Source organism: Metarhizium album, assembly GCF_000804445.1.
Source record: "Metarhizium album ARSEF 1941 chromosome Unknown scaffold_38, whole genome shotgun sequence".
NCBI lineage: Eukaryota > Fungi > Ascomycota > Sordariomycetes > Hypocreales > Clavicipitaceae > Metarhizium > Metarhizium album.
In genome coordinates, this window is record NW_024467612.1 from 89,929 (window position 1) to 205,001 (window position 115,073).

The 115,073-nt window shown below is 51.2% G+C and overlaps 25 protein-coding genes across 25 annotated transcripts; 11 read left to right on the forward strand and 14 right to left on the reverse strand.

Annotated features, from left to right (window-relative positions):
* Positions 1–2,791: 2,791 nt before the first annotated feature.
* MAM_07888 (Peptidase C1B, bleomycin hydrolase) lies at positions 2,792–4,384 on the reverse strand (the record flags this gene model as incomplete). Its single annotated transcript, XM_040826686.1, has 2 exons — positions 2,792–4,091; positions 4,179–4,384. The coding sequence occupies 2 exons, from the start codon at positions 4,382–4,384 to the stop codon at positions 2,792–2,794; spliced, it is 1,506 nt and encodes a 501-aa protein (XP_040675318.1).
* A 1,089-nt stretch (positions 4,385–5,473) lies between these two features.
* Positions 5,474–7,860, reverse strand: MAM_07889 (woronin body major protein; the record flags this gene model as incomplete). Its single annotated transcript, XM_040826687.1, has 5 exons — positions 5,474–6,066; positions 6,135–6,445; positions 6,832–7,138; positions 7,380–7,457; positions 7,812–7,860. 5 exons carry the CDS (start codon positions 7,858–7,860, stop codon positions 5,474–5,476), a joined length of 1,338 nt encoding a protein of 445 aa, XP_040675319.1.
* Positions 7,861–9,386: 1,526 nt separating this feature from the next.
* Positions 9,387–12,713, forward strand: MAM_07890 (serologically defined colon cancer antigen 1; the record flags this gene model as incomplete). The annotated part of the gene is made up of 3 exons (XM_040826688.1): positions 9,387–9,419; positions 9,484–9,798; positions 9,864–12,713. The coding sequence occupies 3 exons, from the start codon at positions 9,387–9,389 to the stop codon at positions 12,711–12,713; spliced, it is 3,198 nt and encodes a 1,065-aa protein (XP_040675320.1).
* Positions 12,714–12,894: 181 nt separating this feature from the next.
* On the reverse strand, positions 12,895–15,392 carry MAM_07891 (annexin ANXC4; the record flags this gene model as incomplete). The annotated part of the gene is made up of 2 exons (XM_040826689.1): positions 12,895–13,215; positions 13,269–15,392. The coding sequence occupies 2 exons, from the start codon at positions 15,390–15,392 to the stop codon at positions 12,895–12,897; spliced, it is 2,445 nt and encodes an 814-aa protein (XP_040675321.1).
* A 1,069-nt stretch (positions 15,393–16,461) lies between these two features.
* Positions 16,462–17,759, reverse strand: MAM_07892 (uncharacterized protein; the record flags this gene model as incomplete). The annotated part of the gene is made up of 2 exons (XM_040826690.1): positions 16,462–17,325; positions 17,478–17,759. 2 exons carry the CDS (start codon positions 17,757–17,759, stop codon positions 16,462–16,464), a joined length of 1,146 nt encoding a protein of 381 aa, XP_040675322.1.
* Positions 17,760–21,660: 3,901 nt separating this feature from the next.
* MAM_07893 (uncharacterized protein) lies at positions 21,661–22,816 on the reverse strand (the record flags this gene model as incomplete). Its single annotated transcript, XM_040826691.1, has 3 exons — positions 21,661–22,020; positions 22,077–22,443; positions 22,524–22,816. 3 exons carry the CDS (start codon positions 22,814–22,816, stop codon positions 21,661–21,663), a joined length of 1,020 nt encoding a protein of 339 aa, XP_040675323.1.
* Positions 22,817–23,466: 650 nt separating this feature from the next.
* MAM_07894 (Methyltransferase type 11) lies at positions 23,467–25,346 on the forward strand (the record flags this gene model as incomplete). The annotated part of the gene is made up of 3 exons (XM_040826692.1): positions 23,467–24,532; positions 24,615–24,819; positions 24,875–25,346. 3 exons carry the CDS (start codon positions 23,467–23,469, stop codon positions 25,344–25,346), a joined length of 1,743 nt encoding a protein of 580 aa, XP_040675324.1.
* Positions 25,347–27,104: 1,758 nt separating this feature from the next.
* On the reverse strand, positions 27,105–28,023 carry MAM_07895 (uncharacterized protein; the record flags this gene model as incomplete). The annotated part of the gene is made up of 3 exons (XM_040826693.1): positions 27,105–27,464; positions 27,521–27,887; positions 27,968–28,023. The coding sequence occupies 3 exons, from the start codon at positions 28,021–28,023 to the stop codon at positions 27,105–27,107; spliced, it is 783 nt and encodes a 260-aa protein (XP_040675325.1).
* Positions 28,024–30,361: 2,338 nt separating this feature from the next.
* Positions 30,362–32,122, forward strand: MAM_07896 (O-methyltransferase, family 2; the record flags this gene model as incomplete). Its single annotated transcript, XM_040826694.1, has 5 exons — positions 30,362–30,784; positions 30,838–30,883; positions 30,943–31,614; positions 31,669–31,934; positions 32,006–32,122. The coding sequence occupies 5 exons, from the start codon at positions 30,362–30,364 to the stop codon at positions 32,120–32,122; spliced, it is 1,524 nt and encodes a 507-aa protein (XP_040675326.1).
* Positions 32,123–33,003: 881 nt separating this feature from the next.
* MAM_07897 (polyketide synthase) lies at positions 33,004–40,570 on the reverse strand (the record flags this gene model as incomplete). Its single annotated transcript, XM_040826695.1, has 9 exons — positions 33,004–34,499; positions 34,561–38,980; positions 39,041–39,390; positions 39,442–39,682; positions 39,747–39,949; positions 40,019–40,084; positions 40,134–40,221; positions 40,285–40,341; positions 40,397–40,570. 9 exons carry the CDS (start codon positions 40,568–40,570, stop codon positions 33,004–33,006), a joined length of 7,095 nt encoding a protein of 2,364 aa, XP_040675327.1.
* A 3,949-nt stretch (positions 40,571–44,519) lies between these two features.
* Positions 44,520–46,419, forward strand: MAM_07898 (Major facilitator superfamily domain, general substrate transporter; the record flags this gene model as incomplete). The annotated part of the gene is made up of 6 exons (XM_040826696.1): positions 44,520–44,527; positions 44,593–44,726; positions 44,800–44,923; positions 44,986–45,180; positions 45,230–45,571; positions 45,645–46,419. 6 exons carry the CDS (start codon positions 44,520–44,522, stop codon positions 46,417–46,419), a joined length of 1,578 nt encoding a protein of 525 aa, XP_040675328.1.
* Positions 46,420–47,897: 1,478 nt separating this feature from the next.
* On the reverse strand, positions 47,898–48,521 carry MAM_07899 (stress responsive A/B barrel domain-containing protein; the record flags this gene model as incomplete). The annotated part of the gene is made up of 2 exons (XM_040826697.1): positions 47,898–48,128; positions 48,417–48,521. 2 exons carry the CDS (start codon positions 48,519–48,521, stop codon positions 47,898–47,900), a joined length of 336 nt encoding a protein of 111 aa, XP_040675329.1.
* A 952-nt stretch (positions 48,522–49,473) lies between these two features.
* MAM_07900 (uncharacterized protein) lies at positions 49,474–49,974 on the forward strand (the record flags this gene model as incomplete). Its single annotated transcript, XM_040826698.1, has 1 exon — positions 49,474–49,974. The coding sequence occupies one exon, from the start codon at positions 49,474–49,476 to the stop codon at positions 49,972–49,974; it is 501 nt and encodes a 166-aa protein (XP_040675330.1).
* Positions 49,975–50,903: 929 nt separating this feature from the next.
* On the reverse strand, positions 50,904–51,874 carry MAM_07901 (Mpv17/PMP22; the record flags this gene model as incomplete). The annotated part of the gene is made up of 4 exons (XM_040826699.1): positions 50,904–51,342; positions 51,413–51,686; positions 51,736–51,783; positions 51,838–51,874. 4 exons carry the CDS (start codon positions 51,872–51,874, stop codon positions 50,904–50,906), a joined length of 798 nt encoding a protein of 265 aa, XP_040675331.1.
* A 492-nt stretch (positions 51,875–52,366) lies between these two features.
* Positions 52,367–53,546, reverse strand: MAM_07902 (ER to Golgi transporter Yif1; the record flags this gene model as incomplete). The annotated part of the gene is made up of 4 exons (XM_040826700.1): positions 52,367–52,531; positions 52,597–52,922; positions 52,998–53,199; positions 53,265–53,546. The coding sequence occupies 4 exons, from the start codon at positions 53,544–53,546 to the stop codon at positions 52,367–52,369; spliced, it is 975 nt and encodes a 324-aa protein (XP_040675332.1).
* Positions 53,547–54,097: 551 nt separating this feature from the next.
* MAM_07903 (signal sequence receptor alpha subunit) lies at positions 54,098–56,196 on the forward strand (the record flags this gene model as incomplete). The annotated part of the gene is made up of 3 exons (XM_040826701.1): positions 54,098–54,331; positions 54,405–55,889; positions 55,951–56,196. 3 exons carry the CDS (start codon positions 54,098–54,100, stop codon positions 56,194–56,196), a joined length of 1,965 nt encoding a protein of 654 aa, XP_040675333.1.
* A 785-nt stretch (positions 56,197–56,981) lies between these two features.
* MAM_07904 (uncharacterized protein) lies at positions 56,982–63,956 on the reverse strand (the record flags this gene model as incomplete). The annotated part of the gene is made up of 3 exons (XM_040826702.1): positions 56,982–62,578; positions 62,635–63,809; positions 63,865–63,956. 3 exons carry the CDS (start codon positions 63,954–63,956, stop codon positions 56,982–56,984), a joined length of 6,864 nt encoding a protein of 2,287 aa, XP_040675334.1.
* Positions 63,957–66,957: 3,001 nt separating this feature from the next.
* On the reverse strand, positions 66,958–67,791 carry MAM_07905 (uncharacterized protein; the record flags this gene model as incomplete). Its single annotated transcript, XM_040826703.1, has 1 exon — positions 66,958–67,791. One exon carries the CDS (start codon positions 67,789–67,791, stop codon positions 66,958–66,960), a length of 834 nt encoding a protein of 277 aa, XP_040675335.1.
* Positions 67,792–70,486: 2,695 nt separating this feature from the next.
* MAM_07906 (beta-galactosidase) lies at positions 70,487–74,191 on the forward strand (the record flags this gene model as incomplete). The annotated part of the gene is made up of 8 exons (XM_040826704.1): positions 70,487–70,989; positions 71,195–71,441; positions 71,522–71,554; positions 71,618–71,713; positions 71,788–71,922; positions 71,981–72,049; positions 72,118–72,715; positions 72,798–74,191. The coding sequence occupies 8 exons, from the start codon at positions 70,487–70,489 to the stop codon at positions 74,189–74,191; spliced, it is 3,075 nt and encodes a 1,024-aa protein (XP_040675336.1).
* Positions 74,192–74,640: 449 nt separating this feature from the next.
* MAM_07907 (uncharacterized protein) lies at positions 74,641–78,089 on the reverse strand (the record flags this gene model as incomplete). Its single annotated transcript, XM_040826705.1, has 2 exons — positions 74,641–77,464; positions 77,536–78,089. 2 exons carry the CDS (start codon positions 78,087–78,089, stop codon positions 74,641–74,643), a joined length of 3,378 nt encoding a protein of 1,125 aa, XP_040675337.1.
* Positions 78,090–83,613: 5,524 nt separating this feature from the next.
* Positions 83,614–86,246, forward strand: MAM_07908 (1-phosphatidylinositol-4,5-bisphosphate phosphodiesterase 1; the record flags this gene model as incomplete). Its single annotated transcript, XM_040826706.1, has 4 exons — positions 83,614–83,640; positions 83,747–84,262; positions 84,333–86,002; positions 86,078–86,246. 4 exons carry the CDS (start codon positions 83,614–83,616, stop codon positions 86,244–86,246), a joined length of 2,382 nt encoding a protein of 793 aa, XP_040675338.1.
* A 12,981-nt stretch (positions 86,247–99,227) lies between these two features.
* Positions 99,228–99,773, forward strand: MAM_07909 (Acyl-CoA N-acyltransferase; the record flags this gene model as incomplete). Its single annotated transcript, XM_040826707.1, has 1 exon — positions 99,228–99,773. One exon carries the CDS (start codon positions 99,228–99,230, stop codon positions 99,771–99,773), a length of 546 nt encoding a protein of 181 aa, XP_040675339.1.
* Positions 99,774–99,896: 123 nt separating this feature from the next.
* MAM_07910 (uncharacterized protein) lies at positions 99,897–100,421 on the forward strand (the record flags this gene model as incomplete). The annotated part of the gene is made up of 1 exon (XM_040826708.1): positions 99,897–100,421. One exon carries the CDS (start codon positions 99,897–99,899, stop codon positions 100,419–100,421), a length of 525 nt encoding a protein of 174 aa, XP_040675340.1.
* Positions 100,422–101,301: 880 nt separating this feature from the next.
* On the forward strand, positions 101,302–102,295 carry MAM_07911 (Dienelactone hydrolase family; the record flags this gene model as incomplete). Its single annotated transcript, XM_040826709.1, has 4 exons — positions 101,302–101,419; positions 101,502–101,673; positions 101,744–101,891; positions 101,966–102,295. 4 exons carry the CDS (start codon positions 101,302–101,304, stop codon positions 102,293–102,295), a joined length of 768 nt encoding a protein of 255 aa, XP_040675341.1.
* A 313-nt stretch (positions 102,296–102,608) lies between these two features.
* On the reverse strand, positions 102,609–103,574 carry MAM_07912 (phosphopantetheinyl transferase; the record flags this gene model as incomplete). Its single annotated transcript, XM_040826710.1, has 2 exons — positions 102,609–103,412; positions 103,488–103,574. The coding sequence occupies 2 exons, from the start codon at positions 103,572–103,574 to the stop codon at positions 102,609–102,611; spliced, it is 891 nt and encodes a 296-aa protein (XP_040675342.1).
* Between the last annotated feature and the right edge of the window lie 11,499 nt (positions 103,575–115,073).

The following is a 115,073-nucleotide window of genomic DNA, read 5'->3' on the forward strand; positions in this document are numbered from 1 at the left end:
CCTCTTGGGCTGCAGCCCCTCAGATCCCGTCGGGCCGTGCTCTCAATCAATGGCGCTGTATTGTTCAAGGGCCAATTTACCTCTGGCCGCTCCGCAATTCAACTGAAGGGCCAGCCAGTGACGAGATGACGCTCGGGCTGTAGTAAGGTCTTGTTAGAGTTCTGGCAACCAGGAGGGAACTGATGGGTTGGGTGTTGCATACCGTTTGGAGATGGCAACTTCAAAACGTTTCGCAAGAACTATTTTATTAGCGCCTCGCAAAAAACCTGCACCTGCTCCCAGGATTCAGTTAATGCGCCTCTAACGCTGCGACTTGACTGCAGCCGCGAAAGCAACTACACAACGTAACGGCCCTTGTCCCTTGTCCACAGTCTGACCAAACTGTCGGCTCAACGACCCAGGAACCCTGCCGAGGGAGGGGTGGAGTGGCGTCTTCCTCTGCGACTCGCCTGTTGATGATTTGTGTGCCCGGTTCTAGAGCAACAAAAAATTAGTTCATTGCCACCGGCATTGCGCTGTGACGTCGTTGGTTGCCCTCGTACAACCAGAAATGAGGACTGCGCTCTTGTTATCCAGGAGTCTGTTTAGGCCGAGTTCTCCGCCACCCAGGTATCTGTCAGTCGGCTACTAGACGAGGAAACGACCGCTGTTCTGCTGTCTGCCATGTGCAATCAGGACAAACAGAGATTTGTTTTTAATTGGCACCGGTTCGCATGATCCAGTGACGTTGACCCCGTGTCGACTGCAAGAAGGTGGAGCTCCGGGTGCGGTTGCAGCGCTGGAAATTGGAATGCAGCCAGTGGACTGCCGTATTTTAGCTCGTGATGAACCGAAGGCTTTATTAGCTAATTCGGAAATGACTGGGAGGAAAGGCAACGGGCGGGATGCTAAAGGGGAAATGCAATCGAGAGATTTCGCCGCATTCATGCCAGAGAGAAGAAAAAAAAAAACAGACTTACACAATGCGGCCGACGTGGACCCGTCGACCTTTTTATCATGGGCAGGAGCGACGCAACAAGCTTGATCCCTTCACAATTCTCCACGTCCCTGTCTCCAACTCGTGGTCAACACCATTACATAGCCAAAGGGAAAAAAAAAGAAGGTATATTGCGGCCCAACCTGCCAGAGTCCAGGGCACTTGAATCAGGTCCTTGACCCTCTGTCGACATCTGGAAAAAAGTCGCCCCTCGGTCATCTAGCGCGACTATTCGCAGGCAATTATTACATACACAATTCTGCAGGGACAGTCGACGCTGCTAAGAAAAAAACCTATAGTTTACGTCGACGATGATGGCATCACCCGCAGGCACTAGGACTTCGCTCATACTTGATGTGAAGTCAATCAGTCGACGACAACCGTTAGGTGCGCGATAGGTTGGGCTGGCACAACTTTGCCTCACCCAACTTAAGTTGCCCGCCAACTGCTTCATACTTTGCCTGGCACCTGGCTGCCTGCCCACTGCCTCGAGAGTCGAGACAAAGTGAGTAATCCTGGTAATCAAAAGTTGGGTGCATGAGCTGATTTCTGTCCCGATGCGCAGGTCTGTTTTGCGATGAAGATCTTGCCCCATTTGCAGAGCGGTCGTCCTCGTAAACCACGTCGAAAGAGGAGTTTGTGCTGGATCGGGCATCAATAAGTACAAGGCCGAAACTAGCTGTAGCTCACACGTACCTGCATCCGCTTGATTGCCGAGGTCCTAGGTACACATCTACATCGAGCTACTTGAGTTATTGAGTGGATGTGGCAACAGGCACATATTAACTACGTGGCCCTGGGATAATGCAGTGTACAACGTCAACAACCAGGGTACTACTCGGCGACTCATTTGTTCTGCTAAGCCAGGGAATATTGGTGTATTCTACGGAGTAACAATGGTGGGCCTTGGGCAGTAGGGCATCCATTGTAACCCACACTCCCCAACTCATGATCCTTGGGAAGATGCCAAAACTAACAAAATTCATCAGGCAAAGGAGATACAGCATCCGGAAAAACATCGCCTTGGTGGCCCGAAACAAGAGGCCAATAACACGGCCTGGATGGTGTCAGGTTATGACGTTCTCATAACCAGCGTGTAGTGCCGTAACCCAGTTGATCGATGCGCCTCGAATCTCGGTGAATTAAGCAGAGCCGTACATACAATGGGCCTGCTTATTGAGAAGTTGGGGTCACCACTTGCATGCCAACAAAGTCTCCCCGCTCGATCAAACAACTACGATATATAAATGTGAAGCCAGAATTTTCCAGCCTGACATGGCATCAGCATATTCTGCCAAGAGAAGTAAGACGTGTTTCCAGTGTCTTTAAGTGGAGTGTATATCTTGCAAATAGCCATGTTGGCCATGGTCCATTGCGATATCACTGTTCCATAACGATCTAGCAGCAGAGTCTTAACAAATGCTCACTACGAGATCAACGAGTGAGGAAATGCCCTCGCATGACCCCCTCCCCTCGGAGGATGTAACTTAGATCCTACATCCTCCAGGAAATGTACAGAGCCAAAGAGGAAACAACACCAAATACGGCGACTGCAACGACTCAGGAGTACTGTGGCCGCATTAGATGCTGCATGCACGTAGCCTCCCCCCGCGTACACCACAGCCACCGAGCCGGGCCCGGAGCAGTCGCGTTGCGCAATCCCTTTGCAGTGCGTCCAAGTTAAAAGATCTGTCAACCAACTTTGAGAGTCTGTCGTGAGCTTCCGGAGACTCAAACTGCTAAATCCAGCAAAAAGAAAACGACAATTTCCCCGTGCCATTCGTCCATGCCCCCAGCCCAGGGCGAAGCGCCCGACTAGGCCAAGGAGCCCATGGGATCCCACAATGGCAAAACCGTCGGCTCCTGTCCAGCCACGTCTCTGACTTGCTTGCTCAGAAACCGGCGATCAACGACGGCCTGGTAAACAAACTCGTCCATCCACTCGTCCGTCATGACAAACCAGCCTTTGTCGCCTACATTCTCCGAGCCCCAACTGTTCTGCACCCTCCACCGCACCGGCTGCCCCGTCTTGTCATCCAAGTGGACCGCCGTCAAGACCATGGCGTGCGTCATCAGACTCTCGCCGGCGCGCAATCTCTGCTCCTTGGTCATGCCGAGCAAGTCGGTGCCGATGCCGACCTCGTAGTCAGAGACGTGGAGGTCCATGACTCCAGAAGATTTGTCGCTGAACTTGCCCACGTCGCAGCCAAAGAAGACTGGCATCCCGGCCCTGATCATCCTCACGCAGGCCTGCTTGAGTGTCCTCATGTCGACATTGATGTAGGTGACGTCTCGGCCGCCGACGACGTTGCCGAGCCTGTCGACGGTGAGGCGGGTCATGAAGTCGTTACGAGGGTCGTTGACGAGAGAGACCATGTCCGAGATGGTGTTGGCGTTGATTTGGAAGCCGGAGCTGGTGATGTTCTTGGCAAAGTCCTTGGGGGTGATGGCGAGAGAGTGGACTCTGTTGTCCTTGTCGGCGTACGTCCACGTGAACTCCTCGGTTGGGTTGGGCGTCGGCCCGAGGAGGAGCGTCACGATCTTCTGGACATCCTGCATGTACAGGATTTTCATGGCGGAAATGACACCGGGCGCCTGGCCGGCGGCAATGGCCCTGCGCAAGCGGAGAGCGCACTCGCGCAGCTTCGTCTTGAGGACCGTGTTGAGAATGCTCGAGTTCTGGGCGTTCCAGCTATCGGGGTATAACGTCTGAGGAACAAGACCGTACTTGTCAACCAGGTTGTACGCCATGTCCCACTGGCCACCGTCGGAGATGAGATCGTCCAGGAGCCTCTGGACGAGCCGGCCCTCCAGGTCCTCGCCGCACGTGTCGATGATTTGCTCGAGGAACCAGTTGGTTTTCTCGAGCTTGTCATAGTAGTAAAGGTAGCCCTGGGATAGCTCAAACGAGTCGAGACTGTACCGCTGCATCATGGCCACGCGGAACACATTGGTAGAGGCAAACAGCCAGCATCGCCCACTCGAGCGCTGGTTCGTAATGGGCGCGCCCTCAAAGGGGATCCTGGTGTTGAAAACGTGAAGGTTGGCAATCTTGGAGGCCCGCGAGGTCAGAGCCGTCCGGGGGTTCGCCGAGCTCAGAGTCGAGAGAGCAAGCCTGCCAGAGCAGCCCGCGCCTCAGCAAAAGAAGCCTTCTCGAAGAGTGACGTGCGGGATTGCTCCCTCAGCTCTGACATGTACGAACCTGTTTTGGGGATCCTCCAAAATCGTACGAGGCAGCCGAGACACGGCGTCGAGCGGCAAAGGCTCTGCCTCACGGGCAAACCCGCCGCTCTTCTCGTTCTCCTCGCCAGAGCCCTCTGCCCGTTCAAGTCTCATCTTGCGCAGACCATCAACCACGGCCTCGTCGTGCGCTCGAGATGCCGAGGGTCTCGACTGTTGGGCGCCCATGATTTGCGAGCGACTGGCTCTGCCAGAGCCTGCGTCTGAGGAGTATGAATGAGCCTACACAGCGGTCCGACTGTGGCTGTGTGACAAGTCAATCAGCTTGAAGCATCCCCAGCACAGGGACGGGACAACGACTATTTACGAAACGACAGCGGGCAAAGTCGAGACTCGAACTTGGCGGAAAATGGGACGACGAAGCACCCGACTCATTCCGAACCCCGTGCGCCCTTATAATTTAGTAGCCAAGCTTCCCCCGTCACGCGCACCCTCCTCCTGCTCTTCGAGGAAGGTGTGCAAGATAAGCCGAGACAAGACAGGCTCCGTCACCCATGCCATGCCACCCGTACAAGCGTACAAGCGACACGAGCTGCGAGGCTCCGTTCCACACCGAGCGGTGAGGGATGAACTCGTGCCCGACAAAGCTCGAGTGCTTCAACGCCGTGTACTTGCCGGCTCCAGAGGTCCTTGCGCACCTTGATGGTCCATATCAATAAGCCAACATTTGGCAGTATATTTCATCACGAAGAGTCCCGCCGTGAACTCGTCTGGTAACTCGGGTCAGCGTGCTGCCTACCGCACAATATGTAGGTGTGCTGACAGAACGCTCGAAAAGGACCATGGAAACGAGGCTGGAGGAGAGAGGGGGACGTAGTCACACAAGGAGACCACAACGACCAGAAATTCAAGCTCCTCCACCACGGAGCGAGGATGCTCAACATTTGTTCCTCTGAAAATCGGCCATTTCAGGCTTCGTCCAAGGTGGTCTTTGGCGTCAACGGTGGGCATTTCGACCTTGCCCGCCGTCAGCATATGACATACGCCGGAATCAGCGTTCCACAATCAACAGTCACATCTAGGCGTACGGTTTAGATATTCATCTCCATTGGTCCATGTACAGGAACGCCCCATCTACCTAGGTTCTCAATGTCTCCGAATTCCTGACAATTTGATTCATCCAAAACCATGTGAAAAATATCAGGTATGCTGCTATTTCTACACTCCATTGAGCTTAGATTTCACAAGCGCCAATGCATTGCTGTGGCTCGTCAAAGAAGTGTGGGCGGTTCTTAGAAAACAACATCCAAAACTGGTTTACAGGCGAGAGCCGTGAATGACCTTCATGTCGACGGCGAGCTCACGGCCACCGTCGTTGAGGACAAGAGCACGGACGCTGCCACGACCCGACTCAAAGGCAGACGACAGGCGAGCCCACAGGTTGGACTGGTCAATGACAGGCAGGTTCTGCTTGACGTCGCCAGTCTCAGTCATGGCGACAATGTGGCCACCCTGCATATCCAGGACACGGTACTGCTTGAAGACGGGACCGAGCATGGTCTGAACAATGACGCTAGGAGCAGGGTTGGACACGAAAGAAGACTCCTCGTGCAGCTGCTTGGTGAACAGGTCAACGCCAAGGTATCGGTACTGGCCAGTGGCATTCGAGGTCGAAATGCGGATGACCTGGCAAGGACGGCCCTGGAGCATCAAGAAGTCCCCCAGCCGGATGTGGTGGCAGGGAATGGTGACGGTGTTGGGCACATAAGAGCCACCAGACTGGACGGGGCGAGGGCGCGTCTCAGTCACGCGAATGTCCTCCTTGATATCCACGTCGACGTGGTCGTGGTGAGGGTGCACAATCTTGTCGGCAAGCTTATGGATGCCCTGGCGGAACGAGTGGTAGTGACCTGGAGTTTTCAGTTAGCTTTACTTGGCAATTCCGGATCGTGGACAAAACACTTTGATGGCAGCATACCGTCCTCGTCGTAGTAACCCATGTTGGACTTCTGTTGGGCTTGGCTAAAGCGAGCAGGCTCAACCGTCTCGTCGGAGAATTTGACTTGCTGATGAACCGTTGTCTGAACAGGTCGTTCTTCAACGGTGTACTGATTGACACGGGCGTCCTCGGCCTGGTACTGAGGACGAGAAGGAGCGTCTACGGTGGTGCGATAGACGGGACGGAACCGTTCACGGTATTCTCGCTCAGCAATGTCAATTGGGGACGAGTAGGGGCGTTGGTGAGTGTCGATCTTGATGCGAGTGTCGGTGTACTCAGAACGTCCTGGCCTGAAGCAATCAGAGTCAGCTGAGAAGCTTTATGCTTTGGTATGATGTTGGCAGTGGTTTCTACGTCAACAAAAGTTTTTGTTGTAACCGAATGCCCCTGACCTTGGGGGGTATGGGGGCGTATGATATAAGAACCCCCCTTGCAAAAGCAATGCGTGTCCAATTCAAGGCCAAGAACGGGGCCTCTTCCGTCACACCGCATCATTTTGTCACCTCTAGGCAGAAAAGGGTGGGAATTTGCGACCCCAGCGTTACGCTCGCGGCATGCAGGATCAAAGCGTGGTTATTCCGAGCCGTAGGTTCAGAGGGACATGTGAACCATGTCGAAAACGAAGCCGAATGCCGAGCAGAAGGGGGGGTTTAAACAATGATCGAAAAATACTGACCGAAAGTCTTCCTTCACGAATTGCTCCTGCTGGAAACCGGGACGGCGGTGACGCTCCTGGGTGAAACGGACCTCTTCTTCGCTGAAGCGGTGCTCGCGGTGCTCTCCACGCGGGGGAAGATCGACGTGGGCAGAGTAAGAAGAGTATTGATCTTGCCGTCCGGCTGGCTCCTGCTTCTGAGAGAGTTTGATATCAACCTCTTCGTGAGTCTGGATGGCGGTTTGCGACTCGCTGTCCCGATAAGTCGACGGGAAGATGCTGAAGGGGACGGGGACGCGGGCTTCAAAGTCCAGATTGGCGACTTTTGCTGGCGCGAGAGAATCTGCTTCTCATACAACCCTCCGTAGCCGACAGCACGAAAGGAAGACAAGAAGGATTCCCTGGCTTCTGTTGCTTGAACAAAAGTCGAAGAAAGAGAAGGGAAAAAAAAAAGGGCGTTGGGCCTTTTTGATGTCTTCTTCTTTCTTGGGAGGGAATTGACGTCTTGACTGATGTGGTTGAAGATAATTGGAGGGGAAGGATTCGTTTGGAACCGCGGGCAGACGCACCAGGGCTTTTGAGGGCGAAGAGCAGGATCGGATCAGGTAGGGCCTCGAGGCAGCGTTGTGTTGCCAAGCAGGGTGTGTCTATTAATCTTGGTGTTTATTCCGCCCGTGGTTTGTTTACTCTGGCCTAAAGAGGAATAGCCTTACATCTCATCTCCACCTCAGCATCAGGAGAAAGCCAGCTCGAGGGCGTGAGTGCGTCTCAGCATCCCAACATCTGTCCTCCCAAGCCCAGGGGAAAGAAGGCCTGTTCGTTGGCTGCATTGCACCAGATGGTTGCAACCTCGTCTGGAGGCGAAATTGGCCCTCTCGTCAAGCCCGGTTTTCTAACCATGTTCTACCAGTGTCAATGGAATGCGGGAGGCGGGAGGAGGGGAATTGGCGCCTTGTTCTGACCATTGCTAACAATTGGCGCTTCAATAGAGCACTACGTACCACGCTCATCACGGCGAGGCGTCTCAGACACGGGTCTCAAATTCGCCATTCTATTTCTGTGCTTCAGAGCTGGTGCTGTGCAGAACGGAGTCAACCCAATGCCCCCGCCAGAAGGGCGAGAGAGCGAAAGGGCCATGAACAAGTTTCATCAGACGCTGGGAAGCCAGAGTGTACTCCGTACGCGGCCCCGAATGTACATTGCACCCGTGCGTCTCCATCCAAGTAGAAAATGGGACCATCGCTTTCTTGTTTCTTCCTCTGTCTTGGCGGTGCAAAGCCTCCTCCTGTCTCGAGCCCTGGCAGCTGCCGCAGTGGCACCCCTGGCACAGGCAAAGACGGTCGTGCGAATCTGCTATTGGGTCGATTCATCACCTGGCTGCAGAACAGCTTATGCAAGAACACGAATGAATGATTGCCGAATGGACACGATAGACGTTAGGTACGGCACCTTGGGCAAGGCGGCAGGAGTAGGCTGACTGCGTGGACGACAGATGTACTTGGGCTCACCTCGTCCGTCGCCCTGCTGGCAAAACGGAGTACGTGCGTATGGGAGACGGAGTATATTCCTACACAAGTAGGTACCTAGGTAGGTTTCTACATCGCGGCGGCGTCTGAATCCACTTGGGCCACTGAGCCGCAGAGCTTTTTACCCAGCGACGCGTGAGCGTGTTTGCCCAAAAGACGGTTGATTGCATTCAAGGGTTGCCTGGCTAGATCGAGCTCGTGCTAGACCATCTGTTGCAAGATCCGTCGATGCTCTCAACGCCGCCGTCTGCTCAAGCCATCAATCACACTCGTTCAAGGTCAAACTCTGCTCTCCAAGGATTTGGCATCCTGTTGCTGTGCCAACAAGAACCCAGACCCTTGCTCCTTGGCTGCTGGTCTATTCGTGCGTGGCGCTAAGCAATCTGTAGCTTCCGGTCACCACTGACCCACGCACGATTCCGCGTTCTTCAAATTGCTTTTGCGTGTTGAGATGAGTGCGGGTCGTGCAGACGGGGTGTTTTCCTCGGCCAGAGCGCGAGATAGCAAACTAGCCGTGATTATGGTTGAGCCTGTGACGGTGATCTTCTGTTTCTGTGGAGACTACAGAGTGGCGGGAGGCCAGCCAACCGTTGTCATGTCTGTTGAACAGCCGACAGTCGGCGATGGCGCGATTACACGACGAATCCGTGGTGATCAAATTATCAATTGAGTTGAACTACACCGCCCATCAAATAACAGCTTTCCCCTACGGAGTACTCCGTACGCCCAGTGCAATATACCCGGTACTGTTTCTACCGGCCCAGGAGTGGCAACGCTGGTTTCAAGTTTCAACTCGAGCCCGGGTCTCGATTGCGACCTTAGTCAGCTGCCTCGACACGTGATCCAATGTCGTCACCCGTTTTGGGACTGACTCAGCTCGGCATGAGCTGCCCCGCGATGACGGCCGACATCGACCATTTTTTGCCCCACGTTAAACAAGTGTTCCTTCCAGAAGATCAGACTTGAATTGCACCCAAAGACTTCTGGCTCGATGCACCTTGATCCCTGACTGCGCTTTACAAACCAGGCCAGTACACTCCAAAATCAAAGATGAAGCAAAGATTTTCATCGTTGGATGTCAAGGTGCGTTTATGCAAACCCGCTTCTCGAGACTGACCACTTCTCACACCCTTCTGTACTTTTCAAGGTAATCGCCCACGAGCTCAATCAGAGCTTGGTGACGCTACGTCTAGCCAACGTGTACGACCTTTCCTCAAAAATCCTCCTTTTCAAATTCGCCAAGCCCGATAATAAGAAGCAATTGGTTGTTGACGCTGGATTCCGCTGCCACTTGACGGAATTCGCGCGAACCACAGCGGCTGCTCCATCAGCGTTTGTCGCTCGACTTAGGAAGCTCCTGAAAACGAGACGATTAACTTCAGTTTCGCAAATTGGCACTGACAGAATTATCGAATTTCAATTCAGTGACGGCCAGTACAGGCTTTTCCTAGAGTTCTTTGCGGTACGAACCACCGCTCTGCCTTGAACCATTGAAGTGGTGGCAAAAAAAATTAACGCACTGCACAGAGCGGTAACATAATTTTGACCGATGCCGACTTGAAAATTTTGAGCCTCGCCCGAAATGTCCCGGCAGGAGAAGGTCAGGAAGCTCAACGCGTTGGCCTGCAATATTCACTCGAGAATCGACAAAATTTCCACGGTATCCCCCCTCTAACTAGGGAGAGGGTGCAAGCGGCCTTGAGGTCGGCGGCTGACAAAGCTGCCGCTCCTTCGGCGGCCAAAAAGTTGAAAGCGAAGCCAGGAGGGGATTTGCGAAAAAGTTTGGCCGTATCTGTCACCGAACTCCCTCCGGTACTCGTCGACCATGTCCTACAATCCAACGACTTTGATACAACTGTGAATCCCGTCGAAATACTTGAAAACAATGTACTGCTAGATGAGCTCGTCAAGCTCTTGTCAGAAGCCAAATCTTCTGTTGAGAATATAACCAGCTCTGAAACATGCGCCGGCTTCATCTTTGCCAAACGACGAGGTGGTATCCCCGTTGAGGAAGCCCAAGGCGGCGAGGTAGCGACAAATCGCGACGTACTACTTTATGAAGATTTCCATCCGTTCATCCCTCACAAATTTCAAAAAGACACAAGCATAAAAACGTTAGAGTTCAAAGGCTATAATCAAACAGTGGATGAGTACTTCTCGTCACTAGAGGGGCAGAAGCTAGAGACAAGGGTCAACGAGCGAGAAGCAGCGGCAAAGAGAAAGCTTGACGCAGCCAGGGCAGACCAGGCCAGGAGAATTGAGGGCCTACAAGATGCCCAGGCATTGAACATGCGCAAAGCGGCTGCTATCGAGGCAAATGTGGAGTGGGTACAAGAAGCCATGGATGCCATCAATGGCCTACTGGCCCAGGGCATGGACTGGATAGATATTGGAAAGCTTGTTGAGCGAGAGAAGAAGCACAAGAACCCTTTGGCGGGCATTATTGTCCTTCCGCTTAACCTCGGCGAAAACTCGATTACGCTCAACCTTGCCGAAGAAGAAGAAGAGGAGAAGGATGAGGAGGAAGGTGAGGAGGAAGCGAATCCATTTGAGACAGATGACAGCGATTCCGAAGAGGAAAAACATGCCAGCACCATCTCAAAAGAGGCAGAGAAGCCGGTCAAGGGCTTAAATATTGAAATCAATCTGAAGCTGAGCCCGTGGAGTAATGCCCGAGAGTACTACGAACAGCGGCGGACAGCAGTTGTGAAGGAAGAGAGGACGCAACAGCAGGCATCCCGGGCCCTAAAAAATGCAGAGCAGAAGATTGCGCAAGATTTGAAGAAAGGCCTCAAGCAGGAAAAGGCTCTTCTACAGCCCATCAGGAGACTGTTGTGGTTCGAAAAGTTCCTCTGGTTTATCTCCTCAGACGGTTATCTTGTTCTGGGCGGCAAAGATGCCCACCAAAATGAAATATTGTACAAGAGGTATCTTCGAAAGGGTGACGTATATTGTCACGCTGACCTGAGAGGAGCAGCAAGTGTCATCATCAAGAATGACCCAAGCAGCCCCGATGCACCCATACCTCCGGCAACGTTGGCACAGGCAGGTAACCTTTCGGTATGCGCATCTGAAGCATGGGACCAAAAAGCAGGTATGGGGGCATGGTGGGTTAAAGCGGACCAAGTTTCCAAGTCGGCACCCACAGGGGAATTCTTGCCAACCGGAAGTTTCACGGTGCGAGGACAGAAGAACTATCTGGCTCCGGCACAGCTTATACTCGGTCTTGGGATCATGTTTAAGATTACCGAAGAAAGTAAAGCGAGACATGTCAAACACAGAATACACGATGTTGACCCAGGTTTGGGCTCGGACATGGCGAGGGAACGCAACGACAAGCCAAGCATAGCGTCGGTGGCAGACTTCCGGGAGAAGGAACCAGAAGACGACGTATCTCAGTCCGACAATGACAGTGATGACGGCCAAGAAGAGGAGAATGCTCGCGCAAACCCATTGCAGACCCCTGGTGGTGCGGAAGACGACGAGGTCGAAGAAACCGCAGGCGCAGCATCCTCCTTGAATCTCACAGAGCAGCCAGCTGATGAGGGCGGTAGCCAGGAGGAGGCTGCAGAAACTGGCACGAGCCGCGATGAGCCGAATCTAGCAGTCGGGACAGATGTGTCCGAAGCACCTACCAGGACATGGAACCCCACGACACAAACCGGCGGCGCGCGGTCCTCACACTCCAAGAAAGGGCCACCCAAGCGCGGCCAAAAAGGCAAAGCGAAAAAAGCTGCTCTCAAGTACAAGGACCAGGACGAGGAGGACCGCGCCGCCGCCGAAACACTGATTGGCGCAACCGCGGGTCAGAAACGGCAAGAGGCAGAGGCCAAGGCCAAGGCGGATAGGCAAGCCGAACTAGAAGCGGCCAGAGAACGGCGCCGCGCCCAACACGAGCGACGGCAGAAAGAGATTGCGGGCCACGAAGAGATCAGACGAGTCATGATGGAGGAAGGCATCGACGTGCTCGACGCGGACGAGGCGGAGAAGGCCACTCCCCTCGATGCTCTAGTCGGCACCCCTTTGCCGGGCGACGAGATTCTCGAAGCCGTACCCGTGTGTGCTCCGTGGAACGCCCTCGGAAAATTCAAGTACAAGGCCAAGATGCAGCCCGGCGCCGTCAAGAAGGGCAAGGCCACCAAGGAAATCATGGAGCGCTGGAAAGCGGATTCCGGCAAAAAGGGCGCCGTGGACGAGTCCTCCCTCGATTCGGAGAAGATGTGGCCCCGTGAGGTAGAACTGATCAAGGGCATGAAGGTGGAGGAGATTGTAAACTGCGTCCCCGCAGGCAAGGTGAGGGTCATGATGGCTGGCGGCAGTGGCGGCGGCGGCGGCGGCGGCCGAGGCAAAGGCAGCAAGGGAAAGGCAAAGAAGTAGACACGCTGCAAGGAGCATCAGTTCAAGCCAGAATAACATCAATAAACGGATGGCATCTAGCCGCCGGGGCAGACTTCGTCGCTCCGCGCATACATGAATTGCCCAGCGCACACCAAAAGACGGGGAAAAAACAAAAAAAAGAAAAAAAGAAAACCACGCTGCACCACAAATCCGGCCTCGCTCATCGAATGACTTCCACCCTCTCGACCCTCCTCACGTCGTCTGGCATCCTCGCGATGCACAGCTCCCTGCAGAACCGGCCCCATTGGCCGCTGGTGCCCTCCCGCACGGCGTCCTGCAAGTCGACGCCGTACCGCTCCCTGTACGACCTCTTGACGGCCTGCATGTGCGCCGGGTCCCAGTGGAAGCGGACCAGTCTCGAAATGAGCAGCTCCCGGCGGAGACGGTCCCTGCGCGACGCCGTGAGCGCGTGGCTGAGCAGGAGCGCGTCGCGGACGGGCCTGTTGATGACGCCGTTGAGGACGTGGGCCAGCACCTCGCCCTGGAGAAGAACAAGTCAGCAAGCACCCTGCACCCTGCGGGGGACACACGTACGACCAGATTGCCGCTCTTCTTGAGCGCCTCGCGCGCAAAGTTGGCGCGGTAGCGGCGCTCGTACTCCTGCAGCACGAGCCGGAGGTGGGTGTCGCTCCTGGTGACGACGACGGCAATCATGGCGCTCTCGCCGCCCTTTTCGGCCCTGACCGCCCTGCGGAGGTCGTCCACGTCCTGGTCGACGAGGCGGTAGTCGACGGGGACCGCGCGGCCGTAGGCGTCGAGGTCGTCCATGCGGCGCTCGTCGAGGACCGTGAGGACCGCCCTCTTGAACTTGTCCTCCTTGAGCTCCACCCTCATGCACTGGGCGAGGCTGTTGTCGTACTTCTTGTCGGTGAAGGACTGCTTGATGCGGCGGATTTCGTCGTTGGTCCTGCCCATGAGGGACTCGACGAGCAGCTCGCGGCGCGTCTTGTCGCCCTGGTACCAGAAGTTGGCCCAGTACGCCTCCGACTCCCACTTGCCCAGGGCGACGGCGTAGCAGGCCTTCATGAGGCTGGGGTCCTCGTCTTTGAGGCGCGCGCGGATGTGCTTGGCGATGTTGACGCCCTTGCGGTCGGAGCCCGTCTTCACGATGCGCTTGTATTCGCTGCGCAGCTCCATGACCTGGTCGTGCGTGAGGCTGGGGAGGATCTCGACGAGAGGCCGGGTGTCCGGGGGTCCGTTCCCCCTGAGGGCCTGGGCGAGCGTCGCGGCGATGTCTTTTGGGTCGTGGAAGCGCGCGCGGCGGGGGCGCCTCGTGCCGTCGGGACCGTCGGCGTCCGAGTCGAGCGGGGAGAGGGCCTCCTCGATGGCCTCGGGGTCACTGCTGGCGTCTTTGGAGGCGATGAGGAGAGGGGACGGCATGGGCGAGCAGTCTTGATACGTGCCCCTGTACGACTCGAGGAGCGGGGAGGCCGGCGCGGTGGCGAGGGACAGGCCGCTTGAGCGGCCGGTGTCGACGGCAAGGCTGGACATGAGGCTTGTAGGCGGCCTGGGGGACCTGTCGCGCGCGCCGCCGCCGCGACGGTCTTTTGATCGGTCCCTTGACCGGTCTCTGTCTTTGCGACTGGCCTCCGGAGCGAGGGTCGACGGGCCGGGAGACTTATCTCTCCGGCGATCGCGTGGTCCGTCTCCGTCGCGGCTGCCAGGTTCAACGGTCAAGACGTTGGCGGAACCGCGAGAGTCATCTCGGTATGAAGGCGCGTGGCGAGATTTTTGAGCGTCGTAGACATCCTCGAGCGGGCTGGCTGGTCTTGGTCGGCGGCCATCGTCTTCGTCTCGGCCATAATTTGAGGAGCGCTTGTCGCTGACTCGAGAGCCGGAAATATAGCTGCCATATGTAGGGGGCGATTCAGATCTCTGATAGCGAGACGGCCCTGGAGGTTTGCCGTAGGCTAAATCGTCTTGGTCGCGCTCCTTGTTGGACCTTCGGTCGCGGCCACTCGTCCTGTCCTTGTGGCGCTCGGAATACCTGTCGTCGCGATTGCCACTGGCGTCGTCAGCATCGTAGCGACGACCGTACTTTTGCGGGAGAAACTTGAGCTTGTCGTCTGCAGTGTCATCTCGCGAGTCTCGCGACTTTTCTCTGGCAGGAGAGGGGTTGCGGATACCAGGGCCCTCATCTTGCCGCGCATACTTGTGAGACCGCCGAGCGCGCAGGTCATGGTGGCCGTCGTCTGACCTGTTCCGCCTCTCATGCTTGGAATCCCTGGGGTCCGTATAGCGCACACGGCGCTCCTTGTCGTCGTCCCTCGCCAAGCGCTCGGCGTCTGGGAACGACCCGGGCAGCAGGCTGGGGTTTTCGCGCGAGCCACGATGAGACGATTCCCTCGGCGGGGAGGCCGTCTTGTAAACAGGTCGCGTATCATCGTAGCTGTAGAGCGATTGGCTTCCGGGGAGCATAGTATCCATGCCGCCCTCGGAAGGGTAGGGCAATCCCCCGCCATGGGCCGAGTCGCGGTAGCCTCGAGACGTGTACCCATCGGCCAGGTCGTCCTCGGGATGGACATGGCTGGGTTCTCGCACGTCGGCAAACCTGGTCAGGCCTGGGCGCCCGGGTTCACCTCTGGGACGCCGGTCACGAGACGTGGACCTCGATCTCGAGCGGTCTCTCCGACGGTCGTCCTCCACGGCGAGAGACATGACGGGGCGTTCTGAATGAGCAGGCGAGGGTTGGAGGTTGAAGATGATGGTTGATGAGTTGGCCGCCAGCGACCGGCTGTACACCACCGCGCAGAAGCGTCAAGACAGTCAACAGTCCCGGGGCCATCTATATCAGAGAAAAGGGAGGCAGACGAACGACCAGGCTAGTGCAGGGCGCGGCCGACAGAGACGACACCCGCAGCGTCTTGGCCGTGACGTCCCAGGTGCCATCGGCCGGCTGACGGCTGATGGCTGACGGCGGATGGCTGATGGCTGAGCCCCAGCCGGCTGCCGCTTGTAGTGTCGGCCTCAAGCCAATGGGGAGCTCTGACGGCGGGCCGGTCGTCGAGTCCGCAAAACCATTGGCTGTCTGGTGCTCCACGCCTGACACCTGCCCCGGTTGACAGGAACTGCAAGGAGCTTTCTGCAAGTTGCTGACAGAGTGCGCTGCCGGCGGGTCATGGCTCCACCCGCCCGTCAATCAATCGCCACCAGAACCCGCACCGGTTGGTGGCTGACGTCCCGACCGACGTGAAGCTTGGGTGGAAGCCGCCACATTGCAGAATCTAGAATCCAGATCAATCACGGCCCCGACGCGGGAAGGCCCGCAGGTAGTTACTACTGGTGCGAGTCCTCTCCCCTTCTTCTTGTTAGCTAGCACGCAAATTCAATGCTCCAGACCTCCAGACCCTCGCCGGATGTCTGTCGTCTTGACTCTTGACTGGACTCCCGTGGACATTGCCGCTGCCCCAGCTCACCACCCGGTGCTTCGTCACGTCCTGTCTTCCACGCCTCGCCAAGACATGCAATGCAATGAAGTACTAGTAGTACGTAATACCACCAGTACCACGCTGGCTGAGCACTACTGCTACTCCGTACGGACTACGTACTTCGCTGCGTCATACGGGCAGCCCGGCTGGGCGGAAACATGGAATCGACTCGCGTGACCTCGTGTTGCCATTGCGGCTATACGTGTAACCACCAAAGATGACCTCCCACCACCTACAACACATGGTTGCTACCCAAGCGACAGTTTCTTCCTTTGCAAAAAGAAAAAAAAATAGAGGCTTTATTCGACAGCCTTGGGAGCCCGTCCGCCGCGTTGAAACACAAACAGAGCTTCATCCTTGCCCGCAAAACTCGGCAGCGCTATCTGCACAACCTTGACCCAGTCCTTCCTCTCCCTCGCCATGTACTCGTCCATGGTCATGCTCTTGAATCCCGTATACCCATTGCGGTTCTGTGTTCCCACGACGGCGAGAGTATCGCCGTCGTAGGCGTCGACCAGATCGCGCGTGAAGCCGCCCTCGGTCCCGCCCCCTATGCCGCCCCCTACGACGGGATACACCAGCAGCAGCGCCATGTCCCTGCCCCGATTGTTCCTCTGCAACCACTTGACCCCGTCCATCATGTCCGTGTCGTCTATCCAGTTCACCCGCCACTCGCTCTGCATGTTGTCCACGGCGTGCACGGTGAGCCCGTACCCCCGGAGCATGAAGCTCCAGTAGCCGTTGCCCGAGCCGACGTCTGCAATGGGCCGGCCGTCTGCGAGGATCCGCAGCGATTCCAGGCCCTCGTGGGACGGCGTCACGCAGCCGAAGTGGTGCATCAAGATTGGCAGGACGTGGTGGCCCATGGCCGTTCGCTCCGAGCTGGCGTTGGGGCCGCACCACTCGAGGTTTCGGCACGACCACGCCCAAAAGTCAAGGTAGGGGTTTTGTATGGGCGGCGGCGATTTGCATTTTGGAATGGTCAACTTGGCGAGCAGGCCTGGGTGAATGAACCTCTTTGCCGACAGGTGTGCCGCGGTTTCGCATCGCAGCGAGCCCTTTTTGGCATTTGTGGCCAAGTTTTTGAGCGCCGCTGCTGTAGCTGTGCTTGGCTTGAATATTGAAATGTATGCTTCTATGTCGCCTTGGGGCGGGGGAGGTCTCTGGGTACAGGTTTTTATTGCACAGTCAGTCCATGACAGCCCCCCGCTTTTTGATTTTTTTGGTCTTGATCGTGACATGTCTTCAGGATAGTGGCACTCGACAAGGGAGGGCAAAGAAATTGGGGTTGGGTCGGGTCGATATGTAATCTCACAGTTGAACCGTCCTCTGCCTTGTACCATGCATGTAAACCATTGTCACCGCCCCGATCGACCACATGCTGGGCTTGTGCGAGCTTCACAGACGCAATTGCATGGTAGATATAGACGTCGGCTTCAGGCAGCCCGAGAAGCACGCGGCTTGCTTCATACAGGTCATTCTTGGAGAGCAAGTCTCGTGCTCGGTTCAGCTTGTCCTGGTTCCTGGCTATGTCGTCTGGTCGAAAAGACGGGTTTCCCACGCATCGCGCTCTGGCTTTGGACGGACGCAGCATCATCTCGAGATTGCTCTGGCACGGCTTTGTATGTGGCTTCTGCCGACAAGTTTGTCACTCGCTGCTGGCTTGGATAACGTCCACGAGCCGCGGTTGCTCGTGTTATCCTACATGAAATGATGGGGCGAAAATGGTTCTGCTCCCAGTGGACTCGGTGCTCGTGCAACGCTCCACTATTGAGAGGCTCGCTAGGGCTCACCATCTAGAGTACAAGTTCGTCCGTATGGAAGCCACGATGGGTTTTGTTCTCTCTGAACCAGAGTCGTCAGTTAGTGTCTAAATTCCTTGTAACTGACGTGAGCAGTCCTACCTCAGCGTCGTATTTGCGAGCAATGGGCCTGCACAGCACATCAAACCCGCCCATGGATGCAATCAGGCATTTTAGGGTACGGAGTAGCAAGTCCGTGGCCCGGAATGCAAAACCAAAATACCTGCAGGTTACTTGACGTGTTTCCTGAGCCTCATCAGTTTCTTGATTGATGCCAGAGCTCGACCCGGTGTTGCATTCTGCAGCTCGAAACAGATTTGAGCCTTGTCCCCCGACGATGCTCGGTAGAAACGACGAACTCGTAGCAAAGGCCTTTGGTTGATTGGGGGGGCTGTATTGTCAGATGAACAGAGTAGCTCCAGAGTCCAGCCCTTCATCTTCATGATTTGATTCGTGCAAGGTCATCTTCATGATTTGATTCGTGCAAGGTCTCATCGACGAATCTACTAGAACGGTGAGCGAAATGAACAGGCTCCTCTCTCCCACACGCAGAGACCCAAATAGGGCGGTAAAGTTTTTTTCCGCTGATGCGCATGTTGCGATGCTGTGTCTGCTATTCCATCTTTGTTACAACAAGCAGCGCTCTCTCCGAATTCCGTCGGGATGCTTGTTGGACCCTAGCCAACTCTATTCTTCACCTGTATGGGTTGACTCGTCATTTCTCCCAAGTTGCTGAGGAGAGTGGCAAGCAAACAAGGCACGAAAGCCCTGCAGAAGTGCTGCTTGTCCGTCCATATATTACGGAGTACGCGTCACAAGGTACTACCATCAGTGTTATTGTCCATGTCAAATTCAGATTCCTGATGGTGACGATGGCAATCGCGGACTTTCTGGGCCGTAAATGGATGTTTCGAGAACGATATCGCTGGAGGTATCGGCCGAGATTCAGAGCAGAAGCAGTCTCGTGTAACGGTCTGACTGCTCGCAATTGACGTGATATCCTAAAATTTGTCAATCTCGATGGCTACATCGAATGCAGCGACACGCCCTGACCCGTAGGCGGCTCAAAAACACGCCTCAAGCCTAAGCAAAGACCGCCCAAAAACTCCCCCCTTTCGCATGGATTGCAGCTAACAGCAAAGATGACACCGCAACCGCCGGTACGTGCACTGCGGGTTGTTACTGCGGTTGTGTTATCATTGATACACCGGGCTGCTTGAAGCCACCCAAGAGAGATGCCCCTGCCTGCAAGTTTTCAACTTTTGGATGCTTGACGTGCGCCTGAGGGCATTGTCTCACGGGCAAAGGCATACCGCTCAATTGGAAATGCGCATACGCCTGGAGCCAACAGTACCCGCGACATGCGACAACACAGGAGACACATGTCAACTAGCGCTTCTTGATTCCTCAGCTTGTTCCCAGCATCAACTATATCGAGTTCCTTTTTGGCTGCTGGCTGCTGGCCGCTGTCACCGCCACGGCCGTGCCTCATGTTCGGGCCCCGGATGCGACAGGCTGGCCGTTCAAAGTTCAAACCAACGGCCTAGGCAAGGATCATGTGGGTTGCTGGCACGGAGTAGGAGAGTATCATAATGACAAAAAGCGCGCTTGAAATTTCTGCTGCTGCGCTGTATCAACAAAAGCGGCGAATTCAACGTTGGGTTATTGAAGTCAGGATAAAATAAAATAGAAATCAAATTCAATAAAATACAACAAAATTGCAGTATCAAAGAGAAAGAGACAACGCGGTTCTGCTATTGCCTTCGGATGCGCCTAGAGACGAGACCAGAGTTGAATGACGGTGTGAGCAGCGGTTCCACAAGCCTTTCAGTATACTGTAGCGGTCAACGGGTGTCAAATTGTCAAACCATTACCGACCGGTGGATCAAGATAACAAATAATAGATCGGCGAACAAACTGACCAGAGACAGGGATAAAAGCATATGCAAGCTCCGAATCGCACTCAGAGCGTTGACGTGGAGGAAAGCGGCTCCGTAGCCGGCCGGATGGATTTATGTCGAGGAGCCGGGCGCAACGTCGGGCGTGCGACATTTGTTGAAGTGGGCAATTGCAAGTCGTGCTGGGCCAGAAGGGAACCAGGCATCCCGTAATGTGAAGATGTGAAGACGAATCGTTGAGAGATGCCAGGTTCACCTTCACCTGTTGCTGGAACTTGTCTCCAAGCTCCATGGTCAGAAAAGTCAACCATTGTCTGGTTTGAGGGAGGGCCATACAAGACCAAGTCTTGGGAAGGTGCGGAGGAAGCGCTTGAGCTGTTAGATCAATCAATATGATGCCTGAAGTACGGAGTACTCCGTACCGTCGAGGCAGGCGCGACCTACACAAACGACTTGACAACTACGGAGTACAACAATCACGACATCAAGAAGAACAACCCAACGGCCAACGCGGGCCGCACGGCGCACGGTGGCGCCCTTCAACAGTCGACTGACGTCGTCCTGGACAAAAGAAATTACATCATGTGCGGCAAGCAAATATAACACAGAAATAGCTGATATACGGGCCGTTGTAACAGCAGTAGGGCCAGGGGCCACATTAAAAGATTACTATTCCGTCGTCTGTGGACGGAGCACGGCTGTGCTCACAGATAGATGCTTGCTTTGTCGGCTGGCGGCTTGCGACAACCTTTTGTCTGGTAGCACCGGCCGATGCACTTGGACCGTTAGCTCGATGACCTTTATCCCAATCTGGATGGCCCCCATCCATTATGGAGGAGGGAGGAGTTGCTACGTACTCGGTGGTGCTAGGATTCGATCCATCCCATCCCGACCCGAGTTGCTGATCCCGTCGTCAGTCCACATGCCAGAGCAGCACGTCGACTCCGTTACTATGGCAGTTGAGGTGGTCCGTGTCGCTCCTTTCCCGCCTCACCCCCGTACTCCTCCTGTAGGCTGTAGGAGCCCTGGGAATTAACCTACATGTTGTTTCAGCCGCAATCCCTCCGTGTTCATTTGTACGTGTGCACGCAGCACAGTACGTTGTACTTTACTTTCTTGTTTCCTAATCCCACGCCAACGTCCTTCCCTCGTGTTTAGAGCTTTTCGCCCCTGCACGGCCTTGTGGCCCATCGCACCTTCCCCTTGGCGATGGTATACGGAGTACCTAATCGTGCCCGCCCCACTTTATGTGGTTCGGCTAGCAAAAGCCCTCACCACCAAAGGTGGTGCTCGACAGCAAGGCGGGCCGGACACCAAGGCGGGCCAATTTTCAACCTAATAACGCTATTAACCTCTTCGCCTATAATGTACACCCTTCTCGTCCCAAATTTCTAGTAGATCTAGTACAGAATCCAGACGCCATTTACGTGCCTTTTTAGCTGCTTCAAAAAACGTCCTCTTGGCGTGGTTGTGGCGCCTTTTGTCGGCATGCTCTTTATGCTTGCTGTTCGCCTGATGAACTCGAGAAAGGTCTTTGCAAAGGCGTGATTGGAAGGAGAAACGGCGAATGGTTGACGCGACAGGTATGCATTTGTTGGCGGTGACGGGAGGGGAGCCATATGAAGAGGTGCATTATCTGTTGACTGTTTTTCTAGACCGGGAAATAAAAATAGGACATGTATAGAAAACCAGATATTACAGCCCTTTTTAAAAAAAAAATCAAAAAAATCAAAGGTCGTCACTCATTCATTGGAAGCTTCAACGAAAAAAAAAACCCCGGATGTAATTACGCAGCTCATTAAAGATCCACCTGATCAATCGCCGGCCACCATTGAGACCAGGCCCCCTGCTCGTCGAGGTTATTGCTGACTTCCGCGAAAAGCTGGTTCAACAAGGTATTAGTGTCGAGCTCGTGCTCGTGCTCGTGCTCGTGCTCGTGCCCTTGAACCGGCCAAGTCGCCTGCGCCGAGGGCCGCTCCGCGCCCCGAATCTCCCGAGTATGCGCGTCGGATCTATCCACGACACGGAACTCGTGGACAGACTGGTGTAGAGTATCAAAGTCTGCTCGTGTGCGCCCCTGGTATCGTGTCCGGTCCTCGGTTGCTCGCTCGTAGAGCACGGATGCATGGTGTATCGTTTTGATCTTGCGCGTGCCGCCCTCTCAATGTTAGCGCAACGGTGGCCACGGTCGTGTCATGCTTGCGGGCGGCTTACCCATCCGTCGGCGATTTTCCAGACAAGTCGAAACTTTTCCAGGTAGTCGAGACACATTTTGAGACAGTCGCTTGCTCGCGGGCTGCGGCCCAGGTTCATTCGGGGGTATTTCGCCACGTAGAGGTTGAGGTAGCCGGCTGAGAATGCGCAGAACCCGGCAAAGGGCGTCATGAGATGCACGCCACACTCGGAGGCCTCGTGTAGAATGGCGGCGATGTGCTCTGCCGCGCCGAAGAGGAGTCGGGAGCTGTCGTCCCACCAGCCCTCGGGGGCGGGCGCCCCCAGCATGGGCTGGTCGACTGGACCCCGTGGCTCCGACTCCGGGGTCGGCAGGAAGGGGAAGTACTCGCGGTGAAGCATGAGGGTGCTGACAAGGCGTAAGCAGGGGCGGCGGCGGCAAGTTGGGAGCCCCGTCGACCGCTACCGCTGTGGGAAGGGGATTCTTACCTCACGTAGTACAGGAGATTGAGGTAGACGAACGTCTCGCCGAAGCCGAGCGTCATGTGGACGGCCACCGAGTTGCTGGGGTAATGGAGCTTCCGATGCTGGCCTGCCCTCCAGGCCTCTACTGCCGGATCGCCACATATACCCTCCTGATTTGGGGGCGCTGCCGAGACCACCCAGCAGTTGACCACCACCGACCGGGTTGATTGGACCACGGACTGCCTGACCAAGAACCAAACAACCTTCCAAACGCGTCTGGCGGCTGCCCCAAGACTCGGAGACTCCAATTGCATCATCAGTCTGTCTGTTGAGCCCTTCTTCACACCACCCCGATCCAGTGCTCCTCCTGCATTGCATTACCAAGTACACGTCCACGTCGACTTCTTTTTGAATCTCCCTGTTCGTCACACAAAAACAAAACCTGGCTGTTGTGGACCTGGAAGCCGGCTCCTCGGGCGAGCAAGACTGATTTGTGCGGCCACACTATCGGCCTCATTGCTCCCGTTCTTTTTTTTTTCGGCTTGCCCAATTTCTTCGCTTGCCGGTCATTGTCGGGAAGGGAGAACATCGATGTCCACAATTTCAGTGCCGTGTCGAAACTTTTACTCTCATTACGCATTGGTGTATGGAGTATACATATATACCCTTCTACTGGCGCACTATTACTCCATCATCCCCGTCTTTGCACGCGCATTTGTAACATATATCGACCAGTTGACGCCCACATCGACAAGTCGACCATAAGATTGAGAGTGACTGCGCTCTTGCCAATCCACTCGGGCCACAGCGCGACTTCTGCACCTTGAGATCGCATTGTATATGGAGAGGGGTCGCGGCCCTGCTGGCATTCTCCGTCGACGGGCGCGACCATCTCACACGCGTATTCTGTGACGGTACGGGCCATAGTGGCGCTGCATCGCATTCAGCTTTGTATTAATGCCCGATCATGGACCAACGACAGCCTTACCAGCATGGACGCGACACCTCTCTTCCAGAAGAGCAGGTGAAGGGGCGCCGCCGCAACCCTGAATACACACGTTCTTTCCTCGGCCTCCCTTCAATTCTGGAGCGAGAAGATACTGATCATCAAACTTCATGCCTCAAGGCTCAGCTCCAACAACTACTGACAGCGAGCGTCTCCAACAACACTGGGACTACGACAGCAAATGAGTTGGACCTTGACGAAAAGCGCGACATTTCGAGCCCCTTCGATGTACGAGTCAATACAGTGATGATCCCCATCGATGGCACCCCGCGTAGACAGGATACGCAGTATGCGACATCTACAACAGAGTCCCAGACAATCCCAACACATCCCTTGAACGGCATTTCCCAAGTGCAAATGGCCAACGCTGCACCCCATCTCTCACCAGATTCTCAACCAGAGGCCGGCTCGCCCAAAGAAAACTGCGTTCGGAGACCGACTTCGCAGGACTTGACCACGGTCGTGCCACCGACCCAGCAGCCTGACGGTGCGCATTCTGTAGACCAAGAAGAAAAGCCAAGATTATCTCACGCCCACCGAGAGGAAGTTGAGCACGGCGTGTCCCCATCACAAGACCATGGCAGGTTGCACTCAATACTTTCGTCACCACTGACGCACCCAAACGGAGTATCAATGTTCCCTCATCTGTCGACACCAGAGCAGGAACTTCTGTCTCAGGAGGCTCTGACACAGGCCGAAGAATCGATCATTGCAGAAAATTTAACCGGTAGCGACGTCGCAGATGGCGAGTCAGACGGAGGCTATGATAGCGAAGGATTCAGCTCGGGCAGTACATCGGCAGAGTCTTCGGTACGAGACTACATGTTCGAGAATGGGCGACGGTATCACCGATTCAGAGAGGGCACCTATAACTTCCCAAACGATGACGTTGAGCAGGAGCGGGAAGATATGAAACACGCAATGGTCAAGTTGCTATGCAGCCAGAAGCTACATTTCGCCCCCATCGGCAACAATCCGCAAGAGGTATTGGATCTGGGAACTGGCACAGGGATCTGGGCTATAGAGAGTAAGTTGCCGTGTTGAATCATTGCCCATAGATTGAAGAGGAGCAGCCCGCTAATCCAAGCCGCCTCTGGGGTCAACTGCAGTGGGTGATCAATTTCCAAGTGCGCACATCCTTGGCATCGACTTGTCACCGATTCAACCAGATTGGCTGCCACCCAACGTCCGCTTCATGGTCGACGATATGGAGTCGCCTTGGCTGCATCCGAGGAACCATTTCGACTACATCCACTCCCGTCACACGGTCATGGCAATAAAGCAGTGGGACCGTTTATACAGAAGAGCCTTTGAGTTGGTAGCGTTTGCCCCCGAACTGATGCGCCAAATGTATTAACAAAGTTTCCAGGCATGTGAAACCAGGCGGATGGATGGAAATGCAAGAGATTCACCACCGACCTCGTAGCGCCGGTCCGGACGGAACTGTACCAGCCGACCACCCGGTTGCCAGGTTCTGGACATTGGTCACGGAGGGCTTAGCCGCTTTGGGTGTAAATCTGGATATATCTTCTGGTGGAGTCCTTGCGGGGAAGATGCAAGAGGCCGGCTTCACGAATGTTACTGAGCGAGTTTTCCACGTCCCCATTGGCACCTGGCCGAAGAACAAAGTTCTCAAGACGGTGGGATTGTATTGGCGTACGATCTTACTGGACGGTTTACAGGCCATTGCTTTGGGGCCCCTTACTCGTGGTCTGCACTGGACCCGGGATGAGGTGGAACTATTCCTAATGGATGTAAGACGAGCATATCATGACAACTCTGCTCTCATGTACATGCCTCTACATATCATTTACGCACAAAAGCCGATGACGGCCTATTAATGCCTCTCACAATCGGCTCGATTTTTCATTTCATTTTATTTCCTTTCCTTTTCCTCCGCCGTCTCTCACATTTCCCCCTCGAAGCCCCGCTGAACAGAACAATCCGTGAGTCTATGGGTCGCCGCTAATTCGTATTTATCACTACCGTCACCTCACCCACTAAACAGCGGCATTCTTTAATCTTCTTTTGGCGTTTAGGTCCACGGTGGTCAGGAGTCTGCCCCGGGAGCGGGGAACCACAAAGAAATTGGGTTGATACCATGTTTGGCGGCCATGCTGTGTTCTGTCGAAATGACAAAGAGTTTAGGTTGGCCCATTTTGTTCTATTGCATATCAGTGCCACTGTTTATGAAGACTGTTAGATATTACTGAAGAAGGGGAAGGGGGAGAAACGGTTACGACTCTAGAAATGAATTGCATCATCTACATATTGGGTACTGGACAGAGCATTGCGCTACTATTAGGCTGCACTGCTGACGTGAAGGACAAAGTCAAACACGATAGCGAGGCGAATAGAATGCTTCCAAGTAAAATTTATTGAATTACACAGGGGAGAAAGTATGTTGGATTCTCCGGGAAAGCTGTATGTACTTGGTAGAAGGACACAGAACACACGTAGGTGCTCTGCCGAGATGTAATGCGCAGAAAAATTGAAAACACTGGCAGCAATTTGACACAGGTGTTGTAAATTGGCTAGTTATGTGGCTGGCGCAAGACAGTATTGTTGGGTTGCATCTCCTTCCTTACTTTTTTCCAGCCGGTACATGAGAGAGGGGGCACCGTCACCGACAATCTAGCCAGCTTGGTCGGCTGGCTGTGTCAGCTTTGGAGCACGGCGGCGTACTCGACGACTACTCATGTCTAGTCCTTCCCACTTGAGCCGCTTTCACGGCCGTGCTGAATGTGGTTGGTGTCGGGGCTGCCCAGGGTGCCGAAGTGTCTCCTTTTAAGGACATCCTCTGGGCGTCTGCCAGACGCGGTATTGCATGTCGCTAGTGTATACTCGGTAAATCGTGTTCAAAGGTCTCATGTCGGCGCGAAATATGAGTCGGAGCCCTTGGCTTTATAAATTGTCGGGACGGACCATGCGGTCGTGACGCCTCCATCGTCAATGCTGCGGGTCGACATCGGCTTTCTGCCTCGGCCCGTCTCTCAAAACTGTTTTAGACAGGTTGGCGGGGACGACTAATCGTGCCCGCCCCACTTTATGTGGTTCGGCTAGCAAAAGCCCTCACCACCAAAGGTGGTGCTCGACAGCAAGGCGGGCCGGACACCAAGGCGGGCCAATTTTCAACCTAATAACGCTATTAACCTCTTCGCCTATAATGTACACCCTTCTCGTCCCAAATTTCTAGTAGATCTAGTACAGAATCCAGACGCCATTTACGTGCCTTTTTAGCTGCTTCAAAAAACGTCCTCTTGGCGTGGTTGTGGCGCCTTTTGTCGGCATGCTCTTTATGCTTGCTGTTCGCCTGATGAACTCGAGAAAGGTCTTTGCAAAGGCGTGATTGGAAGGAGAAACGGCGAATGGTTGACGCGACAGGTATGCATTTGTTGGCGGTGACGGGAGGGGAGCCATATGAAGAGGTGCATTATCTGTTGACTGTTTTTCTAGACCGGGAAATAAAAATAGGACATGTATAGAAAACCAGATATTACAGCCCTTTTTAAAAAAAAAATCAAAAAAATCAAAGGTCGTCACTCATTCATTGGAAGCTTCAACGAAAAAAAAAACCCCGGATGTAATTACGCAGCTCATTAAAGATCCACCTGATCAATCGCCGGCCACCATTGAGACCAGGCCCCCTGCTCGTCGAGGTTATTGCTGACTTCCGCGAAAAGCTGGTTCAACAAGGTATTAGTGTCGAGCTCGTGCTCGTGCTCGTGCTCGTGCTCGTGCCCTTGAACCGGCCAAGTCGCCTGCGCCGAGGGCCGCTCCGCGCCCCGAATCTCCCGAGTATGCGCGTCGGATCTATCCACGACACGGAACTCGTGGACAGACTGGTGTAGAGTATCAAAGTCTGCTCGTGTGCGCCCCTGGTATCGTGTCCGGTCCTCGGTTGCTCGCTCGTAGAGCACGGATGCATGGTGTATCGTTTTGATCTTGCGCGTGCCGCCCTCTCAATGTTAGCGCAACGGTGGCCACGGTCGTGTCATGCTTGCGGGCGGCTTACCCATCCGTCGGCGATTTTCCAGACAAGTCGAAACTTTTCCAGGTAGTCGAGACACATTTTGAGACAGTCGCTTGCTCGCGGGCTGCGGCCCAGGTTCATTCGGGGGTATTTCGCCACGTAGAGGTTGAGGTAGCCGGCTGAGAATGCGCAGAACCCGGCAAAGGGCGTCATGAGATGCACGCCACACTCGGAGGCCTCGTGTAGAATGGCGGCGATGTGCTCTGCCGCGCCGAAGAGGAGTCGGGAGCTGTCGTCCCACCAGCCCTCGGGGGCGGGCGCCCCCAGCATGGGCTGGTCGACTGGACCCCGTGGCTCCGACTCCGGGGTCGGCAGGAAGGGGAAGTACTCGCGGTGAAGCATGAGGGTGCTGACAAGGCGTAAGCAGGGGCGGCGGCGGCAAGTTGGGAGCCCCGTCGACCGCTACCGCTGTGGGAAGGGGATTCTTACCTCACGTAGTACAGGAGATTGAGGTAGACGAACGTCTCGCCGAAGCCGAGCGTCATGTGGACGGTCAGGAAAAGCGAAATCGGGTGACTTTGATCGCGAGCATATGACCTGTCACCTCTCTTAGCCCGCAGAAGTGGGCTTGATCTGTCGAGTGGTAGTGCCAGTTTCAGCAATCCTGGACGACGGACGGGCTATCCCCATAATTGTCGCGGTCCATGCGCGACAGTACGGGTTGAACAAGCATCGAGGGAAAGCCCCTAAAAGCAAGCTTCACAAAAGTCTTTCTTCACAGTCTCGTTGCGTGCGAGGGCGAGGGGTCGATAAAACACACACTGTCCAATGGCGAAGATGGTGGACGTGGCAGTGGCTCCGACGCCGCGGTGAACATGGCGCCCTGCATAGGAGATCCCACGCTGTCAGGGATTTTCAGCCACCAGTGAAAAGAAAGGTATGTATTTCCGAAATGGAGATCTCTTGCGCCGTACGTACTCTGTACGGAGTATTGCGAGGGAGATTCTGCCAGTGGTTGTCCGTGCAATGCAGTCGACACCTCACGAGCAGACGACTGACGGAAACCTGATGGCCACCAAGGCAATCGGCCCGTCGCGGCACTGATTTTGATGTACGATACCGAGCACTCTGTGTGTGTGCCGTGCTCTGCACGTGCTAGTATGACAATGCATTTCTGGGCCGGGTTGCTCAGTCCTGGACTCCTGGTTGTCTGGGCCAAAGAATGCTAAAACGGGGTGATTCTTCGTCCCAAGCGCAGCTTTTGGAGCCGAGCTAACCATGTCACTTTGTATGCATGCCTATACGATATGCGCACCAACATGGGGCTGCAGCGTCGGCTGGTTCGTTGGAAGGCTCAAGGACAAGGACGATTGTGGTTCCCACAAGTCCAGAACGCTAATGATGAATGCTTGGCCTTGGAACTGGGAAGCGCGGCAGTCGTAGCAGGGGACTTGTTTGTGCTGGCTCTGTTCTGCATTACGGAGCAATAATAAAGTATGAAAATCTGACGCCATCCCTCTCCGTTGTATCGGTCCTACTTGGTCAACTCGTCCAAGGAGAAGTTGTGCGCCTCTTCTTGACCCTGTGACTTTGGGTCAGTCGACTGACATCTCTATCTACGGCGAGGGGCCGTCGAATGGGATGTCGATGATGTGATCCGACTTTGAGACCGATTGTGAAGACAGTTGACGAGACTAGACGACAGACGACAGACGATAGATGTCAGACGACAGACGACGACAGACGACACTTGACACTCGACACTCGATACTCGAAGCGACGTGTTGTTTTGCAACGAGCTTCAACGAGGAAGGAGCAGACCAGCTTGCATCCCAGGACCAGCGGGGGAAAGGCACGAACGAGGCAGCAGCAGCTTGCCTGGGAATCCCAACAAAACCCTGCAGAGCACAACATCGGAAGATTGGATTGTGAGTGTCTGTCTACTTGAATCAATTGCACATGATGAAACCAGGGCACGAAGCGTCGAAGCCTGTCACCGCATTTCCCTCCCAGCTCGTCTTACTTTGCCTTCCATCTCGCCGCCGACCTGTCATCATCCTGACCCGTCAAACTCGCTTCTTCTTTTGGAGGCAGATCCACGTGGGAGAACCGTGCTGTCGGGTCGCACCACCGCCATTCCCTCTTGGCCGGATTTCGGTGCAACGACCGCGACCACACAAGGGGTGGGTGACCTGTCGACCCGACAGACTGGTTCGACCCAAATGATTCTCGTTCGGTCAGACCCAACGTCGTCCGAGCTCTCACAAGTGCGTTGGGCTGGAGCGATGCTGGCTGGATGGGCGATTGACTCAACGTGGCGCACCCGCCCAGATGTGAGCCTTGCAACAACGGGCTCGCGGGAATGACACGCTTGGGCCATTGTCTGTTGCACAACAGCGTTTTTGCTCACCTACAAGTCAAGTCTAATGTGAGACTTGAGTGACCGGCAGGTCCACGGACCGTCATGCATATGTGGCTGTTACCAATTGCTATGCAACCACGCCGTATTATGGATGCGCTTCTTCATTTCATCCTGCGGCCTGCCCATTTCGCCTTGATGCTTCTTCGGATCAAGTGATCAGGGAGAGCATGGCTGTCCCACTTGCGACAAGAGAGGACAAGGACAGGCCCCAAAGCTTGGCCGTGTCATGTCGCATCTGTAATTTCACCGCATTTTTCGGATTCTCGTCGTGCAGCGAAATTGGTCTCCTGGGTGCATATAGTCAGTCGCGGCTTCTTCAGATTCGCCAAGTTTCCTTCTCGAAACGAACAGTTGGAGTAACTATTAGTCTTGTCAGTCTCTAGTCCTCACATCAATGGTCAAGTTTCGTACACGACCACCACCATACATTCGGCCGACACAACCTTGAACCTTGTATTACCATGGCAAAGTTCAAGGTACCTTCCTGGTTGCAAACCAGCGCAGCGGCAGGAGCAGAGAAGGAGGGAAAGAAGCAAAACAGACGGTCATTCGGTGGCTTTCCACAGCATACTCGAACAAAGCAAGCAGGGCCAGCCATAACCAAGCCCCAGGCTATTCACGAGGACCCAAAACCCGTAGCAAAGACAGAACCAACCCGGCTAGTAGCGCTGGCAAAGAAGATTACCGCAGAAGCTGAAAGGCTTGAGCGATATCTGAGTGAAAATCATTTACCTCAGCCCGGATTCGGAAGCGATGCCCCAGCGGACTTTCCAGCCTTGCCCCCTGAGATTCAGAAAAGCCGTCAAGAGATTGTATACGCGACGAATGAACTAGGTACACTTGTTAGGGGGCCACGAGAAAGCGTACGATGGCGCGTCTGGAGCGTACGTGCGATTGAACCCTTCCAGGGGACAAATACTAACTGTCCTGCGCATAGTATCTGGATACACTGAGTCTTCAGATTATCAACAGTTACGGCATTGGTAAGCTCATAGTCCAGGAATAACGTCAACCTCCGTTTTGTCATACTGATCCTGTTCAGCCAAGCTTGTTCCTCTTGACAGGTCTATTCCGCTTTCAGATCTGCAAGCAAAAACCACGTTGGATCCCACTAACCTGGCGCGGATCCTCCGGCATGCCATGACTAATTACATCTTCTGCGAGCCCGAGCCCGGCCTGATAGCTCACACGGCGGCATCTCGCAAGTTGGCCGACGACAGTGACCTCCAAGATTGGGTGGGATTTAACTCTGAGGACATCTTTCCGTCTGCCGCAAAGGTGCTCCAGTCTCTCAGAGAACACCCCGAGGCCACCTCACTGACGACTACTGGCTTCAACTTTGCGTTTGACACCGTAGATAAGGAGCCCATGTTTGTGACCTTTGGCAAGGAACCTGCTCGAGCGAGGCGAATGGGTGGTGCCATGGCCAGCCTGACGGGCGGCGAGGGATATGAAGTAAGCCACTTTGTCAATAATTGTGACTTTTCGCAGGAAAATGAGCGAGGGGGGACTTTTGTCGATATCGGGGGAAGTCATGGATTTGTATCTGTTGACCTGGCCAGAAAGTGGAAGAACATGAAGTTTATCGTCCAAGATCTGCCAAAGACCGTCAGCAGCGCGCCCAAGCCCATCTGTGATGACGAATCAGTCGCGGCGCGAGTTCAGTTCGAAGCTCACGACTTTTTCAAGGAACAGCCTGTCAAGGATGCCGACGGTATGCACCCACGCTCTCCGCATTTGATGCTGTCAAAAGCTGACGGGACCCCAGTGTACTTCTTCCGATGGATTATCCACAACTACTCGACTCCATACGCCGTCAAGCTGCTCAAAAATCTCGTACCAGCCCTGAAGCCGGGTGCACGCATCGTCATCAACGACCACTGTCTGCGGGAGCCAGGTTCCGAGAACCCCTGGGACGAGAAGCTGATGCGCAGCATGGACATGATCATGCTGACGTTGCTCAATGCCCAAGAACGCGCGGAGCAAGAGTTCAAGGAGTTGTTCAAGGCAGCAGACGAGCGTTTTGTCTTCAAGGTGAGCCTTTCCCTTCCCCGCAGACCGCTATGATCCCCCCCATGAGAGTCGCGGATGCTAAGACCCGACAGGGTGTTACAAGAACGCCAGGTTGCAGAATGAGCGTCATTGAAGCCGTCTGGGAGCCGGCAGAACCTGCGCCGGCCAATGGGGTGGCTAGACATGCCGCCTCTGAGACTATCGAGTAGTTCAAACGGTGCCTGCACGAAGCGACGATGGCGGTGAAGACATTTGGATGTATATTTTATGAAATGAAGTGTAATGGCTGTACGCGATGTAGGAAATGCCCTAGATCTGGCGGCATGTAGAATGAGCGATTTATGCCATTGTCCAAGCAAAGGACATTTTCAAAAATATGTCAAGGGGCGGTGGGTGGCCTGAGGTCAGGCTGATTGATTGATGGATGGTGTTGAAACTGCCGTTGTGGCTCGCCAATTCTCTGACGGAAGGACAAGCCGGTTGCGCGAGCAGATGCGCAAAAAGAGCTGGTCCACCCTTAATCAAGAAGTAAACAGACAAGTCAGCAGACAAGCGCAGTCGTCTCCCAAGGTGGTGGTTGCCACAGGACATTTGGCAAGTCTACCCACTCAACGACGAAGCAAAAAATCAAGTCTCCGTAGGTGTACTTGCGTAATCTGGGAATCGAACCCAGGGCTCCCCGACGCTGCCTGGATGGCAACGGAGAATTTTACCACTAAACCAATTACGCTTTTTCGCCTACGACCCAACTCTGATGTAGCTGGTTGGCAAAATGCGAGCTAATTACTATTATGAATGCCATGGCGCACCTGCGCACAAAAAAGTCCAGACCCATCGGACCTGCAACGTTGTTCGTAGAGGGCTATATGTGTATTCGCGCACAAGTCACGCCAGATAAAACTAGTCAAGTATCTAAAGCATCGTTTACACCATCCACATCAACCAAGTGTCGCCTGCATCTCCGCACACACCAGGGGCGACAAACTCTCATCGATGCCTCGGCACAGCGGCCCTTTGCCCCTCCTCGATGCGGGAGACGACGAGATTTTTTTTTTTAAAAAAAAAGGGAGAAATTCGGCCTCGTTGCTGTTCATGCCTTTTCGTATCCGCCCCTCGTCGCAATCATACGCGCCATATCCATAATCGTGTCGTTGCTCAGTACCTCAAAGACCGAAACCTCGACGTTGCAATTACTCAGTACCCAATTCCTGACTCCAACGGCGACAAGCGAGTCAACGCCGTACGCACTTGGTGGTTTGTCGACGTCAACTTCTTCGGGGAGCAGATTCGTAGCCTTGGCGAGCATGTTGGATAGCCCGAGGCGGATGAGATCCACGGCGCCCTCTGTGCTGCTGCACCTTGCCAGGAGGGTCTTCATGTTGGCCCCTTGCTCTTCGTTCGGGCCATCGAGGTCTGGCGGCGGCACGTCTATCAAGTTCAGGTGGGAGTAGAGCGCGGTGCGTGACCAGTACGGGTCCGCTGGTTTGTTCTGGCGCAGCAGGCCGCCTGTTCCTACTCCGAGGATGACCTGAGCCGGCGTGGTGCCGCCCGAATGGCCCATGTCCATGGTGATGGCGTGCTTGACAACCGTGAGGAAGTCGTCGTGGCGGATGCCGTAGAAGCCGGCGGCACGGAGCTTGTCCAGCATGTCGTCGTCCCCGGCGAGCATGCCTGCTCCGAGGACGGGGCCGAGGTCGATGGATACCGCTGGGACGCCTCGGAGGCGACAGTGATGGGCTAGAGCGTCTTTGAAGCTGTTTCCGGCTGCGTAGTTGGCTTGTCCCCGATTGCCAATGACCCCCGCTGAACTGGCCAGGAAGATGAAGAAGGGTTGGCTATCCAGGTCTGCCGTTGTCTTGACCAGGTTCCAAGAACCTTGGGTCTTTGGCTTGTATGCGGCATTCCACATTTGGTACGTCATGTTGTCGAAGACTGAGTCCTGAATGACGGCGGCGCACTGGAATACTCCTCGGATCGGGGGCATCTGAACAGACACCTGGCTCTTGATGACTGCTGAGAGAGACTCCATGTCACAAAGATCGGCTTGATAAACTTTTGCGTCGGCGCCCCTATTCTGCAAGTCCTCGACGAAGGCACGGGCTTGGCTATTCGATGTTCCTGATCGAGAGACGAATGCCAGATGCTTCGCGCCATGGGCTGTGAGAAGCTCGGCGATGCTTCGCCCCAGACCACCGAGCCCACCGGCCAGCAGATATGTTCCCTCGGGATCGATGACATCGTTCAGAGACTTGCAGTCATTGTCACAGAGTACATGAACTCTCTGATCCTCCTCAGAGCCGGCCGAGACCGTGCAGAGGCCCTGATATGGGTGTGCCTGAACATATTTTAGCGCCTTATCCAGCGATTCGATGCTGAAATCCTGTGCCGTCGAGGCGAAGATTGAATCATCAAAGTGCTTCTGCCCAAGGAGCTCAGATGACGATTCGAGTAGCTCTGCCACGAAATCCGCGTCCTCTCTCAGCAGCCGTCGCAGGTCAAAATTGACAACAGTGGCACGACTTGTCGAACCGAAATTTCGCCCGATAGAGTACGGGCTACCACCAAGAAGCCGCACAATCACGCCACCTGAATGAAAGGTTAGAACCAAAGGTGCTATACAATGGGCATATAGTGGATATCAGCTTACAGTCCTTGACACATTTTTCAACGCCGTTCACATCATCTCGCGCCGTGCTGCAGAGGATGTCCACACCTTTGCCGTCTGTCATTGACAGGACGTGTGGGACGAAATCGCCCTCGGCGCTGAAGATTGTGTCCGAAGTCAGTCCGCAGCCCTCGAGGATCTTGCGCTGACCATCGGGGTCTGGCCCGACAACTGTCGTATACACCTTGACGCCCAGCATCCTGGCAAAGGCGATGGCCGCGAGGCCATACGCACTCGCGCCAGCATGAACGAAGGCTGATTTGCCTGGTCTCCCCCTACCCATATGGACAATTGCGTAGTACGCGCTGATGAGCTGACTCGGGAACAAACTTGTTTCACGACGCTGGATGAAGGGCAGTCTGACCTTGACCGTGCTTTGAATACTTCCACCGGATACCAGCCCTACAACTTCATCTCCAGGAAGGAACTCTGTTACACTTCGTCCAATCCTGGTGATGGTTCCTCGCACATCAAGGCCAATGCTGGATTCAAAGTCGCGCCCAAGAACTGTTTCGACGTCCTGGGATACGAGAAGGGTCTGGCTAAATCTGATCTCGACTTCGTCGGGAAGTATGTCTGTTCGGGGAAATTCAGTGTAATGCCACGAGTCGTTGGACAGACCTGCGTTGACAATAGAGAGCTTCACGTTTAACGTGCTCCCCGGAGTAGTTTGGTCGTTGTGGAAAGGCCGAATTCTCAAGACACTGGGGTTGTTGCCTTCGATGATTCGGTTCAAGCCTTGTATTGTTCTCAACCGGGGAATGAAGACCTTGCCATCCTTTTCCGCAAATTCCATTTCGGGATAATCTGATGCCGCTTCTTCGCAGAACGTCTGAGAAAACACGGTCATGATATTATTTACGAGCGCTTTGTCATTTGTTTTCGTGGACACATCCAGATCAAACGTGACAATGACCTTGCGAGGGTCTTCTGACATGAGCGTTCTTGCGAGGCCAATAATCGACGACCCTTGCAAGTCGCGGGGATTCATGTGAGCGCCGCGAGTGAGCCAGATCATCCCCTTTGACGCCCTCTGAATGTCCTTGAACAAGTTGAAGTGGAATTCATCCCACTGCATGATGGAGTGGTGCTGATCAAGCGAAGGACAAACGTCAAGCAGTGAAAGAATGACCGATCTCTCAACGAGGGAGCCATGGCTGAGAATTTCTTGAGAATTCAAGGCCCATACCTGGTACTCTTGAGCAGACTTGGTCTGGTAGGACTTCACTAGTTCGACAAAAGCTGAGATCTCGTCAGTCGCATGCTCTGGTGCAAGTAAAATGAGTGGCGGAGCAGGTGATTTCAGCAACGCAGCAGGACGCCTATACACAATCGGATGGACCGAGTGTACCGAGTCTTGTTCGTCGCTATGACCATTGGCGCCGGCAGAGTGGTTTCGCAACGAAGACCTGGCTTGCATGAGTACGCCTCCAACTTTGAGGCGGTCCTTCAGTTCCTTCACTTCCGAGCCGAGACGGCCGTACGAGATGATGAGATGGTATTTGGAGTTCACGTCCGCCATGGCTGTTTTTCGCTCAATGAAGCGCTCCACTGGACTTTCTTTGAGTGTCTCCATCACTTCTTTAAAAGCGTCCGAGTCCTTGCGTTCCAGCAATGTGAACTTGGAGAGACGTGGCGCGTCATCTTCAGCAAGAGCGAGGTCTTGCAGTAGCTGTGTTGCGTTCTCTGAAGTGCCCCCAACCTGCAAGACAGCCAGTCCTGGAAATTTGTGAGCAAGAATGCAAATTTGATCCGTGAGGTCAGTAGACGAGTCGAAGGCTGCGTCTTCCCGCCAGACAATCTCCGTGCACAAATTTCGAAAGTTTGGAAGGAACCTATCCTGCGAGGCACCGACAGAATGGATAGCAGTCAGGTGCAGCCCATTGACAATGACTTGAGACTTGGGGGCTCCGTAGCCGTTCATGACAATCTTTGCAGAGGCACCCTGCAGTCCGACACGCTTGGCGGTGGCGAAACCAGAAAACAATTTTGGACCATCCTGATCAATGCCAGTCGACACAAAGAGACTCTCGATAAAATTTGGAACCATGGGAACCGTCTCAATGGCAAATAAAGGATGAAACATGGAGTCCAAGGTTGCTGGGTGAATTATGTGTGGATATTCGAACTTGGCAGGCATCTTGGACTTGGTGTCTGGAACGCTGACCTTGCACACACAAACTCCCTGGCCTTTGTAGATATTGGATACATTCTGGAAAGTTTGACCGTAGTTCATGCCAATGGTGTCCAAATCTTCATAAAGTTGACGGGAGTTTATGGCCTTCTTGCATCTACTGGAGATCTTGTCCAGCTCATCGTCATGAGCTGCGGTTGGGTCCAAACCACAACAACCCGAGTACTTGAACTGTACAAGTCCAGTGGCATGCTGTTCCCAGTCTCGACCCAAGTGTTTGGAGTAGATGGAAAACTGGTGACTGGCCTTGGGCTGAACTTGCCCACTGATGTCGGTAGTAATCTTGATATTCAGTGCCACCTCGAGGCCATGCTCCGTGTTGGGAACCATCATGGCCTTTGAAAGATGCATGCCACTGATTTCGTACCCCAGAAAGCCATTGATTTCCGGTCTTATCTGTTTGGCCCCTTCAAGGACCATAGAAATCATACCCGCAGCCGGATATACAATAGTTTTCTGGACTTGGTGGTCCTGAATCCAGGGGTTCTCCGAGACTCGAAGGAAGCCACGCCAACGCGGCTCAAAGGGGGTTGAGTCTGCAGTCATTGCCCCAATCAGGTCTTGACGGGGATATTCTCGATTTCTATTGGCAACACTGAGATGCGACTCATGCCAGTATGACTTGTCATGATTCCATGGGTATGGGGGGAGGTTGGACAGGCACTTCATCCTTTGGATCTCACCTCGAGAAACAACCTGCTCCATGTTCAAGCAGTAGCCTTCGGTCCAAAGATCTCCCACCAGCCCGAGGACTTTTAAGACACCATTGGTCTTTGGCTGCATGACGGAGTAGTATTTGGGGATCGAGTCTGGGCGAACAAAGGACGCCATGGTCTCTGCCGTAGGCGACCGCAAGGCAGCTCGAGGGCCAATTTCGATGAGAATCTCGGGGCGAGACTCGACTGGCTGCTCCATCATGGACGTCAACGCTGCCACGTATTGCACGGGATTGACCATGTTATCGGACCAGTAGCGAGGCCCCAGTTCTTCTCCCCGAACAGACTTCCCAGTGACGGAGGAGAACATCTGGACTTGGCCTTGAAGCGCTCTCGGTTCTATGGATACAAGAGAGTCTCTGTAATCGTGCTCGACAAGCCGCATGTGGGATGAGTGGTACGCAGTCCGAACTTTCAGAGTACGGTGGAATGTCTTCTGTTTTTGTTCATCAAGACCTTGAGCAATGGCCTCTATGGCCTCAACTCTGCCTGAAATGGTTGTTGATGCTGGACTATTGACACAGGCAATCTCTGCCGATAAGTGCTTGTCTTCCAGGTACTTTTGTGTCTCGTCGACTGACATGCCTAGCACCATCATAGCTCCTTTCAGCTTTGGAGCCCGGATTGGCATGCTGATAGCAGCCAATCCCCGGAAGTAGGCGATTTCCCATGCATGGAACCGGGAAATGGCGCCTCCAGCGTAGGCAGCAGCTATTTCGCCCGAAGAGTGACCAATTATGCTTGTAGGCGAGACACCAAAAGAGCGAAGAAGGTCGACCAAGGCTACTTGGATTGCTGTCGTAGCAGGCTGTGCAATGTGAGGGTATGAAATGTCCGAGTCGGGTTCATCCCTCATAATCTCTCTGATCAAGTTGAAAGGCGACTGAAGAGAATGCAACAAATACTCGCATGCGTCTTCGAGACTGTCTCTGAAGACTGCAAACTCCATCAGATCTTGACCCATCTTAGCCCATTGGGTTCCTTGCCCGGAGAAGACAAAGCCAATGCGTGGCTGCCCTTTGCTAGACGAACGGACAGTCTTTGAAGACCCAGCAGTTTCAAGTTTAGCTGCAAGTTCTGTCATCGACTTTGCCACGACGAACCCTTTCCATTCCATAACTGACCGGCGGCAAGCGAGGGTGTATGAGTAGTTTCGCAACAACGCTCGGGATCCTGTTTTCGCCTGTGCCTTGATGTACTCCGAGTGAGAACCCATGATACGGGATACGCCACCCCTTTCGTGAGCAGAGTAGCAAAAGAGCTGATACTCATCATTCTCGGGTGTGTCGGTAGCATCCTTGTCAAGCCTGAGTTGGTCGGAGCTTGAAGAAGTCACATCAACAGAGCTATGGTTCCCGACCAAGCCGCGGGATAGCAAGTATTCTGGCGCTTCGTCCAAAATTGCGTGGGCATTCGTGCCTCCGAAGCCGAAGCAATTAACGCTTACTCTGCGAAGTCCAGGGTTGGGCCAATCCATAACAGCCGTCGGAACCTAAACAATCCATTTTAGTACCAGGCAAATGGCTTTTTGGTAGTGGCTCATGTTGCTTACTCTGACCCTCCAGGATTCAAAGTTTATGTCTGGGTTGCCAGATTGGAAGTTGATGTTGGGCGGAATTTTGCCTTTTTCGAGAACCATGACTCCTTTAATCAACCCAGCCACTCCGGCGGCGCCCTCAAGATGGCCAATATTCGGCTTTATCGATCCAACCACAATTGGTTTCCTGATATCTCGATCGGCTGCTAGTGTTTCAGAAATGGCCTTGAGCTCTCGCCAATCGCCCGCCTGTGTTCCTGTTCCATGACACTCAACATATGCGGTCTGGTCAAAGTCAAGGCCGGCCGACTTGTACACGGTTCGGATGTTTGCCATCTGAGCCTCCTTACTGGGGAGAGTGATTCCTACCATTGTTAGTTCTGCCACGTAATGAACGGGTCACAGAAGAAACTTACCGGTCGTTCGACCATCTTGGTTAATTGAAGTGCCACGAATGACAGCTCGGATTGTGTCGTTATCTCGAAGAGCATCGGATAGGCGCTTCATGACAACAACACCGATACCTTCTCCGCGACCGTAACCGTTAGCTCGTTTGTCAAAAGTAAAGCACTTTCCATCTGGACTCAGGAAGTTCAAGGCAGTCATTGGCATCATGGTGCTTGGTGTGAGAATCATGCCCGCCCCTGCAGCTATGGCCTGGAGGATACGATCAGCATTTCGAAGACAGGACAAAGACTGATGGAGTACTTGGAGAACGCACAAGAGACGACTCCCTGTTGCGCAGGCTTTGGGCTCCCAGGTGGACAGATACTAAACTGCCACTGCAGCCAGTGTCGACTGTCACACTAGGTCCATGGAAGTTGAAGAAGTATGAAATCCGGTTTGCCATAATGGCAATGCCGTTGCCGGTGGCGGCATATTGTGGAGACCAATCCGGGTCTCGAAGACATACTTGTTCGTAGTCTTGACGGTGTTAGGATGCCGCGTTTGTTCATTGTTGGGACGGCCGGGGGGTTTACCGCTGTGACTTACCTTTGACAAACGATCCGACGTAAACGGAAGTATCGCTTCCGTAAACATCTTCCTTTTTCAGACCAGCTACGTTCAAATGAGTACTTTGTTTTAACAGATTGGAGGTAAGCTATACCGTTTTCGAGTGCCTCATACGAGACCTCCAACAGCATTCGTTGCTGAGGGTCGATTGCTCTGGCATCTTCCGAGGGAATTGAGAAGAACTAGGTGCGATTAGCCGCCCATTGGTCACCAAAATATACAGACAAACACGTTCAAGTACGTACAGTCGCGTCAAAGGCTCTGATGTCTCCTTTGAGAAGATGTGCTCCCTTGAACGAGATCTGCCGTTTAGTTAGCGCCTGCAAGACTTGGTCGAACAACATGATGGTCACTTACACTCCCTTGTCGATCTCCACTGGGATGATAATATCCATCAACATTTAGCCGCTCTTTAGGTATCTCGGACCACTGTGACTCTCCAGCCTCCAAAACCTTCCACAGGCTCTCCGGATTGGTGGCTTCCCCGGGGAAGCGAAGGCCAAGACCAATGACGGCTATGTCATCATCCATGATCTGGTGTGAAAGGACGGCTCCCGAAAGCGGGCCGTAAAAGAACAGAAGAAACTTCTTAAATGAGAGAAAGGAAGTTGAAGAGAGAATTTTGCCTTGGGCAACTGGTCAGGAGAAGGACGGAAAGAATACTTCCAGTTGCGGCTGGGGGACCTTGGGCCTTTTGAATCCAAACCATCCGGTGCTGTGAATCTGCTACCAACGCAGCTCTCTGCACAGAACCGCCGCTTCCAGTTCCGGAGGCCTATGAATATACGGAAGCCGTAGGGAAAACAAGCAACGTCAGAAAGGTCCTTGCATTTAACCCACCCCAGTGCATCACCCGGCTGAAGGGACAGACAGGACGACACAGACCAGAGGATCCGCACGGAACGGCAGGGAAATGGGTCTACAGCAAGTCTTCTTTCAGAATAAAGATGGTGGCAACGCAGTTTTTAATAATGGTTGCATGTAACCATAGTGGTCAAGTTTCAACGTATTGTGTTGTGGCATCTTATGCATCGTCTCTGCTTGAGTAAAGCAAAGACCAGTCATAATGGTGGTTCAGCCCACCCGGTCAAGTCCCAATACGTCAGCATCACCAGTAGAAGGCTCTGATATGACAGTCTCGAACGAACTCCACGGATCAAGAAGCCCAGCCACAATGTTGGGTGAAAGCGGGGACCGTAAGCCTTGGATCGAAGAGACTCTGTCATGTTGGGAAAGATTCTACCCGGAGTGAGCTCCAATTTTGACTTGGTTGTCCTTGCCTTCATCTTGTGAAAATGAGAAAGTGGACTGAGGTGATGTACACTTGTCCAATGAATGATAAAGCAAAGGATATAAAAGCCACGAGAAACTTGACCACAAGACATACGCAAGAGCGCGGTATAAGCCAGAGCTGCCACGCTTCCAGAACTGACGGTACAACCAACACAGTCCGGCGTTATCGGGTGTGGCAAAAGCCGATGTTAAGATTCGGGTCAGTGTGTAAGACCGAAGCTCTCAAGCTGAATGTCACAGTGCCTAGTAGGATTCTCACAACCACTCACGGCTTATCCCACAAGGTCCTTCTCCTTCATCTATCTTTCTGAATATCCTTACACTCTCGTGTGTTGGGCGTTCTTTGGCATCGCGCTGGTCAGCTCAGGACACGGACGATGCAAATATGCGCAATTTGGCCGACGTCAGTCAAATTGATTGAATGCATCGAGAATGCATGACAATAGCACAGCCATTGATGTGACCTAGCCACCAACCATTGCATGGGTCATTGCTCCATGTTCATTCACGACAGCTCAGCGCTAGGGAACTTCTCTTTAAAAACGCCCTGAACTCGTGGGGATACGATTTGCTTGGTTGGCTGACATAAGAGACTGAGAAATACAAGCATTTTCTGAGCTCCCCTCGAGACATGAACCCTCTAGCCACTGCGCTTGAGCTCATCTTCTAGTGCTCTACGCTTGTAGATGGAAACGTGCCAGGTAGCTACCGGGGGGGTTTTGGCGCCTTGGAGCTATGCTCATAGCTTCATGATCATGCATGCCACTGCATCATGATTACTGGGACATGGGGGCTGGTGATCCTAGTCTCGGATCACAAGGAACATTGAAGTGACAACGGGATGTGACTGCTGGATCGTGGTTGAAGACCAACAAGGGACAGTCAGCCATTGTCAATTCCCATGGCTGTTTAGGATACCCCACACTCGTCATCTTGTAAGTTGTAGCCTCGTTGCTGAATCAGATCAGGCACGTAATGTTGGAGTGAAGCACCCACCCCCCGGTTCAGGCAGAGTCGGGGTGCGCAGGTGGCGTTCAAGATGGTCGGCCAGTTTTCCAACTCTCATAGGTCCATCTACCCCATGATTTGAGCCGGCTGTAACCCCCTGGCTTTGGACTGTAGGACCGTCACAAGGTCTCATACATGCATGTATGCAGTCTGAGGCAAATCGGACGTCCGTTGTGATTGACATTGTGCCTCAACTTGACGTCGCTCACATCCGGTGCCATGACTGCAATGGCAGAGTGATACCAGTTTCAGTACATGCTCGGGGCTACTGGCGTGACTTGGCGGTTAGCCTAGGTTGGGCATTTCAACGTCGCAGATTGCGCAAATGCTGTGCTGACAGACTTGCCTGGGTAATCCGACTGGTCTGTGAAAGGGTCCGGTGAGCGCCAGCGTATTGGATTAGGCATTTGACCCCCCCGGGGCTGTCGGTATGAAGAAACCATGAAGCACCGCGTTGGTTCTTCTGTGACCAGTCGTAAATGCTCTGCGCAAGGGCGGACGACACGGTTCATTGTGCTCTCAATGGCATCAATACAAGGAAAAGAAGAAAAAGGAACGGACCCGGAAACGGAAACGGAAACGGAAGCGAAATGGTCGTCTTTTCTGCCGGGGGGGAAAAGCCCTCAAACAATTGGGTATCAGTTCTCACTGTACCAGTACGATGCTACTTTGGCCTCACTGCATTCTTTGATCAGGTCCATGCACAAACAATAGTTGGCAGTGTTGGGCATGGTCTGGTTTTGAGTCCTGAGTCCTCGGCCCCACGGCTGCAGTTTCCCGGGCTCTGCCAGAGACATGGCACATCATCCGATCCGGAATATGTGCACCATTTCCACACAGGAGAGGATGAGACCAAGTCAAAGTACCGTCGAAAAATTCTGGACTGGATCTGGCCTTTTTTTATTTGTTTCAAACCACGTCGACCCTAGAGGCGCGGTGCAAACGTGAACAATTCACTGTCCACAGGCTCGGTCACGCCGGTGCCCAGCAATTTTGTCCAACTAATGGACCAAGACAATGTTGTTTCTGTACGAGCCTGGTGTAATACTGTAATTGCAGCACTTGGGCTCCCCAATCGGTCATGGATGGTCGACAGAAACCCATATCTGTTCAATTGTTGGTGCGGCAGATGCTCGGCCGTGGCATGTCCAGGAATTGGCAGCAGCCACCTCACTCAAACGGGACTCATCCAGGCGAAAATGGTGTAGGGAATGGTTTGTTACACCGACCCGGTCGTTCCAATGAGTGGCCTCTTGTTACGGTAGACGCTTCTGAGAGCAAAAACCCGATGGAACTGTAACACATATAGCATACACATATCCGTCTCGGTCTGCTTTCTGTCTCAGTATTCTGTTGTATGCGAAGAATTTCAGACTGGAGCGTAGAAACTTGCTCTTACCCTGCAAGGTTGAAATCGGTTACTCTGGATCGAGACCAGGACCAAGTCTAGCCCTGTTTGACGGTCGTTTACCTGTGCAAACGTGAGATCGATTCTCCGTAGTCCTAGAAAAATGAAGTGAATATGAATGAGCCGGGGGACCAAACGCGCGTTTGTATGACCGGGCCCTGAACGGTTTTGCCGACACATTGGTTTGAAAGCCATAACATGTGAGGAGGAGCTGAATAACGTAATCAATCTCTACCCATGAGAAAGTTGTAGCTCCAAGTCGGAGCAGGAACGAGCAAGAGGGACCACGGCTCAAGTGCCTAGCTCCTTCCTGTCCAAAACACAGGCCGGCCCAACCTTGCGTCACACTTTGGCGAGCCTCGTCTGTTTCGGCTCATCATTCACTGCTTGCCACGGCTTGGCGAAGTTCACAGCGCCGCCCGGGCCGTCGGTATTCGTTTCTTCTCTGCACCTCTCCCAGCTTGAAGACTTGCTCTTCTTCCTTTCTTTGGGTATCCCTCTCCTCTGACATCAACCCGTAGGCGGCCAGACCAGGACGACCAACGACACCCGACTATACGCTCGTTTTCTTTTCATTTTGCGCTTTCTTGGACTTTTTTTCATCTTAGTAGCATCATGACGGGTGACTTCCAGATATCGCTTCCCTACCCTAACCCTTCTCTAAGTCAGATGCCGTCCATGCAGAATTTAGATAGATCCCTGGCCAACGGAACCACGCCTGCCCCGATCAGGAATCGCCATAATGTCAATGGAATTCGTCAGAAAATTCTTATGGCGGCGTAAGTGTTGTTCAAGTCTGGATGCTTTGTCGAGACAGGAGTCGACTGACCCTGTCTGTGAACAGCCTGCTTGTCGGTCTTCTGTTTTCCAGCCTGGATACTTCTATCGTCGCCACTTCTCTGGTTACCATCTCACATGAACTGGGTGACTTTGCTAGCGCTCCGTGGATTATCCTGGCCTATCTCTTGACTTACATGGGTAAGACGTCCTGGCAATCCACTCATTTACATAAAACTCCCCGCCGTTTTGCCATGTCGCTAACATTAATTAGGATTTGCCGTTTGCTTTTCGAAGCTGAGTGACATCTACGGCCGACGAAACATGCTCATTCTGTCCTGGATTATCTTCATCGCTTTTTCCATGGGGTGTGCAACTTCAAAGGGAATGATTATGCTGTATGAACCGAGATTCTAGTGCTTGTTGGTTCCGCAGCTGACCTCTACAGGATTTGCTGCAGGGCGTTTCAGGGTATCGGGGCATCTGGTCTTTATAGCCTCACTCAAATTGGACTAATTGAGGTCGGACCTGTTCATCGACCAAGTCTAATTGGAGCCATGATTGGGGCCACACTTGCTGCGGCGTTTGTTATGGGCCCTCTAGTTGGAGGTGTTATATCTCAACTTTCGGATTGGAGATGGTTGTTTAACCTCAAGTAAGCCGCTGAGCTCGTTAGGCGCTCTATTCAATGCTTACTATCTCAGTATTCCCTTCGGGCTCATAACGATTCTGATACTCACCAACTTTTGGCCTCATGAAGATGCCGCCGACCTACTTTCCTGGACAGCATTCAAGAGCATTGACTTCCTTGGTAGCGCCACTCTGCTCTGCGGCTCCGGCTTTCTGGTCTTTGCTATGCAGCAGGCTGGCTCACAAACTCTAGCTTGGCAGAGCCCAGCAATTGTGATCAGCTTCACTCTTTCCATATTGACCTGCATTGTTTTTGTTACGTGGGAGCTGCACTTGTCACGCAAACGACATCGCCATATCGAGCCGATATTCCCTATTGGACTGATGGGCAAGCGAGTGTACGCCGCCGCATTGCTGTGAGTTGAACCCAAAGTAATCAAACTCTATCGAGTAACACTGACCTGTTTGAACTATCCTCGCCATTGGTAGAGTCACACTATTCACTGGTTTCCCATATATTTGTTTCTCCATAATTCTTCCTGAGCGATTTCAGATGGTCAATAATCAAAACGCTCTCATGGCGGGAGTTCGGATTCTCCCCATGCTTAGTGCCTGCGCTGTTGGTTCCTTTCTTGGCGGTGCCATATCAAGCAAACGAAATAATACGTCTTACACCCTGGTCGCAGCTTCCTGTCTTCAGCTGCTCGGGGTTGGGCTTATGACTACTGTGTCTGGTGATTCCGAGGCGGCAGCAGCCCAGTATGGCTACCAAGCGATCTTCGGCTTGGGCGTTGGCTTGTCCTTTTCGGCAGCGACAATTATGACAAACATTTTGGCTACAGAGCCTAATGAGAGAGCTTCCGCCCAGGGCGCCGTTGCCCAGGCCAGGGTTCTTGGTGGTTGCATTGGATTGTCTTTATGCACGATCATTTTCAACACACATGCCAACAGTCTTCTGACTGGTCGTTTGACAGACCGAGAACTGGATATGCTACACCGGTCTCCCTTATCAGGGCTGCAGTTGCCAGGAAACTTGCGAATGCTAGTAAGGGAAGTCTACATTGGCGCCTTTGGAAGAGAAATTGAAGTTATCGGACTCGCTTGTGCAGTCACGGTCATCATATCTCTTTTCACTCTGGAAAAAAGCCCTACACCTATTGAACGAATAACGGCTCCGGTCAAGGACGAATCGTCATCGTATCGCAGGGGAAGTGACTCTGGGACGGAGATCAACGACGTCGCGCATGCTCGTCAAATGGCTTAACATGGGGAGTACAGCGGTCTGTTGGGCGCATGGCTAAGATTTTCTTGGCCGTTGCGGAATTTCCTTTAGCGAAACCAAATTACATAAAGTAGGCACGGACTGTTGGACCATGGAATCATGAAGTTCCGGGCGGTTTTCTTATATGTTGTGCGTGTATTTTTCTGGCCCAGTCTTTGATGTTTTTGCCTGTTATAAGATGAGGAGATGGTCTTTTATCAGTCGGTATTATCGCATTTATGCTGAACAAGAGCACATGGAGCCGTTGTTATATAGCGAAATTATACGCGCTTTCGCCGATGACGACGACGCACGTGTGTGTTTTGTCTTTTAAAGCCCACTTGTCCCAGACCAAAAGTCAGGAAAACTAAAATGTAGCGACAAGCGCTATGCTAGACAAAATAAAGCATGAGTTCATGGCTGATTTCATGTAGCATGAGACAAACCGCGGTATGTAGTCAATAGTACGGAGTAACCAACCCATTCAGTGGCCCAAGCCGGGGAGCCCAGGCGGTCCGCATTTCCGCATCGTCAACGCCTCCCCGAATGACCATTCGTAATGGCTTATCAACAGCCCGTAACTCCCAAGTAAGCCATGCCCCCGCCAACGACTTGATGCAAGTACTCCGAACTCAGTAGCCAAATGCATCTCCGGTCCAGCCTCACTTCGCCATGTCTTCGCCTCCGGCCACGCCGTATCACAACTTTCCAGCTGGACTGGGCTCCTTGACATGCTCAAAGACCCCCCCCCCCCTGTCCTACGCTTCACCCGGAGGACTGCCCAGCCTTTCGAACCCGCTATCCATGTCACTCAGGATTCAGCACCCGACGAGCCGGTCTTTCGGACACAATCGTCACATCTCCCTAGGGAACGGCTCAAAGCACTTCTGGGTTGTTTCTTGCCCCCACTCCCGAAAAACAGTCTCGCTCAGCCAGAGGAAACGATGAGGAATTCGTGGGTCAAGGTATGGCGAGACGTGGTAGAATTCATTGTGTACTGCCATCAAGCATCAAGAGGATACAACACCTAGCTAGAAGGTGATATGAGGGAAGGGACGAAGGCGGAGTGGTATATGACGAGGGTGTGGGCAGAGCAGTTTGCATTCCCGAGGTATCAGGAGTTGTGTGATTGTGATACGCGTAGACGACCACAGGAGGTCTTGAGACGTAGTTTTGGGACGTGGTAGGCCATCAAGACGGACGGGATAGAAGTGAGGGGTCCACATCTGGTGCATGCTGAACTGCCAATGTCGAAATCTGATCTGCGCGACTGTAAGACAGAAATTGAAATCTGTCAGGCTTCTCCGTAGTCTGTACAGGTGTGTACATGCGTTGAGGGGCGGACCATTAGATCCCTTCCTTGGCCTTGGCCCAGAAAAGACTGCATACGGCGCCACAACGATGCATAAACACGGCCCAAGGCATGGAGCCACTTGAGAAACGGAGCTGGGACCTGGTCTAGCTGGTTGTATAAAAACAAATTATACTAAGCCCCCTATGAGTTGAGGCTTAAAGAAGACCGTCATGATGCCTTCAAGGCCTAGTTCCTTGGCGGTAGCCTTGAGGTTCTTGTGCGCAGGGCAAGTCTCGTCGTAGTACTTCAGATGTTCCATGCTAGCAAACTCGGTTTTGCAGACAACGGTGTACCCTTGGGCGCGAGTATCTTCCTGAGCTACACCAACCGCCAGCGACAGGATATACGGCTTGCCGTCCTACGGTAAGGGGTGTTGTCAGTGCATTTCCGGTGATGGTGATTCTTCAGATGAACGGCTGTCCGTCGTGCTATTGGTGAGCTGGAAGAGCACAAGGCAATGATGAGCGATCTCGCTTGCTTCCGGGGAAAAGGGGGGGTGGTTGGGTAGAAACAGAGTGGCACAAGACGGTTCTCGTGGCGAGTGAGACAAATGGCAAACAACGAGATGGGAATACAAGAGGAGAGGGGAGGAAGAGGGGGTAGAAGAGGCATTTCGCGACGTGCGGAGTACTAGTAGTATTATTACCTTTTGGTTGGTTGCGTCGACAGTCTTGTACGCCTCGATGAGCTTCTGCTGGTCGGCTGGGTTGGGCAGCTTGAACATGGTGACACGGTGGACACGGTCTGCCATTTTGATGTTGATAGTTTTAAAACGGGGATGGCAGCGGTGTGTTTGATGAGCGGGAGTGGTCTCAATCTGTGGCGATGAAGAATTGACCGAGGGTTTAGGTGTGGACTCTGGAGACTCGGAGAGAGGATGGCTAGAAAAGAACGGAGCTATAGTGCCGAGAACCTAGGTGCCTAGGTACCTAGGTACTAAGAAGTAAGTATGCACGTACTACTTGAGCACTAATAACTTAGAAGTAAGTACTTGATTGAGTTGGGTAGGCGATACTTGATAGGTACTTACTCTGTACCTGACGCGGAGAATGGCGGCTCAGTGTCAAAGGATGCCCCGCCCCCTGCTGTTCAGGGTTGACGGGAGCTCCCCGGCGCCGTCTAGCAATTCACTGTTGTGATTTCCTTCTTTTCCACAAGCTGACCCCGGACGGCATCGGATGCACCAGAGGTCCAGAGCAGCTGCTGAAACAATCCCCTCATTCCTACAGAGTACTTCCACGAGGAAGGTGCAGGCTCTACCCGGGGACGCTTCTGCCTGTCTCGCCAAACAACAAACATCAATGAGCACGCATCTTCATCCCTTCTGCGCTTGAGCATTTCCAAATTGGCATCCTCACAACCATCGGCTGCCCACCTTCGTTTCCGGTATCAAATCAGTCCGTTTCCAGCATATTGGTCTCGTTACTTCTTCATTTACGCTCCAGCTGCGCACACCAACCACCATGCGGTGTCGTGGACGATGTTTCCGCGTCGGCCACGGCAATGCTCCAGCCAGCCCGGTTTGCCACGATCACCTGTCCTCCAAGGGCATGGCATAGTATTTCTGCCCCATCCATAGTCGATATCATGCATATCATCTTCTGAAGTGCTCTTATCAGCCTCGTTGCGGCGAGTGCGCCATCTTGTTTTTCAACAAGGCATCCCACGCTCATTGGGTGTCGGAGCTAGATGTCAACGCCATCATGTCCTCGCAGATTCATTTCATGGCCGAAATGGAGGAAGACATTGACGATCTCCTACAAGAAATCGAGCAAGCGCGAGGGGAGGCTGATGACTGGTGGCAAGATTTTCCCGACGTGCTCACGAGCCCCTTGGACCCTCCGCCTCGCATTGCTTCCGACGTGCTCGACGAGATACCAAGAGCTGATCTGACCTACACGCAACTGAGTACAACCCTCATCCCTCACCAAATATATCCAAATGTGAAGCTTCTGGAGTTCCGTACCTTCTCCGGCGCCATGGCATACCAGCCGTGCTGCAAGGACATCGACCTCATGGGGTTCTTCAAACCTCTCAGGCCCATTGAGCCAGGAGTCGACCGTCTATTCAAAGTTGCCAGGGCATGGTCTTGCATTATCCAATCTCTTGAGGGTCTTCCTAAAGACCTGCGCTGGGTTCTTGCAACGGTTTACAATTTCGCCAACGACATGCTGTGTACCAAACTAAGCGAGGACACCATGTAGCGAATGCGTCCGTGGCTCATGTACTGGTATGATGTAGCAGACGCGTTGTTGGAACTGTTCGATATATCAGCAAGTGCCCCAATCCCGGACTGGTTTTTACGACCTTCAGCTGATGCTGATACTGACGACGATGAATGTGAGCCTGAAGTTGCGGCCAGGTTGACGGTTTGCCGTACAAATTCAGTTTCATCCGACGGTAATATGACTGTGCTTCGCCATGATCCGTCCAGCCGAGAAAACTACCGGGCTCGCATTACTGCATCCGGTCATCAATCAGGTATCAGTGCTTGGATAAACGCGCAGCCTGATTGGGAGGTTGAGAGATTGTGCATTAAGCCAGCTTCAGAAGGAAGTCCATGGGAATTCAGAGACGTCAGCCCGCCGCCACTGTCAACACAATCCCAGATTTCCGCGGAAGCTGTCTTTCATTTCAACCCTGAAGCCATAGAGTTCGACCCTCACTCAAACCTAGCAACATCACCCGCGTCTGTCTCGTCCCGAAGCCCTTCGACCTGGTCAAGAGAGCCAACAGCAACCTCGGCAGACGATAAGAGCACTGCAGAAGCCTCAAAGCCCTTGGCGCCGACAAAATATTCTTCTGTTTCCTTGGAGACGCGGTCGGCGTCATTTCAAGCCGAACCTGGCCGGTGGTGGCTGACCAACAGTCTATAGATATGAGGAAGGCGTGGCCCGATCCTCCGTCATGTAGAGTCTGTATAGCGTTTTTGCGCAGTGCTTAATTCACCATAGATAGCGTAGCGAGAATAAGCGAATCAACGTGTTTTTGACTGTGATTTCCCAGTGTAGTCCAATCTAACATGGTCTAGTCATCACACATGGTAAACGTCGTGAACATATTAGTCTCTTGTCATCACACCGTCATCACGGGACAGTCAAGTACTCGAGCCCACCCGTCACAGGACGAAAAATCACTGCTTGGCAGCAATCATACTCATGTAGACCCCCCAACCCAGGCCTGCCACACAGCCCACCAGGTTCCTCCCCTCGACCGTCTTGACCAAGGTGAAGTTCACCAAGCTCACTGCAGGCCAAAGCTTCAAGCCCGCCAGCACAATGGTCCAAAACTCGGCGAGGGCCGCCCACCACACCGCAGCCACGTCGACGGACGAGAAGTCAATGGCCCCCGGAGACATCCAGTAGCCCGCGGCCTTGGTGAAGCTCGTGACGCGCGGCGCCTCAGGCATGGCCGAGTGAATCGAGTGCATGTACACGCTAAACAGGAGCGTATTGAACGCCGCCCCCGCCGTCTGGTCGAGCGCCAGCTTGAGCAGCGTGTTGCGCACGCTCAGCCGCTCCTCGCCCCTGCGCCGTCCGCGCGCCGGGAAAGAGGACTCCAGGAAATCCTGCCTGCGCGGACCCCGACGTGAGCCTGCCGACCCCGTCTCCGGGCTGGGGGGGGGAGGGGGGGACGGCTCACCATAGGAAGTTGGGCGGCGTGCTGACGACGCTGAACATGAGGAACTGGAAGACGGGGATCCAGTCGACCTCGGTGGCGGTCTGGCTCGTCAGCCTCTCCGTGCGCGGGCGGCCCTGGGGGAGGGAGGGATACGTGCCTGTTTCCTGTGTGCCTCGATGAGCTGCGCGAGGATGTTGGATGTGGCGCCGAGGAGGGCCGCTTGGAGGGTTGCCGAGAAGATTGGGCTTCGGGCCATTTTTTTTCAAACCGTCCCCCTCGTGCGGCGGATATTTGCCTGCCGGCCTTTTAGGTGTCGACTGGGGGATTGAGGATTGAAAACAAACGTGCGCAGAATATGTGTGCTGAGTGAAGGGGCTGGTCTGGAGTCTGGACTGCGTAGGCGTTCACGAGGTGAAGTTGTCGTCACGTGGTGGAGATGCAGGGACCGAAGTGTCCAACACGGAGCGGGTTTGGGGATGGCATTTCGAAACGGGCGCTTCCCACGGTTAAGATGGGCGATTTGGAGGACTAGTTGTTTCAGTCTTGGGGATTCGGAGAGGTTGGGATGGTCGGCATGGTAGGATGGATGTTTGGGTATCATGGGCCAGATTGAGTACGTGAGTGGAGAGCTCGGATGTACCATACTATTATCATTTTTTGGTAGTATTGTGTCATCTTTATGTGTTAAATTTGCAGCGTAGTCTTGTCTCGCCTCGTTTCGCGTTACGCCTCCACGTCTGGTCGTTGGCTTCTGGCCCATGCTGGCTTGACTTCCTCGTCTGCCGAGGAACAGAGCACAAAGGATGCTTCACCACAATTCTGGGCCATCTACACCTGTGGGTGCGCCTTGAACAGGCACTGCTGTAAAGAACTTTTCCGGCTCCAACGTGGCTTCCCTTTGCGTGGCTCCTCCGTCGCCTCATTGCTTTTGTCCCCCAACCTGACGCCTTCAAAACTCCCGACAGATGACCGCGCTCAGATTCCCATGGTGAGAAGCCACATGAAGAAGAGCTGAACAATGTACGAGTAGAAAAAGAGGAACTGAGTGCGCTGGTTACGCTTTGCGCGGGAGTCGGTCTGCATAGGACCGCCAGTGTTGCTCGACGTCTCGGGCAGGAGAACGTATCTCAACGATCGCATCTGAGTGACGCATTAGATTGAGATGTCGCCATCGCAGGGCGCATGGGAGACGGTAGAAGACTCACCAAGAACAGCGAATTGGCCAAAAAAGTGTAAAGGAACACGGCCCAGCCAATCCACCCACCGGTACCCTTGCCGCCGTTGAGGATCTCAGCGACAACGATGGTTACAATGATTCCCACAAACTTGTAGCCAGAGTAGGCAATCAAGTCAAGAAGTTGAGACTGGCTTGAGATGCTCAACAGGTAGCATCCCAACTTCAGGGCGACTATCTCAACGATGACTACTACCATGCCAGTCGTGGCCGTGTATCCCAACAACTCGGGTTTGAATTGGCCCTTGAGACCAGCAATCAATGTTGAGAGGAGAATATATGTGACGAGGGCCATGACTGTAAGGTACGTTGGCTTGATGTTTGGTTTGTTTGTTTGTTTCCAAGTATACAGCGACGAGGGAGGGGTCTAACCTGGGATATACATATCGGGGCTGTTGACGTCTTCGCGAGGCGGCAAGTACCATCCTTCCTGCCCGCTTGCTCCTGCGGCTTGTTTGCGTGCCCAAGGCTTGTGTCTCCAAGGGAATAGGACAAGGAACAGTTTGTTGACGACGTATGAGTTGGAGACGTTGAAGTAGTGTTTTAACGCAGAGACGTTGACGAATCGGCCAATCTATCATGACAGTTAGCACAAATGACGTCCCTCCGCATATATTACGAGCTCCCGGGAGGACATACATTCTGCTCGACATATTCCTGGCCGTGCTTGAAAGCAGTTTGGCCAAACTGCGCAGCGACCTGCGCTGTTGGATCGTTCATGAATTGTCCGTAGGCACCAAAGACGTTGCCGCTGTTACCGCCCTGCTGCTGATACGGAGTAGCCGCTCCCCCGTAGGTCTGCCCCATTGATTGCGCAGAACCGGGTGGCGGAGGCGGTGATCTGAGCTGCGGAACTGTAGAAACATGCTGCGGAACGGGGTGGTGCAACGGGGGCGACTGCCCATATGTCCCCCGTTGCATGGCGGCGATGTTGTTTCGGGGTGTTCTGGAGGTTGGAGCGCCCACGGACCAGGTCAGAGAGTGGTAGACCACAAATGCAGAGCGTCGCGACGGACGTTTTGCACGTATGGAAGGGCTGCTCTGGGCTGCAATGTAGCCAAAACACGGGCGGCCGCCAAGACTTGGTTGGTGTTTGTTGAGGCTGAGATGAGGAAATGTGGTCGTTGGAGCGCCGCGACGTCCCGCCGCCGTACTGTGTGGCTGAGCAAAGGTCTTCAGCTTCGGGGCGTGGCTGTGCCGGGCTCCTGCGCTGCACTGGTAATAGACCCAACTACTAGCAGGAGCGGAGAGTTGAACTTGCCCAACTAAGCACGGCCCTCGACCCTCTCAAACGTGATCCGTCATTTCTGGCCGTGGAGAAATGAACTGGCCCAACACCGCCTGGGGCATATTTCCTTCTCTCGTTTTGCTTTCTCTTTTCCTATCTGCATACATCGTCTTATTGCTTGGCTTTTCTCAGCGCCAGAGTTGTCAGTCCTGCAAGGTTGGAGACCTGGCGCCGCATCGCCATCATGTTAGACACTTTCGAAATCATCACCACCAACGGCGTCGTCCTTTGGTCCAGAAAATACGCCCCCGTCAATTCCTCCATTGTGAACAGCTTCATCTGCGACACATTTATCGAGGAAAAGAATGGTAGCTCGGCATTGAGGGACCCGCAATCAGCCGCAACAAATCCCCCGTACAAGAGCGACCAGCACACGTTGAAATGGACCACGGTCAAGGAGCTTGGTGTCATCTTTGTGGTGCGCGACCTGCTACCCCAGTACAGTCGACCTTGACTGCATTGCTTTTCCGCTGACATGTGATTGCTTGCAGGCTGTCTACCGATCACTCCTACATCTGTCTTGGGTCGACAGATTGGTGGACAATATCAAGACCATCTTCGTCAACCTGTACGGTGAACAGCTGAAGAAACCACATACGACCATCGTTGAATGTACCGGGTTCGACGACTACTTTGATCAGCAACTACATGAGCTTGATACGTCGACTGCATCGGATCCGACACCGCAACCGGTCCGCCCTGTCGACGACAGCCCGTCTGCTCCAGGTCTAACCTACCGAGGTCGCAATGTCAATGGTGGACAGGACGAGGGGATTTCACACGACCCGAGCCCCGTCCTCACACCAAATACTTCGAGACCGTCTACTCCAGGTACCGGAAATCTGTTGACGGCCAAAGCTGGACCTGTCGCCAAGATGTCAAGACGAGCCCGCAAAGCCAAAAACTCGACATCCGCGCCGGCGTCATCGGGAGACGAGGCGGCGGGTAAACAAAAGAAGGCAGGCAGGGGGCCCAAGAAGGGACGAAAATGGGATGCAGACGGCTTTGCCGACGAGGACGATGCAGATGTGCAGCTCGACTATTCTGCCAATCCCACGGGCGATCTCGAAGCCGATACTATCGGTCGGTCAAGTGCTTTGGATGCTGTCGACGAATCAACATGGGGAACCTCTACCAAAGGCAAATTTGTCCTCAGGGACCTGGGCGACGAAGTTCACAACATGCTTTCCTCTGCTGAAGCCGAAAAGGCCGCGGCGGAAACCAAGTCAAAAGCGAAATCCGGTCTCCTGGGCACGGGAGTCAATGCCCTTGGCGGCATGTTCCGCAACGTCGTTGGAGGCAAGATTCTGACCAAGGAGGATCTTGAGAAGGCCATGAAGGGGATGGAGGAGCATCTACTACGCAAAAATGTAGCACGGGAAGCTGCGGTTCGTCTCTGCGAAGGTGTCGAAAAGGAGCTCATCGGCGTCAAGACGGGCAACTTCGAAAGTATCAACACCAAGATCCAAACCGCCATGGAATCCTCCCTGACCAAAATGCTCACGCCCACCTCGTCCCTCGACCTCCTCCGCGAAATCGACTCCATCACGGCGCCGCCCGCTACTTCACTCCGCCAAACCCGGCCCTATGTCATTTCCATTGTCGGCGTCAACGGCGTCGGCAAATCAACCAATCTTTCCAAGATTTGCTTCTTCCTCCTCCAAAACAAGTACAGGGTCCTCATCGCAGCAGGCGACACGTTCCGGTCAGGAGCAGTCGAGCAACTCGCAGTTCACGTCCGCAATCTGAAGGAATTGACCGCCCGAGAAGGCGGGCAGGTCGAGTTGTATCAAAAGGGCTACGGCAAGGACGCGGCCACGGTAGCCAGGGACGCAGTATCTCATGCTGCGCAGGAAGGCTTCGACGTTGTGCTCATTGATACGGCCGGCCGACGGCACAATGACCAGCGGCTAATGTCTTCCCTGGAGAAGTTCGCCAAGTTTGCCCAGCCAGACAAGATTCTCATGGTTGGCGAGGTACTTTGCTCCGCCAAGCTACTCTCCGGTGATGTCGTGCTCCGTGCTGACTTGTATGCAGGCCCTCGTCGGGACAGACTCTGTCGCGCAGGCGCGCAACTTCAACGCCGCGTTCGGATCCGTCCGCACCCTCGACGGCTTCATCATCTCCAAGTGCGACACCGTGGGCGACATGGTCGGAACTCTGGTCAGCCTCGTCCACGCCACCAACGTGCCTGTCCTGTTTGTCGGCGTAGGACAGCACTACTCAGACTTGAGAAACTTTAGTGTCAAGTGGGCTGTGGAGAAGTTGCTGAGTAGTAATTAACGATATCGTTCAATGGATACACCGTGCCCCCAGTAAATAAATACTCTTGGTACGCTCGACATGAGAATGCCACAACACGGTCATACACCCATCCAGAGACGTACGTACAAATGACTTGTGAACAACCGTGATTTCACCGCCCATGGCACGAGTACGGGTTGCATTTCTCGAGTGTAGATTATTACTATTTATTTACTGGCGCCCAGCCACGGTCCGTCTCGTAACGAGGAACCATTCTCTTTTTCTCAGCCTACCACATTCGCTATGCATAAAGAAACAGACAGAGGAAACGAAAAATAATTTCAAAGCTCCAGAAGAGGTAGCTTGTTTACGATGGTATAATAAAGCCAAATCAAGCAAAACTAAACGACCTTGCCACCCCAGACGATATAGAATGCCATCCCCTCTTCACGTTTTCCTTCTTTTAGTCTTCCGGTCTCTTCTGTTTTTTTTTTTCTCAGTTTCAAATAGTTCTCGTCTGCGGCCGGCCGTTTTTCTTTGCAACACGCGAATCGACCAAAAAAATCCAAAGGGGGTATCTTTCTAGGGGAGAGGTAGGATTCGCAGTCTGGTGTATTGTGCATGTGTCAAAACAGGGGCGTTGAAATCAAGCAAGCGCAAAATGAGCAAGTCATTTCGCCTTGTCGGGAAACAAAAAAAAAAGACAAAGGAAAACTGCAAATTATAAAAGCAGCGTTCGCTGCTGTGCATCATATGATCACAGTTGCTCTCGGCATTCATTCCGATATGCTTTTATCCGCCAGTCATCACCAAGGAATATGAACTCAGTCGTCTTCGAAGAAATCGTGATCGTCAAAGTCCCCAGGTTGAGCATCGGAATCGTATCCGCTCTGGCGAATCATAGGCGGCGTTCTGGGTTGTTCAGCACGCTCCTTGTGACGTGGCGGTGTATTGGGGGAAGCCGTCACTTTCTCTGACCTTCGAGAGCTGTTGGACCCTCTTCGGTCACGGGCCATGGAGCTGCTTCCTCGTGAGGTATAGCGACGGCCTGTGCTTGAGAAAGCTGTGGGTTGCGGCCTGTTGTCCGACGTTGGCGCTTGGCGCAGACCCGAGGCGGGCGGTGTCAGAAGTCCGCTGAGCAAACTGCTCTGGGAAGAAGGGCCACGCCTGCTCTTAGAAGGTGTCGAGTGCCCCCCGTTTACAGGAGAGCTTAGAACTCCAGAGATGGTGCGGAAGCTTGGCTGACTTGACTTGCGCCAGTTGCCCCAGGCAGCGGCAATCGGACCAATGGTCTGAGCAACACGAGGCGTGGCAGCTTGGATACTCTGAGCAATGTTGGGCAAGCTGATAGCTGAGCCTCCATTCAAAGCTCTCTCACGCTCCTGTTCCTCCATCTGTAGGTTAGCCCGGAGTCTGATGGCTGCGTCCTTCAGGGTATCGCGGTCGTAGTGGTCGCGGGACAGGGCGGAAATAATATCTTGAAGATCGCCGTGCCTTACGGCGAGTAGCTCGCGCAGCCAGCTGATTTCATCATCGCGCTTTGAAATTTTGGCAGCAGCGTCAGGATCAACTTTGGAGAGGGACTGCTCAAGCTCCTCTACTCTCTGTTCACGTGCCTGAAGCTGCTCCTGAAGAACCATGATGGACTCTCGAAGAGCCTGAGGCGAGATCTTGTCAGGAGGTCCGAGAGACTTCAACGCCTGTGGAGGTTGGGAGACGACAGGTGCAGCGCCAGATTCGACTCCAGCCGTCTTTGCTGCCTGAACGGCGGCGGCGGCAGCTTCCTTGGCGATTTCCAACTTTTCTTCAAGATGTATGATGCGGTCCTGGAGGTGCTCGATCTTGGATGATGAGAGACTGAGCCTTTCGAGGAGTTGCTGCTCAGTGCGTGAAGCATCTTCAGTAGCGTTGTTGACTCGGCGTTCGTAGCGGGCTTGCATGTCCTCAATCTCATTCTGATACTTGCGCTCGGCCGCCTCCAGCTCCACGGCCTTTGTAGAATGAGCCTCCTCGAGCAGCATCTCATTCTGGGCCCTGGCAGTATCAGCTTCGAGTTTGACGTTGTCGAGCTCGGTTCGAAGCTTGGAGTTCTGTTCCTCTAATTCCTCACGAATGACATTGACCTGGTTGTTGGCTGCATCGATTTCGGTTTGCAGAGACATTCGGGTCCGCTTGACTTCGCTGGCGCCAGACTCTCGTGCTTCTTCAAACTCGCGCTGGTAGCGTGAGGCAGCTTGTTGGAGCTTGTGGTTGTCGGTCCGTAGCTCGCTCAGCAAGCCCTCAAGTCGCTTGCATTCGTTGATGGCTCGCATGCCAGCTCTCTCATTCTTCTGTAAACGTTCCATTTCTACCTCGAGACGCTCACGGGTCTTTGCTTCAGCCTGCAATCTGGCCTCGAGGACTTCTTGTCTGGCACACATAGCCTGGTCTCCCTTGATGTGGCGAGCATTTTCCTCGGCCACCTCGCGGGCAGCATTGCCCATGTCGTCCTGTAGGGACAGAAACTTGGATCGCCAGGATTCACGAAGCCTCTCATTCTCCTCAAGCTGAGCAGTCAGAGTGTTAAGCGACTTCTGCAGGTGCTTGTTCTCATTCAGAGCATGTGCAAGCTCTCCAGCAGTTCGTCGTGCAGTCTCATCGGCCCTCTCGGCTTCTGACCTCCAGTGGTGGTTGTCCTGGCGAACAGCCTTCAAATCAGCATCTAGGGCGTTGAACTTATTCGTCATTTCGGTCTGAGACTTGGTCGAATTGGTCTGGGCGGCCTCCAAAAGGGTCATGCGCATCGCGTTCTTGCCCCCAGACTGTTCGAGACTTTTGATTCTTAGGTCCTTGTCATCCAGAACATCGCGGAGCCGGCCTTCTTCTTCGGAAGATATTCGAAGAAGTCGCTGCACCTCGGCGAGTCTATCTTCGGCCGCACGTCGAGCCTTTACTTCTTCTTCAGTCTTATCCTCTTGAAGTCTCAGACGCTCTTCCAGATCAGCAACCCGCTGATCAAAAACACTGCGGTTAATGATTTCCACCTCGACACGAGTTTCAGCGGCTTGGAGCTTCCTGTTCATCTCAGCACCAGCATCTTCGGCCGCACGGCGTTCGGCGATTTCCTTCTCCGTCTTCTTTTGCTCGTTGGAGAGTCGTTCTGCGAGGTCCATCATCATGGCCTGAAGCTCGTTGATCTTGTTCTGGGCATGGTCCTCGGGCCCGGGGGTGAGTAGGTCTCGGCCTCGTACCTCACCCTCCTTCTCTTCATCTGGCAGAGAGGAAGTCTTCAGACTGGCTGTGAGGTGCTCCTTCATTTCCTCCAGGGCTTTCAAGATGGCAGAGTCATCATACACGGGTGCTTCTCTTTCCATAACTGGGGCGATAGGCTGGTTGCGTTGGTGTGCTGCGAAGGCCTCTGTAACAGCGAGTCTAATATGTTCCATCCTGCGATCACGGCGCGGGCTAATGGAACGCTGAGGAGCAGGTTCGTCGTCTTCGTCGTCCGCGTCGCTCTCCTTCATTTCAGATGACGTACTACGCGTTTCACGGCGCGTCGACGTATTGCGACGGCTTCTAAGAGCCTCTTGAATGGAAGCAAGTGTCTTCTCCAGGGGATCTAGCCGAGAAGCCAACAGAGAGCCAACAACCTCATTGACACGGCCGTCAAAGAACTGAGCGCGGCTCTCCAGCTTTTCATACTCATCTCCCGTGAACGCAGCCTCCCAATCACTAGCTGGTTCGCTTGCAATCTCGGGGTCGTCAGACTCGTTGGCGAGCTCAGGTGAGCGGGTGCTGATGGGCGGGTCCACAAATGGATCTTCTAACTCGGTACTCAACATTGGGGTAGTATTGGAGATGGCGTCGAACTGGCGGGGAGTAACACCGGTTTCGTCTCTAGAGAACCCATCGATAGGTGGCTGAAGAACCTCAGCAGGAGCATATTCCGGTGAATGATTAGGCTGCGGCTGCCAGTTCGGGGGCTGGGGCAACTTGTTGACTCCCATGGAGGGGTCTGTTTCCATTTGCTGCATCACTTCGTCAATCTCTTCGAATGTGGGCTCGCGATTGTCGCCAAGGTCGATCAAGCGCTTGTCCTGGGAGGCATTAGGAACAACTGCAAGTTCCGGCATTGAGAGCGTGACAGCTTCGTCCTCAATGGACTGGATAACATGAAGCTGCTGGACGAGATCAGGCGATTGGGGCCTCGCAAATCGGGATGCAGCAAGGCCCCTAGGCTTGGGCGTGAGCTTAACACGGGGAGCCTGAAGTGTAGACCCGGCGGCAGCTTCCTCTTGTGCAACTTCTTGAGCGGGATCTTCCTCCAGTTTACTGCTGCCGGGGCTTGGAAGGTAAGCAGCTGGCGATGCGCTACCAGGGATGAATGGCACAGCAGTGGCCGACGGGGACTTTCGTTCTTCGCTTCCTCTGGTCCTGTGTCCGGACAGGCCACTCGATGGCGAGACCCGCGTGGCAACTTCTGGTTCAAACTCCAAGTGGAGAGGGTTCCTGGCTGTCTCTTCGGTCTCTTCGGCAGTTGAGGTTTCAGATGGAGCTGCCGTCGTAGCCTTGGTGTCAACATGATCAGAAGTGATTACCGAAGACAATGAGGTATCCCCGAGCTGTGTCTGTTCCCCATACGTAGAGCCTTCTTCCGCATCACTATTATCATCCTTGACTTCACTCACGTGATCAGGCTTGACGTCTTCTTCCTCTTCTTCGGGGCGTTCAGCAAACGTAGGCAACATATCACCATCAGGTGCGGAACTCTTGGCACGCTTGACTCTGGATTCGTCCACCAGGTGGCCGTCGGGACCTTCGCGGAGATTATCGTCTTCAGAACGGGGAGATTGGGCAGAGGATCTGCTGGAAGGTCTGACAATGGGTATGGCCTTGGACTTCTTCGCTGGGCGCACAATGTCTCGCGCTGGAATGGTAACGTTGCCAAAGATGGAATCTTGACGAGCAGCGTGACCACGTCCACCTGCCGGGCTGGTGACCAACGGCTGGAAAGGTGTGAATGATGGGGCGTCGGGTCGAAACTTGGGCCCCGAGGTTGAAAAACTGAAAACGCCTCGTCCAGGAGAGAACGAGGGTGCACTGGCATGCATCTTGGATGTGCCGAACTGTGGGACAGGGTTGATTGGTTCCAGAGACGTAGGGACCTCCTTAACACCTGACTGGAAGGCTGCCGGCTGGAAGCCACCTGTGAAATTGTACATGCCACCCGGAGTAAAGGTGCTTTCAGGGTTGAACTTGAATTCAGGCGCCTGGACGTTGAGTTTCGATAAAGATGGCTTGCTACCGTGGCTGGATCGTCTGGTGCTAGCAGCACCGGAGTCTTGATCCTGCCATGGGTTACTGACAGTAGAAAACGTCTTTTGGTGTTGTCCAAAGGCGGCAGAGAAAGTAAAGTCCTGTACAGGGGTTCCCAAATCACTGGGATTTGTCTCGATCTCTTGGGCTTCATCCTCATCCTTTTGTGTCTCTGGTAGCTCCTTCAAAGAACCCAGCTTGCCCAGGCCTTGCTCGTCGATTTGCTCTTGAAAGAAGGTTTGTGTCAGTGAGTGTCCTCTAGAATGAGGTCTGGGATGGTGCAGCTCCATGGGTTTGCCAGGTTCATTAGCAAAACGCTCGGCGATCGTCAGTCCATGAGATGGCTTATTAAGACCTTGCATGGGAGCGAAGGGCTTCGTCACTGTAGACCGAGGGTTGTAGTCCTCGTGTTCGAGTTGATTGCGGAGTTGCTCCTCAAGATGATATTCAGCGTCGTCAATCTCTGCTTGCAGAGTGTCGCCACTATTGCGGGCAGTAGGTTCTGGGGTCTTGGAGGGACTTTTGCTCAAATCATCCTCATCATCCTCGCGTACATCCTGTAGCCGCGGGGACGCAATGGATGCCATCTGCTGAGGGAAGTATTGCAAAGACTGGTGACGCTGGTGAGGATTGAAGACAGGACTTGCAGATTGTTGAAGGCCATCGAAGCCATACGGTGACTGCGGAGACAAAATTCCATTCAGGCTTGCAAGAGGCGAGTCATTACGATTCAACCCCTGCAAAATACCAGCTGGGTTGGACCAGCCCTGTGGCTGATGAGCAAGCTGGAAGGGTGAATTACCAGTTGGTAAAGAGATCGACTGGCGAGGATTAAACTTCCCGGGAGCAAAGGACACCGGGGACGCGCCAGACGGTGCGCCGGGGCTTGTAGAAGCCGGCAAGAGTTGCGCAGGGAATGGATAACCCGGAAGCCCGTGAGTGCTAGACGTTGACGACGTGGGGATCGGGGGAGAAAAGGGCAGAGACGGATACATCGCTGAAGCCTGTCTGGACGGGTTGGTCGTTGGTGGAGAGACGGAAGATTCTGGGGGCTCCTCCTCAGCGAACGAAACACCCAATGCTCGCAGCTTGGCTTCTTGAAGCTCGTCAACGTAATTTTTCCATGCTGTGCAGACGTTAGCAGCTGTAACCGACCACATGCAGAGAGTTTGGGGGCTATACCGTTCAAGTCTGGTAACAAGACTTTATAACTTCTTTCTGATCGCTCCCGGGCCATGTCATTATCCGTGGGCCAATCTTGTCGGCTCTGGGAGTCATCGGTGCCGAGAGGTTGATATCCTTCCACGAAAAGGTCAAATCCATTCACGCTGTAACCTAGCTCCCTCCACGATGAAAACATTCTTTCCACTTCTTCAGGTCGGAGTGGCATAGGGGCACCTCCCGCGAAGCCACGTTGCTCGTCGCGGGGAACCAGGACCATGATATTCTTGCCTCTCCACGGCACCTTCTTCTTAATTCGCGGAGTCATCAAAGGCTCCATAGGCAACGGTTTTTCCTTGTTCTTCATGGGTGTGATGGGGGTCTCGGGCTCTCTACTTGGGTCGTGACCGCTGCTGTTTATGCTCTTTTCGGCAACCTCAGCTGTAGGGATATCAGCTCGGGGCTCAACTGGAGATGAACCCTCTTGTGTGAGATTGACCTCACGGGAGGTCTTCTGCAGCTCTACGTCGGACATGTTGCTGGGTTGTCTACCCGTTGCTACCTCGGGAAGCTCTTCGGGTTTCAGCGTTTCAACACTTGATCGTCGTCGGAGGTGAGTGGGAGACGGCTTGCGCGACGCAGGCTTCGGTCTTTGGGTAGCACGCGGGGTACGGGGATCGCTGTCGTCGAACCAAGCCGACTGCGAGCCGCTCAGTGAAGAGTGCTCGCTGTCGCTTCCGTCACTGAACCAGTGTCGTGGTTCGGCGTTGACCACACCAGTAGTGTGGGTGCGAATCCAATCCTCGGTGAGGCCCCTGTGTTGCCTCCTGGCACGATTGGCAAGAACCGCGGCGGCAGCACTGATAGTTGCCTGTGGCTGTCGTCGCTCGTCGTGATTTTCGCCCGGCTGCGGACGCAGGAAGGGCGTCTCAATGTTCAAGTGGTGAATTGGCGAGTCGTCCGAGGGCTCGCTGCTAAAGCTCTGCCGGCGAAGGTTATGATCTGTTCGCGGATAAGGGGAACCCCAGCTAGCAGTGCCAAAATGAGTATCTTCACTAATCTCAGAAGGCGGAGTTCTCAAAAGTTGCGCAACCCGGCCTGGCAACTCGGGTGCGGGCAGCGGAGGGAGGGCCGGAGATGACTCGATGTCTTCTTCTTCACCATCAGCCGTAGACGTGATCGACAGGGCCGGGGAGCTCGGCGACGGAAGTCGAGACCGAGATTCTCCGGTGCCGTCCTGTGCCGACGCACCAGGAGCAGGAGTCGCCGAAGAGATTGATGGCGACGTCTTCACGAGAGCCTGCTTCCAGAAGATGCGGTCCAATAGTTAGCCCGTGGGACATGGCGAAAAGCTTCAGCACACGAAAGCGGATTATGGTGATGAAAGAGGGACTTTGATTGAGACAGAGCACAAAGGCTCCAGCCTCCTGCATCAACCGTCCCCAAGACCCTCCTATTCCCAATGCATGCTGAGAAACAGACGAGAAAAATGGGGAGTCTCACCAAGTGAGATTCAGCGCAGACGAGGAATGTGTCGCCTGCTGCTGATTCTCTTCTATATTTTCCCTCACGGATTCGACCGCAAAACTTGCACGTTCCCGATGGCAGGTATCGCAGCCGCCGAGTTCGTGAGTCGTCGGCGAGTCAGCGAGTCAGCGAGTCAGCGAGAGAGCACAAGGTACTCCGTAACGCGACGCGTTTTGCCGCTAGGATTCCACCCCAAGGAAAGGGGGCGGGTCAACGGCACCCAAGCCAAGGGCCACGGTGCAGCTTTGTGGCGGCTCGCGGGCGGGAAATTGTGTGCAGTGCTGTGCTGCCTCCGCAAATGTTTCTACTCAACAGCACAGCGCAAGGCGACAGCATCAGAGAAGAACGACACAGGGACAAACACAGGGACGTGGCGATGCCGCCGGACACATTGGAGGGTCCCAAGTCGTCGGTCCGAGTCGTCAGGGAGCCCGATGGCGGGAGCAGGGCGAGAGAGCCAGAAACAAAACAGAAAGACGACACTGAGGATGGTGCAGAGAAGACTCCGAAACGAAAACACTTGGCCAAAAGGGAAGCTGGGGGCTGGGGGCGGCCACCCAGGTACGTACGGTACGTACTCCGGAGTCCGTACAATGGTGGTGACTCTGGTGAGTCGTGACTAGCTCCAGCCGGCTCGGTCAGCGTTTTCAGGCTTGGGCTTGGCCTTGCGGCTTGGGTGCTGCAAGTCTGGTGCCGCATCAACTGCACAGCTTCTGAACTACATACTTCATTGTCCTCCAAAGTTATTTGCATCTTCACCACTGAGTCTAAATTGGAGCGAGGCATCGACCCGGCCAGGTCTTGCACTGCAGGTCCAAGCGACACAGGCTGCGACGTGGGTCGATTCTGTCAGGTCTGTCTGTCTGTCTGTCTAACCAAGTTTGGTTCTCGTGGGGCCGCTCTTCTCTTCAGTCCATCCTCACTTCTTGTCGTAGCTAATCAGCACATTCCTACTCAAGTGCTTAAGCATCGACCCAAGGACAGCTCGCAAAGCAAAACGTCCCTACCTCCCTACCCTCTGATAGCTAGAGCCTGATGATGCTTGCTCTTGTTGTTCTTCGTCCTGCCGACATTCCGCCTCCTCCTTGGCACTTGCAGGCGGTTGACGACACGGGAACAGGACGCCCAGCCCGAACGCTTTGATGAACCGACCGACCCGCCCTGGCTTGCGCATTGCGGAGTACGAGTTAGGCACATGGCGCCGAGTCGCGACGTAATCTCGCTACAGGGGAGAGTGATGAATAGTGCAGCGAGGCCAGGGTTTGGCACGGTTTCATTGGCAGACTGACCCAGAATTTCAAAGGTACGTACTCCCAAACAATCATCAGGTCGTGGATCCGACAACGTTGAACCACCAAAAGTGCTCCGTACCTCCGTCCGGTTTGATTTGTGCCAGAATGCTATCAGTCCATGTCCCGTCCTCATATTCTCCAAGGTCTGCAAGAAACAGATTTATGTCAAAGCAACAGCAACAGTGCGGAGCAACGCCCACCCCAACTCCCACGATCTATGGGGTGCGCGCGAAATGCCGAGGGACGGACGGGCACATGCTCTTCTTGCTGGCTTGCGTAATTCTATGTACTTACTTACTTAGTAAGTACGAGAGAGTACTAGGAACTCTAGGGTCCACGGCCCTCCTCCCTCTTTGGCGTGGCCGTCTACTCCGTATGTGCTCCGTACTCCCAGCACTTTGCCCACCGCCTTTCTCGGGGAAGTGGGCCAGTCCACAGAAATGTCAGGCACCACAGCCGGGAACTACGTATTAGTCTGCCCGACCGAGTCCAAGTTCACCGCCCACCACTCACACTCACGGCTTACTAGCCACGAATTTTGAGCCCATCGCGTCGGTCCCTGTGGCGTAGCCTTCTCTCTCTCTCTTTTTTTTTTTTGTTTTCGCGTTTTACAAGCAACTCGCATGTCCAGAAACACGCCCCTTTGCGTGTGGCCTACAACAGGCCCGTACATCCACGTAAATTTTCCCGGTTGTGCGCACATCTTTTCTAGAGCTTTCGTGAATCAAGTTCGCAGAGACTCAAAGCCACAAAAATCCTGCATCTAGTGCCGGAGGCACGGGCCATGACCCACGTCGAATTGTTGAGGCGGCGCGTCTTGATTGGCTGGGAGCCCGTTTGTTAGCAACCTGGTCTTCGAAGCTTCAACCCAACCGCTCGTCTGCGCCTTCTCCAGTCGCTTACGGAGTAACTACTTAAGTAGTTTTAGACCACAGACAGACTCTGCACATGAAGCACTGCAACTTTGAAGTTTTAAAAAAGATGCGTGGTCCATGGCTTTGCTTTTTTCGTAAAGCCTCCCTTTATTGTCAGCCGCCACCAGATCGGCCCTCTTGTTCCCGTTGTTACATTCCGAGAGAGCCTGGCTGCGTGTTCATTTCTGTCCGCCGACTCTGAATCTGCTGCCAGCACGTACGGTTGGTACCCTTTGCGAAATGATCGTTGCTTATTAATTAGGGTGTCTATATGAAGTGTAGCTTTTGAGTCAAGTTCGCTATGCAATTGCCGAACACTATAGGCTAATTTTATACCATTCACCAACTGCCTTTCCTCCTACAACAGACATGTAGCATCTGTCTCCTTGGTTTCGTGAGCCGACACGTCCCGAATTATCAGTTTGTCGGCAGCTGCACAGAAATAGCTACGTACCAGCTCCTGAAGCCTCCGCGCCGTCCAAAAAGGTAAATGAAAGTGAACAAATATCAGCTTTGCCTATTTACGCATTGGGGCTATGCGTAAGAAAATTCCTAAACGCCACGTGGTAAACAATTGCCTCGACTGCCGTCAATGCCACTTGTAGCCGCAATTAAAAGTTGGCAGATGCATTGACCTGGCCAGGCTGATGGTAGTTTTCCAGAGTAGACTGGAAAGGGTTGCGTTGAGTATGAGCGCCTCCAGCACTACTGCCTCGCTCAGACTTTTCCACGCCTCTGGTTGCAGACATGTCAAAGGCCATGAGGCCGTCGTCCTCCTCACTATGCTTCTTGCGTCCCCAGATGCGCCAGGCTACCAATCCGAGAGCACCTAGAACGATGGCACCACCAACACCGACAACGACGCCGATGACAGTGTTTCGAGTCTTGGTGGGCATGCCGGTAGTCTCGCCATCCCCAGACGTGAGGCCAGGCGTAGAAGTCGTCTTCATGGTTGAGGAGAAAGTTGTTTTGGAACCGTCGGCATCAGTCTTGGTGAATACTCCGACAGAAGTTTGAACAACAGGGGTGGGAGTGCTCGAGGTCGGTTTGCTGCTCGAGCTCGTGGTTTGTGCTGGGGTAAAGCTGGAGCTTGGAGCAGCTGAAGACGAGGTTGACTCGGGAGTGGCAGACGGGGTAGCACTGGCTGGAGTAGACGACGGGGTGCTTGAAGAACTAGTTGTCGTAGTAGAGGAAGAGGCGGATGATGTAGACGTCGACGAGCTGGATGGAGCGCTCGTCGGGGAAGGCGTAGATTCCGAAGTAGGAGTAGTAGGGGTGCTTTGAGCCGTCCTTTCACTTGCTGAGCTTCCTCCGACCAGGTCGCTACGTTGGCGTGCAGCCAGGCCAGCAACGTCTAACTTATCCAGATGTTGCCATGTTGACTGAGCCACAGAGACGATTGCGGCGGCAACAAGCAGTTGCTGCAGAATCTGTTTCGAGTGCATATCGATCGGTCTTCTGGGGGAGCGAGCAGCGTCGAGGAGTTCCACGAATCAAAATACCCCTAAGGAGTAGGAGTACACGTCGGGAAGAATGTCGGGTGTCGTCTTTCTCCAAAGTGAGTGAAATGTTGTGCAACGAGCGTTTAAAGGCCCTCGGAAAACGACCAACATACAGATGCCCACTTTGGTCTTTCAAGACTGCGGTGATGCGAGATTGATAGTCATGTGGTGCGTGGACTGGGATGTCGTCGGGATAGTGAAATGAAAGCAGGTGGAGTTTCTTTCGCTGCAAGGGAAGACGCGGTGATTCGAGATTCTGGTGGAGCGGGTTCCAGCGGCGAAAAAAAAATTTTGAGAGGAAAGATGTTGGGAGCGTTTCGCTATTGTTAGCTTGGCAATGATGAAAGGGATCAGAAAAAAGAAAGGACCATCGACTGTACTAAGTACGTAGGGAGAATGTACTCACAGCCTCACAGAGAGGTGGGAAAAAAAAAAGGCAGGTGGGTGAGAGGAAGAAGTCACGCGGGCCAACCGTGAATCGGTGCGAAAGCCAGCGCCAGGGTGCCAAGGAGGGCGGTGGGCGGTGCGTGAAACTTCGTATTCCCTGGTTGGACAAGGACTGGCATCCAACCATGCATCCATCCATCCACAAACGTGGCACACCACAATTGTGCTCCGTGCAGACCATTCACAGGCAGCCAGTCGCAGTCGCAGTCGCAGTCGCAGTCGCAGTCGCAGCCGTCAAGGCTCGAGGTTAGAGACCATCACAGAGTTTTCGCTTGGGAAGCAGCGTGGCACACTCGGACCGTCTAAAACACCGGCATTTGAGAAAAGAAGGGGATTTCTCCCGACACTTGGTGCACCGACGACACGTAATCATCGGGGATGGCATGAGACGAGGGCTATTGGCCGCCGGCTGGTGGCCCCTGGCGGCTATTCTGGGCACGTTTATTGACGGGTCCCAGAATTAGAAGAGACCCTACACAGTCTCACGAGTGGCCGACCGACAGGACAGAAAACGGTTGGCAGGGACCCCCTTCACTAGCCCATGCCATGGACAAGCCCGTCCTGTGTCCGCTGTCAGGATGGCAACTTTCAGCCAAAGGTAAAGTAGGTAGCTCACGAGTACGGAGTACGGAGTACTTTGGGCTCCTTTGCATCAGCTTACTTTTACTCTCCAAGGTGCCTGACCTTGTCAGGTACCAGGGTACCTCGTCCTGTCGGGCGGGATTTTTGGTGGGGTGGAATCGCAACCGGCCATGGCGCCACTAGTTCCAGTATTTGCGAGGCGCAGCAGCCCTTGTGCGATGGAATTCTAAAAAACAGGCGTGGCTTGCCAGGTCAACGTAGGTACGGAATACCGGATGATTGTTTTTTCCACAATCACCAGCCTTTGTCACTCCATGACCGCGCCGTAATGTCGTTCTACTCATTAACGTTATTAAATGTCCTTCTGCTCGTTATTACATCTGTGTTGGTGAGATGGACTGCACAACGCGGATCATCTGCCCGTGTATCCGTGTAGCCTTGTGCGCCTGCAAACTCAATCTGATCCAGCGTACGGAGCACTCTGTAGATGCGGCAATTCGCAATCACTTCGTGACGGCGCTCCTGAAACCCATCAGCAACGCTTTGGCGTACGCACATCCCTGATATCAGTTTTGCTTTGATGACCTTTTTGGGTGGCAAATCTGGAATTTGCTTGAGAAGGGCAAAAAAAAAAAAAGACGAGCAGTGAGTTCCAGCCTAAACCAGAGTCACTGTTTGCCGGCCAGACATTGTATCCCCAACGCAACGTCGTGCAGATCACTCTATACTGATCCTGGTCCGCGGCAAAGAACTGGCGTATCAGGTTGTTACTGACCCTTTTTATTAGTTTTGAGTTTAGCCGGCCACGTTATTTATCTTGAGACGGGTGAAACACCATCTGGCATTTGATTCCTTCCTACCCGGCACCTCCCATCCTTGAGAAAACTTTCGAGAGATGTCACCAGCACCAACCACCCGTAGATTAGTTCAACCCACCAAGAAATACACACAGGACAACGGCAATCTCTTAAAAGATGCAAGGTTCTCATAGCCAAGTCAACTTATCCAGAACCTTGGGAGCTCGTCCATAATTGCGCCAATCACCAAAGTCGCGTGCGTGGTGTTGGGAGCTTGCTCAACTCGCACATCTCCAGGATGCAACATCAAGACGGCCGGCGGCCCCCTTTCCCGTCTCTGGGATCACGTTCCAAGCCATAAACGGTCTGGTCAAATCAACTGGCCTGTGTTCCTGGCAGCCGAGGGGATTGCTCGTCTCTCCCTTGACCGCATCGGCATCGGCATGGCATGGCACGCGCCGCACTGCAACACAGCGTCACATTGCTCGTCACGCTCGCCACGCCGTGTCTTCCCTTTCCCTTTCCCTTGGGGAGTCCCATTCACGCCCGCAAGCCCAGGCCTGTCATCAGTCCTCGTCAATGGTCACGGGGTCATCTCTCGTTCCCCGCATTGCAACACTGCAACCCTACCGTCGTGCTCGCTGGCACCATCATCAAGCTCGCGCGTGTGTGTATCTGAATAGCCGTGGCATTCAAGTGAGGAGACAATGGCCATTGTCCGCCGTCGTGTCTCCCTTCCCTTCCTCTTGGCCCATCAACGTAGAGCTCATTGTGAAAGAGGCCCGAGATAGACAGGAGCTTCAACGTCAGCAATGAAGCCATCAGGAGTTCTTGGTGCTGTCGCACTCCCGCTCTGCCGCGCCCTCAGTCTGGGCGGCCGTCCGTACCAATTCATCCACGAGGCAGATGGGCGTTCTGGCGCTCTCCAGGATTTTGTTACCTGGGATGAGCACTCGCTCCTTATTCGCGGCGAACGCGCCGTCATGTTCTCGGGCGAGTTCCATCCGTTCCGCCTCCCCGTGCCGTCGCTGTACTTGGATGTTTTCGAGAAGATCAAGGCGCTCGGCTTCAACATGGTTTCGTTCTATGTTGACTGGGCGCTGCTGGAGGGGAAAAAGGGCGAGTTTCGCGCAGACGGGATATTCGCTCTGGAGCCCTTCTTTGAGGCGGCCACCGAGGCGGGCATCTATCTGCTCGCGAGGCCCGGTCCGTATATCAACGCAGAGGTTAGCGGCGGTGGTTTTCCGGGATATTTGCAGCAGGTAAAGGGGACTCTGAGGTCGCAGGCGCCGGACTACTTGAATTCGACGGACAAGTAAGTTTTCTCGCATCAGGCAGGGTTGTGCGGGCTGTCGTGGCAAGAGGAAGGGTGTGTGCGTGTGTGCCGGCGTCGTTGGTGTTTACCGCGAGGCCACGTCTGTTGTCTGTTATCTGTTGTTGGGGGAAAAGAAAAAAAAGAAGGGAAAAACTGACTGGCATGGCACGTGGAACGCAAATAACTGATAAACCGGAAATACCAGCTACATGGCCCATGTGTGTGGTATAATCGCCAAGTACCAAATCACAAACGGCGGACCAGTCGTCCTCTTCCAGCCCGAGAACGAGTATTCCTCAGGACACAACATCCCCTTCCCCAACGGGCAGTACATGCAATATGTCATCGACCAGGCGCGAAGCGCAGGCATCTCGGTGCCCATGGTCAACAACGACGTTGGGCCGGCGGGAAATTATGCTCCTGGCAAGGGCGTCGGAAGTGTGGACATTTATGTGAGTCTAGAACCAGCCCATGGGCCATGGTCATTGATGGAGACGTGTCAACATGTCGACTGACGTGCTTGCGCGCGTAGGGACACGACAGCTACCCCCTGGGCTTCGATTGCGTAAGTCGACGTGTCGTCTGGTGTAAACCGCGGAGAAGAGAGCAGTCCAGCTAAGATGCTCAGGGCAATCCTACCGTCTGGCCACCGGATGGTCTTCCGACAACCTTTCACCGGCTCCATGAGAAGCAGAGCCCCAAGACTCCGTACTCCGTCATCGAGGTATGTTGCCAACACACCACGTAGCAGTAGCCCAGGTGAATTTGAGAGACGGGGGCTGACGGGGAAAACACCAGTTTCAAGGAGGCGCGTTTGATCCCTGGGGCGGCTGGGGATTCGAAAAGTGCGCGGCCCTCGTGAACCACGAATTCGCGCGTGTCTTCTACAAGAACAACTTGGCGGCCGGCGTGACCATTTTCAACATTTACATGGTACTTACCTCAAGCTGTCTCCGGCCTCTGCAAGAGCGTGTACTCATGAATCCTGCAGATCTACGGCGGAACAAACTGGGGCAATCTCGGCCACCCAGGCGGCTACACGTCCTACGATTATGGCGCAGTACGCTTGTTCCCCCGTCACTTTTCCTCCACCAACGGTTGAGCGAGACACTGAATGCTCTTCAAAAGTGCATTCGAGAAAATAGAGTCATAGACCGTGAGAAATACTCCGAAGTGAAGCTCGAAGCCCAGTTCATCAGAGTATCGCCCGGCTACATCACCGCCGCCGTTGGGCCGGCCTCGACGACGGCATATTCCAACAACCCGGGCATCACCGTCACGCCCTTGACATCCAACAAGACGGGCAATTTCTTCGTCGCCCGCCAGACCGACTACGCCGCCACGGGGAGCGTCTCCTACACCCTCGCCCTGCCTACTTCCGACGGAACCATCATTGTCCCTCAGCGCGGAGGGAGCCTGTCCCTGCACGGGCGGGATTCCAAGGTGCATCTGACGGATTATCCGGTGGGCGACTACACGCTGCTGTACACCACGGCCGAGGTATTCACCTGGAACAGGTACGCCGACAAGAAGGTCCTGGTCTTGTACGGTGGCCCCGACGAGCTACACGAGTTTGCGGTGAAGGCCCCTTCTGCAGCTCAAGTCATGCACGTCGAGGGGAGCAGCATCTCGCCCCACGAGCAGGCTCTGTCGACAGTTGTGCAGTGGAAGACGTCGTCAGAGAGGCAATACATTCAGGTTGACAACCTGGCCATCTACCTCGTCGGTAGGCTACCTCTCCAACTCCCCCTCTCCCCCTTCAAACCACGCTTCTTCAGTCTCCCCCCATGCTCTAACAAAAGACGTAGATCGCAACGCGGCATACAACCTTTGGGTGCCCGTCCTCCCGGGCGCCAACTCGTCCCGATACGGCACATCGCTCATGAACCCAGACGCAGCCATCGTCAACGGCGGCTACCTCGTCCGCTCGGCCTCCGTCAGCGGCAGCACGCTCTCGCTCCGCGCCGACTTCAACGCCTCGACGGCCCTCGAGGTCATCGGCATCCCCGACGGCGTCACCGCGCTGTCCGTCAACGGCAAGCCGCTCAAACACACCACCTCCTCAACAGGAAGCTGGCTCGCCCAGCCGGCCATCACCATCCCGACCCTCCAGCTCCCGTCCCTCCCGGACCTGACCTGGTACGCCGTCGACTCCCTGCCCGAGATACACCCTCAGTACGACGACTCTTGCTGGCGCACCGCCTCCCAAAGCCCGAGCCCGAGCCCCAGACCCGGAGCGCACCACGAAAGCCTCGATGCGACCGCCCTCGCGGACCCGTCCCGCGTGTCCCTCCACGGCTCAGATTACGGCTTCAACACGGGCACTCTCCTCTTCAGAGGGCACTTCACCGCCTCGGGGCACGAATCGTCCTTCGGAGCATGGACGTCCGGCGGCACGGCATACGCCAGCGCCGCCTGGCTCGACGACCGCTTCCTCGGGTCCTTCAAGGGCAGCGACGCGGTCGAGAGCCAAAACTCGACCTACGCCCTCCCCCGCCTGACCGCCGGCGAGGCGTACACCGTGACCGTCATCGTCGACACCATGGGCCTCAACGAGAACCTGAACCCGGGCCACGAAGACATGAAGGTCCCGCGGGGCATCTTCTCCCACGCGCTGCTGTCCCGCCCAGGCGCGCCCGCAACAAACATGACGACGTGGAAACTCACCGGCAACCTCGGCGGCCAAGACCACGCAGACAAGTTCCGCGGGCCCCTCAACGAAGGGGGCCTCTTCTTCGAGCGCCAGGGGTACCACCAGCCCTGGCCGCCCCTGGACGCGTTCACCCGCGGCCCTTCTCCCTACGAGGGCCTCGACCGCGCCGGCGTCGCCTTTTACGCCGCCCGGATGCCGCTGGACCTCCCTGCGCACGAGTACGACATTCCGCTGTCGTTTGTCTTTGCCAACGACACCCGGCGGCGGCGGCGGCAGGGGGGCGACTACAGGGCCCTCCTGTACGTCAACGGCTTCCAGTTCGGCAAGTACCTCAGCAGCATCGGCCCGCAGACCGAGTTCCCCGTGCCCGAGGGCGTCCTCGACTACAACGGCGACAACTGGATCGGCCTCGCCGTGTGGGCACTGGACGCCGCCGGCGCAAGAGTGCCCGGCTTCACGCTCACGTCCGGCACGCCCGTCCAGTCTTCGCGCAACAAGGTCCGTCTCGTCGCGGGGCCTTCTTACTCCAGGCGCAAGGGGGCATACTAGCGCTTCCGCCCTCCCCTTCTCCCCTGCGTGACTTGATTGACGGCGCTGTCGCTCGGAGATGGTGGTAATAACGGGCGGCTTTTGCCCTGCGTGGTTGAAAACTTGTCACCGTTCGGGGCCACGCTCGGCTCTCCGACGTGGCACTTCGATATTCTAAATGCATGCTTTGACTTCCCGAAACGTCCCGACAACCAGTACGTGCTACACTGTGCTCTATTTGGGTATTATGCTATTATACTATTTGCCAGCCGGTGGCTCACAAAACGCCGGTTTATGAAATGAGTGAATGAGTTCGACGCGGCCAGCCACCACAGCAACCCGTAATTACATTTGTAAAGCGCAAAGCAGACATTACTTCTTGTTCCCGCGTGCGTGCCTTGCCCTCACCAGACGACGATGAATCTGCAATCATCTCCCATGGGATCAACTGTCTTGACAAGTGCGGCGGTTTATGCCCAGATGGGAATATTCTTATACGCCGGCGAGTTATAGCTGTGGAGGACCCGGTAGGGCGGCCGAGGTTCTTCCTTTGGATGTGGACGTTCCACCGAGGCAATTGCCAGAGATTCAGAAAAGGCCGGCCGATGGGCCAGAGCAGAGTGCCGACGCCGTGACATGAACACCGAGATGTAGTCTTGGACTACCTGAGTCTGTTCTGGGCTCATGGCAGTCGTAGTTTGGCTTCGTACCTGATCATGGTGACACTCGTAGCTCCGTTCATTCTCTTGATTGCTGCTTTGGAGGCCGCTCCGTGCTGCCAGTCGCCTCTGCTGCCACGGTCGTTTCGAAAAGGAACTGCGCAAAATTTCCTCGCGCGGCGGCTCTGGTGGCAGCTCTTTGGTCAGATCCGCAACTGTCAGTCTGCGCCCGCGTCTGGGAACAGCTTCCGTTTTGGATGACAAGGAGTACAGAAGGTTCGGCGCCGAGGCGGTTGCCTTGCCACTGTAGGCGTCCAACCCAGCGCCGAGTTGGGTTCGCCTCGTCAGGCTGGCAGGAAGCACACCTTCGTCTCTCACAAATTGACTATCCTGGGCCCGCAATGCAGCCGAGGTTTCATCTGGTGCCGAATCCTCGATCATGATTTGGCTGGTCGGAAGCATGCTCTGACGACTACTCACTTGTCGGCTGATGCGAAATGGGTTTCGAGGAGGAGGTACAGGCTTATCGCCGATGGACACGTCCTGGAGCGCCTCGTTGGCGGGCAGGACAGGGCGGATGGCAGTGAGGGGAGGAGTAGTACGTTGAACATGACCCTCATCACCATTGGCTCTCTCGAGTTCAGAGCCGTCCGGTAATGCTTCACTGTCAAGCATCTTGGTGTCATTTGCCCCGGTGGCAGACGAGTTACTCTTGGTGCTCTGCAAACTCGAGAGACTTTTGACTGCCCCAGAACTTGCAAGACTGTACAGGCTTTTGGGGCTGTCCAGACTGTTGATGTTCATACGGCCCTTGTAAGCTGCATCCGTCTTGGGGCTGTTTTCGAGACGGCAGGTCCTACGACAATGATCGTCCTGGCTGTAATTGCTTTCGCTATACGCGGCGGCACTGTCGACGCTGACGATGGTCTTGAGCGACTCGGTGCTCCGCTTAGAGTGTCTCGTAAGCTTTTTCGGTGACGTTGGAAATACTCTGTTGTGCTCGCTCAGCCGTTCCTCTACGTCCACTGGTACCGTGGGCACAGTCTTGAGGTCATGCGAGGCAAATCCAGTCGACAAATCATCCTCTTTCTGATGTGCAAACAACCGCTGCAGCTTTCCGGCTAATTGGGGACCGCTGTTTGATCTGACCCTCGGATTAACGGCACTTTCCTGACTCACAGAGCTGTCCCTAGGCTGCGAAGTATCGTTAATGCTGCTTGGTCTCTTTGAATTGAGGTGACTGTCATCATCGTCATCATCGTCTATCCCTGAAATACAAAGACCATGCCGCGGTCGTATTAGAGTTGACAATAGCCGCATACTGCCTCTTGACAACGAGATAATCGAATCGTCCGTGGTCTGATGACCAACGATTCCGACCCTGTCGTCACTCTCGTTCTTTGCGTCGCGTTCCGACAAGCCTTCAAGAGCGACTTTATCGGGAAATCCAGAATCTGCAACCGCCCTTTTTGATTGAATTGGGGAGGAGGAGCTATAACCGCTGTCCGTTTGTGAGAGTGAGCCTGGCGAACTGTGAGAAGAACTGGGTGACACAACGCCGCTATCCAGCCCCGATATATCCTTGATCTCTGAGCCCTCCGAGACACGATTCACACTGGGGTCATCGCTCGTGTCAATGATGTCGTCTGCGCAAGCTTTCGATGCTGCATTGTACTGCGTATGAGTATTTTGTCTTTGCTGTTGGCTCCATGAATCGTCTTTTAATACTTGAGAATGTGATGACGAAACTTCGCGCATCAAATCATAATCATCAAGAGGCTCTTCTATGAGCTCCCTGAGGATTGACAGCCGCTTTCTGTTACACGCAGTCCCCGGTCTGTCACCGAAAGAGAAACGTTCTTGACGTTTAGCCTTGATCGGAATGGACAAATTGTCCTTTAAGGCGTCTTGCGTGCCATGAAGTGCGAGACTGGCCGACGACAACGTGGGATCGGGGACATTTGAAATTGCCATGGAAGTTGGTCGGCGGCGACCTGTATCTCGACTTCTGATGCCATTCTTCGACAAGATTGTCGTGAATTGTGTTTGATTGCCTCCTTTACCACGGCGCTTATATCCTGCGACGGGAGAAAAGTTTGCAATTCGCTGTGTTCCCAGCTTCATCTCCCCAAGCTGCTGATGACCGGGTTCGCTCAGTGGGCCGAATCGGTCCTGCTCCGCCTTCAATTGCAGAGCAGAAAAGGACAGGCGCGCCCCAGTCTTTCGTTTTTCGCTGCTGCCAACGCCCTTGTCCGTCTCGGCACCTGTGGACGCTGCATTTGCTAGAACCGATGTGAGCGATGTTGAAGATCCGAAGGTATTACGGCCCTCGGGTAGGGAATAAGGAGACGGCGTCTTTGTCGCGAGACCAGAACTCTTACTCAAGGGACGTCGACGCATTGGGGTAAATGACAAGGTCGGTCTAGAACCAGCACCTGCAAACACTGGCCGTACAACAGGCGATTGGGGCCGAGTCGAGTAAGAGCCAGGGTCCTCGGAACCATGTCGATCGGATGTATCGGCGGGAGTAGTAGAGACTTGGTGCAGGTCAACAAAATCGAGATTTAACGGAGATAGTGGTATCACATCCAGCTTGATGAAGCCGGGCTTTGCTGATGAGCTTCGCCGTTCTTGGCTGTCCGCAATATCAAACGCATGTGAGAAATGTATCCCCAAACAAACTGCTGACAATTTTCAAGGACTTACCCAACTTTCCGTGGTGACGGCGGATTGACCAGCCTGCTTGCGCTGAAACCGCCGACTACAATCGCCTCGCTGACAGGCTTTGGTTGAGGAGCAATTGTTGTGAGAGTATTTGTATGCGTGTATGTCCTTGGTAAAGTCGCGTGTTGTAGTGCGAGATCAGGCCTGCGCCTCCCGACAGTAGAGTTGGTCGAGTTGCGAGGTGCCGATGGCGTCGAGCTCTGTAATTGATGTTCAGGCCTAGTGCTGTGGATTGCCAAGTTGCCTGGTTTGCGGTTTTCGGGGTCCTGCGACTGCATCTGAACATTTCGAGGGTAAAGGGGGTGTTTTCGAAGACCAGACTCGACGGAATCCCGGTTCGCGAGTCTACTCTGGTAGTCTCGAGAGGGCGAGCTCCCAAGATTAAGCTGGGAATATGGCCGCGAAGCCGGCGGGGATTTCTCTTGGGACGACATGTACGGCGTGAGCGAGGAGGGTCGATTGGGAATCGCGGCACGACCAATGTCCTTGTCATCGGCCCTAGATTGCCCCCGGGCTCGCCTGCGATGGAACAACATAGGTCCCAAGAGCCGTGAGAGGCCGGCGTGAAAGGGTCATATAATAACGGTGTAGGCCAAGCCGGGGTCCCTCCTCGAGAGGAAAAAGCGGGCACATCCTATGTCGAGGCGGAAAGAATGGCCGAACATGTATTGTATCATGTATTGTATCATGTATGTAGGCTTGCAGGCCAAGACTCAAGACTCGAGAGCAAGTCGTGTGGCGGGGGATTTAACATTACTACGGATCAGGGGGGGCCGTCCGTGAGCACCAAGGTTTATCTTGTTGGTGTTTGGAACTAGGAGGGATGGGATCCAAGTCAGCACGCGAAGGAATTGCCGCAGCCTGGACCTCGCGGCTGGCGGCTGGCGGCTGTGTCTGTGTACGGAGGACATACCTGGGAACTGGGCAACGGTACAACTCGGGCGACGAGGACACGACGGCATTGTGTGCAGAGTGCTCCATGCGGATGAGAGGCGCCGCCAGATAGATGTAGGTGGTGATTTACAATGAACCCAACGCCGGCCGATTGACGCCAGAGGATCAATGATGGACTGACGGACGGACGGACGGACGGACGGACGGATTGACGTTTGTCTGAAACACTCGACCCGTGCAGATGCAGCTAGAAAGAATTGGCCATTGGCCATTGCATTGGCATTTGGCCACGGCCACGCCAGCTGGTCGATTTGTCTCTCGAAAAGGGCAAGGGATTAGTCACTTTTCATGGCCGACAACTGGCCCAGAGCATCGCGAGTTGTGGGGAGGAGGAGGATCAGAGCCAAAAGCAGGGAGGCCCGAGCTCCAGGCAACCTGGGAATACACCAGGTACGTACCTGCCTCCAGTAGATACTTGGGTGGGCATCTAGCTACCAAGTACGGAGTAGTTACTTGAGGTAGAGAGATGTCGGCGGGGAAAAGATGAAAATATAAATAAAAATTAGAAACTATTTAGAAACTAATTAAAAACTCAAAACACAAAAGGCTTTTCCAAATTCCAACGCAAGGCATCGCATAGTATGTTGCAATAGGGTCATGGCTCAAGTAAATTCCATCTACCGGCCTCTGGTCCATTCACTTCACAGCTGGGCTTCGCGTTCGCGGTCTGAGCAACATGGCGCTACGCTACTGCTTCAGTGTCCGGGGCCGATTCAGGCCGCAACTTGAAACGCCCCGTCCGGGCGACCGTTGGAATTGGGATGGGAAAGAGTCTGTCTGGCTGGTTTCCGCTCGATTCGGGATTCCACTCGCTTCTGGCCTTCCCCGCGCGTCTGGGGTAATCGACAAAAGCAAGCACCTGCGTCATCGTGGATCGGTGTTTTTAAAGCCTGGCTCACGTGAACATGGCCCCCGTCATTCTCGGCCTGGCTTCGATGTGTGATGTTTCAGACCCCCACCGCTCACCTCACCTCGGAACCGACAAAAGTCTGGCCCAGACTTTCCCTTGACGACGCTAGTGCCGGTAGCGAAACACCCCAATCTCGTATTCCAAAGTATGACATGAACCGTGTTTGGTGTTTATATCACGGCAGTGCTGCGACGTTTTGAGGTGATGGACCCTTTTGGCATGCACACAATGTCTCAACTTTCAAGGTTGGAGGCGTCACAAGCTTTGACGGGTGCAGGGCTGTATGTATGATATACCCGTCGTGTTGATTACCGAGTACTGAGTATCAGTTCAACTACTAGGCATTTACTGGCGACAACGCACACCAAGTCGGTGGCTGACGTGGCGTACTCGTTGCAGCGAGGTTCTCAAGAGAACACATCTCCTTGGACACCGGCCAATGGCGCCGAGAGAAGGCCACACCATTCTCCAACGTCATACAATAAATAGTACATGATGATTGCGTAATCCCTTTCCCGCAAAGAGAAGAATAGAGTTTATGTGCAGATGCAGCAACTAGTACTCGGCGCACTAGCTTGAAGTGTTTTCGCCATGTGGCCAACTGCCAGGGTCCCTTATTGCCGGCCCTAAACCTACTCAAGGGCCGCAGTGACTTCACCGTCAAGGATATTCCTCGATCCGTCGACTAATCGTGTAGTTCGTGCGAGGCGGACGGGTGGCCGCGGACACAGCACGAGCTTGGAGGTGTGTCAACTCGGATAGGAGCAGGTTTTGGACAAGACATGGCGGTCACTGTTTCAGGTAAGTATGCTGGAGCAGGCCTGGTTGCCGATGCACATTGCTGAGAACCGTAGAAATGGCGAATGAATCGGATGACCGTGGCGGGGTATGAGAGCTTCACCAGTTCGTTTCGAGCATGATTCCATTGAATCTGGAGCAACCTTCGGCATCCGTCTGCCTCGACCGGGGTCCTACTAATCGTCAACCGCGTTGAACTCTGACGAGGGCATGTGCAGGTGGGCCAAGAAATAATTTGTCTTGCCGCAGCCATATAAGCATCCCGGGTGAATGCCGTGTTGGATGAGGTGTGTAGTACTTTGTCTAGACAGCAAGCTTTTCGATGCATTGGCTACAAATGACTCTTGCGTCCTTGTCGGCGCAGGTGAATGCATAGACCACACATTCCAGTTCTTCCAAGACACATCTCCCTCCTTCCTAGCGAGAAATTTTAGTTTTGAAGTCGTCAGATAACGTGGTGAGTGTAGATGGTGACAGAGCACGAGCCGCCGGTACAGTTCTCCAATGCGTCCTCATCGAGCAAAGAAATCGATTCGAAGTAAAATGCATAACTGAGGCTACTGAGCGAGACTGGATAGGCGGCTGAAATTGAATATCGACTCTGACCATGGTTCTGCGGATTCTTCCGCTGCTGCCCAACGACTATTGAGCTTGGCGCAGACATACGAGCAAAGAAGCTGGAAAACAAGACAAGACCGAAGGAGGGGACCATGAATATAGTTGACAATGGTGCTGAACGATGTGACAAGTTGTTTAAAGGAGTCGTCTCGCTGGCTTCTTCAAATGACCAAGGCTGCCTTTCACGGATACAGTCGAAAGGTCTGCATCAGTTTGTTTTAGTTGGTGCAACCTTGATTGCTGAGCCTGATCTCCTAGAATGTTTGACTGAAGGTGACTAGACAAATTAAAGACGTGCCTTGGAGCAAAATGGGCTTTGTCTGCTGTAAAGACATCGTTTGTGTTTGGCTGCAGCTTCTCATGCTGAGACTTGTTGCAGGGGCTGGGTTGGTCTTCATCGTCAGTCGTGGTCCTTGACGCAAGTAATGTTGCCCCGGGCATCTATTGCGCGGGTCACAGACGTCGCGACGCCAACTTCTGAATAGAGAAGCCTTTCTGTACGGCCAATACATCCAATCCTAGCAATAATGACAAGGTGTTGCGCGTTTGCCCTCAACCCAGATGGCGCCAGGACTAGAGTCTGGGGCACATTCATTCCCCAACGACATACGTACAGCCTTGGCCACCCATCCAAACCTCATGAACCCTACCAGCATCGACATCTACTCTGGATCCAACACCATACGAAACCTTCTCCCTTTCGGCCTCATTTGGATACCAGAGTGTCATCTCGCCAGCGACGACAAGATGGGTGGTGCGCCCGGAGTGAGAGTGAGGAGGATAATGCATGTTGCTGTTGCAGTACGACGTCAGTCCCTGGGTCCAAGAGTCTGCTCACTCCCCGACAAGGAAACAGCAGCCTCGAGATAAAACTTGGCGATCGCGGCAGGACTTGGCGGACAAGTCGTGGAAAAGCAGCGCGGCCGTCCAGCAGCAGGCTTGACCTACGGTGCATCGCTCCAGGTAAAGACGTGGCTGAAGCCCCAGGAACGCACTTGCGTCTCGTGCTCTCGGCCCATGATGAAAGCGGTCGTCAATAGCTTGAGTAAGGTCTTGTAGGAGCTCGAATTCGAACGGATATATTGGTCATTATCCAGCGAACAGTTTCTGTTGGTGAGGTGAATGAAGGGAGATTGGCGGAAGCACTGATTGGTCCTGGACGGATCCACGTTCTGCACACTCGATGGCCTTATCATTCGCGGCAAAGATGGGGTAGACTAGAGCAATTCATTAGGGGTGGGTTTATTCTTTATCCCCTCTGGCGCTTCTAGACTGTATATTACAGTAACTAGTCGTAGGATTAAAAATTACCCGGGAAAATATATACAGACAAGTCGAAGTCAATTCTAAGCAAAATAGTAGTATATAATAATTTTCAACACTACAGAGTACTACTAGAATATTCTACGACTACTAAAATATACTACAAATACTACTATAAAATACTACTACTATAATATACTCTATGTATTACTACTATTTTATTATAGACTAGCTCTAAAGAGCTACAATAAGTGCTAGCTGTAGTTATTTAGCCAAAGAATTTTTGAACCTGTAGAGGTTGGTTGAAGACGTGTCCCCGCCGCGTCGCCCCTTTCCGCGGTCAGCCGCACAATAGTTCAAACGCGAGAGTGAGGCGTAGCTCAGCTATTAGGATGCAACGAAACGAGCAACAACGAGCTAGTTTGTGGACGAGGAATGACTCCTCAGATGACGACGAGGTAGTACTAGCTAGGAGTTGGACGTCGGCACTTGATCGCATATTGGTCCAGGCAGCAGTCAACCATGGCCCCATGAGATTTGTTCCTGCAGGACTGGCCGGGCCGCGCCTGCCTTGGGAGACCAAGATCCCTTGGCCAAATCCCGGACCAATTTGGACTCGTCTACTCCGTACTCCGTACGCCGCATCGCGAGGGCTTCCTTTGCTGGCCCTTGCTCAGATTTTGCAGGAGAATGCAAGGACTCTTCATTTCCCAAAGCGTAGACGACTCGCGTTCGTCATCATGCATTAACAGGACCACAATATCTTCCTCCTTCTTAGCCGCATGCGATGGCATTCAACGTCACGGATGCCGCAGTCTTACCCTTCTCGCTGCGCCTCATATTCACACAACAATGTTGTCGTACTACTCACTCAGCCCTGTGTCGTTTGGTGCTTGTCGTCATTTACCAACCAATCCATCTTGGTTTCCGGGCACCAATCAGATTCCCTTTACGTACTACTACGTACCTCCGGGAGCCGTGTCTCATCCACAGCCTCAATGGCTCTCTCATCGAAGAGCTGATGCTCCCAAGCACGAAGGACGGAATGTCCCCTCATCAACCTTGATAGCCTGCAGGGCTGTATACATGGGCTGAAGCCACTCCACTACCTGCCCCCAACGAGGCGCGGTGCGCGTGGTGGAAACCCGCAGATGCTGACAGGGAGAGAAGACGGACGACAGACAGGGACAGGTTGACAAACATACAGCAAGCAGGAACCACCAGGATGGGATGGGATGCTACGCTGAATGCCCGCCCTTGCGCTCCCTTGCTGACATTCCCAGCTGTGATTCGAGCTGGACCCCAAATCCAGTCAGCACGAGAACTTCTCTCATTCCATCCGCCGGAGAGCTTCAAACATCCTTTGGGTCCGTGGCGACTATTCTCGTCTTGTTTGGTGATATTTGCTTCGCCATGTGCACAGATCGCGCAGTATATGCCTACCCCTAAGTCATCGAAAGCTCTCGGATACGACCCTTGGCTGTCGCATTTGCCTCTGAATAAGCAGCGCGGCCGACATGGCTTTTCTTTGCGGGTTTCCGCCGGTAAGTCTCAATGCCTCACACACACACACACATATAGTGTTTCAATATCATATGAAGGCCTTTCACCGACTCTAAATTTGCTCAAACTGATTTTACCACCTTCCAGCGTCGCCGTTTCTTAAGCCGCAAGCGTGACGATCCGGATTTTCCAAAGCGATCTCGAACAATATCCATTTTCGGAAGCTCAAATAAGAATGCACGTCAAGCGCTGCGCAGCTTGGTCGGAGTCTCAACGTTAATACCACCTGATAAATCAGCGCCACTGTCACCAAACGACCCAATCGAAATCAAGACGCCTATTGGCAACAGGTTCCACGATATAGTTGATGAGCTCTACGATGGATTGAAGGGGGACGAAGATTTATTATCAAGGGAGAAGCTCTACGTCTTCCTCAAAGACGTTCAGTGCGAGCCCATTATTAAGAATCTCGACAAGGAGCAGTATACAGCGGGCGAATTCCGTCGCGTGTTGGTGGAAGGCTATGACGTGAATGCAATTGGGCCGCCTCCAGAGAAGGATCTCTCGAGACCTCTGACCAATTATTTCATCAGCAGTAGCCATAATACATACCTGGATGGTAATCAACTTTCATCGACCAGTACTCCAGAAGCCTACAGAAACGTTAGTATTTCCGTCATCATTGACTTGGCAAATCTGGACATATTTGAGCTAACAAGGAAAACATGCTCAGGTTCTCTCTCGAGATTGCCGCTGTATCGAGATCGATGTCTGGAATGGAAACCCTTCTCCAAGTCGAGAGAGATCAAAATCCCCTGTTGGAGGACACAGTAGAGGTCCATCCAGGACGACCCTGACCAACGTAGCTCCTGTAACTGCACCGGGGAACGTGGATCAAAAGGTCAAGGTGGCGGTCAACCATCTTCTAGGAGAAAAGTCTTCTCTTCACTCACGAAGCCCGAGTGCGCACAGCCGCACTGTGGTGGAAGACTTATCCCCAAGGACAAGCCTTCTGAACCTATCAGATACGAAGGAGTCAAATGATAGACTAGAGGTCTTCCAGGCGCATTCTCCAAGATCTCCTCGACAACTTCAACCGCACCAATCGCCCCGGCAACCTCGACAGCACAGTCCTCCTCGAGGCGAACCAATTGTGACCCACGGACACACCTTGACAGTTCCCTGCGGTTTTAGAGAAGTATGTAAGGCTATTAAGGAGTCCGCATTTGAGAACAATGACTTGCCAGTCATCATTAGCTTGGAGGTCCACGCGGATCATGAACAACAAGAGGTGATGGTGAGGATCATGAAAGAGGAGTGGCAAGGCTTCCTTGTGACTGAGGCACACGAAGATTTTGATCCAAGATTCCGTCTTCCCAAATTGCAGGACCTGAAACGCAAAATTTTGGTCAAGGTGAAGAAAGCTACCGTCACAATGGAGCCAGTTAGTTCTCAGAATCCGTTAGACAGCGCAGCGCAGGTCGTCTCTCAAACCACTTCGCTGACCGCCTCGCAAGTCACCGGGAATAACATGACAAAGTGCTCCTCCCAAAGCACTTGGGAAAACGCACCCGATCGACTTGTCGCAGGTCCAGGAGACTCAGATACAATCTCATCAGAAAACAATGCAAGCCACAACTATTTCTCGGAGACGCCAGCAAAACGCGCCTCTGCGACAGCCGTTCCAGTTGCATCCCCTGACAAGGTCAACACGGGCCGCATATGCCAAAGCTTGGGTGATTTGGCAGTATACACGCGAAGCGAACACTTCAGGACCTTTGAAGCAAAGGAAGCAAAGCGGCCTGCCCATGTATTCTCGATTAGCGAGAAGCGTATCCTAGAGCTTTATCAGAGACACCGACGCGATGTGTTCTCACACAACAAGAATTATTTCATGAGGGCCTATCCCGATAAGATGCGATGGGACAGTTCCAACCCTGACCCCAGCCTGTTTTGGAGACGCGGAGTACAAATGGTGGCCATGAATTGGCAAAAGACGGATACGGGCATGATGATCAACGAAGGCATGTTTGCAGGCGAGAATGGCTGGGTCCTCAAACCTCCTGGATACCAAAGCTCGGACAAGTCGTCTGAATCCCACGACGAGGCAACGCCTGGACGCACATTAAACCTTCGCCTCACCATATTCGCAGGTCAAAATATTCCCACGCAAAGCGACGATTCGGGGGACGAACCCAGAAGCGGAAGCGCCATTCGTCCCTACGTCAAGGTCACGCTTCATGTAGAGAAGTCTGAGCTGGCCACGGGCAAGGAAATAAACGAAAGCAACTACAAGAAGAGAACAGGTGCAGGGGCAACGAATAACCCCAAGTTCCCCGAGTCTAGGAGACAGCTTGAATTCGCCGGCATAACCAACGTCGTCCCTGAGCTCAGTTTCGTCCGGTAAGCTCCCCCCTCCACAGTGCGGTTCACCGACCTTCCCGCCGTGCATCGTGACTAAGAACGCATTTTGATTAGTTTCCGGATCGGTGACGATACCCGCTTGAGCACATCAATACTGGCATGGGCATGTATCCGTCTCGACCGTCTCCGGCCGGGATACCGCTACATTCCGCTGATGGACATGGAAGGCACTCCTATACCCCACGGGGCACTATATGTCAAAATCGAGAAATCCACGGTATAAGCTACCTTCAAGAGGCCGGGGCGGTGCACGGTCATGTGGTTCAATCATCTCCGGAACTCATCGCTATTTCGAACCCCTGCCGTGAGGAGTGGTATATTGAGAAACTCACACAGAAGAGTCACACAGCCACATTTTACAAACCAACTTCATCACTAGATCCGTCCTCCGAGGCCAACATACAGGTCGTTTTTCTTTTCTGTTTCTCCTGTATGCTTTTGAAGGGTCGACTCGCCGGGGGACTGGACTTGGCAGATAGACAGAGGCTGCGGAACAGGTTGACAGCCATGCGTTTTCCTCAGTTCGCATTCCACTTCATGGGCTCGGTAGGGAGTACATGTAACGGATACAGCCAGCCACAAGCGGAAAGAGAGCTCGTTCCATTTGAAATCGCGGTCCCTCGCAGGGATTCTTCAACCGCGGATTCCCATCAAGATGATGCACATTGAATAGTAATCGCAGCCCCCCCGGTCACGCCAGTGTCTTCAGCTCCGAGAAGACCAGCCTCGATACACCAGGGTGGGAGAGATGGCGTATTCCATCACTGTTCTGTATCTCGCCTTGTTTTCATGACTCCTTTTTTTTGCTTTTGCACAACAGCCACAACTCACCCTTGTACTCTCAGCAGCCTGTCAAAGGGGGAAAAGTAGGCGGTAGGTTGAACACGGCTTCCCTCATTGTCTCTCCCCGTCGAAGAAAAAAAAGTCTCAGCAAGGGAAAGCCAGGGTCTTTGTTTCAAATGCACTTTGTGGTATTTCCGAGGCGCGATCGCCCAACCAGGTTCGGTTCCAGCCCCTTGGATTCGATCAAACTGGCAGTTCCCGAAGATTATCGCGGCGGCCTCAAATTTTGTGTTACCGCGGGGGTGTCTAGAAGGGTCTTGTAGAACCAGCAGAGGCCCAGAATGCGAGTACGCCAGAAGCCGTCAACTGTCTGTCTCGTGAAAAGGGCACAAAAAAAAAGGGGGGGCGTATGCAATGCCGTCCATGCTGTGCGACCAGGTCGATCCCGAGTCCTTGGTCTCGGTGCCCGTTGACGCGTCCCTCCCCCGGGTATTGCTTGTAATGTCTGACGTCTGATACCCTGTTCCCTCTTGTGTTTCCTGATGTTCATCACCCCCTGTGGACCAAATCCCCAACTATCATCAATTTGTGACCGTGGTGGGCTACCTGTTTACGTATCCCGGTTCCCGGGTTGAACCGTAGGTCAACGGCCCCAATGACCTGAGCCCAATGTAGTTCTTCGTTGTACCTGACCAGGGGCTTTCTCCCGAGTACTCCCTGTCCCGATGGTCGCTTTGGCTCTTGTCCTAAGCGAGTGGACTACTAGACGTGGTTGGTATCAGAGCCATCCGTCGCACTAGTTACAGACGAGGGTGATCGAAAGTGCACACGAAAGTACACTCAAGACCGTGCCACTCGACGGCTGCACGGCTGCGGGAGGGAGTTTGATGTCAAGAATGCTGAGGAGAGATAGTTACATGATGCACCATTGGGGGTGGGCGTCGTGGCCCTTGGTCGTGTTGAGAACAAAAGACCCTTCCCAAGGAGAGACAGTTGCCAGTTTGCCCCCTTGCTTAGCGTTGGAAATGTCTTGAATGCAAGATCCTTACAGACTTTCTCATTGTTTCCATATCATTTCGCGGGACCGCCCGTACAAATACGGTTGCTTTGCGCAGTATCACGGCCGTCGGCCACTGCGTAATTGTGTGGCCACGTCCGTAAACTTGGCAGAAACGACGAGCCATTCAAGGACCGGCTCTCCGGCCGAGTTTCACCGCAGGTGCCGGCTCCGGTATTCGGCAGCCGTCCGCAGAGAATCATGTGGTTAGAATTCTGTACCAATGTCGGCAGGACGTCCTCCTCAAGCAAGAATCAAGGTCGACGAGGCGGTGCGGCTTGGTATGCCCTGTTCTAGCTGGACGTCAATGAGTCGCACCCGGCATGCTCTCAGTCCCCCACGGACCAAATGCCTTGTTTATTGTAGCGTTGAAATCATGCCAAGAGGATCCAATGACGTGGCCTAGTCCGATCGAGGTGCAAGTTCGAGCAAGTCATGAGTGGCTCCACCACACATCTGATACATGTTCAGCCCTCCCTTTGAATCCTGCATCTAGTTTGCCACCATGTCTGAGAGGACTATAAACCGGTGAGGCGGAAAGGATGGACGGCTGTTGAGTGGTGCCTTGGATGCCTGTCTCGTAGCACATGGAGCGCTCAACAAATATAATGCGACTGCGTATTTGGTGTATATGTGTGACGGGCTTGACGTCTAAACGTGCCGAGCTTCATGACGGAACGACAACAGTAACCCCCCCCGGCCCGACTAGGGCGGTGAGAAGATGCCTTCAGCCTGGCATCATGCTGATTCTCAGTCTGCATGAGACAAGATGGGACAACAGGTGTTTATGCATGCCTCGGTACGGAGTACATATCTGAATATATCGGCAGCTCCACATATTCAACAACTCCCCCCTACTACTGCCTCAGGCCATGTTGGCGACTTGGATTCCCGTGCAGGGTGAAGGGAAAGCTGTTCATAAATGTCGTGATAATTGGGTTTGGGTGTCAAGGGTGGGGTGGGGTTTGGTCCTGGTTGACACTCCCAGGAATGCTTCAGATATACTAGTAGACCGTAGTGAACTTATTTATTAGTCTCCTGGCATGGGGGTCAATGGGGGGTTCGACGCAATTTGCTGGCATGCGAGTGACAACTTGACCGGGCCCTTCGAGACTGCCGAGTGTACGTATGTAGTTGTGAAGAGCCGGGTTGAAATGTCAATAGCTTGCCTGAAGCCATTGTTGATTCGCTCACGTCTTGCGTCTTGCGTCTTGCTGCTGCGGGCGAGGGAGCATCCATCTGCCACGGTCACACTGCCGTCTGACTGGTACATTGCCGGTTGCATATGCTCCCAGCTCCATCTGGAAACCGAGATGCCGTTCGAGCATGCCACATTGAGCGGTTTGTGGGACTGAACTTGCAGCGTAGGCATTCGACGGTCAGTAGATACACGGCAAATGGCCGGTCCATCAAGGGAGAGACGGGCTATTCCGGCATGATGTATCCCACGGTGGCAGGTCCAGGGACTTGGAGTCGTCAATTCCGCTTCACCTCCTCCCGCTTCAGCTGCTGGCAGTCAGTCCTCGGCTCCTTGGTTGCTCGCATCTTCAAGAGACACATTGGTCCTGTCCCATTTGCAAGGACCAGCCACCACACGTCGTCCGGCCCTTGTTTTGTTCGAAGGTAACAAGACGCCCAGATTTTCCAGCACAACTGCCAGGGGGGTGGGCTTGAAGTCTGACAATCTGACAGATCAGCTGCAAACACACCACCCCCCCACGACTCCATCTTCCCAAACATTGCTACCCCAGCATGCGGCCTGACCCATGTGAGCCGTGGTCGTCCTGCGTGTATGACCAATCTTACCGATCTCTTGTTGCGCAGATTCGTCGTCTCTGTGCGGGAGAATGCTCGCTTGGTGAAGACGTCGAACGACACGAGCCGAGCCGTCTCCTGCTGGCGGCCAAGGTTGTTTGTTCATCGACTTCGAACAACGGCACCTCCTGGCAAAGGCGCGACTGATGAACGAATCAAATCTTCCAGTCTGCCATATCCATCCACTTATTACGTTTGCCCTTGAACTGATCAGCGCACAAATGCTACGCGATGTTTTATGCACACGTCTCTGCTATTTGTGACATTCTTCCGGTCCCTTGACAATTGATAAATCCTTGTCAAGTACTCCGTATACGCGCGCGATTCAAATCCCCCGCCGAGGTGGTAAGAAATGAGACGAGTGCATCTGTTGTCCCATTTGGCAATTAGCTGAGCGGTTCCCATGGGGGCAGGGGGTGATGATTTGGATTACATCGACATTTTAACAAAGATGAAGACCCTGGCGGCGAATTTTTCTTCCAGTCACCGATGACTTTCGGCCTTCTTCGACCGCAGCATTTCCAAGCCACATCTGACCATGGACATCACAATCCCAACTTTTCAATCACCATGAGAAGATCCATCTCAAATCGTTGGTCACTACCGCACTCGACTGTCAACAAAAATGCTCTGCGACTTAACCGCCAATCGGCACGATAATTCGCATCTTCCATTTTTGACATTGTCGTGGAACTACATCAGCAGTGCGCACTAGAGTGCAAATCGTGTGAGACCGTTTTGCGACAGACCAGATGCCCGCTTGTCCCTATTTTGACTAGTACGGCTGTCGGAGACTTACCACTCTGCTGGGAGCAAGCTACATCAACGACAAACATCTTGACGCAACTCGCAGAGCAAAATGCTCCGACGTTGAAACAGTGAACTTCAGCGACGCCGCCGATCGCGTTAAGATGCCTAACAACAAACAATCGCTAATTCCGCAACACATCGGTGGATAATGGCGAACGCCACACTCCCCCCATGATGACAATGGGATTTGTCCTCGAGGTGGTTGAAATGCTATGTTTCCGTCCTACTTCTGGTATGGCAATCTGGAGACTCGAGATCAGCTTGTAGGCCTGTCAAAAGTGCAGAAAGCGCTTTTGTTGACCCAAGATATCATGTTTCTTGGGGAGGGCACAGAGCTCTGAGAACCGTAGCCCGGAAAGGGCACGAGCATTTCCGTGTTGCAGCATGCGCAAAGACTCTTGTTTATATGTAAATCAACGTTCTTTGGGTTCCGGGATACGACTTCCGAGTTGCTGACTTCCCGACATGCCATCGGTGAAAAGCTCCGCCCCTATGTAGTTTGGGGGGGGGGGGTTTAATGTTTGACCCCTAGGACGCCTCTCGGACGTTGACAGAGTCATCAAATCCTTATGACAACAGTCTGTATTTTATTAGTACTACCCAAAATGGCCCAAGACTGCTGTGTTTCCAAATGACGACCTTTCGGCTCAAGACACGCTACACCAAACGTGTCGAGATTTGCCAGCAAGAAAGCCAACATCTGAGGTCTGTCTTTTGTGGATACCGGCTCGGCAAACAAGAAGAATCACTAATCAAGGGATAAGTTACAACGCAAGAAGTCAGTTCTTCTTGTTGGTTCCTCATATTTCATCTGGTCTGCTTAGCATGTGTGATTTGTAAATTATTCGCAAGTGGATTAGATGGTGGGATGCCCCAGTCGCAAACAAGGACCATGATGCGAGTATGCAAGCGGTATTAACAAAAGCAAAGATCGTGATTGTGGGGCGTGCAATATGTCAAGAGGTCGTATGTGAGGGCCCAGGGGTGTCATACTCGTACCAGGATTCAACCTTCGTTGCCAACATGATGATAGGATGTAGGGCGGCCTGTTTTTTGCCCAAAGGCAGCTTTGAGCACAGCTTTGACTAGTGGGCGTGCGCTATGACTTCTGCTAGATTCATACCTAGTACGAAACACGGGAATTCAGGGAGGGGGTAACTGTTGTCTGAGCTGCGATTGTCGTTCGACGGAAATATGTGGTGCATTCTCACCGAAAAGCGGAATCGATTTCTCTGTCAGAATGACTGGGTGACCTTGGGGAGGTCTAAGAACACGAATATCGAGACTTGAAGTCCTCTGTGAGATATTCATCATTTCGACAAAGGCGACGAGGTACAGCCCGACATAAGAGCACTGGATTGCCTCGGACGGACAGCAAATTGACACTTGACTACCCAACGCGGTGACGATGGCCCATCCCCACAGCGACTGACGTTCTCTCGAGGATATTCCATGTACGTTCGGACTCGTTGTAGACGAACAAACTAGATACGCAGCCTTGGGCCAATCAACACATGAGTGCCAGGCGATGCAGTCGCAAGCTTCTCATGGATATCGAATTTGGGTCAGTTTGCCGTCAGTCTGACAATCCATACCGGAACCGACATGATTCTTTCCTGGGACAATAGATCGAGCCGTGTCGCACTTGCACTATGGTCAGAGACACTTCCTGGCTAGGATCGGGATGACTTCAGGCCCCCAAATTTATAAGCGTCCACAGAGCAGTTCCGTATCACTGCGTTTATAGAACTATTTTAACCATCCATTCGATTCGACTATTGCATATGCTGTTGTTTGTGAACCAGGACTAGTAAAATGGATTGCTTTCAATCCAGGCGAGATCAAACACCCAATCCGACATGGGGCAGTGCTGACCAGCTGCATGGTCTTGTGATAAGCCTCGTGAATACGCCAGTGCCGGCTTCCACAAGTTGTTGTCACCTCATCGACGGATGTTCGTCAAGAGCATAGACGGAAGTAGCCGACGTAACGATTATACTAACACCTTGGCTCACTTGTAAGGTTCGTTTTTGTCGGTATAATGTCAAGTCTTTGCCTCTCGCAGTTCCTGGGTTCCTCGATTCACTGAACACGTCGATCCATAATGACAGGCCAAGCTGGACCTCACCTACTGGGCTCCTGATCGGCGACGGAGATTGTATCCCTGTGTGGTGTTACGAACTGTAAAGAGCAAGGCGTGCTGGGTATGACTTAACTTACTCGGTACGGACAACAGCAAACTCTGTCATCCGTACTCCTGCTTTCTAGGCTGGAGTCTCGTGAAAGGCGCACCCCCGGAAAGTGCTTGGCCCCGGACAACACTCAAATAGACGTGTTCAATAGATTTTCGACATTCGGAAGATATTCGGGGAACCAAAACTTGGCGGTAAGGAGACGGGAGGTCATCGTAAGCCGCGGCATGAAGGCCGCAGGCAAGAACGCTCGAGCATCATAAATCTCAGGTTCGTTTATTTCTCGCTCAATTAATTGTAGCTTAACAATGGCGAGTGAACATTTTGGAGTCAACGAAACCGCCTGTGTGGTTGGAGAGCATCATGGGGTCATTTGTTGCTTGCGGGAAAACATGCTCATTCCAACGTTGGTGGGGTCGACGTTGGTGTCAATTTATGACAGGAGAAAGCATGGAGCGACAGGGGCCCCCACTTGCCCTGGCGACGTTCGCAGGGTTCGTTCGGCATGGAATCTCGTGCTCCGTCAGCGGCTCGGGGGACTCCGTAATTCTCCGTGCTGCAGATATGACCTTGGTTTTCATGACGCCATTCTACCAAAGTCTCCTAGGTGGCCTCCTTTGACAAGACAGCTCACGCATTTAGAAAAGGACTTGGAACAGACGAAAAAGCCTTGACAAATCTTGGGCGTCCGCTCCTGCCCTGTCCAGAAATGCCAGGTAGTCCACGTACATGATGGAGTTGCCCTGCCATGAACGGAAACAGCAACCGGCACGTCTTGCTTTTGCATGGGCGATGGAGGTAATGGCTGGTACCTTGTCTGTACAATATGTGCCTGGTTCCTCTCCTCTTTCCCAAGTTGCGCATTGGGCAGCGCCTGCCTCATGCATCTGCCAGCCAGGGGTGGGGGTCTGTTGGTCGGCAAAGCGGCTGGTTCATTGCAGATGGCAGAAGGTGAAGCACAAATGCAATGGGATTTTGCAACCCTCGTATGGAAAAAAGAAGTCAAATACCATATGGAATGTTTCTCGTCGGTTGCGCAGATCCAAACGCCACATCCGAGATGTTTCTCCCGTCCAGACATGCATGAAAAGTTCGCATCCAACTATGCTCGTCCCGCCCGTTCGGTCAGTAAACTCTGACGCCCTTCAGTTCCGGCCATGGATGTCGATGCTGAGCAAGCCCGAGGACAGAAGATACTCATGATTAACAGGCCTCCCTCCTCATCTTTCCATCTCCCCCTCGACGATGACAAACAACCCTTGCCGGCCGCTCGACTTCGGGACTCCAAAAGCAACCTCTCCAACACTTATCGCATCCTGGCCTGCTGTGGCATCTCAGTGGCATCCCTGTCTAGCCTTGTGCCCCGTCACCCAACCAGTTGGTCCGGAAAGTTGGGCAAACGGCTACTCTTGCAGCCCGCATCATCGGTCCCTCGTAGCTCGATTTGGCTGGGTGGTCAATGCTAGCCACATCGGTTGGGCCCATGGAGCCAGACTGTGCACAGGCAATCCAGGCACCACGGCACCCCTGTCTCTCCAGTCTGCGGTGGTCTGCAGGTCTCTGGCCCTGCGTCCTGCACATACAGCAACAGTGTCCCGCGTTCTGCATGGCCGCCGTCGTTTGATGATGGGCATCTTGTCGACAACGCACCACTTCCCAGATATCGACGGGGACGAGACCGCCACAGCCAACCGCATCTCCCGTGAATGACAGCTGCTACTCCGTAGTTACTTGGCCCATCCGGTTGTCGGGCTCAGACGATGGAACACCCTCGCACCGGCCAAACCAAAACCCGACCGAAACACACACCTGCGTCCCCAGGATAACTCGCCCCTGCCGTGCCCATGTCTCGCTCGATCCATGTTGCTCCGCAATGTTTCTCAAGCGCGAGAGCAGCGCCACCAGCACCAGCAGTACGTACCGCACTCCTCTGGTCCCTACGCACACCCCTGCCGCCCCCGATAACTGAAGAGTGGCAGTCTTCCACCGTCTCAGACTCGATATGACAGGTCTGTTCACAGGCTTTTCGCCTAGCGCACGATCACCAGATGTCATCCAGTCCAGCAACCAGAATGATGGCTCCCGCCTAGTTCCGCTCTAGTCCCTTACCCTGTTCATGTGATGAGTTTATTCCCTTACACCCCTACCTTGTTGTTCACTTATCAACCTTTTTTCCTTCTCACTCACCATCATATCTGATCAGTCGCCCCAAAAACCATATAAGTATGAGCGGCAACCACGCCTTTTTCCGGATTTCCATCCACCTCACAGTCATATTTGATCAGTCACCCAACAGCCCATAAATATAGACAACTTCTGCCCATCCACCAGAACTATCGAAATTCACGCATGGTTACCAACCCACAACAGTCTATTCAACCTCGTCGATAAACGTTGTATCATCTTTGTCTTCGCTTTAAACCTGTCAAACGACCTCGGCTCTCTTCATTCAAAGTATCTTCTTTCCTGCCGCCATTTCACACGACTTAGCAAAATGGTCTTGCAAATCAACCCTCTTCCCGGTGCCCAGTCCACTGCATCAGTCTCTTTGAGCGAGCATGCCCCCCATAATCCCGGATCTGCACCGGAGACTACTGAGGGCATCATCAGTTACGGAGCTCAGGTAGGTACAAAGTAACGACCTAAATGCTACAGCGATCTTGTTGAACGCACGGCTAACTGTAAACGCAGATTCCCGGCACCAGATGCCCAACTTGTGCCCTTAAAGGAAAGGAGGTCTGGGTCATTCCCGGCAGGAAGTGCGGATATTGTGGCACGCCATGTGATGCTCATTGAGTGAGCATGGGGCACTGACTTGTGATGTGCAGCGAGACTTTTCACCACATATTTAGGACGGCAATAATGCGAGTGTGAGGGCAGCGAGATGTCGCCTTCTCAGCAATGCACAAGGAGGACCACTCTGTTTTCATTCTCACAATTTTCCAGTTCCTTTATGGGTCTCGGACTATTACATTTGATCATCACAGTCAGAGTTCGTGCCGGGTCAGCGACGATGGATCATTTTGGATACGACAGAAGGCGCCGTGGCAATACCCTCTCTCCAACGGCCAGAGCAACAGGTTTTGTTTCACTTGTCTTTTCTCTCCTGAGATTCTGCCAACATGGCTCAACAGCTGAAAAAGTCTCTCTTTTCTTGCAACTATCCATACATGGCCCACGCCACCGTCTGGATCCAACTTTTGGCCGACCATGCAAATTGTGCTTTCACAACTTGGGGGAAGCGTGTTCCTTGACGCCGGGCTGAGATCCCGACTCGGCCCTGGGCTAGCGACATGGCATATACACCTAGTACCAGGCCCTTCCCACGCCAAAAGTGACGGTCGCAAATTCGTCATGTTGTTATCATTTTTCGCACAACTGAACGGTGCAGTGCTACGAAAAGTTAAGGAGTTGGGAAATTTGGAGCAATGGTTAGAGGTTGGAACGATAACGTGCCGGCACACCTTTTCGAGATATGGGGCAAAACAGGAAATCTGTCGAGGCTTTGGGATAGGAAAAAGGTTAAATTGAACTCCTCCATTGCTGTGCCTGTGCCACATGACCTGTACGCTACGTGCCTTGTCTAGGTGAATGGAATCCGCCGACCATTTGATGAAACTCGAATCGACCCACTAATAGAACCGTGCTGGGCAGCGAACATAGGAGTCGATATTATTATAGGAAGCACATACGGCTAGGGGACTTTGCCGGCAAACCCGCTCAGCCCACCACCCGCTATATTGCGTTCAGATCCGCATAAGCCCGGACTTGGCTATCGATCGAGACATGGCTCCAATCACGGCGCCTAAGCGAGATTCCGTTTACTAATCCACGGGTGCTCGAATGGGTGGCCCTGTGCTCCGTCAGACCAAGACACCTGTAGCACAAACTTGGCTCTCCAGGCGGCCCGAGTTGCATGTCAATAACCTAATTGCAGCCTCATCCAGTATATCTGAAACGCCCAAGAACCCAAGAACCCCAGTCGGCCGCCCTCATTGGCACACGGCGCAAATTCACTGGGTTAGGGCTCGAGGGCTCCAAGCACAACCCCCGGCGGCACGGAGGGCGGAACGAAGGAGGATGAAATAGTCGGTGAAACACAGGTTCCTTGGCCCGGGTTGCACGAGAGGAAAGGGCGTGTAATTGCGTGATGATGAGGCGCGGCGGTCCGCAGAGGCAGACTGGCGGAATGACGTAGTGTTGCACCGTTTCGGCCAGGCCAAGGGGCTGCGAATGTGTTGAGTATATTGGCGCTGCATCAGTAGAAAATGAGGGGAACGGGAAGAGGGGGGAATTTGGTCTCGCTTCGGAGCGGTAATACTGCTGCAAAGGGAGGCTGGTGGGCTGAAGTCTTTGGTCGGGCTTGTTGTTATTTGACTCATCACCTTGACGGCAAAAATGCCCTCGTTGCGGACCATGTCGACATGCTTGGCAGCAAACCCGTTGTGACGACCACTCCTGTGCAATATCGACCGAGCGTGGCCCGTCTCCCCGCTTCTGCATGCACTTGGCGATGGTTTAGATGAAGGACCTAAGAGGCAAGCCAGAAAAATTCCTGTTTTTTTATTGCGGGCTGTACTTGTCAGAGGGCAATATTGGCGAAATGGTGGGTGGGTCTATCCTGGCTTTTTTGTAATATATTCAAATAAAAATAAATGTGATATGAGCAGGGTTGCCGCAAATTTTCGGAGTGAACACGAGATGGTTGAGAGCAAAAAGTTGATATAGAGGCCTAGCTTGGCTGACTCGCTTCTTTACGAAGGAACGCCAAACTGTCTTCCAGCCTCAGCATGAGATTGCGCCATAGGTTACGCTCTTCTGTTGCTCAAATGCCATTGTAGCCTGACGAACCTAGGATACCCGATTTACCCTTCGCAGAAATAGAGAAAAAAAGAAAAGAAAAGACAAGAAAAGAAAAGAAGAAAATAAAGATGCTTGCTCACTTAGTGACTCCGGCCAGAGCATTTCTCACATATTCCTCTCGACGGATGTTGTTTCATCCGATTTTGTCACTCTATAGATAGAGACGATTTCGCTGCCTCATGTGACTTGTTTTCCGGAAGGGACCACGCGTCAGCACGGTTTCCAGGATTCATCCAGTGCACGGCGTTTGAGACATGCCAGCGTGACGCGTGACGTTTGACGTTGCTGGCACAGCTTCCCTCTGCATAGAGTAATGTAAGACCCAAGCAAAGGCTAAGAATGGTTTGCAGGGAGAATCTTGTAATATTCTCGAACTTGCTCTCAGCCCAGTGCCAATGCTGGACAATGCTAGCGTTGTACGACACGACACATCGTGACCCATGTGGGCAGCCAACGGCCAATTGGTGATGACACATCATGTGAGCAAGCGGGCTGCTTGTCAACCTGGTCATTGGGATGGCACTTTGACGGTTAACAGATCCACAGATCTGATCGAAGGCACACTGACCAGCAATCACAGGCAAAGGTAGGTACACCGTGCGGAGTACATATGAGTGCAGCTCCGTCCAGGGTTCAAGTCTCAAGATGGGTGGGAATTGGATCCCGTAAGGTCAGGGACGTCCGTCGTCGTGTGCGTGCATGAAGATGTGTTAGCTGGCTTGTATACGGAGTACCTCCCAACAGTCTGGTTCTCTAACGCAGCCCGCAGCGTCGCACGAAACGTACCTGAATGCCGTATACTAAGCTCCTGAGCTCGGCCTGCGACTTTTTCTTCTTGGTGAGATCCATCCTTGACACATAATACTCCGAGCCGGCATTCTTACGAGCAACCATTGCCAAGTCGCCGCGAAACCTGGAACATACCACTTAAGGTTAGGACTGCTGACTCCGAAAGTCGGAATTTGTAACCGGAACGGGCACACATACGGTCGGTTCCTTTCGTACCATTGAAGGACTGGGCAGTTATATTTGGACCGGACAAAGTTTGGTTGAAGAGCACGCACGTGTGTAGGAACTGTCAGGGGGGAACAATGGCACAGAGAGTGAGTTCTTCATCCGCCTGTAAGATCAACTGGCCGCGTAGAGGGCCATGGTTCGGGCTAACAGGTCGGCAGGTGGCTGAGGCTGGCTTAATCTCGGGGCCAGGAGGGCGGTGACTCCATTCAGGGAGTTGTGAGAAGCATGGACGTCGGTATATGGAGGCGCGCGCCCCGAACAAAAGCAGAGATGGCGAGTTGGCGGTTGTCGATGCGGATCAAGAGACGAATCGCTGGCTCGCTGGCTCGCTGATTCTCTGATGTGCATGCAGGTCGAGCTTGGAGTTGCCAGCTGGCGGCGACGTCGAAAGCACTTGCTGCCACTTTCCACACCGTCATTGGCAATACGCAATATGCAATATGCAATATGGAAAAACACCGGCCGGGTGGCAACGAGGCGACTTGATTTTACCCATCTACGAAGCATCGCCACTTTGGTAACGCACGTTCGGCCGGTAAAGCATTGTTCTCTGCATTTTATCGCCTACTATACTACGGAATCATTACAGGTTCTCCATTCATCTTCCACCGCGGACCCCGCTTTTGCGAACGGAACGCTTAGCCTCTTCCTCGCGAACAGTTGTACAATGGCTACGGAAGAGTCGACTGACGCGGATGACAAAGTGTTGGTGACTGACGTCGATAGCAAAGAGTTGGTGACTGACGCCGATGACAAGAAGTCGGTGACGGGTGCAGACGGCGAAGGGTTGGTGTGTACCAGAGCAAATTCAAAACAGATAATGCAGCATTTCGAAAACAACAGCCAGATGTGGGCGGCGCCATTATCTCTTGGACAGTATCTAGACATGCAGTTCCAGCTGGTCGTGTTTAACGGCCACAGGGCATCTCCAAAGCATTGGGCCCTGTTCAAGCCATGTGACCCGGAAACCATCATCTCCAGCTGCGCCGTTCACCTGCGAGATGCAATCATGAACAGCGGGAGGGGTATGGAGCCTGTCACGGCAGCCATAATCACGGAAGTATTTACGCATCCAGAATTCAGAAGGAATGGGATGGCAACCAAGTTGCTGAGCAAGGTGAAACAAGATCTGGACGCCATGGAAAAGGACCGCGTGGAGTTCAGCATCATCTACAGTGGCTCAAGTACCGGATTATACGACAAGCTGGGTTAGAGGCCTCAGACTGTGTTCCAGCTACGTCTTAGCTATGGCAGCAGATGTATTCCAAAGCCGCCAGGTGATGAAAATCTTGTTATGCTCAGGTCTGGGGGCTTCACAGGTCTATGTCATTTCGAGATGAACAGCGCCAAATTTCGGCTCTCTGCCCTTCGATGTACCCGGACTACGTTTGTGCAAATCCTTGGAACACCCGCTGTCTTCGCCGGCCACCTGGCGAGATCACGCACACTACAGCAATATTTGAGCCCTGCCGAGAGCAGCGAGTCCTCGCCCTTCCATGGAGCCATATACAGCGGCCGATGGGGTAAGACGGCGTGGTGCTGGTGGGCTCCTGACTTTCGCCTACGCAAGCTCTTTATCGGACAGATGGTCACGAGTCGAATCCAGGGCATGCAGAAACCGATCGCAAAGCTTCTCCATTTGGCCGTCGCAGAAGCATGCGCATTGGGTCTCAAAGAAGTCGTCATGTGGCAGCCAACAGCCGACGTCAGAGAAGCAGCCGGCATGCTGGCTGATGAACTGGGAGCCGGTGTTCAAGCTCTCTTTAAGGAACGGATCGAAAACATTCCCTGTGTTCGGTTACATGAGCAGAATAAACGAGAGGTATCATTGGTTGAGCCTCAGTTTTACGCGTGGTGGTAGATCCATGGCCCGACGGCAAGCAACACCAAGTTTTGCAAATAGGCCGTTACGAACTATTATCCATGGTCGCGTCTCATTGACGGAGTCGAAGGTCTCCTGTGCCTTGGCATTTGTGGTGATGAGACGCCGCTACGTTGGGGTTGGTCAAGGTTAATATTGACAAGCCGATCTTGCCAAGTCGAAGGAAAGCGATTTTCCTAGTAAAGACGTACAGAAAGTCTCAGACAGCATCAAATAAACAGCTACTACGGTTCAACGACGTGTAGTTATGTCGTCGGTACGCCTGCCATTTCTACAATCACATGGACAGCCTTGTGCCCCTGGTGTCGAATCTCGATTACCGAAGACGACGAATCACGTAGCGGTGACATCATCGGAATTGAGAATTGGAAGGCGCACCTTGCCGGGTTGCCCCGCGGCCCCCTCCTTCCTGTGCAGTGACTTGTAGCTTCACAAGTTGTCCAAGAAGAGGAGTCTGGAGAGCTCTCAAGGCCATGACAACACCATTCTCTGATGGAACGTCATACGGTTCCAACTGCGATTCTCCCATCCTTGTTCTTGATGGCGCCCCGCCACTGGGCCGTCTCTGCATGTCCACACTTTGCCTGATGAAGCTTGCCGAGAGGTGTAAATTTAATGTCCGAGACGGCTGCGCTGGCTGCGCGACCCCTCTTCAGCAACCAACATTGCCGACGGCGAAATACTCGAACCAACGTCTGCCATCTGCATAAAACCCCTCTCCCCAAGCTTGCATCGTCCTGCTCGCGCAGTTTATCTCGAACCGTCTTCCCCTTTGGTACAACGACTGTCGAGACCGTCAACCGCAGACACGCAAATACCTTATCAGAGCACCCTCCGCTTCGGCACCCAGTCGCCCACCATGTCGACCATGCCTGCCACCGCCGGCCACAGCCGGCCATGCTGCAATGTTCCTCCCGTCGTGAGCGAGGGATACAAGCCCAAGGGCACCTATGAAGAGATTGGCGGTTACAAAACCTGTATGTATGCTGTCCATCCAAATGGGGCGTCTCCGGGTGGTCCGATGAGCTGAGAACTGACGCCGAAGTCGGGGTCAAATAGACGTTACCGGTCCATCCGATGCGACCAGGGCCATTGTCGTCATCTACGACATCTTTGGCTACTTTGAACAGACCCTCCAGGGTGCTGATATCCTAGCTCATAGCGACAGTGAGCACAAGTACAAGGTCTTGATTCCCGACTGGTTCAAGGGCAATCCTGCCGCCATTGAATGGTACGTTGTTGGACGGGCGTGAAGGAGAGGGCAATGTTTCAACCAGGAAGACTGACAAGCTCACGATTAGGTACCCCCCCGACACTCCCGAAAAGGAGGAGAAGCTTGGCGCCTTCTTTGGCAAGTTCCCGCCTCCCGCCACGGCGGCCGCTGTCCCTGCCTATGTTCAAGCCGTCAAGCGGCAGAATGCATCCCTGACCAAGTTTGGTATTGTCGGTGTGAGTGAAACCGCCTGTCCTCACCGCAAAGAAATGGCCGGAGCTGGAAACTAAGTGAAGCAAAAACTTGTCAGTACTGCTGGGGCGGCAAGGTCGCCACGCTGGCCACCAAGGCGGAGAGCAACCCGTTTGGGGTCATGGCCTCGGTCCATCCCGCCATGATCGATCCTGCCGACGCCCAGGGCCTCAACGTCCCCGTGGTCCTGTTGGCTTCCGGCGACGAGCCCGCCGAGGACGTCAAGAAGTTCGAGGATGCAGCCAAGGTTCCCAAGCACGTCGAGATTTTTCAAGACCAGATCCACGGCTGGATGGCTGCCCGTGCCGACTTGAGCAAGGACCGAGTCAAAGAGGAGTATGAGCGCGGCTACAAGGTTCTCCTGGGCTTCTTTGGCAAACACCTGTAGAGACGTGCTGAATAGGCGAAAGGAAGGAATGAAATTGGCAGTATCGTAAATTCTATATATTGAGTGTCTGCTTCCCAGTCGTAGCTGCATGGACAATACAGCCACCTTGGGCTACGACGACGAAAGTCTCTCGCCATCTGATGTATGATACCAACATGTCAGCAGTCTAATCTATCTAATCCAGCCTCACGCTTCCCAACTTGACGGCCCCTACTTTCACACCGCCACCTCTGCTGTACCTCATACCTCTCCTGTATCCCAAATAACTGAGCCCCCTTGATTCTCTATTCTTGTATTTTCCCGTCTCCCCCTTTTACAAACTACTCTTCTCGGCAGAATCCAGAAGCGCATCCAGATCCACACTCTCAAACCCGTCGCCCAGACGGCGCCCAACGTCCCCCCTGACAACCGTGCAAACCATATAATCAGCCAAGTACCTCTCGAGCCTCACGTACACGCCGCCGCCGCCGCCGCCGCCGCCGCCCACCCTCCGGCCGCGGAACCAGACCTCGAGCGGAGGCGCATCAGCAGCAGCAGCAGCCCCCGGGGGCGCGAAATTCCTCATCTCCAGCTCCCCCAACCAGCCGGCGAGCAGCGCCTCGCCCGTCATCTTGACCCACGCCTCCCTCAGGCACCACAGCGCGTAAAAGTACTCGAGGGCCTCGTCCGGGCCCCGCCGCCGCCCCAGGTCCCGCAGCCGCTCGCACTCGGCGGCCGCGAAGACGCTCTCGTGCATGCCCACGTAGGCCGGCCAGCCGTCGCGCCCGAGCAGCGCGTGGTCCCGCTCCCGCCGCTCCCGGGGGCACACGACGTCGACGCCGACGTCTGCGCCGCCGTCTGCGTCGCCGCGCACCGCCGCGAGGGCCACGAGGCCCGCCTGGTGCGACACGTTGAACGCGAGCGGCTGCGTGCCGTCGGGCCGCCGGAACAGGGGCTTGCGGCCGGGCGGCGGCCCGGGCGTCGGCGTCGCGCGCGAGAAGGGGACCCCGAGCGCCGACGAGATGGCGTGCCGCTTGAGCAGGGCCGAGCCGAGCGCTAGCTTGGCGTCCTTGACGAAGTGGTATCGTAGTACGGAGGCGCGCTCGTCAGCCGTGAGCAGCGAGAGCGCTCGGCTCGCCTGCCGTGGTCACGGTTAGATCCTCTGTTGGAGGTGGACGCAAGCTGCCCGGAGAGGGGGGGGGGGGGCGAGTACCGCCGTTTCGAGGTCCTTGGTGGCTTTGGCTTCGGGCCAGAGGGGCCGCGTGTCGAGGATCCATTTCAGGACGAGGGCGTCGCTCATGGCTGGCTGTCTCGCGGGCTGGTGTGTCGACGCATCGACACACTAGCACGCTGGTGAGTGGAAGGGAGGAAGTCGTTTGCTTCGGCGACGCCAAGGTTTGCGGTGCCGCAGTGCCGCGGTGCCCTGCACGTTGAGGTGGGGTGCGATGCGGTCGCACATTAGCTCGCATCCGCAAACGCTGCTACTACGATTTTCCTGATTTGTATTCCGCCGATTTGCTGCAGCGCTGCGCACGTCTTTGCAATTATAGTTAATTGCTGCATACATCTTTACAATTATAGTTAATTGCTATATATATCTTTATAATTATTATTAACTTTAATATTATATAAAATACTTACTTAAACTTATATATTTACTTATACTCTCTATAAATATATATATTATTTTATAATTTTATTTTATAATATATAAATTAATATAAAAGTAAATACTTAGCTACTATATTTTTATTATTTAAGTAAAACTTATCTTTCTTAACCTTTATATTTCTTTTTTTTCTTTTATAAACTTAAACTACTTTTATTATCTTATTAAATTATTTCTAAACTAGTTTATACTACTTAAAAAAAAATATCTTATAGATATAAGTTATTATTATAATACTAGTAATACTTAAACTTAAAGAAGCAACTTGCTAATAAGCTTATCTTTAAGTTAAAATTTAATGCTATAAGTCTTCTTTAGTAGAAATAATAAAAGTAATAATTAGAACTAACTTAGAAATAATTCTAGGATAGCTAGCTAATTTTATTCCCTAGGGAACTATTCTACTATTTTAAAGTAAATAGTATACTATATAATTAAGTATAATACTAACTAGATATATATATAAATTAATTCTTATTTATTTCTTATAGATATAGCAATATATAATTAAGTTATTACTTTAAAACTATTATATCTAATTTTATAAAATTAACCTAGAGAAGTACTACTTTAAAGATAATAAAAAGCAATTAAATAATAACTTAACTTATAAGTTACTATAGAAAATAGTTTAAAACTAGTTATATAATAATTAATATTTATTTTATATAAAATAATATTTAAACTATATTAATAGCTAAGTACTATTATAAATACTATATAAGTCTATATAGTAAAGTATAATGCTTTTTAAGGTAATACTTATTTCTGCTTTTATACTACTAACTACTACTACTATGGCTACTGCTAATACTATAGTTTAAACTATATATAATAAAGCTACTGCTGCTAATACTAAAGTAGTAGCTGCTATATACTGCTAACTAAAAATAGTATATATACTACTTAAACTACTTATAAAGTAATTAGAAAAGAGATTAAGACTAATTTTAATAGAATACTGCTAAGACTAAGCTGCCTACTTGGTTGCTCTTACTCTTGCTCTTGCTCTTACCTCTACTTTTACTCTTACTATTATTATTATTATTATTATTGCTATTACTGCTGCTGCTACTGCTATTATTATTATTATTATTATTACTATTGCCTCTGCCTCTACTCTTAAGCTTCTCTCTCTCTCTCTCTCTTTCTAAGAATAAGAAGAATTAGAATAAAAATAAAGATAAAAATAAAGTTAAGAATAAAAATAAAAATATAGAAATAGTATAAACTACTTACTAAATAATTATAAACTAGTTAAGAACTAATTCTAGCTAATAAAATTTGCTTAGTATATTACTAAATAATATACTTTTTACTATATAGCTACTATACTATAAAGATAGCCTTTTTATAATTACTAAGATATACTATATAGTAAGTTTCTAAAGGCTTAATATAGCTTATAATATTTATATATTTATTTTATATAGTAAGTTAGTTAAAATTAAAATTAAATTAGAAATAATTTATACTAATAGCTATAAAATACTTTCTCTCTTACTTTAACTAGTTTTATAAAGTTTAGAAATATTTTTATTAGTTTAATTAGTTTAGTTAGTTTATTTTTTGTTTTTTATTTTTCTTTTATTTTTTATTTTTCTTTTATTTTTTATTTTATTTCTTTTATTTTTTTTTGTTTTTTTTCCTTTATTTTTTTTCTTTATTTTTTTTTCTTTACTTTTTTTACTTTACTTTTTTTAACTTTACTTTTTTACTTAGCTTTTATATTTTATTTCTTTAAATTAGTTACTTAAGTTATTTTATAAATAAATTAAAGATATATTTCTTTAAGATATATTTAGTAAAGAAATTATTTATTATCTTAGCTTAATTTAGTCTTAAAATAGTTTAGAAGTAATTTATATATATTTATTATAGTAATATCTAGTAGTTATATTTAATATATTTATTACTCTAAATAGCTATAAAGCTATATAACTAGTACTTAAGCTAGCTACTTTATAGAGGCTATTTATTTCTATATATATATAGTTATTACTAGCCTTACTAGCTGTTAAGAACTAGCCTTACAGGCTACTGCATGTAAGCATTACTAGTATTAACTATAAACTTAAGGAGGGAAAAGAGGAAAAGGAGAAGCTCTCTATCCCCTCTTTTCTACTTATTATATATATAGGTTTAATATACATCTAAAGAGGATTTAATAAAGCACTAATATAGTGCTTTATATCTACTTAAGCCTATAGCTTAAGTTTATTATATACTCTTCTTCTAGTAGGTTTATCTGCGTTGCTGCTGTACAGTAGAAATAGACGTATAGTGTTAATTCCCCTAGCAACTTTATGTCTCTACTCTGCGTTTTTAGCACGCAGTCTACGCTTAATATGCCTCTACTTTGCGAACGTTCTAGCAACTTAGCGTTGCTTATTATTATTGTTTTTCCCTCTAATAAGTATTACTAATGCTCTTTCTGTAAAACTTTATTTTTTCTTATTTTTAAAAATCTTATTACTATTACTATCTTACTGCTGCTATTATAATGCTGCTGCTCTCTCTGCTGCTGTATTAGCTTAATTTAGGCCTAAACTATTCTAGAGCGCCTCTGCTGCTGCCTCTACTGCCTCCCCCCCTGCTGCTCTCTCTATACTGCAGCGCTTGCTATATAGGCGAATATACTATAGAGAGGAATTCTAATAATTCTAACCTCTTTAATAGAGAGAAAGTTATTAAAATATATATACTATATTAGCGCAAAATAATTAATACTAGCTTAGCTAGTTATATTCCTAGTTCTGCCTTAGCCTACAAGCGTTATTATAAGACCTAAAAGAGGTGCGTCTAGAAGACGCATCTCTACTTCTTAAATCTAAAGCTCTACTACTAATAGAAAAAGGTTATAAGTATTACTACTACTAGCAGGTATATTATATCTACTGCATGCAAAAAGTTAGGGGATATTCTAAGCGCTTACGCTAAATTTTTATTGTAGTTTAACTTTACAACTAAAAAATTTAACTTATTGCTAGAACATGCCTATATTACCCCTAGCCTAGCCTGCCTTTTATTGTCTGCTGCTGCTAATACTTTACCTGCTGCTAATATATAAGCGCTTGCGCTTATAAGCACTCTTATGCCTATCTGTTATAGAGAGCCTACCCTCTAGAACTAGTAGATACTAGTTAATTTTTTCTAAGGCTAGGCAACTATAGCTTAAAATATTAAGCAAATACTGCGCAAGCAGTAAGCAGAGCATAAGGATTTACGCTATAAGCATGCTAACTAGTAGGAACTAACCTACACTCTAGTTAACGCGCTTTATAGAGAGGCAAATTCTTACAGCTATTACGTTAAGTTCTATACTCTTAATAGCCTAACTTAACTCTATAGCAGAAAGAAGAACTATTATAGAGGTAGTAGTGTTTAGAATACTATTTCTTCTTCTCCTTCTCTCCCTCCTGCCTAGAATCCAGCTTATTGCTAGCGCGCTCTCCCCCCTCCCCCTAGAACCTCTATTATTAATTTAGAGTAGGAGAATAAGAAGTAGAATTAGTTTAATAAGTTTAGCCTGCCTTTTAAGTAGGCGCTATAGCAGGCGCAGGTTAGGTGCGTATTAAGCCTTATAGTTGTATTGTCTCTCTCTTTTTTTTTTTTTTTTTTTTTATTTATTTAATTAATTAGCTCTACGCTTTATACTATTATTTAGGAATTAATTGCCTATAAATTAAGCTTATTATACTTCTATATATCTCTCTACTTAGCTTTAAATTAGTTAAGTGCTATAGTATCTTAAAAACTTTTAAGTAGTTTCTATATTAGTTAAATATACTTTTTCTACTTAATATATATATTTTGCTTTCTGCCTCTTTTAAGTGCATTCTTTACTACTAGAATTTCCTCTACTTTATATTTATAAGTTTCTTTACTTTAAAGAGTTTTATCTACTTTAATTAATACTAGTAGTAAGCAGAAGTTCTAGAGCACTTAGCTAGGCAGTAAAATACTACTTACTTAATAAGGTCTATATAGAATACTAAGTATATACTATATAGAATATTTAATTTTACTATTAATAAAGAGAGCACTTTAATTACTATATACTTTACTAATATTTATATTAAAAAACTTTTCAGCCTTTAGTCTACAGCACTACTGCGCTAGCTTAAGACTGCCTCTAAAATACAAACTAATATAAGGACCTTCTTTCTTGCACTTAATTGCCTCTACTTATAATGCTGCATAGCAGCTGCTCTAGAGGCAAGGCAGTAGAGAAGATACTAATAGTTATTAATAGTAGTAATAAGGGGCTTACCTAGAGTTACTACTACTTAAATATAAAAAGAGAATAGTTTAATAAATAAGAACTAGGCAGTAATAAGCTGCTTATAACTTAAGACTAACTTAATAATACTTAAAAAGAAGTATATAATAAACTTATAAGCTATATTTTAAAGAGTAATACTCTTAAGAGAGCCTAAGCAATACTTTAGGTATATACTAAGGCAGAAGTATGCTAAGCTATAGCTAAAGTTGTAATTAACTATAATAATACCTTAATAACTTAAAGATAATTATAGAAAGCTATAATAATAGCAGTAAAGAAAGCTATAAAGACAGCTAAAAGACTATAATTATAGGTAAGTATTACAGCTAAAGTATATTTAGCTTAAACTCTAGCTTCTTTCTCTCTCTTTATTTTAATATAATAATATTATAAAGTGCTTATAAAAGAGAATACTATTATAAAGGCATATAAAGAGTAGGCTGCTGCTAATATAATATTAGCTATAAACTAAGCTATTAGCTATAATACTACTATTACTATAAAGCGCCTACTAAGTAGTAATACTATAGTAACTTTCTAGAGTAAGGCAAAATAATATTAAGAGGAAACTAGCTAAGTCTAGGCTGCCTTTAGCCTAGATATAACTATATACTAATAAGTACTTAGCGTAATTATTAAAGAGTTCTCTACTAAGTATATAAAGGTTAAAGGCCTTACTAAAGAGATATTAAAGATAAATAAAGTAAGAGTTATATAGGCTACTTTATAGCAACCTTAAGGTAAGTCTGCTATAAGAGCGCTCTTAATACTAAGTATAGAAGGACTAGAAGATACTAATAAGTTATACTAGAAAGGCTTAGTCTTCTAAGCTAAGATATTTAATACTAAACTATATAATAAAGCTCTCTACTTAAGGTAGTACTTTAACTACTATAGTATTAAGTATATAGCTAAATACTATAAAGCAATACTAAAGTGCAGCTAATATACTACTAAGCGCTATATAGATAGAGAATAATTATACTTTATAATTACTAGTAATATTAGGGAAAAGTGTATTCTATACAAAAGAGCGCACCTAGCTTAAGACTAAGCCTGCTCTATTTTAAAGAAGCACTAGAATAAAGCTAAAGAGAAATACCTAGAATACTTAATAAAGTTTATAGACTACTAATACTTAGACTACTACTACTAGTAGATTATAATTAACTCTAACTTAGAGTTAGGCAGAGAACAGCCTACTTAGAAGAGAGGCTATCTACTAAAGAGTAGAAATAAAACTAAGAATATAATACTTCTAGCTTAATAACTAGCTAGTATTCTACTATATATAAGCTGCCTTTTATTACTAAGAAATACTATAATACTAAGAATTAATATTATTTTACTTTTTTAAAATACTTAAGATATTATACTAAAATATTAATAAAAAAAATAACTTTATTTATATAGTACTTTACTACTAGCTTAATATTAACTTAATAGTAATATAAAATAAATAAAATAAAGCTAGCCTTTTAGCCCAAAGCTTAGTAGCTATAAACTAGTATATTACTAAGGCAGAAATATAGTATATATTTATACTTAGTATAAGCCTAGCTTATAGTTAGTTAAGAATAGTAGTAAAAACTAAGCTAATATAAAGATTAAGGGAATTAAAGTTATATTGCTATACTTAGAGCTCTATAAAAGCAAGAGGTAGAATATACCTTTATATAATATAGAGGCTAGAGAGGCTTAGAATAAGTATATATTAGTTAGAAACTTTAACCTTAAATACCTACTTTAGAATAGGCTAGAGAGAACTAGCTAGAGCTATAAAGAACTATTAGCAATAGCAGCTTAATAGTAGCTTAGCTTAGTAATACTAAAAGAAGAACTTATAAGGCAAAAATATAAATATAAAGATAAAGATAGCACTATTAACTTAGCTTAAGCTTTATAGAGCCTTAGAGTTATATATTAAGGAGCTATAAATCTAGCTAAATTTAACTATATTCTGCAGCTAATCTAGGTTAATACTAAGGTAGATAATAAGCCTCTAGCGCCTATAAGGCACTTATAGAAGAAGCTTAATAAGAAATTAGTAAAGATAGAGGCTAAAGTATAGTTTTAAAGCAAAGTAGTAATACAGCTGCTCTACACTTAGGCTAATATTAATAAATATATAGACTAAATAGTATAATAACTTTAGAAGATAGCAGATAATACTATACTAAAGAGAGCGCTAAGGCCTTCTTGCTAGAAATAGTAGTAGAGCTAGTATATAATAAAGGTAGTATTAAATATAAAAAGAGCAAAACAAGCATAGCACTATAAATAAACAATAGCTAACTAGAAATACTGCCTTAAGGCTAACTTAGCATAGAGCTAAATTACTACTAAGAAATATAGAAGCGCTTAGCATAAAACTCTCTACTTTATAAATATTAAAAATAATAAGATATAGCAGCTAGAAAGATAGGCCTACTTATATAGCTATATACTACTTAAACTTATATAGCTTCTAGCTCTACTTTATAATAGAGAACTTAATACAGCTGACCTATTAGCTATATGCCTAGAGGAGAAGGCAGACATTCTTACTGTAAGGTTCTTCCTAGAGCTAACTACTAATATTAGCAATATAGTAGACCTAGCTTTTTGCTAGCTTAATAGTATACTACTAGCAGACTAATAGTTTATAAATATAGATATATATAAAGCCTTTATAAAGATAGCAAGGTAGAAAGCCTCTAGAGACAATAAAATACTAGCTAGCCTTTTAAAAGCTTATAAAGCACTTCTTATAGATGTCTTTACCTACCTACTAGTTAAAGTAGCTAAATATACTTATTTCCTAGCTTAGTTCTAGACTGCTAAAGTAGTTGTCCTCTATAAGCCTAGGAAAATACCTACTAACTTAAAGTAGGCTAGGGGGTAGTGCTCTATATTACTACTTAATATTATAGGCAAGGTACTAGAGGCTATAATAGTAGCCTAGATTATAGCTATTACTAAGGCAGAAGGAATACTACTAGATATATAAATAAGCAATAGAGCAGATAAGTTAATAGAAGTTACACTAAGAGTAGTTATAAAAGCAGTAAAGACAGCTTAGAGCTAGCGTAGTATTACCTTATTACTATAACTAGATATTAGCAGTATATTTAATACTATTAGCTACTTAAAGCTGCTTGCTATATTACTTAAGGTAGAAGTGCTAAAATAGCTTATAGCTTATATTTAAGCTATTATTAACTTAAGAACTAGCTAACTCTACTTTAATAGGCAAGCTTTAAGAGTGTACTAAATCTCTATAGAGGTTCTATAAAGCTTGCCTCTATTGCTTATTCTCTTCCTTCTATATATAGTACTACTATATGCCTAGCTTTAGGCTGTAGATATAACTATTATAGTAGGCTTTATAGATAATATAAATATTCTAGCATTTAGAAGAAATATAGAGCAGACTAGAAGGCAGCTTAAGGCTGCCTAGAATATATTCTTAACTTAAGTAAGAAAAGCTAGAGTTAAATTTAACTTAGTAAAAAGTAAGTTGCTATACTTTAGCTGCACTAAAGAGCTACACTAAACTTAAATATAGCTAGGCGCTAATAAAATTATACTAAAGGAAAGCTATAAGTTTCTAGGCGTTTAAATTAATAGAAAGCTAAAGTAGAACTATTATAAAGCTTAAATAGAGAAGAAATTTTAGCTAAGCTATATAGCAGCTTGCTCTTACTATACTCTTAGCCTTAGCTTAGAGTAGTATATACCTTAGTAAAAGAGCTCTATATATAGCAGTAGTCTAAGGCGTTATTGCCTATAAAGTAGGTATATTCTATATACTTACTTAGATCTAAGGCAAACCTAAAGAGGTTGCTAAACAACTTATAGTAAAGTAGTTATAGTGCCTTTAAGCTGTTACTAAAGTATATAAAGCTATACTAATTCTATACTTAGAGGCAGAAGCAGTAGTTCCCCTACTAAACCTCTATCTTAACTACTTAAAGTATAAGTTTAAAGATTAATTAAAGGAGATAGATATAGTAGGTTAAATCTAGACTGCCTATAGTATAGTAGTAAGAGTTCTAAAGAAAAAGAAGAGGCTTTAGTAGAAACTAAATAAGAAAGACTAATAGTAGATATAGGCCTAGAGTCTAGCTAGAGCTGCTAAGGCTATAATACAGCAAGAATAGCAATAGCAATAAAATAACTAGCACTAAAATATAAAGCTAGCCTACTAATAGCGCAGCTAGAAGGCAATAAAGAATATACCCCTGCTAAGTATACTAAAATAAACAACTTATCTATACAAGAGCTTATATAAGCATAAGACTACTATACTAATCTAGCTATAGATAGATAAAATAGAGCTAAATAAGTTCCTCTACTATAGGCAGGTACTTAGCGTAGAGTTGCCTCTATATTAGTATAGAACTAAGAAGAAAGATGCATACTATATTATTTTATTATGCCTACTCTATATAGACATAAAACTACTAAATTAGCTGCAGAATAATAAAGAGGTTAGAAAGGCTCTAGCCTGCTCTAAGCTAGTAGTAAGGCTGACCTAGTAGTTTATTAATATAAGCTAGATAACTTACTACTAATTAGCAGTAAAACTAGCTAAGAAGTAGAAAGTAAGACTGCCTAACTAAACGCTAGGGGTAGAATTATAGTAATACTAGCTAGATGCTAGCCTGCTAATATAGTAATAGTAAGGTTAAAGAATTATTAAATTTATTAAAGCAAAAAGCATATTAAACTTATAGTATAAGCAATAAATAATACTGCTAGGCCTAGCTCTAGGCTAGCCTGCCTCTACTTATCCCCCCCTCCCCTCTCTAAGCTTAATAACTAACCTTAAGTTAACTAGCAACTCTCTCTTCTCTAAGCCTGCTTCTGCGCTCTAGAGTTGCTGCTATACCTACCTACAGCTGCTCTAAAGCTATTTATATACTGCTTCTTATTAAGCTCTACTATAAAACTACGCCTATCTAGAGCTATAAGCAAAGCCTTTATCTTAGCTATATAGCTAGCATACTTATTTAGAATCTAGACTAACTCTACTATAAATATAGCTATAGTAGTAACTAATACTGCAATCTTCTCTAACTAACCTAAGATCTCCTTATAGCAGTCTGCACTATTATTTAATTCTCTAGCTAGCACTAAGCTAGATTAAGCCTACTTCTTCCCCTTTTAATTATTAGCCTTCTCTAAAGCCTTAAGATCCTTAAAAAATTAAGAAGTAAACTAAGATAGAGAGTTAGTAATATTAAGCTAGAGAAAGAGTAGACTACTTATAGTAATGCAGAAAGGCGTCTTCTTAGCTACAGCCTCTAGCTTCTTCTAGAGGCATAGAAAAATAGAATATATCTCTAATATTATATTGCACTTTAGCTTAGTTAGAGCTAAAGGAGAGGCAGTGTAATAGACTTAAGCTGTAGGCTTAAGTAGGTATAAAGCACTGCATTAGTGCCTTATTAAATACACTTTAGATGTACATTAGACCTATATATATATAATAAGTAGAAAAGGAGGGATAGAGAGCTTCTTCTTTCCCTCTTTTCTCTCCTTAAGTTTATAGTTAATACTAGTAATGCTTATATATAGTAGCTTGTAAGGCTAGTTCTTAATATACTATAAACTTTATTTTACTATAATAAATAAATACTTTCTAAACTTTATAGAGAGTAACCTGCTATTAGCTAGCAATATAATACTACTAAGCACTTGAGCTAAAGTAGCTACTCTCTAGAAAACTATTAATAACTAGGTATAACTAATTTATAAACTAATATAGTAGTATATTATATTCTCTAGATTAGTACTTACTATACTAATAATCTTTTATACTCTCTTTATCTAAGTGTACAACTAATGCTGCTATATAAGCTAAAACAAAAGCTAATTAAAATAGAGCCTCTCTTTAAGAGAGATAAGTCTATATTTACTGTATAGTAAAGCCTTATATTACACAAATTAGAGGCTGACAAGGTATTTATTAATAGTGCCTGCAACTAGTAGGATCTAGTCTTCTAGAACCTCTCTATAAAGGTCTAGAAATAGGTTGCTTCTTACTATAAAGTTAGAGTATTTATAGACTACAACTTAATTATATTTCTTAACTATCTAGCTACTATATACTTTAACCTCTATTAATAAGAAATAGCTCTTACTAAATTAAACTAAATATAGTAATACTTAAATAAAATATTTATAAACTTCTTTATTTAGTTTAAGAATAAAATAGTACTAATAGAAAGTATAAACTAGACTAATATAGTTAAGCTAGTAAAGCTTTAATAAGCTTTAAGCAAAGAAATATATAAAGTAATTCTTAGCTAAAATATCTTCTATACTTTATACTAACTAGCAATTATAAAGCTGTAATGCTTTGCTGTAGACTTTAAGTTGTACTACTTAGAGAAGAAGCTTTATAATTAATATAATAGAAACTAAACTCTCTTAGTAAGTAGTTAGCTCTAGAATAAAGATATACTAATAATAAGTATTAATAAAGTTAATGCAGACTAGGGGCAAGAGAGCAGAGAAGCCTATACTTAATAAAGTGCGCTCTAGAATCTTATAGAGAGCTAGAGGCAAAGAGCTTAATAAGTAATAAAGGCTATTTTAACTAAAAGACAGGAGGTAGAGTAATATTTATATTATAGCTTAAGTAAATATTATATCTAAGAGTATACTTTATATATATTAAAATAGCTCTAGCTAGCTGCTGTAAGATAAGTTGTAATAATAAAGAACTTATTAAAGAATAGTACTACTAAGGCTAAGTTAGAAAACAATAAGTCTCTATAATAAAACTCTTATTAAAAGCATAGCGCTATATAATAACTAATATACTTACTATATAAGTAGACTAAATATAGAGGTTA